The sequence below is a fragment of the Ostrea edulis genome, chromosome 6, assembly GCF_947568905.1.
Source record: "Ostrea edulis chromosome 6, xbOstEdul1.1, whole genome shotgun sequence".
NCBI classification, from domain to species: Eukaryota; Metazoa; Mollusca; class Bivalvia; order Ostreida; family Ostreidae; genus Ostrea; species Ostrea edulis.
The window spans coordinates 70251341-70395519 of NC_079169.1; the positions used below are offsets into that span (position 1 = coordinate 70251341).

The 144179-nt window shown below is 35.7% G+C and overlaps 7 protein-coding genes, 1 long non-coding RNA gene and 1 pseudogene across 8 annotated transcripts; 4 read left to right on the plus strand and 5 right to left on the minus strand.

Annotated features, from left to right (window-relative positions):
• The first annotated feature begins 6005 nt into the window (after positions 1–6005).
• Positions 6006–11173, plus strand: LOC125679096 (uncharacterized). The gene is made up of 3 exons (XM_048918042.2): positions 6006–6151; positions 7821–7995; positions 10994–11173. Exons 1-3 carry the CDS (start codon positions 6091–6093, stop codon positions 11145–11147), a joined length of 390 nt encoding a protein of 129 aa, XP_048773999.2. The 5' UTR covers positions 6006–6090; the 3' UTR covers positions 11148–11173.
• Positions 11174–12268: 1095 nt separating this feature from the next.
• LOC125646406 (tetratricopeptide repeat protein 38-like) lies at positions 12269–29533 on the minus strand (annotated as a pseudogene).
• LOC130046926 (uncharacterized) lies at positions 15400–17683 on the plus strand. Its single transcript, XM_056140656.1, has 3 exons — positions 15400–15521; positions 16565–16739; positions 17505–17683. Exons 1-3 carry the CDS (start codon positions 15461–15463, stop codon positions 17656–17658), a joined length of 390 nt encoding a protein of 129 aa, XP_055996631.1. The 5' UTR covers positions 15400–15460; the 3' UTR covers positions 17659–17683.
• Positions 29534–31332: 1799 nt separating the features above from the next.
• Positions 31333–33329, plus strand: LOC130046927 (uncharacterized). Its single transcript, XM_056140657.1, has 3 exons — positions 31333–31416; positions 32328–32502; positions 33158–33329. Exons 1-3 carry the CDS (start codon positions 31356–31358, stop codon positions 33309–33311), a joined length of 390 nt encoding a protein of 129 aa, XP_055996632.1. The 5' UTR covers positions 31333–31355; the 3' UTR covers positions 33312–33329.
• A 1765-nt stretch (positions 33330–35094) lies between these two features.
• On the minus strand, positions 35095–51114 carry LOC125679095 (tetratricopeptide repeat protein 38-like). Its single transcript, XM_056140658.1, has 14 exons — positions 50779–51114; positions 47614–47691; positions 47328–47409; positions 43143–43314; positions 42077–42250; positions 41316–41391; positions 39334–39453; positions 39047–39106; positions 38821–38859; positions 38262–38343; positions 37716–37881; positions 37146–37305; positions 35880–35953; positions 35095–35756 (listed from the first exon to the last, which is right to left on the minus strand). The coding sequence occupies exons 1-14, from the start codon at positions 50803–50805 to the stop codon at positions 35663–35665; spliced, it is 1404 nt and encodes a 467-aa protein (XP_055996633.1). The 5' UTR covers positions 50806–51114; the 3' UTR covers positions 35095–35662.
• Positions 51115–55861: 4747 nt separating this feature from the next.
• On the minus strand, positions 55862–73834 carry LOC125679019 (polyadenylate-binding protein 4-like). Its single transcript, XM_048917896.2, has 11 exons — positions 73020–73834; positions 71149–71342; positions 70338–70453; positions 67959–68118; positions 66506–66583; positions 65470–65703; positions 63647–63850; positions 63259–63433; positions 62761–63035; positions 62411–62635; positions 55862–56742 (listed from the first exon to the last, which is right to left on the minus strand). Exons 1-11 carry the CDS (start codon positions 73225–73227, stop codon positions 56668–56670), a joined length of 1944 nt encoding a protein of 647 aa, XP_048773853.1. The 5' UTR covers positions 73228–73834; the 3' UTR covers positions 55862–56667.
• LOC130046928 (uncharacterized) lies at positions 73534–77466 on the plus strand. The gene is made up of 2 exons (XR_008795999.1): positions 73534–74046; positions 76628–77466. It is a non-coding gene; the product is annotated as an uncharacterized LOC130046928 (long non-coding RNA).
• A 15899-nt stretch (positions 77467–93365) lies between these two features.
• Positions 93366–96374, minus strand: LOC125647335 (uncharacterized). The gene is made up of 2 exons (XM_056141977.1): positions 96354–96374; positions 93366–95393 (listed from the first exon to the last, which is right to left on the minus strand). Exons 1-2 carry the CDS (start codon positions 96372–96374, stop codon positions 93549–93551), a joined length of 1866 nt encoding a protein of 621 aa, XP_055997952.1. The 3' UTR covers positions 93366–93548.
• A 20001-nt stretch (positions 96375–116375) lies between these two features.
• LOC130047310 (uncharacterized) lies at positions 116376–120362 on the minus strand. The gene is made up of 2 exons (XM_056141978.1): positions 120321–120362; positions 116376–117797 (listed from the first exon to the last, which is right to left on the minus strand). The coding sequence occupies exons 1-2, from the start codon at positions 120360–120362 to the stop codon at positions 116376–116378; spliced, it is 1464 nt and encodes a 487-aa protein (XP_055997953.1).
• Positions 120363–144179: the final 23817 nt, after the last annotated feature.

A 144179-nucleotide genomic window follows, 5' to 3' on the forward strand; every position in this document is an offset into this window, starting at 1 on the left:
TATACGTCCCATGTTCACTTGTATATAGACGTCACTAGCTTAAGGCAGCGATGTGACTGAATTTCTCAGATATCAGAGAAAAACTGGTCAAAAAGGGAGGAAAACACCTCACCCTACCTGGAAAAATATCATTTTCTGCCACTTTAGATCAAATCCAGAGTGTTTCATTTTTTCGAAAATTGAGCAAATCAGAGGATTTCCTCTGAAAAGAGGAAAAATCACACCCCTGTTAAAGTGAGTTGCCACAAACTATGACTTATGCATGTTGTTTACGGCCGTAGTACAGTCATTCTCAAGTTTTAGACCAATGTTTTAATGAAGTTAAATAAAAGGTATTCGCACTGAATAAGAAACGTATCTTATGAACATGAAATGCCTTTAATTGTTTAAAACATCAACATTTTCCAGGAAGTCAACTCTAGAATCTGTAGAAATGGATGTCAAAAGCTCTGTCATATGTTCAATCCCAAATGCAGAGGAAATGTCATATGTTGTTTCATTCCTCGTATTCCAAACGTGCGTTGAGCCAAAATGATTCCAGAATGACTCTCAAATATGTTACTAAACTGCTCGAATTAAAGACCCACAGATAACATCGATTTGTTTCCCATCAAATGATTGGTCTTTGGCATTGATATATTTTACTTACTCTTTCTTTATACAATTCATTGCATATCAAATAAAGTGAATGGATGTTTCGTATTTCATTCTGTTGTTTTCATTCAACGTTCAGTAATAGGAGACCCTCATGTTGTGTTTGCTGAGGAAAAACTAAGACAAAAACTAAGACTGTCAGAAGTGGGGTAGTTTTCCTATTTTACTGGTTGAATGAAAATACAACAGGATCTCAACACCACCAACGAGCCTATTGGTTTTAACTTAACAAATTCACTATACATTAACGCTAAATTATATATATAATTGTCTGAAGTAAGACAGGATCCATGTGGATTTCAGAAAGAGATAGATTTAATCAAACATAAGGGACATGCCTCAGATAATGTATGTGGGCTACAAATGCCCAGACACGAGGGTCATCCAATTCTAATGATCACTCAACCATTTTAGGCACTGAGAAAATATCAAAATAAGACATTTTGACACTTCCTCAAGGATTTAAATATGAATGACACAGGGTGTCCTCCCCTTTCGTACATAAGTCAGTGATTAATGTAAAGACTTTTAATGGATCTGAAGATTTTGGGGAATACTTAGTACAATTCGAAATCCTAGTATATTTACATCAATGGGATTGTGGGGAAAATCGCAATATCTAGCAAGCAGTTTAATGAATTAAGTGACACTCAACGCAGATAGTTTGATACATGAGTAGACGCTTTGGTTCAGTGAGCGTTCCTATACATTTAAGGCTAAACTGAAGAATAGAACTAAAGGTGGAAATCAATCTCTTTTTGGGCTACAAACTCTGAAGCGTATTACTACATCAAATGAACCGTTCCGTTACCGTTTCGTTCTCGACTGAAATCGTTCCGTTCTCACACCTCACCTTTCAGTGGTCCATTCCTAGGCCAAAGTGTTCCGTTTTCAGACCAAAGTGTTCCATTTTCATCTAAAACCGTTCGTTTTCGATATAGCGTGCGTTCCTCAGACTTATCGTGTAACCGAGATATTACATGATGGGATGTTAAAATTACATGGGTTTAATCATAAAAACATCAAGGATGGAGTCACCTTAAACGTGGCAAAGCTTCAATCGAAGGACATACAACACCATTTAGAACAGGTAAACATCTTGACAGATACAATGTAGTAGACCGAATGCTGGACATGTATATGGACAAGGCTGTGAACTTGAGATGCAGGTCAAGGGTTAGGGTTAGGACAGACCAGGTTCAAAGGTCATTTATATGGGTATCCATATGTACATAAATACATTTCACTACATTCCTCTCCGTTTTATATGAATTTGTATGTCATATCGAGGAATGTAATTCATGTACAACAGTCTACCAATAAAAAGCAATAGCTACAAAAACTGAAAACACCCTCTTAGACACAAAAAGATACACCAACCAACTTAAATATAAGTGTAAACGATGTTGATATAACTCATAAAACACTCAAATGGAAATTCTACAACGTGAAATTGGTCGGTAACTTAACACCAGACCTGTACTGCTACAGGAAGATGCTATACAGCTGAGTAACTTCACTGACACGAAATATTCTACAACATGAACGGTAACTAAATTCCAGGCCATCAGTTCTGCAGGAACTATTACAGTTCAGTTAAAGACTTGACCTTGTTATGGTAGTGACAACTCCCGAGTTTCTTTTGGCAGGTTATAGCAACTTATGTTGTGATGTCTTCTATAATTATATTAATGTTTTCACCAACTGATTTCATATTATTATAATAACATAGTAACCATCCACACTCTCTATCCAGATATACTTACATGTATGATGAATACAGAAATTCTAGCTTATAACCAATTATAACTAAGTTTCAAAATCATACAATTTCATAAAAAACATTTACATATAATTACATCCCAATTTGATATTGTTTATCTAATTCTATTTTCTCAAAACGGATTTCAGAGCCTGTTACACTCTATAACTCACATCTGTCATACAGTATATCCTGGTCTGATATATTAGATTACAAGAAATCGCTTTCAAGAGCTTCAACAATTCACATCTACCAACGTTACTGATGCTCTGGAACGACATTACTAATTACAATAAAATCTTATTATTTTCATTGCTTTACAACCATCTGCATGATTTTCAACAGGTTGTAACGGTTTAAACATATACCATCACATTTTATCCTACCAATCCTCCATCACCACTCACACTCAAACATCTGTTTCTTCTTACTCAAAACTGACCTATCTGACTTAATCACATTGCATGTGCATTATTCATACATCCAATTAGCAGAATGACTATAAACAGTGAATTGCACTATAAATTTACACTGTACAGTATTTACATATCAACTTATTGCACAATGCTTAAATGTACATTTTCACATGTTATATTTTTCCATAATTATCATAAATTTTGCAGCCCTTCACCGGCAGTGGCGACGTCTCCATATGAGTGAAATATTCTCGAGAGGGACGTTAAACAATATTCAATCAAAATCTAATCCTTAGGTTCCTCAGCAAATTTTCATGTAACAAGCATTTATACAACTATTATAGGTTTAGTGTAACAAGCATTTATACAACTATTATAGGTTTAGTGTAACAAGCATTTATACAACTATTATAGGTTTAGTGTAACAAGCATTTATACAACTATTATAGGTTTAGCCTATGTATTACTTTAGAACAGTATACTAGTAACGGATTTCAAATGAAAGTCAGCACATTTGAATCATACAAAATATCAAATGTAAATCTCCAAATCAAAGGTGAAGATAACGAACAGTGATAAATCTCATAACTCCTAAAACAATACAAAATAGATAGTTAGATAAACACGGACCCCTGGACACACCAGAGGTGGGATCATGTGCCTTGGAGGAGTAAGTATCCCCTGTCGACCGGTCACACCCGCCGTGAGCCCTATATCCTGTTCAGGTAAACGAAGTTATCCGTAGTCAAAATCAGTGTGCCAAGAACGGCCTAACAATCGGTATGAAACACGTCAGACAGCATTTGACCCAATGATAGGTTGTATTGCCAAACTGGATCGTTATAACGACCATAGAATTTGTGAAATACTGACTTCAATCGAGACTGTTGAAACCCCTGTGCCATCAACTTTTTTGTCAGTAGCTTGCCTCGATTTAAAAAAACTGACCATACGCAGAACAAACTCCTGCGTATCGAATCAGTTGAGAGATATAAACACCATATGCAGGTGATAAAGGAATCTTCCTAAATAAATATGGGAGTTTGACAATAAGAAGCAGAAATCATCCCGTTTGTCATAAAGTTGGGTTGTTGGTTTGCCGTTAATGTTTACTTTCAATAAAATACCTAAGCATGAAGCAGAAGTGGACGACTTTGTGCTGTCTTTTATTTCGAGTTCACTGGGATATATCGAATCGATGAAATTATTCAAAACCAAGCTTCAGTTTTAGACATCTCTACTGGATTCCTCAACTACATCAAACCCCTTACAAACAAAGATACATTGCTGGATCCATTAAGTGCTCTACCAAGCCCCCATCTTTGCTCCTAACGAAAATATTAACAGCTGTGAAGGAGAAAATTCAAACTTCCTGTGCGACTACATATGCCAGAAGTGGTGTAAATCAAATGAGGATTCTAAAACATTCTAAAGAATCTCATAACTCCTATAAGGAATACAAAATAGAGAGTTGAGCAAACACGGACCCCTGGATATACCAGAGGTGGGATCAGGTGCCTAGGAGGAGTAAGCATTCCCTGTCGACCGGTCATACCCGCTGTGAGCCCTATATCTTGATCAGGTAAACGGAGTTATCCGTAGTCAAAATCAGTGTGCCAAGAACGGCCTAACAATCGGTATGAAACACGTCAGACAGCATCTGACCCAATGATAGGTTGTATTGAAGTGTGTAATACCAATTTTTAAGCCTTTTTAAAACACTGACAGGGGATGCTTACTCCTCCTAGGCACCTGATCTCACCACCGGTGTTTCCAGGGGTCCATATTGTCCTATTCTTAATTCTTTATTTTTCCACTTAATAAGTAGCGATTGCTTCTTCACCAAATGCTCAACATTTAGAAGTGAGAATCATGGATCTTTCGAATATGACAGTAAAACCGAAGGTCTCGTTTCGTGGCAGGCGTTGGTATGTCAATGAAACATCATTGCTACGGCCATAGGCGCTAAGAATATGTTTAAATCAATAACTGGTGTCGTCTCAATACGTCAATGAGTGAAAAATCTTGACGGGACATGAAACAACCAACCAACGAACCGATTCTCCTAATTCATAAAAAAATCTTATTTTTATAAGGATATCCCCATCTTAAATATTAGAATAACATGCATTCATAATTGCATAGAAAAGTGTTCCAATATTTTATTCTTTCCAATACATGCACTTGGCAGTTGCAGCAAATTATTGAAAATTCCGTTTTGATATGGTAGTAGTAGGATTATAACTTGTATATCCATACAGCACCATCACATACTAGCGCATCTCAGTACTTTCGGTACTTTGATTAAATCTTGGGAACTTTACGTAACTATCTTTATAATTGAATATAAAGTATATACATGCAGCTTTTAACCTAAAGAGTCACTTATTGTATGATTTCAAACAATTCGGTCAACGTCACTTATTCTCTCGGGGAACCTATCGGTATACATGTATTTTATGAGGTCAATGTCGTTCAGATGTCTCTAAAAACGTTATTGACTTAGAATTCTTCGGTTTCTTCGAAGCAAAATCGGCATATCTAGATTTAATGTTTAGGACTATATAGCAAAAACTGAACTTGATCAGGCGTCAAGTTGATTTAGCTAGGGTGCAGAGCTGTACTTTTTTATGAAACGGGTCATGACCTTTAATTTCACCGTAAGCTTGAATTAGAGCTAAGACCGACGTCCGTCACTAGATGAAACAAGCCCCTGATATGGAAATCAAAAATCTTTTGATATAATATATCACCTATCAGTAACGAAATGACATTGAATCACATATCGATAACTGTATATCATCAACAATTTTTGAAATTAAAATACTGTTAACAGTTGACGAATAACAATATGCAATCTCAATTTCGACGAGAAAAAAACAATAAGATAAATATATGATCGAGATGGATATGTGTATATATTTGAAATTCTCCGATGTTTGGTTGAAAGAATGTGAAACTGTTGAAACAGATGGCAGGGAGACAGACTATGTACAAATTCCATCAGATTTGTTCACCCGAGCTTTCAGATCAGTTGAGGTAAACATATTTTATTTATCCTTCCCTTCACCAAATGTTTTGATTCAATATTTATGTTTCAGTAAAAATGATATACAATAAACCTGTTACAGGAAACAGGACACATTTATTGTTTGTCTAAATCGGTACAGTTCTTGTGACAGGTGATAATCATTGATTAAAAAGCATCTATAAAAACCGTTATCATGTTGTTCATTTGAGATAACTCAAGACGGAACCATGGTACTCATAACCTTGAAGAGTTTTCTCCTTCTCGCCATTTTCGTCGCTTTCACAAAAGGTTTGGTGTACGATGTTGATATAAACTTTAAATTCACTGTAATTAACACTGATAGATGCACTTTATTATCTCTTCTAGAATATTCATGAAAATGATCACTTAAATATCTGCTTTAAATTTTACTGATAACCATTTCCTCATGAATGCGTTCAGGACGCGTGTATAAATACATATAAATATGGAATGTCTATTTTAACTGCTTGGAATTTCGACAGAAATGAAAGTAGAATATATATATAAGGAATAAACCTCAGTTTTAAAAATACATGCAAGTATGAACTGCATCGCTTCACACCGACATACTTACCGTGACGCGCCAACGCGCTTCATTAAGTATCCCGACTTGAAGGTCGCAGTTTATATCCTCACGTGTTTTCAGAAAGTATATCTATTTCTTAAGGGACCGATTAACGATTTCCCCCAAACTTTTGTTTTTCACTTTTAATGATCAAAATCTACTGTCTAATGTGTTTAAAAGATTTCACATAAAAATTGAGGCTATACATTATCACAGAAGGCCATTTTACAGAGTTTATTATTTGTTTTGTAAACAAAGATTGAGAAATGAATATTGATCCAAGTTTATTATATCTGTGATGATTAACGATCGGGCTCGGAAAAGTCGGGCTCGGGATGTATCTAGCTATTACGTAAACCGGGCTTAAGCGCCCGAGGTTAGTTCGAATGAGCATTAGTATATATATAAGGCGGTGATGACCGATATTTCGTCAGTTCACTATCGGAGCTCAAAGGAGAAAGGTCGTAGCAGAAGCGGTAACGCGAGATTAAATTTAACCCTGGTAATTTTTAGTATATGGTGACTAGTATACTGGTTTTAGGGTGTTATACAGTGAATTAAAACTGCTTGTTATATTTCGATATAATTGTACTTTTAAAAGTTCTGTCTGGGTATATGACAGATCTGGAGATACACTGTAGATCCGAGACCCGTACTTGTATAGGATACATACCTGTCCTGAGGATACATACCTGCCCGGACACAGACCATATGCCTAATTAGATTTGTTTGCTCTTATATTAGGGATAGATAATCCTAAGACTTATCTGTATATATTGACTCGTTCTTGTTCACATCATCATTTTTCGTAGTTATTGCTGATTGCCATTTTTCTATATATACAATCATTTATTTATCATTGCCTTGATCTATCCAAGTTTACGGACCCAAACATGTTACATATCTTTCACATTTCAAGCATTCTTTGGGTAAAATGTGTCATCTTAAAGTTAAAATTTGTGACTATGTAAAATCAAGATGCTATATGTTACAAAATTAATATTTCACTGTTTGTTTGTATTCATTAAAAGACCCGAGTCTTTGTTTACATAACACAGAGGCTAAAATATTGCTTTTATTCTTGCATTCAGAAGGTCAAAATTTTGGCTGTCAACATTGAATTAGTTATAATTTTAATGCTTAACATCAAAAATGAAAAATATCTTATTAAAAAATCGTGAACCATACCCTTAAGTGGCTGCACGAGATATAAGATTTAATATATTCCCCCTTCTCAAAACATTGTAAAGTATTGCCTGTTGAATGTTAGGATTTATTGTAATTGTATCTGTAATTCATGGAGACAATATTTTTTTTTTTTTTTATAAAAAATGATATTTGAATATGATATTTTTTATTATTAATTTTCAGTCATAAATGGTCATTATGCCGATCATATTGCACAGGCCTCCTGTGCTGCCTCGTTCTCGGGTGGATTTGTTTCCGCTATCCGAAGAGATTGTGGAAGCAAAAAGACATGCGCCACCATTTGTAGGGAGGGCATTTCAAGTATGCGGGCAATATATGGAAACCAAGGATCTTCTACGTAAGTAACTTTAGATTTCTGTTGTGTCAAAGATTTATCATCCAAATTGTTTTATACACTGATTATGAGATCTTGTAATTTTCCCGCCTTTGGAAGACGTTGTATGATAGTAACGTGTTCGAATGCCTGATACAAGATGTGGCCATAGGAAGGCCTATATAAAATATCGGTGTCATGAGTAATGTCATTCTAAGCCAGTCTCGCGAAGTGCACATGTACACGTACCACTGATTTCATTATTATCAAGTCCTACATTTACCCTTGGACATTACTTTAACACACTTGCGTTCGGACACAGGTTTCCATAGTTGGATTTTAAACAAAATATTTTATCTATTTTGTCATGGACGGTTTTTAACGTCAATGATGGGTTTTCTTTACATTTTGTTCATAATTAATTCAATACTTGCAGAAGATTTCCATGTCAGTTGCTACATGTGTGTAGTGCACTTGTATTTGGTATATATTAAACACCGGTGTCGTATAATTTACGCTCCGGCTAGTTCGGGTTCCGGCCGTAATCTTAAATTCATAATTTAGGTTTCGAGTTTCTCTGCAATTTTCGTTCCAGCCAAGGTTTCAATCTGTGAACCTCGAACGATATAGAAGGTGTCTGATTGTGTCCATGCCCAGTTGGATATTTATTCAGTAATAGCAAGAAAAATAAATAACTATTAACAAATAAATAATAACACGCACAGAACAAAAAAAATCAAGCATAATGAAATAAGGACTTCCAGATTTAATTGCCGTATACAAAGTTAAATAACACCCAATAATGAATTATTCAAAAATCGTCCTTAACAATAATGCATGCAAGGTGAAGATAACGAACAGTGATCAATCTCATAACTCCTATAAGCAATATAAAATAGATAGTTGGGCAAACACGGACCCCTGGACACACCAGAGGTGGGAGCAGGTGCCTAGGAGGAGTAAGCATCCCCTGTTGACCGGTCACACCCGCCGTGAGCCTTATATCCTGATCAGGTAAACGGAATTATCCACAGTCAAAATCAGTGTGAAGAACGGCTTAAAAATCGGTATGAAACACGTCAGACAGCATTTGACCCAATGATAGGTTGTATTGACGAACTAGATCGTTAAAACGACCATAGAATTTGCGAAATACTGACTTCAATCGAGACTGTTGAAACCCCTTCACCATCAACTTGTTTGTCAGTAGCTTACCTCGATTTAAAAACTGACTATACGCAGAACAAGCTCTTGCATATCGAATCAGTTGAGATATATAAACACCATATGCAGGTGATAATGGAATATTGCTACATAAATATGGGAAGTTAACGATGGAGAAGCTGAAATCATCCCGTTTGTCATACAGTTGAGTTGTCAGTTTGCTGTTAATGTCTACTTTCAATAATATATCTAAGTATGAAGCAGAAGTTGACGACTCTGTGGTGTCCTTTATTTCATATCATCAAATGGAAATGGTTAAAAGATTTATGCTGTTGAATGATAGGGTTATAGATATATAATAAAAGTAAACTTTATTCATAAATCCAGTATAATGTCTTTCGAAGTTTAGAAATTAGGAAAATGTATGTAGTAAAGTGGTGATGGTGGTGGGAAGGGGTATTTCAAGAAACAGAATTCTGCGAAATTCTACTTTACTTTCCTTATCACCGCCGTATAATTAATTAAATCAAATTTATATTGATTTAGTTATCATGAGAATGTATTTTGAACTATATCAAGCTTATAAGTCGGAAATTCATTTAAACATTGAGGGAATGGAAATGTTAATCAAATGTGGACAATTCAAGTTATGTACGATTTAGGGAAGCATACATATAATGTCTATCCCCTGCCTACAGCTTACCTAACATGAAAGGATAGCGATTTGCTGGACTGCATTCTTGATCGGTAACAACTATCTTCATGTATGTTAACAAGTTTCACAACTTCCGATTACAAAAGCAGGATAATTACACCTATCGTCCTATGAATTAGAGATCTAACCCCTGTAATAAAACCAGAATAAACACCAAGCCTGGAGATTATAAAATTTATTGAGCACGTACTCAAACTCCGTGCTATAAATCGTATCTGTACTCAAAAGTCAAGGTTATAATACTTTTGTAAAACAATTCATACTCAAATGGAGTTCATGCTCAAGATTTTTCGAGTATGCTTCGAAGCTTGCTGAGAGTTGTACTCAAAACAAACGGGGGTGGGTTTGATTATGAGTACAGTAAAAGTTTTATAACCTCCAGGCCTGTCTTTCTGACAATTTTTGGTGTTTGAAAACACAGAAATAGGCGTTAAAATCCCACTTTAAGGACAGGCACCTATTATTTTATGTAGACTTCCGTTATTGTATAACCCGATGAAAATAAAAATACTTTAGAAATGTTAGTAAACATTTCATATTTTAAAAGTTTTAAAACATTTATATGTGTGTGCCTGGAACCAAAATTATGGCCGGAACCAAACTTACGCGGACTGGAACGTAAGTTATAAGCATTTAGCGTTCCAGCCGGAACGCTAAACTACCCGGAACGTAAATTATGCGACACCGGTAGCCTAGGTCACACAAGCCGTTTAACTCCCCACTCTTTGTCTCGTAGAACAACGTGTAGGTGACCTAGCCTAGCGACACCGGCTGCCCACCAAGCTTGGGTTACACCTGTGTTGTCTTGTACGCAAAACGTAGCATTCACAAAAGTGTGTATCATACTGTTAATGTTTAACACAGTGAATGAAAAACCAGAGTAAAGATAACTGGAGTTGTCAAGTACGTTTAAAATACAAGAACTTTATTGATATCATATAAATTAAAATCTTCAAGAAAATTATTTTCGAAATATTTTTCGATTATACGAGCATAGAGTAATCAAGACAATAATAGTATTATGTCGTGTCTGTTAATTTCAGGGCCTCCTGTTTCAATTTATTCATTATATATCGTTTCTGTTAATTTCAGGGCCTCCTGTTTCAATTTATAGACATTCTATATTGTTTTTGTTAATTTCAGGGCCACCTGCTTCAATGCGTTTCACTTCTACTACGGTCATCCAAACCTGCATCCCAAAACAAGAGGACGCGCTTTCATGGCCATGTATCGCTATGGGTCACGTGGTTGCCTTGCAACCTATTGCGGTCCAAATTTTTGCTGCTGTAGAGCATAAATAAAAGAAACTATTACAATTTCTTTGTACGAATTTTCTTTAGTTTAAGGAGCTTTATTTTACATGTAGATTATATGAAACATTCTACATTGTACATTCATGCGAGTATTGCTCGATAAGCTATCTGCACTCTAGGAATTTCCAAGTTTACATGATCTATGATGATCTTTAATGTTCTAAATTGTTGAAAGATGGGGATTCAAAATCATTTTCTTTACGTTTTGTCGACGCCTTCTTGTAACAATCATAATTGCATACCAACTAAGTTATGGTGTACCTTTGTTCGTTTGAAGAAAACTTTGGATCATAACAAATTACAGGTGAATCCCGATAGGGGTGAAATACACCGACTAAGTTGGGTAAATTATCTTAATCCGTGTACACCTGTTGTTGGTGAATTGTCACATCTTTTGACTTATGCATGGAGCTCATGGCCGTACTTCTGAGGGTTCTGTATAGTGCCTCTGCCGCCGGGAATCGAACCCCGAACTTTCTGGTTGCGATAAAAGCGCCCCAACAATTAGGCTATAATAAACAGCTTCTAATATTCTTGATATAGACATTACTAATAAGAACAATGTATGCCACAAATTATAGTACATGTGATTTCTTGTTTTTAAAAGGGGGTGGGTGGAGGTATAACGTAAAAACATATTCAAAGATTAAGCTGTGGGATATTGGTGATCGCATTGTCAAACAGACACCTAGGCGATGAACGGATTGTCAAACAGACAGCTACACAACTTTATCTTGATCATGAAAGGTGAAGATAACGAACAGTGATCAATCTCATAACTCCTATAAGCAATACAAAATAGATAGTTGGGCAAACACGGACCCCTGGACACACCAGAGGTGGGATCAGGTGCCTAGGAGGAGTAACCTGTCGACTGGTCACACCCGCCGTGAGCCCTATATCTTGATCAGGTAAATGGAGTTATCCGTAGTCAAAATTAGTGTGCCAAGAACAATATGTATGAAACACATCAGACAGCATTTGACCCAATGATAGGTTGTGTTGGCAAAGTAGAACGTTATAACGACCATAGCATTTGCGAAATGCTGACTTCAATCGAGACTGTTGAAACCCCTGTAGAACACAATTGTCCACCGATACTGAATAAAGTTGTGAAATATTTATTTTCTCAATGTTTAATCACATTATTGCCTTGTCGCGTATAACCAATGTTTTAAACAACCACTGTATGTTTATACATTTATATTATATAAAAGTTATCTGCACATTTCAGATTATATCATATATCTCCTAACTACATGTAAATGTATGTATCTTAATGTACACGATATTGTACTGAAGTAAAACGTATCATTCTTTGAATAAAGAACATTCAATACCAATACCAACTACATACCACTGAGATAGAAAAACACATGTCCATGTTTGTAATGAGGACATGACCACCACAAGCACCTGCCAGTCCTCATCTCACGTGATGTGTGACCTCTTTGTTATTGATCGTATATATCTTCATGGCGGATTTTCTTAGAGGGTGACAAAAAATCAATGTTGATTATTACATTTGTGTTGGTGGTGGTCCTGTCCTCCAGTACTTATGTACAGAATTTGACATTGCATGGTTTAATCAGCTGTATGTACAGCCATGGCTCTCGTGATCAGTCTGTCGGTCAGTGGTGCGTTCGATTTCAATGTTTTCCTCTCTGTCAGAAGAACCCTAAAAAGTACAAATCAGCACTTAATATTCATTATTAATTTTTCATATGGAATTTTCAAAAATATCAAACATAAAACTTTCCATTAATAATCTTCATAAGACACCTTCCCTATTTATACAGACCTTGCCAACTTATTGTGTGCTTTTTCTGGTGACTGAAGGGCTGCGTGGATAAGGAACTGATTGAAGACATCTCTCTGTAACGAAATGATATTTAACGAAAATAGAGATTCATATATCTGTATGTTTGACAGGTTGATCATCAGATTACATGTTATCAGTTCATCCTTATCATTCTATTAATAGAAAAGGTGATTCAGAAGATAACGAACATTGATCAATCTCATAACTATATATAAGGAATACGGAATTAGGAATACAAATGAAGAGAGTCGGGCAAATACTGACTCCTTGACACACCACAATCTCATGACTATATATAAGGAATACGGAATAAGGAATACAAATGAAGAGAGTCGGGCAAATACTGACTCTTTGACACACCACAATCTCATGACTATATATAAGGAATACAAATGAAGAGAGTCGGGCAAATACTGACTCCTTTACACACCAGAAGTGGGATTAGGTGGTTAGGAGGAGTAAGCATACCCTGTTCATTCTAAAGATCACAGTTCACACGGAGTCAATCACTCATAGCAACATCATCAGAGGATTCTTTGTCAATCACTCCCAGCAACATTAACATATGAATCCTAGTCAATCACTCACAGCAACATTAACAGAAGATTCCTTGTCAATCACTCCCAGCAACATTAACATAGGTTTCCTTGTCAATCACTCCCAGCAACATTAACAGAGGATTCCTTGTTAATCACTCCCAGCAACATTAACAGAGGATTCCTTGTCAATCACTCCTAGCAACATTAAGAGAGGACTCCTTGTCAATTATTCTCAGCAACATTAACAGAGGATTCCGTGTCAATCTCTCACAGCAGGTGTTGCACAATAAAGAATTTGGTGTACGTAAATGTTTTTCCCATTGTTTTAACTTCCCTTCTAGCTAAAATGTTTCACTCATATTGAGAAGACACCAACTCCAGATGAAGTGTCACAAACCTGTGTTATATTGCAATCTTTGAATTTACTGGGTGCCTGTTGTCATAATGTAATTTCTTTTTTGTATTTACACCTGCACAGTATATCAAACATTTACAATATGACATCCGTATCAATGAGAGTTCTTTATTGTGCCAATGTCTGCCTGTCACGACACGATACCTTGTTACTTTGTACTCTTTATTGGAATTACAAGATTGATCTTCACCCATGGTATACTAAAATATTTCATCTCGCAACATACATGTGTTAAGAAGCGTTTCACAACCCCATTCATGATCAGAGGGATGCACTATAATGAAAACGATTTCAACATATGATAACAACAAAAAACTTCCACCTTATATTAAATAAATTGAGTCTATCTATGACGTTATTCAAAGCTTCTTCAAATGACAAGCTTCACATATGCTAAACGAGTAGGTAAATAAAAAGAAGAGTGGGTGGTATTTTAAGCAACATTTGGTATTCCGTTTTTCAATCCAATAATCAAGCCTGAGTCATCTGATACCTATGTGTTGCAAGTTTTAAAGCAAGCTTTAACCATTGAGGCCGAGAAATTTCGAGCTATCTATACATCATACCCGCCATTGCCCGATGATGTTAAAAATTGTGACAGACACCACATTTGTAGGATAAGGTGAATTCAATATGAGAATCGACTGCCTGCCACATCATGAAATTCACTATTAAACTTACAGATGTATGTCTAAAGGGAATAAATCATGTGACATCAAATAATCATTATCAACCTGATTGATATTCCTGGCATGTGACTTCCAGATCTCAATGTATCATTACAACAAGGTCAAAAATGGAAGAGGGGGTGTAGCATACCTGAATGCCATAACTGGGTATATATATATATATATATATATATATATATATATATACTCGGATCGCTATTTGTTGGCGGTAGATCCGCATCCTGGCTGTTAATTGTGTTCCAGTTTGTCCAATATATTCCACGCCACATCCGTTGTAAATCATGTAGACTATAGTAAGTTTTTCGACTTGCATGACATGCTATCATTTACAGTGAAATATTTTCCGCATTTAAAAGTAATAGAAGCTCTTGTTTTTAGGAATGGGCATGCACCACACCTCGTGTCACCACATGTAGAAACTGCGTATTTTTCAGGCGTTGAATTGCATTTGGCTTTTGTTAATAATTTCTTCAAGTTAGATGGTTGTCTTTGGCTGTGGAGTAGATCAGATTTGGGAATGTGAAAATTTGAAAAAAAAATGACAGGGAGACAGACTACATACATGTACAAATTTTAATCAGATGTTGTCACCCGAGTTTTTAGATCAATAGCGCGAAGCATTATTTCATTTATCCGTCAAATGGTTTGATTTAATATTTTTATCAGTTAATAAGAAGGATATACAATAATGAAGCCTCTCACAGCAAACGTGTTACATTTATTGCTTGTCTAAGTTGATACAGTGCTTGTGACAGGTGATAATCATTGATTAAAAAGGAATCTATAAAAACCGTTATCATGTTGTTCATTTGAGATAACTCAAGACGGAACCATGGTACTCATAACCTTGAGGAGTTTTCTCCTTCTCGGCATTTTCGTCGCTTTCACAAAAGGTTTGGTGTACGATGTTGATATAAACTTTAAATTCACTGTAATTAACACTGATGGGTGCGCTATATTATCTCTTCTAGAATATTAATGAAAATCACTACCTAAATATCTGCTCAAAAGAACTGTATTGGTGTCATTATAGTACTGGACGAGAAAGATTTTAATGTATAAAGATCTACATTTCCAATATTGTTGCCTTTGATATTTCTTCAAATTGTAGTGATAGCCATTTCCTCATGAATGCGTTGCGGTTGTAAACAACAAGCGTAAGAATACAGATAAACGTAGTACGTCTATTTCAATGTCTTGGAATATCGAGAGAAATGAAAGTAGAGTATATGTATAAGAAGCAAACTTCAGTTCTGAAATGTATGTAAGTATAAACTGCATCGCTTCACACCGGCATACTTATTGTGACACGTTCTATGGAGTATACCAACACGAAGCGTCGCAGTTTATACTGTACCCTCATTTGTTTTAAAAAATCAAGTTTATTTCTTACGTAGCCGCACAAGATATAAGAGGGAATTTATACTGCCTCGCTAGAGAGCTAGCTTTTCAAGTGATGTGGTAGAGTCTCTCTCTTGATCACGCAAGTTAAGCAAATGCGAGTGTGATCAGTACTTAGCTGGGTGACCACTACACATTACAAATTGGTGGCAGCGTAGTGACTCTGGTGTTTGGTGGGATTTTTTCAGGTAGAGTCTCTTCGGAGCTCTGGGACTTCGTGTCCATGTACGGACGTGGTTTCGTCCGGGGACGACGGGTGGTTGTCGTCGGTAACGGCGGATGCCGTTGATGACAAAGTGCAAAACATTCAGAGAGAGAGAGCTCATGCTAAGCTTCGGGACGAAGCTTCCCCGAGTGGGGGGGGAAGTGTAGCGAACAGTATAAGAGGGAATTTATACTGCCTCGTTAGAGAGATATCTTTTCTGGTGATGTGGTAGAGTATCTCTCTCTCTCGATCACGCAAGTTAAGCAACGGCGAGCGTGATCAGCAGTTGGCTGGGTGACTGTTACACGTTACACTATCATTATTTTTCAGTCATAAATGGTCATTATGCCGATCATATTGCACAGGCCTCCTGTGCTGCCTCGTTCTCGGGTGGATTTGTTTCCGCTATCCGAAGAGATTGTGGAAGCAAAAAGACATGCGCCACCATTTGTAGGGAAGGCATTTCAAGTATGCGGGCAATATATGGAAACCAAGGATCTTCTACGTAAGTAACTTTAGATTTCTGTTGTGTCAAAGATTTATTATCCGAATTGTATTGTAACACCGACAGATACGATATTGCAATTTTCCCGTTTCGAAGACGTATAATAGTAACGTGTTCCAATGCCAATGCGAAGTAATATAAGGTGTGGCCATAGAATGGCCTAAATGTTTTGGTGTCATGAGAAAGATTCCAATAACCCCCCTCTCCCCAATACTTTATCTATGTCTTCTTCCGGGGTGGTTTTTGACGTCAATGATAAGGGTTTGTTTACATTTCGTTCATAATTAATTCAATAAGCTTGTCCAATCAGTTGTCATGTGGTACACTTGTATTTGTTATAAAAGCATCAAAAGCTAACTGTCCGCCAAGCTTACACCTATATGTAAGTTGTGTTCTTGTCTTGTACGCAAGTTGCATTCACAGAAATGTATATTATACTGTTATGGTTTGACACTGGAAGGGGAAAATTAGAGCAGGGATAATTTGAATTGTCAAATACTTTTAAAATACAAGGTCTTTAATGATAACACATATAAATCGGAAGTCTTCAAGAAAATTATTTTCGAAATATGTTATCCGATTACGAGTATAGAGTAATCAAAACAAAAGTTAACTTTCACGTAATTTGTTCGGCATTCTATATCGTTTCTGTTAATTTCAGGGCCTCCTGTTTCAACTTATTCATTCCATATCGTTGATGTTAATTTCAGGGCCTCCTGTTCCAACTTATACGACATTCTATTATCTTGTTTCTGTTAATTTCAGGGCATACTGTTTCAATGCGTTTCACTTCTACTATGGCCACCCAAACCTGCACCCCAAAACAAGAGGACGCGCTTTCATGGCCATGTATCGGTATGGGTCAGGCGCTTGCCATTCAGCCTTTTGTGGTCCAAATTTTTGCTGCTGTAGAGCATAATTAAAAGAAATATTACAATTTCTTTGTATGATTTTTTTTTAGCTTAAGGAGCTTTATTTTACATTATTATTATTATTTTATTCATCTATAAAGCGCAAAATTACATAAAGTTTCTATGTGGATTATATGAAAGTTATATGCCAGTATTGCTCGATAAGCTATTCGCACTTTAGGTATTTAATTTACATAATCATATACATGTATATGCCCCGACTAGTTTGGGTGAATTTTATTAATCGGTGTAATCTGTTGTTGGTGAATTGTAACATCTTTTGACTTATGCATGGAGCTCATGGCCGTTGTTGTATAGTAGACCTTCCCCCTCAGAAGACCCCCCTCCCCGAAAAATCGCTATATAAAAGCTTTTCTCCCTAGGGGGAAAGGCCACTATATAGTAGATCTTCCCCCATAGCAGGGTTACACCCCTCACGTTTTTGGTTTTGATTGTAGAAAACAGGTTATGGAAAGTCAGTCGGTCTTTATACAACAAATATTGATATTGCAATGATCTGAGTATCGAAAAGTGTATGTTGTAGATAGTTTGAATGTAGATATATGTACATGTTTTTGATAGAAACAAATTTTAGAAATATGCTTTACGGTATTACTGAGAAAGTATAAAACATACGAAATTATATTTTTAAAAAATTTTTAAATTCGTCCCATACTACACATGTTTAAGTATATGTTGATCATTAGGGCACCTGCAAAACCACGAAACGAAACGAGCTTAGGCCTAAGTAGGAACGAAACCAACCTAACCCAGGGGTGGATCCAGGCAATATTTCGAGGGAGGTGTCCAGTATTTTAGGCATAAACCCAATTTTCCCAAGTGTTAAACTTTTTTGTGCAAATATATCGTAAGAAATTGAAATTTAAAAATTCCATGGGTCCCGGAATGATGAATGGGTATTGCGCAAAATATATAACTACAAAATGGACGAAATATTACCCCAAGTCTTCGTTTTCATTTTTTAAAACAATCGAGGATCTTTTAGGATGGCAGATACATGCAATATACATATATGAACATGTACATGTAATAAATTGAGATGGCAAAATAAATATTAGTTAAGCTTTCAGCTCATGTGAACTAAAAAGTTTTAGGAGTGCATGTTAAAAATCAAAACTTTTCCAGAATATTCTTCGTATGGGCATAAAGTATGATGACGTTGTCCCCATCTGTCAGATTCAAAATAAATCATCTTTGGAGAAATTTTGTAAATGAAAATGTATAAATCAAAGTACTGGCAGTACAGCTGGAAGTTGCACCGCCTAGAATAGTTACAATTATATCGATAACATGTTCACATCTATTAATCCACCAATGACCCGAGAACAGTTGGGAGGGGGGGGGTCCTCTCAAAAACTTCAAATACAATTGAAAAATCGCACTTTCTCCTTTATGAAGTGTTAAGAATCATGTTTAGCGAGGGATCACGTTGATTCCTTAGTAGCGGCAATTTGGAATCAGGGGTAGACAATCAACAGAATTGTAGAATCTAAGTTTTACTCCACTATCTGTATGAAAAGTTTTTGTGTTAATCAAATGGAGAGAGACAATTTTGATTCTTCGTAAGATAAATACTTATTTGTTTAACTAACAAATTCTGAGTTGCGTAAATAGGTGGTGTTTTACAAGGAGGAAATATTCTGATTTTACATTCTAAATATGTGATTGTTTTACATAACATTCGATTGAATGAAACGTTTGTTGAATAATGAACATTTCCGAAAATCCAAATCAAGGGAATTCGGAAATTAACTCTTCATTTAGGATATAAAAGAAATGAATAGCCAGAAAAGGACTAATTTCAGAATGGAAAGAATATGTATGGGAATGGTTCGTAAACGTAAACGGAATGAAAACAGATCTGCTATATAGTAGGTTCTCCGTGGGGGTCATCTGGCTATTAAAGGTGGGATCCTACTATATAGCCACATTTCCGTGGTGAAGATCTACTATATAGCCATTTTTCCGTTAGGAAAACTACTATGTAGCCTTTTTTCCGGGAGGTAAGATGGCTAGGGGGAAAGGCTACTATTTAATACCGTATCAGTGAGGGTTCTGTATGGTACAATTGCCTCTGCCGCCGGGAATCGAACCCCGAACTTTCTGGTTCCGATAAAAGCGCCGCAACAATTAGGCTATACTGAACGGCTTCTAATATTCTTGATATAGACATTACTAAGGAGAACAATGTATGCATCAACACAAATTATAGTACATGTGATCTGTTGTTGTTAAAATGGGTGGGTGAAGGTATAACGTAAAAATAAATTCAAAGATTGAGCTCTGGGATACGATGAACGGACTATCAAACAGACAGCTAAGCGATGAACGGATTGTCAAACAGACAGCTAAGTGATGATCGGACTGTCAAACAGACAGCTAAGCGATGAACAAGACTGTCAAACAGACAGCTAGGCGATGAACGGACTGTCAAATAGACAGCTAATGTACGCATTTAGAAAAGTGAATATAACGAACGTGATCAATCTCATTACTATAAGCAATACAAAATAGATAGTTGAGCAAACACGGACCCTGGACACACCAGAGGTGAGATCAGGTGCCTAGGAGGAGTAAGCATCCCCTGTCGACTGGTCATACCTGCCTTGAGCCCTATATCTTGATCAGGTAAATGGAGTTATCCGTAGTCAAAATTAGTGTGCCAAGAACGGCCAAACAATCTGTATGAAACACGTCAGACAGCATTAGACCCAATGATAGGTTGTGTTGGCAAACTAGATCGTTATAACAGCCATAGAATTTGCGAAATGCTGACTTCAATCGAAATTGTTGAAACCCCTGTAAAACACAATTTTCCACTGATACTGAATAAAGTTGTGAAATATTTATTTTCTCAATGTTTAATCAAATGTTATTGTCTCGTCACGTATAACCAATGTTTTAAACAACCACTGTATGTTTATACATTTATATTATATAAAAGCTATCTACACATTTCAGATTATATCATATATGTCCTAACTACATGTAATGTGTGTATCTTAATGTACACGATATTGTACTGAAGTAAAACGTATTATTCTTTGAATATTAAATGCCAATACCAACTACATACAACTGGGATAGAAACATATAATGAGGAAATGACTACCACAAACACCTGCCAGTCCTCATCTCACGTGATGTGTGACCTCTTTGTTATTGATCGTATATATATCTTCACGGCGGATTTTCGTAGAGGATGAAAAAAAAATCAATTTTAATTATTACATTTGTGTTGGTGGTGGTCCTGTCCTCAAGTACTTATGTGCAGAATTTGACATTGCATGGTTTTATCTGCTGTATGTACAGTCATAGCTCTCGTGATCAGTCTGTCAGTCAGTGGTGCGTTCGATTTCAATGTTTTCCTCTCTGTCAGAAGAACCCTAAAAAGTAGAAATCAGCACTTAAAAATCATAATTAATTTTTCACATGGAATTTTCAAAATATCAAACATAAACGTTCCATTAATATTTTTCATAAGACACCTTCCCTATTCATACAGACCTTGCCAACTTATTGTGTGCTTTTTCTGGTGATTGAAGGACTGCGTGGATAAGAAATTGATTGAAGACATCTCTCTGTAACGAAATTATATTTAACGAAAATAGAGATTCATATATCTGTATGTTTGACAGGTTGATCATCAGATTACATGTTATCAGTTCATCCTTTTCATTCTATTAATAAAAAAAGGTTTTCAGAAGATAACGAACAGTGATCAATCTCATAACTATATATAAGGAATACAAATGAAGAGAGTGGGGGAAATACTGACTCCTTGACACACCAGAAGTGGGATTAGGTGCTTAGGAGGAGTAAGCATACCCTGTTCATTCTAAACAACACAGTTCACCCTGAGCCTTGCTTGGTCTTTTACGTTTTCAAATTTTGGTTATAATTATAACATCGTGTACCGCGATAAATCATATGATATTTCGTTCATAGAATGTGAAGTCTCATTAGATGCATTTTATATTTTTTTCAATGAATCAGCATTTTCATAAATTACTGCAGGTTGACAGTGTCATCAGAAAGCACATGAATACCAAAGAAAATAACACTCAAATATTTTATCACATATTAAAAAGGAATGGAAAATAAGCTTAAATATATATGCTTTCGAATTTCACTGTAATAAGTGATAGTGAAAAAAATATTTTTATATTGTTTGAAGACGGGCTTAGAAATGCTAAGTGAATATTTTTTTTTCAATTTAGGATATAATACTGTTAATTTCAGAAGCTCAAAAAAGTGTTTAAAAAGTTACAAATGTACGACTTTAACGTAGTTCCACACTCCTGTGACGTCATAAGATTTTGCAAAGTCAATAATTTAATGACTGGAACATAAATTTTGTTGGAGTCTTTTTCAATAGTTATTGTAAAAAAACAATTTGTTAGCCATAAAATATTTAAAAAGTCTTAATTATATTTGAATAGTCAATTATGTGTTTCAAAATATTGAATCCAAGGACAATAACTCTGTTTTCATTAAATTATTTATCAAGTCCATTATGCAATAGATTTCCTATATTTTTCACAAACATATTACCAAGGTGATAAGGAATTATTATCTGTGTCTTTTCATGAAATTACATAAAATTTTAATCCATGAGTGGTTTTGAATAGCTCAGCTGTATGGTGCCAGACTTAGGTTTTTTATGGGGGTATACATACTCTGGAAGCTATATATTTGAAATTATTAAGGAAAGGTATGGATTTTTCCCCATAAATAACTATAACAGATGTACATCTACTAATATAAACAGAAAAAATGATATGTAAACCATGCTATAAGGAAATTGTGTCTATATTTGTTTGTTTTTTAACATTTTGGAGAATAAGGTTAATTCAATAATTTTGCACTTATTATCCTAAAACTTGATGAACATATTGAAAATGACATGTGTTTTAGTTATTGACATGTTTCCTGATAAATAAATGCAATTTAAATTATTTTTTTGGTTTTTATTTTAAAATAACAACAGATAACTGTTTCCAATGAATTTCATAAAAATCTACATAGGGGTACACTACTTCAGTAGTGTCTGTAATGAAAATAAATATGGAAATCCTTAACCAATTTGCCTTTTCTCATTACTCTGAATGTTAATCTATTGATTCCAAACAAAAAAATGCTACCTAAACCCCCAAAAATCCAGGACTAAGGACCCACCTTAATTTTTTTTTTTACAATAAGACCCAAAAAAAAGTAATAATAATTCTTCTAAAAAAAAATTTCATGGCATTTCCTAAATTGGACTATTTCACTTTATATCAAACATGTATCACTGAAGAGACATTATTTGTCGAAATGCGCATCTGGTGCATCAAAATTGGTACCGTATAAGTTTTACATTATGACCCCTGGGTCGAGGCCTCTGCTGGTGGACTGTTAGTCTCCGAGGGTCTCTACGGCCCAGTAGCTAAGTACTTCGTTACTAGCTTGAAAATACGGATGTATATTTAATGGCAAATAAAACTTCAAATTACTCGCCCTTGATTACAGGTGGCGCACGATCCGTTAACGTCCAAGGCGTTTCTAACCTCAAGTTTAAGAGAGCGTCGGGAGGACATGTTTAGATTAGAAAGTTGTTGAATATTTAGTAACGATGGCGGATTACGTTCGTAGGACCTCACTGCGCTTAGAGACGAACTTAGAAAACGCATTGCAAGACTCTCTGGGCGGGAAGGAAAGCACGTTGAGAGTTTCAGCTGTAACCGAATTTTCTCTGTCACATCGATTAACTAAAGACATTCAATACACATTGAACGTTTTTCATTATAAACTACTTCGTGGTGAAGTTTACATACTTAAACAGTAGTTTAGGTTGAATATACAATACATCATAATTCTTTATAAGTTGTTGAATTGCATATGTTTAAAACAATAAGATGCACCCCCCCCCCCCTAGGCCCCTCTCTCTCTCGATCGTGGATTAAGAATATCAATTATAAATATATCTATATATGTCTGAAATTCTATTATTAAGCTGTTAAAATGTGTAGTAATAGTGGATGTATATGTATAACTTCTCTTTATGAAATAAAATTTACGATAGAGAAGGCACATGTATACAGAGTACATGATATATCATACCACATTAAACAGTTTATTTGCGTGTTTTAACTTATATCACTTACGTGATGACGTCACGATAGGTAAACAGTTTGTGATTAACCTTTTTATTAGTCCATAGGGCAAGCGAGAGCATAATAATTGGCAGGTCAAATAAATTTTACTACTCCATATGCTAGCTGTACAATAATGATTCAAAATTTCGAGTTTCTACATTTTAATTGAATATTACAATTTGGATTGGAAGTTTAAGACGGAAGTTCAAGCTTTCTTTCAACTTCTAAATTCACGTCTCCATCCATATATTATGATTGATATACTATGAGTTGGTTGTACTCTGCGTGAAAAGCACGACTAGTTATACACTGAATGGTTGTATCCAAATGACGTTTGTCCATGGTGTTGCAGGAAACTGATGTAGGCCTACATAATTTGGCCCGTGTTTACTTTCATGTATAAGATTTATCATGTTTAAATGTACCATGACAGTTCATGATATGAATGATTTAATACTAAAATACATCACTTAACAAATGTAGTACACTTTTCAATTTGAAGGTCAATTTGAATGTTCATACTTCAGATTGAAATCGAAGTTACAAGTGAATATTGAAAAACGTAATGCAATGATTTTTTAAAATAAAAATCACAATGAACAATAGGCCTATGTGTGGCTTTTATTATAAACACAACATTGTATATATGATACTGTTTGTAATTTACTTCACTTGGATAAATTTATAGCTTTATGAATTTGCATTTAATTTTGATAAAAGTAGATATGATTCAAATTTTATTTCTAAAATATTCAGAAATATCTTAATCTCTTGAGATGCATTTTTCTTCTGGTTTGCGTCAACAGTTAAAATAGGCTAGGACTGGTATTCGTTTCTTTGACGTATTGGACTGTACTTCCGTGGGTCAGTTGATAAACATGACATAACAACATAACTATGATAATGCAAACTTTGATAAGTTATGAAAGTTTGACAACTTCATCTCATATTTTGATTAATTTCATACGTATTGACTATTGAAGAATCCAGACTCGTTTTCCCTGAAATTCAAACAATATTTTACAACACTTTTTGAATTATAACAAAATTAACAATGAAAGTAAAGTCAAAAACGAAAACAAGACCTAAGAATATTCACTGCCTTACAGTTACAGTCTGATTATAGCCACCCCTCCATTACAGTCGTGTCGTCGTACCGAGTGACGGCGGAGGGGGTGCTATTAGCAGTCGCGTTCATTCATATTTTGACGACCTTGGTTAACTCTAAAATTAATTTTTAAATGACATCTGAAATGTATTTTTCTACCATACTTGGTTTATATATTGAGGACTCAAATTTCCCCTGTTCGATTATAGATCTAGTCTAGAAAGAGGGGGGGAGGGTCATAGAATTATAAGATCATTGATGACTGTATCACTAAGGATAGATAAAATTTCAGCATAAACATTCATGCAGAATATTACGATCTACAGAGCAAATGTTTAATCCCCCGTAAATACTATCTGCAACAAAGTCGCGGGGGTAGAATTCCCGAGATATGAAGCTTTTAAAAAAAATCAATTGGTTCATTGTCATCAAATGTGACAGCGACAACGATCGTTTTATGTTCCACTCAGCGTCGTTCGCTATAAACTTCAGTCTTCAGTTCAGTCCGACTTGACGACTAGCCCCGCTCCCTGTTTGCACAACAAAAACCTTACACTCTCTTATAAATCTTATGTACACCGGAAGTCAACAAGGACGTAAACGAGTCTTGCGCCACCTATGTTTGAAATAGGGGAAACAATTGACAAATATTCGCAATTGCTGTTATAAAATTTAGAAATTCATTTCAAAATTGAGATTATCTCCCTCATGCATAGCTCTTATCCCTGGACGAATTTGGCTCCACTTTTTTGGCACACTGTTTTTGGCTATATTTAGCTCTAAAATTTCATAGTTATTTCGGATTTCAAACATTTCGGTTGAGCATCACTGAAGAGACATTATTTGTCGAAATGCGCATCTGGTGCATCAAAATTGGTACCGTATAAGTTTTACATGTAGTACATTTGTTAAAAAGATTGAACCAATTGTTAACATACACATTTAATCACTATGATATTTTGGCCCCACCCTTGTACCAAAACCCCTATTCCTGGGATTTTCGTAATTTTAAATTTTTGTAAAGGGCTACCTGTTCCCTCTAATTATCTATTTAGTTTCAATTCAGTTTCATAGCATTAAACAAAATGTTATTTAAATGTTTTAAACATAAACACTGTATACTATGATTAGCCGTGCCCTGGAGTCAGAGCATCTACCCAAGAGATCATGAAATTTACAATTTGGTAAAAGCCTCCCTGCTCTACATTACTATGCATATAGGTTTTCTTAAAGATATGCGATTGTAGAGTATTTAGGATTTTTTTTAAATAGTCAAGTTTTGGCAGGTTTTGCCACGCCCCTAAGGTCCTAGGGTTGCAGGAGTCCTGAAAATTTACAATTTATGTCACCATTATCCCAAAGATGCTTCAAACTAAATTTGAAATGAATCGACATGATAGTTATCAAGTAAAAAGTTCACTTGTGAGCGGACGACGCACGACGGTCGAACACGGACGCTGCATTACAATAGGTCATCTGAGTTTACTCAGCCGTAAATCGATGCAGTTTCGATTGACACATGTATCTCAACTTTGTCATTTCTTAAATCCCCAACTGTCTAATGAACAAAATACAGGTTTGGATATATCATCAATGTCATCAACGCCTCAAGTTTTACCTGCGCATGACTTCCTCCAATTGATAAGATTTTGTATCTTATTGGATTCACTAGAGAAACAGCTTTGGCGAAATCCCCAGAGTCATATGCCACCAAAGCTTCACACAGAGGCACGACCACTTCTTTACTGATTCTCTGGTTGTCTCCCTTGCCTGATCCTCTGAAAACAAACTTTGACCATTAATATTACAAGCAGATATTTTCGTTTTATGTACTTTGTAGGTAAACTGCGTATGAACTTCCGTATTGATACACAGGCATATTTGTTAATACGTCATTTATTTCAATCTTATGACAAGTATTTTGCATTTGCGAGAGATGTTTTACACCTAAGAGATAGTATAGGCTGTCGTAAAGTTAAGACAAAATCAATCGTAAGATTTTCATAAGTTTCTTGATGAAAAGGGAAAAAGTTTTCTCTTATGGTCATTATTGATCCTAGGATTTTTTGTGAAAAGAACTACTGGTCTAGACATGGAAAAAAGTTTATTCTCGTATATCTCTACAGTGCAGTATGTATTTTAATTATAAGTTTTGCTAACACCAATCTATTTTACTTTGCAAATTTTTTCAGTGACATCATCATTTTATCTGTCGTCGCCTTGTCCTCAGCTCCGCGACTTGCCATTAAAAAATGAGCATCATTGAACGTCAGGATATGGTCATTGGCATGATGTTTGCAAACCTCGTTGAATTCCTTCCATTTGTCTTTCACATTTATTCCTAAGATATAACAAAATTTCTGATTTAATTCTAATTTCCATTGATTTCTTTCAATCTACAAATAAAAATATTCTCCATGAATGGCAATACACCATTACATGACTCTTATTGAGCTGATGTGTAATATCTGTTTTACCTGTATTTTTTCCTTCACACTTGTGTGATTTCGATTTTACTAGCTTGAGTATACATATGTAGATTTTAAACTAAAAAGTACCGGGTAATTGCTTTTTGGAAATATACATTTAATGACATTTTCATCTCAAAAGACATGATTTATTGTATAATTTGAAATAAATAGCTGAAATTAGATAGATAGATAGGTAGATAGATAGATAGATAAATAGATAGAGAGATAGAAAGATAGATAGATAATTGTATAAAAATTAGTATTTAAACTTTTATCTACCCTCGAGTTAAAAGAGTAATGAACAGGCGTCTACCATATCCAACATGGCACCACTTTTGACTGCTCTTGGTCCCACCTAAAATACCACTTACTGTATAAAAGGTTATATTAAAGGACTTATTGCATTAAATCATGTTAATTTCATTAATACCTAATTTTGTAGTATAACTGGGCCAGCGCCAATGTTTATGATAATTTCAAACTACATGTATTTAAACAACAGAGGTTTATCATATTATATTCATCTTTATACTGCAGTGCGGTACATGAATTAATATGATTATGTTTGAGAATTTTAATACAGTTACCTGAAAAAGGTTCACGTACATCTAGCCAAATGTATTAAGATTTGTGCTTATTTCTTTAAATTTTTCCAATATGCATGCTTAATATTCAGAGCAAACGCTGAATACATATGGAAGTTTGCAAGACATACAAAAAAGTTACTGAATGAAAAAGCAAAATAAATGAAATATTTCCTGAGTTGCTGCTACTAACTGGTTTATCTATTTAGTATACTGTTTGTATCCCCTACCTGTGTGTCAAATAAACCAACTGCCTCGTCATACAAGCCCTACAAAATATCAATATTTCACTATCACACTGTAAACCAAATATTTAAAGTTTCTTTCAATCAATATGGCTGTTATTTCTAAAACAAGAAGAGAGATTTAGTCATCTGTTTGTATATACTCAGTGTTGATATTCTCTTTTCTTCATTCCAGTAAACATTTACATAATCATATATAGTATAAACATACCCTCTCAATGCTGAAGACCCCATAATGCCAGTATTTGTCACAGGTCAGCATCGCACAGACCTGGAGAGACATAGATGTTTGAAGTGCAATCACAAATCATTGTAAAATCTTAGTTTGTGACGATTTCATACTTAACCACATTACGTTTTCCAATATAAAATGTGCGGTTATAAATATTGAAATCCAAACTATCCTTGTTCAGTTTAGAAAATTTATTGTTGTAATGACAAAGAAGTATAACATAAATGAATATAAATCTACATAGTGTAGGTTTTCCTAGTACGTACATTCCAGTCATTTTCTCTTGTGGACATAAACCTGATCCCTTCTGTGGACCTGCCTGTCACCTCCAGAACACGGACCATAGAATTTGTAAACCAACAGTCATTGCGATTCAGTTTCAAACCCTAAAATAGTAATATTAACCAAGATTTCAAGTCAATCATTTCATGCAACATCAGACCGACTGAAGAGTCCTTGTCAATCACTTTGAGCCATATTAAAAGAGAATTCCCAGTGAAGCACTCCCAGCAACATAAACAAAGAATTCCAAGTGAAGCACTCCCAGCAACATTAACAAAGAATTCCCAGTGAAGCACTCCCAGCAACATAAACGAAGATATTCAAGTCAATTACTCCCAGCAACATTAACAGAAGGATCCTTGTCAATCACTCTTGCAAATTCAACAGAGGGTTCCTTGTCAATCACTCCTAGCAACATTAACAGAGGGTTCCTTGTCAATCACTCCTAGCCACATTAACAGAGGCTTCCTTGTCAGTCCCTCCCAGCAACATTAACAGAGTATTCCTTGTCAGTCACTTCTAGCAACATTTACAAAGGATTCCTTGTCAATCGCTCATAGTAACATCATCAGAGGATTCTTTGTCAATCCCTCCCAGCAACATTAACAGAAGTCACCTTGTCAATTATTCCCAGCAACATTAACAGAGGATTCCATGTAATCTCTCACAGCAGGTGTTGCGCAATAAAGATTTTGGTGTACGTAAATATTTTCCCCATCGTTTTAACTTCCCTTCTAGCTAAAATGTTTCACTCATATTGAGACAATACCAACTCCAGATGAAGTGTCACAAACCGGTGTCATATTGCAATCTTTGAATTTACTGGGTGCCTGTTGTCATAATGAAAGGTGAAGATAACCAACAGTGATTATTCTCATAATTCCTATAACTAATACAAAATAGAATGTCATAATGTAATTTCTTTTTTGTATTTACACACACAGTATATTAAAAATTTACAATATGACATCCGTATCAATGAGAGTCCTTTTTGTGCCAATGACTGCCACGACTAGAGACCTTGTTACTTTGTACTCTTTATTGAAATTACAAGATTGATCTTCACCCATGGTATACTAAAATATTCATCTCGCAACATACATCTCGCCTCTGCTGGTGGACTGTTAGTCCCCGAGGGTCTCTACAGCCCAATAACTTAGTACTTCGTTACTAGCCTGAAAATACGGATGTATATTTAATTGCTGTGATAACATTTAGAAATTCATGCAAAGCTTTTATCCTTAGACGAATTTGACTCCACTGTTTGGCACTCTGGTTTTCCCTAAAATATCTCTAACAAGTTGATTGTTATTTCGGATTTCAAACATTTCGGTTGAGCATGACTGAAGAGACATTAATTGTCGAAATTGGTACCGTATAAGTTTTACATACATGTGTTAAGAAGCGTTTCACAACCCCATCCATGATCAGAGGGATGCACTATAATGAAAACGATTTCAACATATGAAAACAGAAATAAACTTCCACCTTATAATAAATATATTAAGTCAATCTATGACGTTATTTAAAGCTTTTTCAAATGACAAGCTTCACATATGCTAAACGAGTAGGTAAATAAAAAGAAGAGAGGGTGATATTTAAGCAAGATTTGGTATTCCGTTTTTCAATCTAATCATCAAGCCTGAGTCATCTGATACCTATGTGTTGCAAGTTTTACAGCGAGCTCTAACCATTGAGGCCGAGAAAATTCGAACTATTTATACATCATGCCCGCCATTGCCCGATGATGTTAAAAATGGTGACAAACACCACACTTATGGGATAAGGTGAATTCAATATGAGAATCGACTGTCTGCCACTTCATGAAATTCACTATTAAACTTACAGATCTCAATGTATCATTACAACAAGGATAAATATGGAGGAGGGGTGTAGCATACCTTAATGCCATAACTGGGTATATATATATATACATGTATATATATATATATATATATATATATATATATATATATATATATATACTCCGATCGCTAATTTGTTGGCGGTCGATACGCATCCTGGCTGTTAATTGTGTTCCAGTTTGTCCAGTATATTCCACCCCACATCCGTTGCAAATAATGTAGACTATAGTAAATTTTTCGACTTGCATGCCATGTTATCATTTACAGTAAAATATTTTCCGCATTTAAAAGTAGTAGAATGTCTTGTTTTTAGGAATGGGCATGCACCACACCTCGTGTCACCACATGTAGAAACTGCGTATCTTTCAGGCGTTGAATTGCATTTGGCTTTTGTTAATAATTTCTTCAAGTTAGATGGTTGTCTTTGGCTGTGGAGTAGATCAGATTTGGGAATGTGAAAATTTGAAAAAGGATGACAGGGAGACAGACTACGTACATGTACAAATATTAATCAGATGTGTTCACCCGAGCTTTTAGATCATTATTTCATTTATCCTTCAAATCATAAAATGGTTTGATTTAATATTTTTATCAGTTAACAAGAATGGTATACAATAATGAAGCCTCTCACAGCAAACGTGTTACATTTATTGCTTGTCTAAGTTGGTATAGTGTTTGTGACAGGTGATAGCCATTGATTAAAAAGCATCAATAAAAACCGTTATCATGTTGTTCATTTGAGATAACTCAAGACGGAACCATGGTACTCATAACCTTGAAGAGTCTTCTCCTTCTCGGCATTTTCGTCGCTTTCACAAAAGGTTTGGTGTACGATGTTGAGATAAACTTTAAATTCACTGTAATTAACACTGATGGGTGCGCTATATTATCTCTTCTAGAATATTAATGAAAATCACTACCTAGATATCTACTCAAAAGAATTGTATTGGTGTCATTATAGTACTGGACGAGAAAGATTTTAATGTATAAAGATCTACATTTCCAATATTGTTGCCTTTGATATTTCTTCAAATTGTAGTGATAGCCATTTCCTCATGAATGCGTTGCAGTTGTAAACAACAAGCGTAAGAATACAGATAAACGTCTATTTCAACGTCTTGGAATATCGACAGAAATGAAAGCAGAGTATATATATAAGAAACAAACTTCATGTAAGTATAAACGGCATCGCTTCACACCGGCATACTTATTGTGACACGTTCTATGGAGCATGCCAACGCGAAGCGTCGCAGTTTATACTGTACCCTCATTTGTTTTAAAAAATCATGTTTATTTCTTACGTAGCCGCACGAGATATAAGAGGGAATTTACACTGCCTCGCTAGAGGGCTAGCTTTTCAAGTGATGTGGTAGAGTCTCTCTCGATCACGCAAGTTAAGCAAATGCGAGTGTGATCAGTACTTAGCTGGGTGACCGCTACACATTACAAATTGGTGGCAGCGTAGTGACTCTGGTGTTTGGTGGGACTTTTTCAGGTAGAGTCTCTTCGGAGCTCTGGGATTTCGTGTCCATGTACGGACGTGGTTTCGTCCGGGGACGACGGGTGGTTGTCGTGGGTAACGGCGGATGCCGTTGATGACAAAGTGCCAAACATTCACAGAGAGAGAGAGCTCTTGTTAAGCTTCGGGACGATCACGCAAGTTAAGCAACGGCGAACGTGATCAGCAGTTGGCTGGGTGACTGTTACACGTTACACTATCATTATTTTTCAGTCATAAATGGTCATTATGCCGATCATATTGCACAGGCTTCCTGTGCTGCCTCGTTCTCAGGTGGATTTGTTTCCGCTATCCGAAGAGATTGTGAAAGCAAAAAGACATGCGCCACCATTTGTAGGGAAGGCATTTCAAGTATGCGGGCAATATATGGAAACCAAGGATCTTCTACGTAAGTAACTTTAGATTTCTGTTGTGTCAAAGATTTATTATCCGAATTGTATTGTAACACCGACAGATACGATATTGCAATTTTCCCGTTTCGAAGACGTATGATAGTAACGTGTTCCAATGCCAATGCGAAGTAATATAAGGTGTGGCCATAGAATGGCATAAATGTTTTGGTGTCATGATAAAGAATTCAATAGCCCCCGCCCTCCCCAAAATATTATCTATGTCTTCTTCCGGGTTTTAAAGTCAGTGATAAGGGTTTGTTTACATTTCGTTCATAAATAATTCAGTAGCTTGTCCAGTCAGTTGTCATGTGGTACACTTGTATTTGTTATAAAAGCATTAAAAGCTAACTGTCTGCCAAGCTTACACCTACATGTAAGTTGTGTTCTTGTCTTGTACACAAGTTGCATTCAGAGAAATGTATATCATACTGTTATGGTTTGACACTGTAAAGGGAAAATTAGAGCAAGGATAATTTGAATTGTCAAATACGTTTAAAATACAAGGTCTTTAATGATAACACGTATAAATCGGAAGTCTTCAAGAAAATTATTTACGAAATATTTTATCTAATTACGTGTAGAGAGTTATCAAAACAAAAGGTAACTTTCAATTAATTTGTTCGGCATTCTATATCATTTCTGTAATTTCAGGGCCACCTGTTTCAATGCGTTTCACTTCTACTATGGCCACCCAAACCTGCATCCCAAAACAAGAGGACGCTCTTTCATGGCCATGTATCCGTATGGGCCACGTGCTTGCCATTCAGCCTTTTGTGATCCAAATGTTTGCTGCTATAGAGCATAAATAAAAGAAATATTACAATTTCTTTCAGGCGCGTAGCCAGGCGTATGTTTGTACGCACAAACGTCCACATCATTTTTGCAAAAAATAAAAAAGGAAAGAGAGAGAGAGAGAGATTGGGGGATTAGGTAGTGAAGGGCAATAATTATGTCAATTATATTTATTCTTTCCGGAATTGTTATTAACAGATTCAGTTTAATTGTTTGTAGTGGGTTGGTCATACAACGATATTGGACAGATCCTTTCTCATTTTTGAGATTTTACAAGTGTGTGTATCCGCATTTCGTACAAAAACAGAACAGACCTCGAATATGGTTGCGTAACCAATTTTATAAAGTGTACGAAAAATGCGTTCAGGAGGGTCGAATATACACATCGAAATCGTCTAAATTCTGGACCCATTGGGGGCCTTAAGGCGGTCCCCAAACCCCCTGTCTACTCGGGCGTCCACATCAAAAGTACCTTTGCTACACCTCTGTCTTTGTATGATTTTTGTTTTAGCTTACGGAGCTTTATTTTACATGTGGATTACATGTATATGAAACATTCATAGTACAGTTATGCCAGTATTGCTCGATAAGCTACTCGCACTATAGGAATTTAATTTGCATAATCATATACATATAATGTATATACCCAGACTAGTTTGGGTAAATTTTCTTAATCGGTGTAATGTTATTGGTGAATTGTAACATCTTTTGACTTATGCATTGAGCTCATGGCCGTTGTTGTATAGTAGCCTTTCCCCTTTAGAAGATTTCCCCCGGAAAATGGCTATATAATAGCTTTTCTCCCTAGGGGGAAAGGCCACTATATAGTAGATCTTCCCCCATAGCAGGGTTACACCCCCCCCCCTCACGTTTTTGGTTTTGATTGTAGAAAACAGACTATGGAAAGTCAGTCGAACTTTGTACAACAAATATTGATATTGCATTTATCTGAGTATCAAAAAGTGTATGTTGCCGATAGTTTGAATGTAGATACATGTACATGTATTTTCATAGAAACAAGTTTTAGAGATATGCTTTACGGTATTACTGAGAAAGTATAAAACATCTAAATATATGATTGTTTTACATAACATTCGACTGAATGAAACATTTGTTGAATAATGAACATTTCCAAAAATCCCAATCAAAGGAATTCGGAAATTAACTCTCCATTTAGGATATAAAAGAAATGAATAGCCAGAAAAGGATTAATTTCAGAATGGAAAGAATATGTATGGGAATGGTCCGCCGTAAACAGAACCGGAATGAAAAGAGAGGGGATCTGCTATATAGTAGGTTCTCCGTAGGGGTCATCTGGCTATTAAAGGTGGTATCCTACTATATAGTCACATTCCCGTGGTGAAGATCTACTATACAGCCATTTTTTTCGGGAGGAAAACTACTATATTGCCTTTTTACCGGGGGGGGGGGGGATAGGGGGAAAGGCTACCGTATCAGTGAGGGTTCTGTATTGTACAATTGCCTCTGCCTCCGAGAATCAAACCCCGAAGTTTATGGTTGCGATAAAAACGCCGCAACAATTAGGCTATATTAAACAGCTTCTAATATTCTTGATATAAACATTACTAATAAGAACAATGTATGCATCAACACAAATTATAGTAAATGTGATCTGTTGTTGTTAAAATGGGTGGGTGGGAGTATATCGTAAAATTAAATTCAAAGATTGAGCTGTGGGATATGGTGATCAGATTGTTAAACAGACAGCTAAGCGATGAACGGATTGTCAAACACACAGCTACGTGCTCAGAATACAATTGTCCTCCAATACTCTATAAAGTTGTGAAATATTTATTTTCCCAATGTTTAATCACATGTCATTGCCTCGTCACGTATAACCAATGTTTTAAACAACCACTGTATGTTTATACATTTATATTATATAAAACGTATCTGCACATTTCAGATTATATCATAATATTAGTATATGTCCTAACTACATGTAATGTATGGTGAAAGGTGAAGATAACGAACAGTGATCAATCTCACAACTCCTATAAGTATTACAAAGTAGAAAGTAGGCCAAACATGTTTCTTATTGTACATGATATTGTACTAAAGTAAAACGTGTTATTCTTTGAATAAAGAACATTCAATACCAATACCAACTACATACCACTGAGATAGAAATACACATATTCGTGTATGTAATGAGGACATGACCACCACAAGCACCTGCCAGTCCTCATCTCTAGTGATGTGTGACCTCTTTGTTATTGAGCGTATATATCTTCACGGCGGATTTTTTTAGAGGGTGACAAAAAATCAATGTTGATTATTACATTTGTGTTGGTGGTGGTCCTGTCCTCCAGTACTTATGTACAGAATTTGACATTGCATGGTTTAATCAGCTGTATGTACAGCCATGGCTCTCGTGATCAGTCTGTCGGTCAGTGGTGCGTTCGATTTCAATGTTTTCCTCTCTGTCAGAAGAACCCTAAAAAGTACAAATCAGCACTTAATATTCATTATTAATTTTTCATATGGAATTTTCAAAAATATCAAACATAAAACTTTCCATTAATAATCTTCATAAGACACCTTCCCTATTTATACAGACCTTGCCAACTTATTGTGTGCTTTTTCTGGTGACTGAAGGGCTGCGTGGATAAGGAACTGATTGAAGACATCTCTCTGTAACGAAATGATATTTAACGAAAATAGAGATTCATATATCTGTATGTTTGACAGGTTGATCATCAGATTACATGTTATCAGTTCATCCTTATCATTCTATTAATAGAAAAGGTGATTCAGAAGATAACGAACATTGATCAATCTCATAACTATATATAAGGAATACGGAATTAGGAATACAAATGAAGAGAGTCGGGCAAATACTGACTCCTTGACACACCACAATCTCATGACTATATATAAGGAATACCGAATAAGGAATACAAATGAAGAGAGTCGGGCAAATACTGACTCCTTTGCACACCAGAAGTGGGATTAGGTGGTTAGGAGGAGTAAGCATACCCTGTTCATTCTCAAGATCACAGTTCACACGGAGTCTTGCTTGGTCTTTTACGTTTTCAAATTTTGGTCATAATTATAACATCGTACACCGCAATAAATCACATAATTTTTCGTTCATACAATGTGAAGTCTCATTAGATGCATTTTATATTTTTTCAATGAATCGGTATTTTCGTAAATTGCTGCAGGTTGACACAGTGTCATTAGAAAGCACATGAATACCAAAGAAAATAAAACTCAAATATTTGATCGCATTAAAAAATGAATGGAAACTAAGCTTGAAGATATACGCTCCCGAACGTCACTGTAATAACTGTATTGTTTAAGACGTACTTAGAAATGCTAATTGAATATTTTTGAATTTAGGATTGATAATATATTAATTTCAAGAGTTTAAAAAAAAGTTTTTAAAAAGTTACAAATGTACATGTAGGACTTGAAACAATTTTACAATAAGACAAAAAAAATTAATAATAATTCCTTGTAAAATTTAGGAGCAAAAACGTTACAACTGATTTGAAACGAGATCTTTTGAAACTTTTTGTTTTGATATTTGCTAAATTCGACTATTTTACTTTATATCAAGCTCGTGGTACATTTGTTTTGAAGATTGAACCAATTGTTAACATACACATTTAATCACTATGATATTTTGACTCGGTCCTTGTACCAAAACCCTACTCCTGGGATTTTCGTAATTTTGATATATGTATGTTTGACTAAGATTGATATATGTACCTCAACTTTCCGCCAAAACATTTGTCATATCTTAAATCCCCAACTGTCTATAAACAAAATACAGGTTTGGGTATATCATCAATGTCACAGAAAACGCCTCAAGTTTTACCTGTGCATGACTTCCTCCAATTGTTAAGATTTTGTATCTAATTGGATTCACTAGAGAAACAGCTTTCGCAAAATCCCCAGAGTCATATGCAACCAAAGCTTCACACAGAGGCACGCCCACTTCTTTACTGATTCTTTGGTTGTCTCCCTTGCCTGTTCCTCTGAAATCAAACATCGAACATAAATGATACAAACAGATAGTTTCGTTTTATGTAGGTAAATTGTATAGACACTTCCTTCTTGATACGTAGCCATATTTGTTAATACATCATTTATTTCCATCTTACGACGAGTACTTTGCACTTACGAGAGATATTCTACACTTTTAACTCTTTTAAGAGACGGCATAGGCTGTCGTAAAGTTACGACAATTTTCGTAAGTTTCTTTGTGAAAAGGGACAACAAAATCCTAAGTTTTCTCTTATGGTGATTATTGACCGTAAAATTTTTCTGAAAATGGTTACTGATCTAGACATGGAAAAAAGTTTATTCTCGTTTTTTTACAGACTGTATTTCTACAGCACAGTATACATTTTTAATTATAGGTTTTGCTGACACCAATCTATTTTACTTTGCAAATTCCTTCAGTGACATCATCATTTTATCTGTCGTCGCCTTGTCCTCAGCTCCGAGGCTTGCCATTAAAAAATGAGCATCATTGAACGTCAGGATATGGTCATCGGCATGATGTTTGCAAACCTCGTTGAATTCCTTCCATTTGTCTTTCACATTTATTCCTAAGATATAACAAAATTTCTGATTTAATTCTAATTTCCATTGATTTCTTTCAATCTACAAATAAAAATATTCTCCATGAATGGCAATACACCATTACATGACTCTTATTGAGTTGATGTGTAATATCTGTTTTACCTGTATTTTCCCTTCACACTTGTGTGATTTCAATTTTACCAGCTTGACTATACACATGTAGATTTTAAATTAGAAACTAATTGCTTAATGGAAATATACATTTAATGACATTTTCATCTCAAAAGACATTTTGGATTTATTGTATCATTTGAAATATATAGCTTAGATTAGATAGATACATCGATCGATCGATCGATCGATAGATAGGTACTGTATAAGAATTATTATTCAAACTTTTATCTACCCTCGAGTTTTAGTCTGTAGAGTAATGAACAGGCATCTACCATATCCAACATGGCACCACTTTTGACTGCTCTTGGTCCCACCTAAAATACCACTTACTGTATAAAAGGTCATATTAAAGGACTTATTGTATTAAATCATGTTAATTTCATTAATACCTAATTTTGTAGTATAACTGGGCCAGCGCCAGCGTTGATGATAATTTCAAACTACATGTTTTTATACAACAAAGGTTTATCATTTTATATTCATCTTTAAATGATTTAATTGTCACCCACCGCAACGCGGTACTTGAATTAATATAATTATGTTTGAGAATTATTATACAGTTACCTGAAAAAAGATATACGTACATGTAGCCAAATTTATTAAGATTTGTGCTTATTTCTTTAAATTCTTCCAATATGCATGCTTCGTATTCAGAGCAAACACTCAATGATATAGAAGTTTGCAAGACATACAATAAAGTTACGGAATGGAAATGCAAAATAAATGAGATATTTCCCGAGTTGCTGCTCCTTACTGGTTTATCTATTTAGTATACTGTTTGTATCCCCTACCTGTGTGTCAAATAAACCAACTGCCTCGTCATACAAGCCCTACAAAATATCCATGTTTCACTATCACACTGTAAACCAAATATTTAAAGTTTCTTTCAATCAATATGGCTGTTATGTCTAAAACAAGAAGAGAGATTTAGTCATCTGTTTGTATATACTCAGTGTTGATATTCTCTTTTCTTCATTCCAGTAAACATTTACATAATCATATATAGTATAAACATACCCTCTCAATGCTGAAGACCCCATAATGCCAGTAATTGTGACAGGCAAGCATTGCACAGACCTGAGGAGAAATAAATATGTTTGAAGTGCAATCACAAATCAATGTAAAATCCGAGTGTGTAACGATTTCATACTTTACCACGTTACATTTTCCAATATAAAATGTGCGGTTATAAATATCGAAATCCAAACTACCCTTGTTCAGTTTAGAAAAGTTATTGTTGTAATGACAAAGAAGTATAACATAAATGAATATAAATCTACAGTGTAGATTTTCCTATTACGTACATTCCAGTCATTTTCTGTTGTAGACATAAACTTGATCCCTTCTGTGGACCTGCCTGTCATCTCCAGAACATGGGCCATAGAATGTGTAGACCAGCAGTCATTACGATTCAGTTCCAAACCCTAAAATAGTAACATTAACAAAGATTTCAAGTCAATCACTTCCTGTAACATTAGACGGACTGAGAAGTCCTTGGCAATCACTTTCAGCCTTATGCGCATCTGGTGCATCAAAATTGGTACCGTATAAATTTTCCATTAACAGAGAATTCCTAGTGAAGCACTCCCAGCAACATAAACAAACAATTCCCAGTGAAGCACTCCCAGCAACATTAACAAAGAATTCCCAGTGAAGTACTTCCAGCAACATTAAGAGATGACTCCTTGTCTATCCCTCCTAGCAAATTTAACAGAGGACTCCTTGTCAATCACTCACATCAACATTAACAGAGGATTCCTTCTCAATCACTCACATCAACATTAACAGAGGATTCCTTGTCAATCACTCATATCAACATTAACAGAGGATTCCTTGTCAATCACTCTTAGCAACATTAACAGAGGAGTCCTTGTCAATCACTCATTGCAACATTAACAGAGGATTCCTTGTCAATCACTCCCAGCAACATTAACAGAAGATTCCTTGTCAATCACTCACATCAACATTAACAGAGGATTCCTTGTCAATCACTCCCAGCAACATCAACAGAGGAGTCCTTGTCAATCACTCACATCAACATTAACAGAGGATTCCTTGTCAATCACTCCCAGCAACATTAACAGAGGATTCTTTGTCAATCACTACCAGCAACATTAACAGAGGACTCCTTGTCAATCATTCATTGCAACATTAACAGAGGATTCCTTGTCAATCACTCACATCAACATTAACAGAGGAGTCCATGTCAATCACTCACAGCAATATTAACAGAGGATTCCTTGTCAATCACTACCAGCAACATTAACAGAGGATTCCTTGTCAATCACTCACATCAACATTAACAGAGGAGTCCATGTCAATCACTCACATCAACATTAACAGAGGATTCCTTGTCAATCACTCACATCAACATTAACAGAGGAGTCCATGTCAATCACTCACAGCAACATCAACAGAGGATTCCTTGTCAATCACTCCCAGTAACATCAACAGAGGATTCCTTGTCAATCACTCACATCAACATTAACAGAGGAGTCCATGTCAATCACTCACAGCAACATTAACAGAGGATTCTTTGTCAATCACTACCAGCAACATTAACAGAGGACTCCTTGTCAATCACTCACAACAATATTAACAGAGGATTCCTTGCCAATCACTCACATCAACATTAGCAGGATTCCTTGTCAATCACTCACATTAACAGAGGATTCCTTGTCAATCACTTCCAGCAAATTAACAGAGGATTCTGTGTCAATCACTCCTTGCAAAATTAACAGAGGATTCCTTGTCAATCACTCCCAGCAACATTAACAGAGGAGTCCATGTCAATCACTCCCAGCAACATTAACAGAGGATTCCTTGTCAATCACTCCCAGCAACATTAACAGAGGATTCCTTGTCAATCACTCATTGCAACATTAACAGAGGAGGCCATGTCACTCAAAGCAGAATTAACAGAAGATTCCGTGTCAATAACTCACAGCAGGTGTGGCACAAATAAAGATCCCTTCCTTCTCAAAGGCCGTAAACACCTAGCATAGGCCGAACTTTTGCAGCCCTTCACCGGCAATGGTGACGTCTCCATATGAGTGAACAATTCTCGAGAGGGACGTTAAACAATATACAACCAACCAACTCCTAGCAGCATTAACAGTATTCCTTGTCAATCAATTAATTATCAATCCCATCCCTAGTACTGTACATGTAACACTTCTATCAATTAATGGCTATCTATGAATAAGGTTCTTTGATGTTGTAAAAATCCTAGTGAAGCTCTTGTATATTTATATATGCAATAAACTAAGTTCAAATCAACACTAACCTTTGCAGCAAGCCGTTCTGCTTCATCATAATGATTGCATTCCTCCAAGCCAAACGCATGCATACCAAACAAGTAGCTACAATATTGCAAATTTTGATACAATTATTCAACTTACCAATTGATTAAATAATCATATCATATATCTTCTAATATAACATAGGCTAATTCTGTATATTCTTTTATTTCCGGAATGGATTGTAAATTATATCGTACATTTTACAATGTTACATTCGTAGGGAGTAGGGGGAAGGGACTCAACTCTAGGCTAGATACTAATCTATTGAAATGCCATAAACAAATTGTTTAAATCAAAAAGTGAGACTAGACTGGTTTACAGATAACGTATACCAGTTCAGACAAATTGTGAATGTCATCAAGATGAAAAAGGTATCTCATTAATCCTACCACATTCAATTTAGTATGTTAAGGTATAAAATTTGTTGTCACAAATAAAAACACGGGATTCATCAGAGTGGAAGGTATTCGTGTTAGCAATACATTTTAAGAATGTGAATTTTCAAAATCATTGATACTGTATACCTATAACTTGTACTTGAAAGCATTATCAATTCTTTATCTTTTAATTTAGAAATGTACAAATTTTTTTCAAACAGTTATCCAAATATTTCGACATACCATATCGTAAAATGTAGGCTAGAGTTGTAATCCATTCCGTATACGGTTACTTTGATTTCTTGTTACAAAAACAGGTTTATAGTCTCCATGTTGATACGTTCAATTAATCTATCTCCTGGTGTTACCTATATAGTGGCATGGAGCTTTTCCAGTGGGGCATAGCCCTAGCAATACTGTCTCTCATCTGAGGGTGGTGACCCTGGTAGAAATAAGAGTCATGGGAAAACTTCAGAGCCAGCATGTCGAGGGGATTCTCTACCAAAATGGACTCCCAAATCTGACAAGCATCTGTCATTTCTCTGCAATGATTTTATTTTTCAATTTTCATAGATATGCTTATAAAATACTTGATTACTGTCTTGAAATATAAAATGACATTTGGGCGAGCGTAAGAAAATGTATATAGGGCGAGGCTTATTAAGTCCTCATCATTTTTGTCTACTGCAGCAACGCGGAAGGGGGCATAGAAATACTGGTGTCCGTGGGTCCGTCCGTCCCACTTGACTTTGTGGACTCAACTCCTACGAAACCGCTCAACGGATTTTGTTCAAATTTTGTAGGATTGTTAGTCACCATATGTACTAGATCATATTCTGTCGCCATTTTTAATGGACACATTTTGGGGGGAGGGGAGTTTACCTTTCTTGTTTTTGCATTCTGCACTATAGGACAATTTGTCGACACAACTCCTCAGAGACCGTTGTACGGATGTTGTTCAAATTTTGCAGGATCAATAGTCACAATATGTAGTTTATCATATTCCAAAGCAATTTTGATTCTACAAATTCTACAGGAGTTATGGGACTTTTCTGTGTCACCTTTTTGCGGCTGCAGGGGACATATGGCTACGCTTAGCAATGTTGTTTCAACGTAAACTTCTCAAGTAACTTCAACATTACTTGTTCTTTCATCTAAAAAAAACTTCCTCGCCAGAAAAAGATGGGATTTAAAGCAAATATAAATTGAGTCCTTGATTGCATAACATTAATGTCAATTACTATGAAGAATACTGTATAACAGCATGCGTGTGTGTCTGTGTGTGGTAAAAATTATTTAAACCATACCGTAAATGTCAAGTCCGTACGTTTACCCTACGCTGGCGTATGCATACCCTTGCGACCACAATTTGACAGTGTTGATATGTTGCTAATGTCGAGTTCTTACGTTTACCGTACATTGGAGTATGCATACCCTTGAGACCACAATTTGACAGCGTTGATATGTTGCTTTTCACGTGGGAGAGTACTAGGGCTGTTTCCTAAGTCTATCATGGTCTGGATCTCTGTCTGGAATTCTTTATCCAGATAATAAGATCGCCCAGTTCCAAGCGCATCCAGGCCATTCTTGATTACGTGACCCATCACTAGAAAACAAATAAACATAATCCTTGCTAGTTTTATAAAGACAATGTTAGCAATATCTACGATGATGGTTGGTTTTGCCTTTCTAATCACAGTCGAGCAGAAAAATCAAACTATCCATGGATATCCAACAGTGATGACGAGAGACACAAAACCAACCCATGGTGTTTGATGATGGATAGAAAGACAAAACCAATCATCCAAATCTGCTACCAGGTGGTGTTACCATTCACAATACATGAACGAATTTTAGTCTGGATCTAAGAGCCTTTACACACCGCATGCTAAAACGCGCCCATAGGTGGAGCTTCATTTATTAGGCCTATATTGTGAAGCTAATCAAGAGAAACGTTTGCCTCGCTGAATGATTTACTGATTGCTAGAATTGGGAATGTTTATTCTTGTAAAATTGAAAAATACAGGGGGAACTGTAAAGCAAAACATCTGACAACTGAACCATGTACCCCCCCCCCCCCCCCTTTTGTATCCCTTCAAAATTAAAGTTGGCGATGTAATATTTGGAATATGTCATTTTTCTGTATTTCAAATTCTGTAATCAGTTTACACTCTTATTGGTATTTTGTATTTAAAACGTCGACTATTAATATACAACAAAATTTATCTAGTAGGATGACAGTCAATCTTTCAACATTTCATGTGACGTCAGCAACTTCAGAGGAAGTGCCACAAACCTATGCACGTTCAGGCCCGTGTCATATTACAATCTTTGAATTTACTGGGCGGCTGTTGTCACAATGCAATTTCTGTATTTACGACTGCCCAATATTTTTTTTAAAAAATACACAATGACAATAAGAGTTCTTTATCGTGCCAATGCCTGTCTGTCATGACACGTGACCTTAATGCCTGCCTGTCACGACACGAGACCTTGCTTTATCGTGCCAATGTCTGCCTGTCATGACACGAGACCTTACTTTATCGTGTTAATGTTTGCCTGTCATGACACGAGACTGTGCTTTATCGTGTCAATGTCTGCCTGTCATGACACGAGACCTTACTTTATCGTGTCAATGCCTGCCTGTCACGACACGAGACCTTGATGCTTAAGGTCTCATCCGGACAATCCGTAACTCTCACTTCTAAATGCCTAGCATTCACTATCATGTTTACATCTTAGATTTGATGCGGTCAATGAACGAGTGGGATTTAAACTCACGACCTACCTGTCAATAAACAAACGCTCTAACCACTGAGTCATCGCAAATGTTGTTGTAACACACATGATGAAATTGTGTGTTTCAGACTGAAAAATTCTCTGAAAGGTCTGGAAAGGTGACTGAATGGTAGAAGTCTGCTACCTTTCAGTAACAATTTAGTCACATTTAGGTTTACTGAATGGCATAGTTTTATCCTATTAAAATAAGGTGTTGCACGTCTCATGTTAATTTCCCTAAAGGTGTTGCATGAAAAATCGAAAAAAAAAATAATAAGTTATTCAAATATGTAATAAAACCAATTGGAACGTATCTCTTGATTCAATAATTTTTAAAAATAAGTTTAAAAGACGTGTATTGGCAAAATTAGCCACAATATTTCAAGTTTAAATCAAGCAATGAGTGATTTATATGATTTTTAGCTTTAAAATGGAGGGGTATCCCCGAATTTCAGAAAAACTGCCTCCCTGAAACAAAATAAATTTAGCATGAACATGTTTTTCGAGTTTTCCTCTAAAAAAAAAACTGTCGCTTTGAAATTTTGTTTCACGAGGGCATTTTTTTTTTTTTTTTTTTTTTTTTTGTAAATTTAAAAAAATCGAAACGACTTCACTGGTATTATTTTCAACTTCACCTGTACGTTAATTTTCCTTAATAATGTATGGTCTACTGCGTGGTCCAGTGGGTAAGGTCGTTGACTCTTATGTAGAGATGTTTCTATTTTTAAAACGACCGTGTTCGACTCCCTCACGAACACATTTTTTTGTTCATATTACGTTTTCCATCTAGATTTTTTTTCTTAATTGAAACACGCTTCTAGTTTTGATATATGTTTCATGTCAAATCTCTGTTTATTACCATGTGCCGAGTTTGAAATAAGCTTCGAACCTGGACACTGTTTAGTTTGTGAATAGGACTCTCAACAAACACGCCGAATACAGCATGTAATACCTGTGTTTTAATAGTCAAGGTTGCTAACGAGAACTTGTATGTTTTTCTGAATGAAAGTTGTTGACAAAGGCATGGTGCCTTTTACGAAAAACCATTGTGAACTATGCAAAGCTTTGGAAGAAAAGCTATAAGGTCAAACAAGGTAAATAACCATTAAACAGTTTGAGTTTATATGTATTCCAGTAGCAAATTGCTATATTGAATCAATTTTTACAGGTGCATGTACTTCGAATAATGTTTTTATTAATGCGTATTAAATTCCCATATTTTGTTTTGTGGTCAGAGTCACGTACAGTTGCCAATTGTTGGTTGTAGAAAATAATACATACGAGTATAAGAGTTTCTGGACTGTAGTAGTATAGAATATTAAATATTTGATACACTCGTAACATGTAACCGTATACATTGAATCTGGTACTCAGAAAAAAGAAGACAATTTAATTTTCACAATTTCAAAAATTATCTTTAGACTACATATATAATGTATTGACACATAAAATGTTTTAGGATTGTCCCTAGAACTGGGGAATCCTTCAGATATTTAAATGGCAAATACGTAATGAGTATAAATATGAATGAAGGTCAGTTCTACGTCACGAGTGCTGGCACAGAGCTCCGATTTGGGAAAATTCCCGCTTCGATGCAACACCCTCTTTTCTTTACGCCAGGGCGCTATTTTATTTTCGGCAACCAACGAAAAATACAATTTCTTTCGTTTGAAGAAATCAAATTCGACTTTGTTGGTATTTTGAAGAATTCCTTAATCGGAATCACAAGTGTTTTCAATTGAATGCCTGCAGGTTTATACGTCAAATTGACCGATGCGGTAGAGAAAAGGTTAAAGAAAAACTTTTTATACTGCTTTCAAACAATAATTTATAGAATGAGACTTATCGAAAACAAGAAAATTGAGCAAGCTTTCTTATCAATGCGCCTCTTTATACTTTATGTATAGGATTTGTTTCTAGTCATCCAAAGATTATTTCTTGCACGTGTTTATAGAGTCCGTCTGTAATAGAACCTGTATTTCAAATGGTGATTGAGGGTGCTTTTTGCACACGGGATACCTACGTTCAATTCTCGACCACGACACCGCCTCAAACCTAAGGCGTTTATCACCGTGTCAAACTCAAAGCGTATAGCACCGCGTCAAATCTAAAGCGTATAGCACCGCGTCAAACTTAAAGCGTATAGTACCGCGTCAAACCCAAGATGTATAGCACTGCGTCAAACCTAAGGCGTATAACATCGCTTCAAATCTAAGACGTATAGCACCGCGTCAAACCCAAGGCGTATAGCACCGCGTCAAACCCAAGGCGTAGAGCACCACGTCAAACCCAAGGCGTATAGCACCGCGTCAAACTTAAGGCGTATAACACTGCATCAAATCTAAGACGTATAGCACCGAGTTAAACCCAATGCGTGGAGCACCGCGTCAAACTTAAGGCGTATAACACCGCGTCAAATCTAAGACGTATAGCACCGCATCAAACCCAAGGCGTATAGCGCCGCGTAACACCCGGTCAAACTCAAGGCGTATAACACCGCGTCAAACCTAAGACGTATAGCACCGCGTCAAACCTAAAGCGTATAGCACCGCGTCAAACCTAACGGGTATAGCACTGCGTCAAACCTAAATAGTATAGCACCGCGTCAAACCTAAGGCATATAGCACCGCGTCAAACCTAAGGCATATATCATCGCGTCAAACCTAAGACGTATAGCACCGCGTCAAACCTAACGGGTATAGCACCGCGTCAAAGTAACGGGAATTTGGTATATCATCTTAAAAAGGGGGGGCCCGTGTTACATTGGCACGATAAAGAACCTTCCCTGTTACGGCCTCGAATGGGACGTAAAACAACATAGATTTTACAAAACATATTTACCGAATTTTGGGTCCGTAGCTATCATTTTCTCCACCGAGTTTTCCAGTCCTCCCAGGCTGTTGTCATCGTACCACCCGACATACTATCAAATATGCAGAAACTGAATCCTTGAATATTTAGGTAAATTACTCGTAAGAAATACAATTTAGCAAATGCAGCAAACATAACTGAACACATGACACATCAGCCTCATTACAGAGGGGTAGGGTGCCAATATATTTTGTCTACTTCATGAAAAATGTTCTTTAACGTTGGATCAATGATACTAGTAAATTAGATAAATTACCTGAGTCAAAACAGCGTCGAATAATTTAGCAGCTTCATTGTTGGTTGTGGACAGATCAACACCAAATTCCTTCCATGCCTTTAAGAAAACGGAATTCAAAAGAGCTTAAATCAGATACTTCATGCATTAGTTCTCATTGTTCAAGCCCATTTGCAAAAGGATGAGGGTTGGTAGTGGGATTAGCCCATCCACCCCCAACCCGTAGTGAAGCCACAGATACATAAACCAGCATTACAAGACGACATCAGATTACCAAGAGACACAATCAGAGCAGAGTGCCGGTATGACGTGGAACAGCCAAACTCATTGTGGAGTTGGTATGCGGACATGACTGCGTCACATGGACTGGATTGAGGATTGTGAGAATACTAAACGAAACTGGGAAGCTTGCGCAAGTGGTTATGTAAATGGGAAATACGGGGACTCAGCGAAATTCGGTGGACAAAAAAACAGACAAGTGACACTGTTATGACATCTGCTACTGTGTGTTTAATGACCAAATGAGGAGGGTGACCATGGTAACGGTAATGGACTTGTATGATGACAATGAGAGCAAGTAGAAGTCCGATCAAGTGGAAACCAGGGAGCGGATCTTAACAGATTGTTTTCTCTCCAACTTCCAAAAAGTGCCAATCATCCATTGCTGTGCAACTGTGAATACAATTTGGCTTGGAATCCAACTAAAATTAATTGTTTCATCTTGTTTTCTCCACTAGTAATATTGATCTAGAGTGTCTAATTGTATAACGAAACAAGAAAAGTGTCTAGCAATAGCTTGAATTTTTCGCTTATTTATGAAAGGTGAAGATAACGAACAGTGATCAATCTCATAACTCCTATAAGCAATACAAAATAGAGAGTTGGGCAAACACGGACCCCTGGATATGCCAGAGATGGGATCAGTTGTCTAGGAGGAATAAGCAATCCCTGTGACGTGTCGAACGGTCACACCCGCCGCGAGCCCTATATCTTGATCAGGTAAACGGAATTATCCGTAGTCAAAATCTTCGTATTTAAAATGGGATATCTTGTTGTAGACTGAGTTAACAGTATTTTGATTGATTTGGAGAACACATTGTTTTAAATTGTCGCTGTAGAAACACACGCTTCAGCATAAAACTATCAAGAATACTACATAATGAATACACATATGTTATTTTCTTACCGATCAATGGTGCATTTAATCACCTACAAGTGTCTGTCTTGTAATCATCGTTTAGCAAGGGTTTTTTGTGGGGGTTTTATTGTGTGGTCCTATTCCAATACTAAAGTGCACTGTCACGGCACATGATACGCCCGTCAATTCGTTATCAATCATAATCATACACGGATGAGTGTGCATTGATACAAAATCCCGTCAACCTTAGTACAACAACTGACTTCTCATCATACCACTTGAACTGTTCAAATAACGACAGAAATGATATTTCAAACATATTTTCATATTATTACATGTCTTTTGATAATTTCTTTTATATGGTATGAATTACGTAACAATTTTGGGTACAAATAAGTGCCCTTAACTAAAGAAGTGACAAAATATCATACTCAGTAATTAATCTTTAAGAAATAGTATTGCCACCCTCCTGTGACGTCATAACATTTTGCAAAGTCAATGATTTGATAAAATTTATACATGACAGGAACATAAATTTTGTTGGAGTCTTTTTCAATAGTTATTGTAAAAATCTTGTTAACCATAAACTATTTCAAAAGTCGAAGTTCTATATGAATCATCAATTATATGTTTCAAAATATTGAATCCAAGGGCAATAACTATGTTTTCATTAAATCATTTATCAAGTCCATTATGCGATAGATTTCCTTTATTTTTCACAAACATTTTGTATATTTTTTAAAGAAACCGTTTCATGAAATTTTTATGAATACTATTACATCGTTACAACCAGTTTATTGTGGAATATTGATAATGCTGTTTAAGGAAAATTGCAATTTTCTGACGTTGATAACAGGTATATTGTGCTAATTGATAAAAATTTTATTAATACCGCAACATACTTATTTCATCATTTTTATTGGTTACTAAGATGTATTATTTGAAGATTCAACAACCTATAATTCTAGAGGGATGGAATTACCTTAAAATTATTCTTTATCTTGATAAATGCAACTTGGCTTTAATCAAAATGATCTGAAAACACCATGACTTAGATAACCCTATGGTGACGACACCTGCCAAATTCACTTTTTCTCTCCTTTACTACAGGTCAGCGTGGCATCTTTTCCCGCCAATTGATAATTACGGAGAGACATATTTGTAACGGAGACTTGCTCTATGATAATGATTTAGGTGTATAATTTTAATTAGTTTTCCATGAAATTCTTTGTAATATTCTCTGGATAAGCTTACATGTACTTGAATTAGCATTGGTGGACATACAAGTACCACGGCACCTTTAATTTATCACAGGCACGAAAGAATACTACACTAGTAACTACCTCCATCCACACGATTATTTTTATTTTGCGGCGATAATTTTTCAGAAATATGTGGATTCCCTGTCAATTTCATACAAATCTCGATTTATCTAATCGTTTCACTTGTACTTCAGGTTCCTGTACAGACTTTAATTAATTATTCCGGCTCTAAAAATGCTAAATCTCATAAACTATACAATGACCTTCATGTTAATGATCTTTAAAGTCATAACGCGCTACAAATCCTCTAAATATGCATACCAACTTTCGTGGGGGGGAAATTTAGCATGTGAATGTTTTGATACACATTGATCGACAGAGGAAATTCGAACAACTTCCTAGTCGTCTTGAGAAATAGAGAAAAATAATACAGCTCCAGAGATCAATGGAGGAAATTCCATATAGTTTAAGTGCAGGTTTTTGGGGGTGGGGTGGGGGCGGGGAGGTTCTACACAGTCGGACAAGTAAAATGTGGTGGCCTAGCTACTTGAACTGAAAGTAGAACATCGAAATGAAAGCCAGTTTGGCCTTGGCGTAGATTTGTCCAAAGACAATATTTCTCATGCATTTCAAGACATATCTAACGTAAGACATATCTAACTCAAGAACTGCTAAACAACACCGGTGTGATCACCTGGCGTCTGATCAACAAGGGCAAGTTACTTAGAAATTGGGATGATTTATAGAAAGGTTTTCAGAATAGGCCTGCTACCAGGTACTACTAACCTGACAATCTCTCCAGTTATCCCTCATTTTCCTTCAAGTAAACTAGTCTTCTGTACAATCTCCGATTTCTATTTAACCGGGTCAGAGTACAGCGTCTTACACGAATAACTACGTCTATAATGTCCTATATTTGCGTGACCTTACGTACACGTATATATATGTATAGGAATTTTAAAAAATGTCGTTTCTTTCATTTCGTCCTGTAATAAAACACAATCCTATTTTTTCTCATGTTATTCAAACATGTCGGTTTCTAAATGTAAGCACAAAAATATCTGAAAAATTGATTGGTTACCAAAGTGCAAACGTGCACTACTACATGTATTTGACATCTCCCGTATGGGAGACCATAACTGTCGTAAAGTCAACCTTTCATTCAATATGCGTTAAATGGTGTCCGAGCCATAGGCAACTCCACTATTTGGCAAAACCCTGACCAGTTTTCAGCTTTTAAAATACACTGTAAAACACATATATATACGTTACACTACAAATTATGCTGACTGTTTTGCACATCGAAATTACGAGTCCTCTGCAAGTTTCAATTGCAATCCGATGACAGATTATTGGAATGGGGAAAGCAGGTATGTCATTAAGACAAATTGGCCATCGCCATTCACATCTGTAAAATTGTCAGAAAGTACCAGCTAACATCGTTCAAGAGCTGGAAGACCCCATAAAACATCTATTTCAGAGGACAATACACTCTGAAGGATATCAGAGGAAGCATTTCTAATTACCAGAAGTCTTACGATATAAGCTGGATCTTATCATAGTAAGGAGTAACCGCAGTGAACAAAATTCCCAAAGGGATATATTTGTTGCAAGAGTTGTACCTCATTTTACAATCGTCCTCTTCGACCATGACCAACGCTCATGGATTACAAAACAAAACTTTTACCGTACTCATACTTGAACTCAGCCATGTTTGTTTTGAGTCCAACTCTGAGCAAGCTTCAAAATATACTCGAAAAATCTGGAGCATGTACTCCAATTTAGTGAGAGAATGATTTTATAAGTTTTATAGCCTTCACTTTTGAGCATGAGTACGATTTAGAGCACGGGGTTTGAGTATGAAAACGTGCTCAAAAATCACATATCATCGAGCTCGCGCTGTGCAGGACTTTTCCCCCGTAATACTTCTCATTACCAGCTCATTAGAGTTATCGCTCTTTGATGACTCTTGTGCGTCATTGGTAAGAAAATGCACAAGTCTCGCGAGCAAGTGCGAGATTACTGGGACATAAACGAAACGTTCATAGCATCCCCTCTTTTTTAAGTTAAAGTACATTGTGTATTTTTAAATAAAATAGCCATTGGTCAAACTGCATTTTAAAAATATTCTACCACTAGTTTATCAAGGATGTTACATGCTTTTTTTAAAACTCTCCTACACCTATTCTAAAAATTCCAAACAACGATGTTCTCTGTCCTAAGTCAATCAATATTTTGTAATTTTCAAAATATAGCTTAGATGCAGTTTTGAAACGATTTTGTTGTGTTAATTAGTGTTATAAACGTCTAAAAAAAAAAAAAAAAAAAGGCAGTTTGGCAAATATATAACATAGTCTAAAATATTGGAAAATGAGAGAGAGAGAGAGAGAGAGAGAGAGAGAGAGAGAGAGAGATACATGATTGATTACAAAGTCCATGCCATATGAACCTGTCCAAATTGTAGGATAAAATAGAATGTCTTCATAGTCTGACAGAATAATTTTAATAACATATGAATCCCATTAATTACAAGAAAAGTTATTGTGTCGGATGTGCATATTGGTTTTTCCCTTCACAGTTCTTCTTGCGATTGATGCTTTATATCGGTCAGATTTAGTACCTGCACTCAATCACATAGTTTAATAAGTTCGTCCGGGTTTTTTTGTAAGAATAATCAATTCCTAAATTTGCCTTTAGAATTTTAACCAGTGTCGTGGTTTGCAGTCGGTTATACATGTAATATGCATTCGATACCATACTTTATATTACGTATGCCTAAGTAATGTTTACGTATGTTGTCCCGGTATCACGACTTTAATTTGAAGAGTTCCACTAATGGAAATTATAAGTATTAGTCAATTGCGACACTGCATGTACCATGGCCTGCTCGAAGTCCAGATTATAACCCAAAATGACCACATTTGGGATATACCATTGGTCGCGAGTTCGTCAAGGACACCACCAATTCAAACCTTAGATTAACTGACACAGGCCCTTCATCAGTGGCAAGGCCTACCACCACGTCAAATTCATTGTATGGTCAGGGGATTATTAAATATTCTTCGAACCTCAGAAATAACAGATGCTATAGATGACGCTGTTGTGAATCGTTGCTGAAGATTACTCAATCAGATGAAGTGATTCTCTTCACGCGTGGTCTAACTGCGCCATGACGATCATTTGTTGAACAATTTTGTTGATATTTGCTGCAGCAGTGAGATATGGTGCTTTGCGCAGCATTGAAATTTCTTGCAACTGCAAATTATGACACACCTGCTTCCAGTCGTACATATTGTACAACAGCAAATGTGTTGAAAATCATTCAGACGTGGAATTTCTCAAAGAGCGGTTACATTTATTAAATACATGTACAACGTAATCAAATATCGAGCATTTGATCTAGACTACTGGTACCTGAATCCAAAGGACGATTTGTCTGTAATAATGATACAATAGCGGTCTATACAATACCACCCCTATAAATAACACAAGGAATGAAACGAATTTTTACTCAAAACTTTGCCCCAAAATAGCGCGAAAATTTTGCTTTTATTGTCACCTATACCCCAAAGTTCTCTCTGATCCAGTAATTTCAAATGTATGGCATTGATCCACCATAAAAATAATTCTTAACGCTTTTAACTCACAGTATTCGAGTTTTCGTGACCACTTGGCTCATTCCTTTGTTTGTCCTGGTTGCCATGAACAACGTCACTTCCGGTAATTATATACTTCATCTACATGGATCACAGCATCGTCGGATACCCACAGGTTATCTCGTTTTTACTCATAATGAGTGGGTATCCGACGATGGGATCACAGGGGCGTCTTATCCATGTTCTCAATTTAGTTCGGCCTAGATTATCAGTTACACAGGTTAGCTAGTGACCTGATAAGGAAAAATGCATGGTGTGAAAAGAAAACCCATATCGGGCAAGGCGAATTAAGATACGGGTTTTCTTTATCACGTCGAAGACCTTAACTGTATATGTTGGGGGTCTATATCATACAACTTATCGCTTCACAAATTTTGTCACGGCTGCAAGTCGAATCCGACAATAAATTACTCGCTCAATACCGAAGGGCCGTGAGAGCGGAGCTCTCCCTTTTGGTAACACGTATGTACATGTTTAAAAGGAAAATATAGGGAAATAATGAAAAATTAAACCATACCTATGGAACTTGAAATTTTTTAGTACCAATGGCGTCGATTCGAATATTAGCGCGTGGACATGTATTTCTCCATTTTGAATCTCGTCTACCCTAGTTCACGTCGTTCTGAGATGTTACATAAAATTCGTAAAAGCATGTAAATCTTATTTTCTTAATCATATATAATCACTCCACGATTAACGCCATGTTTGTTGTGGCTCAAACGCTATGTTTGTAAACTAAATAACGACGCTGAATATGACGTCACAATGTACTGTTTACATCAATTGCGTTATATTTCCCGCGTTCAATAATTATATAGGAGGATTAAATGTCCAAAATTAGGATGCTTTGATACAGCTCCTCGTGCTAACTTCGTGTTGTTTTTTGTCCTGTTTTGGATATAGATACTAATCATAGTCTAATGCCAAAACTTTTTTGCTTCGCCCTCAAACACGGTCACGCCGTAAAACATATTAAATCTATGTATAGAGAACAAAATGGATAAGAAGCCCCTGTGCATGGATCGAATAAAATTGTCTGAACCTTTTTGTGTGTGTGTCTGTTAACACATTTTTGCAACACAATAGTTGGTTGTTTTTCAATATTCAAATATCAATCGGAACTCCTCGAATGTCTCGCGCACCCGACATAGATCTCGGATGTAATACGATGGCATCCATCAGTGAATTTGATGCATTGCCAGTTACCCTGGAACCAAACCCTTACCCCCAAGTCTGGTAAAGGACCATTTGCGTCTTTCAAATATTCGTATCAATAGCATTAAAATGGTATTATCTAAATGTTTTACACTTTACCCCCTCCCTGGAGTCGAACCTATAACCCGGGGATCATCAAGTTTCAGATTTGGTCAATGTTTGCTTCGCCCCAAAGAATTTTAGTTTCCCTTTGTCCAAAAGATGCTTCATGCAAAATTTGAAAAGAATGAGTATGTTAGTTATCAAAGTTAAAAATGTTTCATTGTTCACAAATCTAATAAACGACCATTTTGTCCCCACCCCCATACCAAAACCACTACCCCTGGGATCAGAAAATTCACAATGTTGGTAAAGGACTACCTGCTCTTCCTAAAGATCCATTTACATGTAATTGGAATTCAGTATCAATAGCAGTGAAGAAAATGTTATTAAAATATTGTACACAAACCCATGTACCAAGATTGGATCCCACCCTGGGGTCAGAACCTCTAGCCCCGGTGATCAGGAAATTTACAATTTTGATAGAGGCCCTCCTGCTCTACATCACTATGCATTTAGTTTTTCTTACACATGTAGGATTGTAAAGAATGTTTTTGAAAATTAATCAATTTTTACTCCACCCTTCAGGAGTCCTGAAAATTACAATTTATGTCCCCCTTGTCCCAATGATGCTGCATACCAAATTTAAAAAGCATTGGTATGGTAGTTATCCATAAGTAAAAACTGTTCAATTGTTAACATGCGACAACCAATTGTAATCCACAATGATGGGCTCCGACTAATTGCAATAGGTTACCCGAGTGACCCACAATTAGGTCAAGAAAACTCAAACTTGATCTGTAACCCATTGATACAAGTTCCATGCATAAATTATAATTCAATAGCTACTGTACAGGAACAGTCAACAAGTTCAGAAAAACTGTCGATGCACGGACTGATCACTACAGGTCTCCGACCAATAAGCAGAATCCTAATATTCTACAACACACAATACCAACTTTTGAAACGGAAGTTTATTACCAAAAGAAGATAGATGATTATTAACTGAATCCTAAGACCCTCTCCTCTGTTTGTAGTAGTTTTACATGCTTGTTTTCAGAACATAAGTTAGTCAAGCACTGCACACAGTATGGATTCCACGTTCTCGGCAGACGTCATCATAGAGTATCAGACTTTTCCTTGTTTAGTGGAATCGTTTCAGCGCTATGCTCAACAATGTACAAACTAAAACATGAATTCTAATCTCTTTCGTGGAAAGATTAACCCCTTCTCGCTTTTTACCAAAATCTCAACAAATCTGCATACAAGATTCACAAAGTTAACACTATGGATATAGAAAATAAACACATAAAACGAGAAAGGGCTACAGAAACCAATAACATTTGTACACTTTTTATAAGTTGCTGTTTTACACTTTTTTGCAATTTTTTTGGTATATATTTTTTATTGAAAGGAAGCAGTCAATAACCAAACCATCACACTTTAGATTTTGGAAAGTAAATCAACATTGTTTGAAAATTATCAGCAAATAACTTTTGGAACCAGTTTAGAAATAAATGGAATTTTGTTAGCTATGACCAAAAAACAGCAACAAATAATTTTGAACCAACCACCATTTAAAAAAACAGTTGCGTGATGTTTGTTATTTACAAAAAGAAAAAGAAAAAACACTCCAAATGTAAATAGATCACGACTGGTGTAATATGATGATGTCTTATATTGTCCAGATGTCATTCACATGTATATGTATACACAGTTCTTATATGTATACACAGTTCTTCTTGTTTTAAATGTTGCCAAGAATTTATTCAGCTGGCTTGGTAGTTGTTGCGGACTCCTTAGCCTGGTGAGCTTGCAACACAGCAACAGCTTCTTTAACCTATAAATAAAAATAAATATTGGTAAAATGACATTTAGTAAAATATTTCTTAAAAAATGTACAGGTTCATTTAGTTTCACTTTTTTTTTTCTTTTTTTTTTATTAACATGATAATCATGAACAATGATAATCATATTTTCTTGGTTTTGACTGGTTAAGACATATACGAGGGTTGTCTAAAAACTTTGTGGACAATTACGCTTTTGTCATTTTTATTGGGTGAAGGTACATGTACATATATATTCCATATACAAAAATTCAAAATAAAGTGGTGTTTAATCATTTAAATAACCTTGAATGAAAAAAATCGTTGTTTCCCAGGTGTGTACGACCCTGGGTAAAAATGGTACACACAGTTAGGCCTCGGAGAGTTTTTTTTGTCACAGATTTTATAACGCATATTGAACCGAAAAAAAAATTGTGACTTATGTTTTTTGGAAGGAATTCATGATTTAAAGGACACTGAGAGGTCCAGAAGACCTCTGCTAGTAAAGATTGCATGAAATCCCAAGTTCGTGACATCATCACAACAGACAGACGTCATGTTAAAGAAAGTTGTGTCCAAGTGTTTAATATCCTCACCGAAGACTTCGATAAAACTAACAGTGAATGGTATTCCCATGTATTTGATTCATGGCTAAAGAGATGCGAGAATGAAAAGTGACTACAAAATCAGGAATCGTGACAACAAAAACATCGATTTCTTCAGCGTCAAGACTGGGCCATGCGTCTTGCATACATATAGTAAATATGCTGTTGACTTTGGTATACGATATTAATGCATTGTGCTAATTTTTACACATATAAAGTATCATGGTCTATATCAAAATTTTCTCATACATTTCTTCTACGGTCATCATTATATAGAATGTCCACCAACTTTTTGGACAACCCTCGTATATACAGTGAAACTTCTCTAAACCGGCCGGCTCTCGGAACGATAAAAACAGCCAGTTTATAGGGATGGCTGGTTTACTGAGAATTTAGCATTTAGAGACATTTTATCTCAATATTGTCAAAGTAGGTACTGTTCACCTTGTTCAGGTGATCTATGATAAATTATCGGTAGAGATCAAATTAGTCCGTTTCTACCTGCAGGTAATTATAAATTCTCGCTGAAATCATCTAATTTTAAACTGAATATCTGTAACAGGATACTTAAAGAAAACAGAGAAGCCTATTATTGGAATTCCTCTTACCTTTAAAAACTCTGTTTACATTCATCGCTTATGTCATTAACAAATTTGTTTTGACTTTTTAAAAAGTGCAGTAGTAAATATGAAATCGTAATTTAAATATTTCTTAGGAAATTTTAAGTCTATGGAAACCAAGAAAATTAATTTATGATTTAATAGTTATCATTAACAATCATGGCTTTGTTCAATATCAACTACCGCTTACATGTATATCCATGCGATAGTGTGGTGCAACAATATGGCATTTGATACTTATTCATTCAATATGTTCGTAAGGGCTGTTCCAGAAATGATCAAATGGGGGGGAACGATATTTTTTTGTGTGGGTGGTCATATTTTTTCATATTTTAATTGGTCCATGGTTGGACTGTTAAAAAAATATTTATTATGGGTAGTGGGTAGTTTCTATTGTTTTATTTTGTGCCACGTGGGTGTTGAGTTTTCAGAATATTTTAATTGTCGCTCTTGTCGTGTTGGTTACAAAACGTCGGAGGGAAAATTGAAAACGTGCTTTCGAAATCGGAAGTAACATAGAACTATTCGAGTTGTCGCTCTTTGCAGCGCATAACTTTCCATTACGGCACTCTTCAAATTAGAGGCGCGTTTAGTAGGGTCCCTTTGGACGTGATGGCGGCGAACTCTGTTCTGTAGATTATTACAGTTTACAGTGCATCGATTTTGGGAATATTTTGAAACCAATAGGTATTCCGTTTTCTAATAAAAATAGGCAAACCTTAGTTGATTTATACGAGGGTACCGATGCGTTATATTTATCAGTCGGTGTGATGGTGATATAGAGGCCTCCGGGCGCGGGCTCCATTAGAAGACGAACGGTTCGTGGAAAAACATATCCATACCCATTTCATGATAATAGCATCGTTTGGACTCCCAATCTTTCCAACATTCCCGCCATAGATGCCTTTGATTGTTGATGTGACATCGTTTCTTCAGAACTAGTGATACAACGTCGCACAGGCATTACCGCGTCATTGACTAGAATGTTTGTCCCGAAAACTTCGCGAGATTTGTACCGTTTTCATTTTTAAAAATATTTTTGTGGTGGGTCTGGTTAGTTTTTTTTTTTTTATTAGATGGGTCATTGTAAAATGAGTTTATTAATTTGATGGGTCATGGGGTAATTTTTTATTTTTTTTTATGGGTGCTTGGTATATACAAAAGGTGCCTCCCGACCCCCCCCCCCCCCCCCCCCCCCATGTATTTATTTCTGGAATAGCCCTAACTGTTTTTTACACTTTGTACAGAATTTGGAAGGGTCCCTTGGATTAGCCAAGTGTCACTTAATACCCATGATAGCACAGGTAAACAACAGAAATAATGGAGCCCACTTGTGTTTTTCACACCTCCAGTATATAATTTCCCACCTGGCCAGTCAATTTGCACACCTGGCCGATTTTGATCACTTTGGCCAAAATGTTCTTGTCTTTAAAAAGTGGCCGGTATTATAAGGGTAAATTACACATGTTTGTTAACAAATGTAAATTAAAAAATGGCCAATGTCCGGTTTTCAGGGGTGGCCGGTTTTGTAAGACTTTCTTTGTAAGGAATTGTTAAGATTTCTGCCAGGACTTTGAAAATCAGCCGATATTCAGGGAGAACCAGTTTTCTGAGGGGCCGGTTTGGAGAAGTTTCACTGTACATCTTTTGCAATTCCATAAAAAATAAGACACAAAATATCCGTTTACAGGTCTGCAATCGCCATGACAGAAAACAATATTGTTAATCTGACATACAAGAATAATAAATGTGCCTTAACTGTCTTCCTTCAAATATCAGTGAAGATAACAATATGTATAGGAATAAAATCAAACAAACACTTCTTTGTATATATATGCTACCGTTTATACTCGTCTATAAGTCGGATTTTTGGGAGTTAAATTTTGGTCCAAAACTCTATGTCTAACTTATAGGAGTGTCCTAAGAAGATTAGTATTTTTCTGGATGGCGTAATGTAAAGCCTAGTATTTTTTTAACAACAAAAACATGGACGAAATAAACAAAATACTAACTGTTTAATTTATTGAGAATAAAAAGTGAAATATCAATGTTATATCCCAAAACATTATTGGAACATGGATAAATACATAAGGGCTGTTCCATTAAAACATATGAGGTACCCGGGGAAGGCACTTTAAAATTTGGGTAACCACCCATAGAAGCTTAAAAATGTAATGAGGGACCACTCACAGAAGCAATTTTAGATAGTGCGGCACCACCCATAGAAGTGAAATACACTTTTTCTTTAAATTCAATATGTATGAATGACTATTTATAACCCCTGAATAGAGGTCTATTTTCAGATGTTCCCAAGCATGATAGTAAAGAGAAGAGTATCTTGGGTCTCATCACCATTCAAATAACTGGCCATCAATGAAGCTTGATCATAGAACCATCAATTTATTTTATCAAGACTGTCTTTCTTAAACACCATGAACTAAATCAATTTTTTAAGTCTACCTGTTCATAAAAAGCCTAGTATTGTAAATGTTCAAAAACAACTATTAGGCCACAGTTTTTTAATTTATTGGTTTACAGATTTTAAAAATAAAATTTAGGGTCGGTCGGGAGAAAAAAAATAAAATAAAAAATAAACATTGCTTCATTTTCAATAAATCATTAACATTATTTCGTGAGTACAAATAAACAAAACATGTATTTTAAAAATATTAGATAAAAAATTCTTTAGAGTGACTAGTACATTAATATGAATTTTGGGGGAAAAAATGCAATTTCAAATTCAGTGTATAACTATATACATGTATCTATGTTACACTTTGGTAGAACATAAGCCGAGAATGTGTAAGGTCATATCTCTTTGATGTATCCAGTATTTATATAATGTTGTTCAGTAATTTTGCTGTATTATGCTCAATAAAGATTTTACATTAACAAATTGTAAACATAAAGAAAAAAAATTAATATAAGCACTAAATTACAATTGTATGTAGTAATTCCACTTTTAGTTTCAGAATGTTTATACCCCCATGAAATAATTTTTAACCCCATTTTCCCCACATAGACATGCCCATGGAATTATCTACCAACTTTTTGAAAGAAAAGTTTCTTGTTTTTCATTTTTATTTGATACTCAAATTCTTTCCACCACTACACAAGGTATACTAATTTACGAGAAATATCCATACCTTTCTGAGTTTTATCATCTGGTCATATTTTTTACAGGCGTTCATCATAATATCAAAAGCATCTAACAATTTCTCACACTGTTAGAACTATTCCCTGTTAGGATTTTTGATGGCAGAGATGCACGTACATGTATTAAAATACATTTATTATGACAGTCACTAGTTACAATAATCTAAATGTGTCTCGGTACAGGTCCTCACCACACTCAAACCGGGTCCGTAGGACATTATCACGTTAACGATAGAACATCCAATCTAGTAAAGTCGCTAAAAACTGTACCTTCCTCTCATCTTTAAACACCCAAATAGCACTGCATTTTGTGTTATGTTAGCAGCAAGAATACCGCCAATTGTATGAGATATATTTATTTCTATCAATTCCTTTTTTTCGTGATGAAATGTCATCTCAGCATCTGTTTCGTCGCCAAGAATGATATAAGTATCGTTACTGTCATCGTGCGTGGCCATATCTGTTTACATGGTTTTTAAAAATACGGAATAAAGATATTTCACAAAACGAATAGTGATTACCAAATACAAATCAATACGTGTGCGTTTCACGATTTTCTATTCGTAAAATTGAAAATGCATTTTATTTTTATTTTCGATTTGACATGTTGGGTAGAATCGGCAGAATATAAAAAAAAACATGTTTCAATGGACCACGAGCACGTTTCGTTTTCCATTTTGGACAAGGGAGATAATCTTAATTTCCGGTCGCTATAATTTTAAGAGTCAAACCGGAAACGATAACCGGATCGCGGAACCTCATCGACCGAGATAAAATGAAGACAGAAAACGGCGTTTGTTTCACATTCTACTTTCAACCCTTCCCTTCTCTTGTTGCATTCCTCTCAGTTTCGGTAAAAAAATAAAGATTTTATCAAATCAACCACCCACAGATGCAGTTTTCTGGCAGTAGGTACCCACCATAGATGCAATTTTCTACCAATGACAAGCACCCATAGATTTTTTTTAAATTGCCGTCCCCGGGTACCTCATATGTTTTAATGGAACAGCCCTAAGAGTATTGATATAAAATTGATTTGTAGGGAAAAAATGTCAAATATCAGCATATTTCTCAAAATATAATTTGAAACATGGGTAAAAACATTAGAGCATTGACTTGAAATTGTCAACCGATTCTTGCAAAAAGTTAAGACAGACTTATAAATGGGTCAATGGAAATTCCCTCCAAAATAACCTAAAAACTATACAACCGACTTATAGGCGAGTATACATGTACATGGTAATCTTCTTTGTATAAGTATGTTAATCAAAACTCATGATGAGTGATGTAAAAGAGCATACCTTAGCCTCCAGAGACTCTTGGGATTCCAACATGTGCAACAATTCAGAGTTGTCGATTTCCAACAACATGCCAGTGATCTTGCCAGCAAGGTCTGGGAACATCTGGGAGATGAGAGGGAAGAGTCGTTCTCCCAACATCTGTTTCTGTTCCTGGGGTGGGGCTGTGGCCAACATAGTGGCAGTCAATGGGTCCTGTCCCTGGACAATCACAGCTTGTGGTGGAGCCTATCATAATGATATATCATTCTCATTCAGAATCCTTGTCACTGGTCAAAATCTAAACCTACTTGTTATGTAATATGTCTGTACAGTAGTGACTGAAATGAAAATACTTTTACGCTCACACTGACCTGCTGCATTCCTGGATTCTGTCCCTGTGGTTGCTTCATCATCTGGTTGGCACCGTAACTTTTGTAGCCTGGCTGGCGGTTGGGAGCAGACGGCACACTGGGCTGGCCTCCTTGTGGACGTCCAGGTACCTGCTGGCTGACGGGCATACGCGGCTGGGTGGTAGGTGTTCCCGACTGACCAGTGATGGGACGTGCGTTTACCCCCGTGCGTACATTGGTCTGTCCCGTCGGCCTTTGCTGTCTCATCTGTGGAGCTCCAGGCATGGTCTGGAATCCTACAATAGTTGTGCTGACATTACTAATACTACCTTCTTGTTTTGACATACGACAACTCGATATTAAATCTGAATTTCAATGGATTTGAACTCATTGCTCAAAATAACAAGACAAATTGTTTTGACAAGATAAACATGCACAGTATATTCAATGCAATGCTGCTTTGTAATTATGTGTAAATCGGAGCTATGGTGATGGGAAGAGCTTAGTAGGGTTCCTTACCACTTGCAGGCTGGCCCGTCGGTCTCACTGTTGTTGTCTGCCACCTGGGATTCGTCCTCATTGCTGGCATGTTGTTGGGAGCAAAGAAGGTTCTCTGGGCCTGTGGCATTGTGGGTACAAAGTATCCAGCGCCACCTGGCTGGAACATCTGACTCACTTGTCCCATTTGTTGTCCCTAAAACATAAATAGTCTGGATTTATTTCTACGTAAACATTTTGAGTTATCTCCCATCTGGAAACATCTGCTAGTTTAACTTTTGCACTTTGACCTTCAGTATGTTTAATTCATTACATTTATTAGCAGATAGTAGCAAATTCAACTCTAGTGTATCTTCATTTGACCCTATATATTTCTAAGGTATAAATTCATCTAAATTTCATAATTTACCTGCATGCGCATGCTTGTAATGCGTTGCATGTATTGGGAGGCCAGGTGAGCTTTGCGGTCCTCCTTCCTTTGAGCCAGAGCCACATACAAAGGCTTAGCTACCACAATTCTTCCATTCATTTCAGTCACAGCCTTGGTGGCTTCTTCAGGGGAACTGAAGCAAACAAATCCAAAACCCTTTGATCTACCACCCTCTGTCATCACCTGCAATCAAACCAACGAGTTCAATTATACTCATACAAACAACATTTCAAGGTAAACACACATATACAAGGGAGATCTAGAAACTGTAAGCACCCATATAATGCTAAGTCACACCTTCAGACAAAGCACAAAATTGGTAAGGCGCCTTTTAATTTCACCCAGGCTAGGGAGGGGTCAGTCCACAAAATTACTGACCCCAGGGTATTGGGTTTTTTCAAGTTGGTTGCATATTTTACAATGGACAACTCAAAGTAGAGAACATATACACTTGCTCAGTAAATCTACAGTCAATTCATAATAACCATCAGAACAGCAAGGCTGCAGGGGTGTACAACTATAAAAAATTAGCTAGTAGCCCAAAGTTTAATGGCAATAACAAAGTTAGTCCAAAACTGTGAGGTTGGATTTCATGATGCAGTGACTTGAGTGTTTGTTTACCCAGATCATTTTTGCATAGCAATACTGTTATTTAGGACAAATATCTCATGTTTCACTGAGCTACTCAGCAAGGCAATTATATTTGAAATGAATAGACAAATATTGCTGATATTTATATTTTCATCCATGTATTAAAAGAGAAAGTCAGCCATTATGACAATGTAGAGTACCTCCTTAAACTAGAAAACAAACTGGTCAGAAATGGCCCCACAGTGAATATTTTAAAATAAAACAATCAAAGTTCAAGAAATTCGGAATGACAAAACCGAAAATTGAAAGGGGTCTCCCTTTACCTACATGTTATTGAAGTAGTATGTATAAAATTCATGAAAATCTTAGCAAGGAAACTTAACTTATTGCATGAAATAGAAAGTGCTGACGCCCAGACAGACAATTACTATATGGCACCTACCATATGCCTTTGAATCTCCAATTAAAAGTGCTAAAAGAGAGATCTTTTTAATTCTCCGGCATCAATACATCAGACTAATAGTTACTGCATTGCTCAATATTATTGATGCATTGAGAAGGAAGTTACTTGAATTTTACTTTTAAACACTTATATGTAGTAGGTCTTAGGATATTCACAGCATAGTTATATGCGTATTCTTAAATAAATGGAAGTACATCCAAGCTTTTCGTATGGAATATAAATGAAATCAACCTTGCCATACTAAATTTCAAGAAAATTAAATTGTTTCTCATTGTAACCTGGGCTACCAGCAGGTTCAAAACTTTGAAAATTCAAAAGATAATCTACATAAAATATTCCTGGACAACTTAAGTCCTTGATAATATTGCAGATTAAAGCTGCAGTTGGCACACTCCAATGCTGTGCATACACCAATTCAGACAAAGTGTACTACAATGCATTTAAAATTGATGTAATGACATCCCTGCAAACTATTATTACCCCCCCCCCCCCCCTTTAATTGCACATAAAGTTTATCAACAAACTCCGTTTAGTATGGCACTAATGTCAGCATCCTCAAAATACTCAGTCCAGCTAAACTAAGCAGTTATTGAAAGTTGCCATTTCTTTCACCCACCTAGGGAGGGGCTAGTCTATAATGTAAACTAACCCCGGTATTATGGGTTCTGAAACACTACATGTATATATTTCCTGACATATTCCATTAAATGTTACTGCACACAACATGTATACAATTCCTTGGCCATACCTTGGCACTGGTGATGGTACCAAACTGGGCAAATTCTTTTCGTAACCTTTCATCATCGATGTTGTCGTCCAGATTCTTCACATACAGATTGACTCCCTGGTATCTGTTGATTCTCTCCATTCTAATACGCTCAAACTTTTCTTTGAGCTCAGCCTGGCGTTCAATTTTTTTCTGAGCACGTCCAGCATACAAAACCTTTCCACTAAATTCATTTCCATTCAATGCCTCCACTGCCTGTTACAATAATTTCATACTCATGTAATATACTGTATGTAATATGATCTAAATTCTTTACTATAGTATTTATATTACAATTTCAGTGTTCACCAAGGTCCCCAGAACTTTACAGGACCTTCAGTCTGACCGTTATATGATTTACTGGACTAGTCATTATTCTACCAGACCGAAAAGGTCTATAAAAAATTTATTTTTAGAATACTTGTTTGTTTTAAAAAAAAAAATATTTTGAAGCTGTGATTTCAAAATATGTATTTCCTTTCAAAATAAGAATTCTTTCATTTCAAATTGGAAAACTTAACTGTTGAGGTTTGAAACGCTCGCAACAGACGATATGTCACCACACTATCCTCGTACTTCAACCAATCTTGGCCTTCATGTCATCTTTCATTGAATTGCATTAAGTTTATGTTGTCTTCATTTTTTTGGAATAATTTTAAAAAAAAAAAAAAAGAAGAAAGCAGCTATTATATCTTTCCTCTTTGTACCAGAGTCGACACCTTCGTGATATTTTAGACTGAACATGGCTGATGTAGTCCAGATCTTTCAGACACTTCTTTAGATAAGAGATTGATTTTAAATCAAGATTTTATGTGCTCAAGACTGAAAAGGTACTGCAGAAACTAAAACTATATGTACGACCATACAATTTTTTACTCGACTTGTCTGATGAGCTTTGGTGAACACTGCGATTCATACACATCTTACAAGAGAGTATAAATCTTAAAATAGAATACATAGGAACAGCCAGTAGTTGATATATTCTAAATATTTTTTCTTAGAAATTGCTTGTGTTTACCTTCTCAGCAGCCTCTGGATCTTCAAAGCTTACAAAGCCAAACCCCTTGCCTTTGCCAGACATATCATCTGTCATGACCTAAAAATATTTGTCATACATGTATTAATACAATAAATTGTGAAAGATATTTAAATTCATCTAATAAGCATTCAAACACAACTGAACATTGATCAGAATTAGCAATGGAATCATGTGTTCATAGCCCAATGCTCAGATTTCATCATGTCATCAATGAGTCCAAAATGTTTAACTTCAACGATTAAACTGGCAAACCGAAATCAGTACTACTTTCGACCTGTTTTAACTTTTGAACAACCCAAAATAAGGGTGGTAAAATCTTTCAGTTTGTTTTCCCAGATAACATTTAATATCTGGAAATCAATCAGGAATTTGTCAAAATCCTAGCAAGTCACTTACATGTTTAAACTTATGGTCAAATTCCTGCATGGCTAAGCATTTTGCTTGACAAGGACATGACATGCTGACCTTCCAAACATGTGGAGGTTCATAAGAGGGAGGTGTCAGAAACTGAATTGTTTGCAACTGTGAATTGTTTGGTTTGATTAAATACCATTGCACTGAATGAATTTATGTTCTCATTTTATATGACATAGTATAATAGAGGACAGACTAGTGAAATGCTTTGTGGACTAGAAAAAGTTAATTTTGAGCTCTGTTGTTGGGGAAATTCTGATCACCAAGTCACTCTACGAAGAGTTTGTCAACTCACCCAGTATTCAGGGGCCTCATGCGAGCGGGCGGTGACCATCAATTTTAATCCCTTTATTGTGTAAATTTTATAGGATTATACATAGTGGGACTTCATTTTTACGTCAAGAGAGGAGACTTGAGAGCACAAGAGTAAATTGGCTTATTGATATAAGCAAAAAATTTGGACTGGAAGATAACTACAACAGATCAAAGTTTAAGTCATTGAGAGCCACCTTACTTTTAGAGTGTACATTAAGAAAATAGGATGAGAAATTCACTGAGGAAAGAACTAGGTTTATGAAATGACATGATTTGTCCAAGTTGATTTTACCATTATATGAAATATAAGGTTGTATTTCATTTCATTCACAGCAAAAATTATAACATAAATTGAAAGTACAAAGCATACTACAAAATGTTTTTAATTACAAAATTTATGCTTGTTGAAAAACCTTCAAATGCCAGAAAAGTTTACATATTTTATGCTGTTTCAAGAATTTGTAAATAATGTAGATCATGATGTGATGAAAAAAAGCCATAACAGTGTGGAACCATGAGTCATTATAAGATATATAGATTTACATGTAATTAGTCTACAAGTCATTATAAGATATATAGATTTACATGTAATTAGTAGTCCTTTTGAAATTTTGGAACATATACAAAACTGATTGATGGTAATCCTATTTCTCTTCTGCTTAGGTTTACAGAACTCATAACATTCCGGCATTAGTTCACTTACTTTGGCACTGATGATCTTGCCATATGGTTCAAACATATCCCTTAGTTTGTCATCATCAATCTCTTCACTGAAATTTTTCACATAGACATTGTTGAACTTCCTCATCTTGTCACCGAGAACTTCAAGCCTTTCTCGTCTGCTCATGAAACGACCTACAAATCTGAAAATAAATAAAAGCTCTGAAATGTGTGAAGTTCTGGCCTTGACAATTTTAAAATCTTTCAATTAAAAAAGATCTTGACTAAATGACACTGGCTTAAGACCATGACACATTGCTGTTCATAAGCAACCACACAGCCATATAGGATCTTGCTTTGAAGTCAAAGTAGGAATGGAACAGGTAGACACAGAAAAATTCCACATACAATGCATTTTAAAAATATGAGCCATAGAGAGCCTTATCCTCACCTAAGAACCTCCTGACCAGACATGCTATTTCATATGCCAAATTTGGTGGGGGGAAAAAAGTCAAAACATATATAAATAGAAAAGAAAAAAAAGACCTACAGTTGTAGTATGGGTTAGGCTAATTCAACTTAATTAGTAGATATCATCTGGGGTCACAAAAAATATCGGGCGGGTGGGAGGATTTTTGTTTAAATTTTTATTTCCCCGAGAAAAAAATAATTAATGACAAAAGGCATCACACAAAGTGTTAATCAAATAACATTCAAATTGAAGAATTCTTGAAAAAAGATATAAAACCAACATTCTGTGACTTTAATCATCACTCATGTCACTGGGAAGCAAGTTTGTTTGAAATTGTAATCTGCGAGAATAAAAAAAATTGGGGTAGGCCCTTATTCAAGGGGCGGGCGAGGATGCTAATCTATCAATCAATTCTTATTGGCCTTAAAAATATTTAAATAACAAAAATATCCCCTCCATTAAAAAACACCATACTACATTAATTCCACATTTCATGGATGATCAGATTAAGCACTGGAATCATAAATTATTCATAGCCCAATGCTCAGTTTTCATCACTTCACCATGGAAGAAAAATGCAACACATACATGATGGTCCCCTAATAAATAAATCCAACACATTGGTAAATTGCTGTTTATAAGCAAACCTCTATGTCAGGTATGATATTCTAATGTCTCTTATATTACAAAGCTGTGACTTTAAAGTCAAAGTTGGAATGCAAGAAGAGAAGATGGACAGGCTGACACACAGAAATGGTGATTCATTTAAACATATCACATACATGTACTCTTTGTCTGCAGAAGCATTACTAAACACTGAATTTGCTTGCTAGTTTAAAAGAAATAATGCATTTGTTATGAACCCCAGAGACCCATCCATGCACAACAAGCCACTGACCAAGTGCTCCTGGATCTTACTATCTTGGTAGATATCTATACTTCAATATAATTATACACCCAGTCTCTGTACTAGATGCTTGGAAGTATAAATAAGTTTTTAAAGATTTGATGCATGTTCACTCTATAAACCATAGGACTTGTCTTATGAAACAAATACGTGTCACGAGCTTCTCCCCTCAATATTATTAATTTCACTACATATTCGAATGCTGCATGACGTCCTGGCATCAAAACAACTTTAAAGAAATAATGCATTTTCACTACAAGGACCCAAGCACCTGACCCAGTAGCCACGAATTTTCTTAACAATCTCCCTCTCTTCATGATTACCTAACATTCAGTTTCATGTCAAGAACACTATCTGATGTCTTTTGACTGTATGAGCATGATGAGCTTATGAGATCCATTCTAGTACAAGATCCTCTGCTTATCATGACTAGGCACAGAGTTCGTCTGCATAGTAAATATCCCAGACCAAAGAATGATTTTCAATGCATTTTACAGGCTTTAACCCACCAATAACCTGACGGGAGCAAGGGCCATGAATTTCACATTTCCTTTACGGTAGATGGTAAAATGAGACAAACATTGACCCAGCAGTATTTGAGTTGAAGTTGAAAATTTTCATATAATAATGCAAGACACACAAAGGCGAACAAAAAAAAAAACAGATTGCAATAGGTCTAACCTACAAAAATTAACAACCAAAAAAAAACCAGTTTGCAAAATTTTATAAATGATCAGATTAAGCACTGGAATCATAAAATATTCATAGCCCAATGCTCAGTTTTCATCACTTCACTAATGAAAGAATGCAAACAAGTGTATGATTTTGTGGCACTTCATTTTGTTATCAACCAATCATTGTGAAGACTGTCAGATCTGGGTGACAAAATTGCCGGAAACCTATATGTACATGTATAGCATATGTATCACCTAGGTATTCATACGCTTATGTATGAAAGGTTATCATTCACACGAGATGTTCATGACAATGAGATATGAAACAAGCAATATGTAGTGCCAGACACAAATTCATACAATACTTACACTTTTTTCCCATTCAGCAACATGCCATTCACCTTGTCAATGGCGCTTCTAGCTGCCTCTTCCGTCTCGAAGTGAACAAAGCCATAGCCGCGAGAACCATGCTCATCACACACAATCTACAACAAAGATTCTAATTCCATCTGTATGCACTTATACCTAGACTGACAACCAAATAATATTTAACCAAAAATGCAAGTTTTTTTAAAGTACTGGTCCAAATGACTAAAATTACCAGTATTGCAATAAAACAGTCTGCCACTGTGTTATTGACAATCAATATTGAAGAGTTGCAATGCATTATGTTAGTCATGTTTCAGTTTATGTAAATGATCATATATACTATATAGTGTACCTCCTTAATCATAAGATAGAGGAAATAATCGCATTCTGAGAATATTGAATAAAAGCAATACATGTCCCCTACCCTAAATAATACTGTCTTCCACTTGCATGTGTAGAATTTGAATGCAATTGCAATTCATTCTGATTCAACTATTAGACTTTATAAAGACATGTTGGAGAAAGAGAGAGAGAAGGGGGATCTTTGATAAAGATTTCGCTATGAATATAACTCATGTTATGTTGAGTGGTCATTAAAATGCATCCAAGCTGTTTTTCCATTCACATTTAATGATCACAAAATAATCCTTTTCATATCTTCCCAATTTAAAAATTTTACACATCAGTTTTCCCAATTCTAAGTACCATGACCTCAGTGTGAAAATGGTAGGACCCCCCCCCCCCCCCCTCCACACATTATGGAAAACTTTAATCTTTTATTTAAACCATTACCAGAATTATTATCCTTTACCTTACAAGACAGAATGTTGCCGAACGCTGAGAATGTGTCATACAGAGCCTTGTTGTCGATACTCTTATCTAGATTCTTGATGAAAACATTGCCAACACCAGACTTTCTCAGGGATGGATCACGCTGGGACCACATAATCCTGATGGGTCGTCCTTTTATGGTGTCAAAGTTCATGGTATCTAAAGCTCTCTCAGCTACAATATAGAATATATATATATACATTGCAACAAGATGTATAATTCATCAACATTTAACAAATTATTAGCATTAAATTGTTAATTAAGACCAAGTAGTTTTGTTTAATTCAGTATGATTACACATGTTATATGCAAGAAATCTTTGGAAACAAATATGTCTGTGTACAATCGAACATTTACAGGAAATTGAGACTTTGTGTGTACAATCAAATAACTAGGGCAAATTGAGACGTTGCTTCGTATTTTTATTTGTTTATAGCAACGTCACCATGATTTTTACTACAGTATATTAAATCAGTGTAAATTTGTTCTGATGACGACTGCCTCCTGGTCAAAAACGGTCAACCAATAAACTTCATCTTGCATTCTCATTACGTGTTGGTGATCTGTTTTAAATCTTAAGTTTATACTTTTGCTACAGACCCCTATTGAATACCACAGGGATCTACTGGTGAGAGTCTGTTGCAATTTTGACCTCAATGTGATTCTTTAATATTGAAAAGAGTAATTTTAAATTGACAAATGCACTTGCACAGTTTAAAATGCTATATATATTTATATCAGGGTTCTCATTAAGAGCCGACACCCAGCGATTTCTCGCCCCCTACTTTGAGTAAATTCAACGCTTAATTTCTATAGTGCAGACAAAAAAAAAAAAAGAAGATTGTGCTATATTATGATTAAATTCACTGAAGTTATGGCTGGGTTGTGGTTTTCACAAAGATTACTTTTGGTTTTGTTTTCAGGAATTCCAATCCCGATTTTCGTTTAAGCAAAACAAAAGTAGTGTGACACATGGAAAAAATCATGTGTCATTTTGCAAAGAAACCAAGGTTAGGTAACATTCATGGGGAGTTGAATCTTGTTCAAATTTAAGATTTAACCTTTCTACATATTGTGTTGATCTGTTGAAGAACCTACCTAAATCAAATATAATCAATAAAACAGATTTTGTCGTGACAATATGTCTTCGCAAACCATGGGTTGTTGTTTCATTCTATGTTTGTGAAATAGAATGAAACAATAACCTGTGGTTTGCGACGATGGTGACAATATTGGTTCATTACAAAAATGCAAATGATGTTAAGGATTTGGAAATGATTGCACTACTACAAAACACACCAACAGTAAGACGCATTCATAGGTCTAAGAACATGGCTTCCTATAAAATCTCCTTATCTATACAGAAAAAATAAATTGTTACCAGTCACTTACCCAGCACCTCCCTCAGATATTTCTCCGCCTACTTCTCCTAATTTCACCTGCTACTTCTGAATTTATTGAGAACCCTGATATAACATAGTACAGCTACAAGATATTCATCTAAGTTCCTAAATAATAATACATATGCAGAAACTAACTCCTTATTCATAATTATTCTGATATATTACAACCTGAAACACCAAATACTGCTCATCCCACACTTCATCTATCACTTTACTGCTCTTTGGCTAATATATTGATAAATCTTAATTTTTTTTTCTTCAGGCAACTAATATTTGAATTCAGTCAAGTAAATACATGGTGTCACTTGTGCATTTAAAACTGACCATACACATTTGGAAACAAAAATCTTGCATCGAAATGCAAGTTGCATGAACACTCCGCTGACTATTGAATACTAGAAAAGTAATTGCCTTTGTAAATTATTATATATCAAAGAAACAGTCATACCGTCAGCTGGTTGTTGGAAGTTGACGTAGGCATACCCCAGGGAGCGTCTTGTGATCATGTCCCTACACACTCGGATACTGAGAACGGGACCCGCAGTTGAGAATTTTTCAAACAACATAGCTTCTGTAACGTCCGGGTGAAGGTCTCCCACGTAAAGGGAAGCCATGGGATAGCTGGGACCAGCAGGATTCATCGTAGTTGTAGACATGCTTCTTCCTTTTCTGTCAAACAATATGGCGTTCTTGATTCCGTTATTTCGTTGGCGACTTGTAGAGGAAGATTACACCAAATACCTACCGTTTCAAACCTTTTTTTGGTAATTTAGAGGTTTTTTCGGATTTTTTTGTTATTTTGAAGGTTTTTTTTTACTTTTTTTGTCCACTTTTTTCGTGGTGTGTGATTAAAAAATTATACACACAACACTTTCTTATGACCTCGCGTTGAGAAGAGGGACTCAAAGGAAATGACGAGGGTGGCGTGCTATATACGACAAGTAAAACGGAAATGACTACTCATAAAAATAGTCCTAAAAATTCTTGTTCGTTTTCAAAACATCGTGCGACCAAAAGCTATAGTAGTACCTTGCTTTGATTATATAAAGCAATTTCTATTAAATATGGGAAACAATTTTGAAATATATACATTCCTGATTGTTTTCACTTCAAATCACTCCACGGTGACGTCACATTTTGATTCATACACCGGGAAATTCAACTACCACGTGGCCGAACTTGAGAAATCTTGTCCAATCATTCTCATATAGGCGGTGATTTAATTATTGGTTATTGTTATTATTGTTATGCTCGTCAAGAAATGGAAGACACACCTGGCCACCCGATATATATGACCTCTCCTGAGCATGAAAATCTACTGAAATGTTTTCTAAATGTTTCATTATGAGCCATTTATTGATAGTTGACATTGAATTTGACTTCTTTTTTTTTTTTTTGCATTTAAATTACGCAATATAACGGACTTTGAAATATGCAACACGACACATTTTCGTTGATAGTTAATAACAAATCTGGTAAGTAATAATCTCATTATTAGAGAGTGAAATTTCAAAGACGGTAAAATAATCTCAAAAATTTTATTTTCCTAAATTGCAAGAATCTCTCTCTCTCTCTCTCTCTCTCTCTCTCTCTCTCTCTCTCTCTCTCTCTCTCTCTCTCTCTGTATGTGTGTATGAATCCTTATATATGTTAGCAAATAATCATCATGCTATTAATTATCGTAATTGTGGTGTATAGATCTATTTATGATTTTGTTTCAGCATGTCATCTCATTAAGTTGTGAACAATACAAAGCAAACTAGCTAGTTAAGTGGAATGTTCCAAATGTACTTCCATAAACTCAAAGTGTCAAATTCAGTTATAAGAACGGTTCTGAGGCAATATATGTGATATTTTTGTCTTCACATACGTGCAATAAACCAAATTGTGAATCCAGGTGGACTAAAGAACTCGTGTTAAAGAAAAAAAATCTTGATTGGAAACAAATTTATGATACATGTAAATATTACTCAATAACAAAAAATTAAGTTTGATATGGTGCAGATTTAGAAATTATTCATAGAATCCTTTATAACTGTTTCAGAATGTAGTTAAATACTTGAAAACATGTGAATTTGAAGAAACCAATGTACAAAAGCAAAGAACTAAACAGGTATACACAGAGGAAGATGGTTTATTTGAAAACACATGTTAGTAACAATCTATCAATATTTTGTTGCCATATCTTTCAACCATGGTGTGCATGATCGTAAGTATGTCTGTAATCAATCTGACTAAAGTACAGACCTATATTAGTATACATGTAGGTCTGTACTTTAGTCAGATTGGTCTAATTGACATTTTAAAAAAGCAACAAAACCCTGAAGTGTAATCCAGTTCTACTGAATCGAGATTATTCTGTTTCACATTGTACAACGATGTCATACTGGATGAATTTAGCAAGTAGTAGCAAATACAAAATTCTCAATTATCAGTACATGTAATATTAATGATAATTAATATTTTATTGTTATTGGGGAGTTGTAAATGACACTGCGTGTTAGTGCACTACAATATTGAAGTAGAACAAAAGTCAGAATTAAAGTTTTCGATATGTATATATTTGCCATTCCGAGTAAAACGGTCGAAAACCAACGCAAGCACGAAGCTCAAACGAACTTCCATCTATTTAAATGTGATAAAGGGCTTTGGCCGTAAGACCTATTGAATGTTACGTAATAATTGCTCAAAAAAGGCTCGTGGCTTAAAAGATTTAATCGTATTAACACCTTTTACAAACAGTTACGGGGATACAAGTAAAAATCAAAGAAAAACATTGTCTAAACAGAGTATATCATTAGTGTCACCTATTGTTTCCTCAGGAAGTGACCAGTTTCTTATTTATTAAATAGATTGCACGGCAAGACTGAAGTACTGAGAACGGATGCCAAAGGGAAAAATAATCAAGGATTTTCCTGTCAGAATTATGAATTATATTTTGCAAACGTGTAATAAAAACGGGAAATGCTTCACATGTATAAAACATATATACAAGATATTAAATCAAAGATATGTATTATCCTAAGGGTATATATCTCAAAATAAAAGTTAATCTACAATGTTGATGCGCGCTGGGGAGAAAACTTAACTCCATTTTCGTTCTCGTTTTATATACATGTATAAATGATTTAGAAGACTATTTGATAAACAGAAATGTTAACAACTGGTCGTTTTACAGTTATTGAGGACATAGAAGAATGCTTATTTTTGTACCTGAAGACTTTTATCTTGTTCTATTCAAATGACACAATTAGTTTAGTAGAGTCTGCAAATGATTTACTAGCTATTGTGAACCATGGAAACTTACTGTGCTTATTAGTTTAATTCTAATATTTTCAAAAGGTTGACAGCCAAAATGTGTTTTGCTTACAATGGTTTGTTTGGAAGTTCAATTACGTAGGAGTCTCTTTTTTTCATCACGTGAAACAAAGAAAACACCCGTGCTAGCAAGCACTGAAAGCTATGTTTTGGTACATGTACCTTTGACCAACACACGCACAAAAAAATTGAAGAAGGAAAACCTCTCTAAATATTTCAACCGTGTTACCGGTCTTCTTCATTCGTGTTTTGTTTTTTTTTAAAGATATTGTACCTTTATAACTTGTACATTAATATTTTTCATAATCTTTTTGTTTTCAAACTGTACTTTCTAACAAATTACATTTGTTAGACTTATTCGATAAAGCAGTGATAATTGTTTTATTGTATTCACGTGAAATTTGGGGTTATGAAAATATTGATATTGCTAAATGTGTTCATTTACGCTCCATAATACACATACTTATTTTAAACAGCAGACTAGTAGTACGCCGAGTAACATGGTTTACGTTACATGTATTTACAAGGCATGTACACTGTACGTAACATGTACACTGTACGTAACAAAGGTAACAAACCGTAGACCCTCTTTTGTGAAAAAGTATTTTAGACATGTGGCCTTTCAAATGTTTGGTTCCAGTATGAGCATACTGCCTCAGAAATACCCCGCATATCGGAAGCCAGGCAGGACTATTCGTGCCAAACCATATTCAAACACATATTTTACAAACATTGTAGAACATTCAGTCTGCCATAACAGCAGGGGATTCAGTGCAAGACCCAGCAGGACTGATCAGTACAAACATTCCTTCTTTATAAGGACCGCCATCGACTTGAACCACCTCTGTGATCCAGCTGTGTTATGTGACTCGATTGGGGGCTTCAAGTCGTCCCTCGAATCGCGCGCTCTCCCACCCACTGTGACATCACCAACATTGGGATCTGCAATGTAACAATACAGAGTCATACAATTATATCGCCGTGTGGATTAAGATGATTGTTAATTAAAGGCCGCCAGATCAATTTGTACAAAAATGGCACGATGATATTATATAGGTCTAGAGGAAGCGATTTACATAATTATTTAAATAAAAAATTTAAATGTGGGGAGTATTTGATATCGTTACCGAAAAAGTTACGGAAAACCTTCATTAATGTAGAATTACAATGTCATCACCTTCCTGTCAAAATAGGTAGATGGAGTAATATTCAAAGAATGAACGCTCAACTTTCGCTATTGTAGATTACGCAACTGTAAGCAAATTGCAGATAAAATTTCATTATATTCTGGAATGTGAAGCACTATGCAAATTACGCAGATAATTTTAAACAGTAGAATATTGTTCTGTCCCAAACACAAAAAAAAAGTGAACTTATGTCTTCGAGAGATTATGTATTACTAAGAAAGCTATGTACTAATATGTTCATTTTAAAATTCAATAATATTGTCTGGTCTCCGGATTTTCTCTCTGTTTGATCCACACGTTTTTGTATATGTGTAATTTATACGTTTCATGCACATTATGTACCATACCATGGTTTGAGTGAAATAAACTTCAAATACGTATAAGAATAAATTATTGTTTACAAGTCATCTCTCAACTCTCACTATCTTATACATTCAAATAGTAATTAATTTCATTAAAATACAGATGTATGAATTTATTTACATAGATGGATAGCTTAAGAGTTTTGAATTTACCGGGTGACAGTCAATACAAAATTTACGATATGACACCGTTATATATGTTGCATATAAAGTTTTCCATTGAGAATCAATTGAAATATTTCTTTGGGGTAGGCCTATAGAATACATAAATGTAAAGATTGACGCGACATAACTTAAAGGTTTACAGTCGATAATTTTAGACAAAAATGTAATGTAACCCTTACCCCGGGTTATTAATACTTATAATGCATGTACTAGTGTGTAGCGGTCAGCCGGGTTCGATCATTGATGTACAGATAGCTCAGTTGGTAGAGCACCAGACTAGAGATTCAGGGAGTTCGGCAGGGGCGGATTCAGGAATTGCGGTTATGGGGGGTGGGGGCACCACTTTATGAGGCAGGGGATATGGGGGCCGCCTTGAGGCCCCCAGTGGGTCCAGGGCAAAGCCTTCGTGGGAGCCCATGGGGCGAAGCCTCCGGAAACTCCTGGATTTTACAAGGTTTGAAATATCTCTCCTATATAGTCATTTGTACTATTTTCTATCATTTTTAATAAGGTGAAATTAATAAAATGACGCAAATTTTAAGGGTTTTTTGGGGGAAAAACATTAAGTTCTCCCATTAAAGTAATTCAAGAAATCAAAAGATTTAGTTGTTTATTTCTCCGAGAGTGGAAAAAATAATTGCTTCTTTTATCGTTTAGTACATTTTTCTAAACAAGATACCATGATCGATTTACCTTAAATTTGACGATGGGTGACTTTATCGAGCCGAGAACCCACAGAAGGACAAATATCAATTAAAATTGAAACTCTTCAGAAAAAGAAAAAATTGCATTCTAGTTAAAACAATCAATCCATAGTTTCCAAAAATGCTTTTTCGATGTGCCCATTTCAAAGGAACATTGAAAAAAAAAACTATTTGAAATCACGAAAAACGCACAAAATAACAGTAAATTTGACTTTTCCAAGCAGATTTTCATATGGAGTGGAACAAGTCTCCATTGTGAACTGAGTAAAATATGTTAGTACATGTTCAGTTGTAAAATGTTTTGTAAATAAAAGTATGGAGACTTGACCCACTCTATGAAAAAAACTTACTTGTGTATAACTTTTGTCGTATTATCAAGAAAATTTCTTATGTCCACGACGGGTGACTTTAGATAGCTTGAAATTCGGAGGTGGTATAACGACAGTCTCATTGAAGTTTTGGACAAGCCCAGATTGCATATCTATGGTTCGAATACCTCATGATAACATTTTTCCTACCATATTTTTTCCCCTATGAATTATCAGACTTGCCATAATTATTTGTCTCTGGCATTTTATGCTAAGTTTATGCAGTCTTAATGACGATCACAAGTAATTGATTCCAACATGCAGCTAGTGAATAAATGTAAACAAATATCTGGAAGAGGTCATGACAAAAGCCAAATATGTAACCAACTGCTGCACAGACACAGTGAACTACAGTTCAGTACAAAAGCAAATCAAGTGTCTGTTTCTGTCCCATTTGTATTTGTTGAGAAATCTAACAGCAAGTGTGCATTCTGTAACTAAAACCGGCCTTAGAGTTGTAACAAATGATGCGAGAACTGGTGCCTTTATCATATTTGGTATATTAGTACCAGTAGGTTGTAATAGCTGTTCAAAAACATTTGTTGGGGAAACACTGAATCCAAATCAAAGCATTAATTAATACTGCACCATACAGAAAACGCTATTCCACATTTGATTTACACCACAAAGCATGTGATGTTTCTCATTCACATCAGTTAATATGTCAATGGAAATGCCGGAGCACGTACTGTTGGATGTTGCGAGCATAAATGCAGTGTCCAGGCATCAGTGTAATTATGTGTGTTAAAAACCGCTTAATGTCTGATATACATGATGCTGCCTGTGAAACAAATTCTGATGATGATTTTGATTAAATATCATTCTTTGAAGTATGATCTATATACTTGTTTTTAAGTCTTTAATATTTTGGACAGCGTTGTAGTACTGTATTGTAACTACAGTGCCATCAATGCGGATTTTAAACTCCCGATTTGCGACAGGTGCCCAATCATGAATAGGCTTATTGTTCGCCAAATTCACCCATCTTCTTTGAAAATTTTAGTGGGCTGCGCCTCCCCCCCCCCCCCCCTCCCCTTAAATCCACCAATGTTCGGGTTCGTTGCATTTTCTCCCTTCCTGTTACATTTGTGCCGTTGACCATCTCTGGACTTATAGGTGAAGGTCCTGTCAAGGGGAAAAGAATCTGGGTTGTGTCTTCTAGGACGAAGACAATTCAAGGAGTGTAGCGGTCAGATGGGTTCGATCGCCTCTGGCCAGTTAGCTGAGTTGGTTGAACACCTGACTGGAGATCCAGGGGGCCTGGGTTCGAATCCTATTAAATATATGAGACGTACGGCAATACAAGAATACAACGATATGAGGCCTCAACCGTGCGCATTTTAAGGTTTTTATAAGGGGTGGATCTGTAGCTCCCTTTGTCCCACTATTTCTCGGAGAGCTACAGTTCTGCAGCTACCTCTCAGGAAAACATCTAATGCCACAGTCTGTTTGCATTCTTCTGGAGTATCTCGATACCCGTCTGTTGTCATTTCTCGTACCTTATCTGCAGATTCTTCAGGGCCTTGCTTGATGTCTTGGAGTTGTCTTCTGATTATGTGTGGGAGGTCTTTTTTCAAAATCTTCTTCCAGTCTGGTGCTCAGTTTCTTAAAATTTCTCTGATCCCGGATGGGTCTGGAGCTGATTGATTGTATTTTGTTTAACGTCCCTCTCGAGAATAGTTCACTCATATGGAGACGTCACCACTGCCGGTGAAGGGCTGCAAAATTTAGGCCTATGCTCGGCGCTTATGGCCATTGAGCAGGGAGATATATTTATCGTGCCACACCCGCTGTGACACGGGACCTCGGTTTATGCGGTTTTATCCGAAGGACCGCCCCATTTAGTCGCCTCTTACGACAAGCAAGGGGTACTGAGCACCTACTCTAACCCGGATCCCCAGGGGATGGTCTGGAGCTGAAATATTTCGGTACTTTGTCTGTATCTAAGGCACTCTATCAATTTGTCGAGCTTCTGTTCTTCAGTCCATCTATATCTTGCAGAAAAATGTGTGAAGAATTGTTTCCATTCACTCTTTTCATCAAATGTTGACTTTTTCGGGGGACTGGGATCACTGAACTCTGTATTTTCTGCGATACCACCTGTTGGACTTTCGATAAATTCCATGTGGGGCTAATTTGATTACTTCGCTATTGATTTTTTTTCTTTTTCTAGTTATTTTTTTCTTCTAGTTCTTGCATTTTATTTACACATCTATTGGCTTGATCAGCCAGTTTTTCGTTTTAATGTGATGAGTTCTTCATTTTTGACAGTCATTGTTTTGGCAATTGTGTTTCCGTAATACGTTTTTGTGTTTTCTAATTCTGTTTCAAACTTTTGTTGCAATTTGGTCACCTTGGAACACCATAAACGTACAAATACTTTTGCAGAGTACCGAAAAAATCCTTTAAATTCACGTTCCTATCTTCATTATTTTCAGAATGTCTATCTTTTACATCCAAAAAACCTAAGAATTCGATCCCTCCATGTTCTCTGCGGTCTCACCACACAAGGTTCTTCCACAGGAGAAAGCCCCGTGGTGCAAAGGAAACTATAATGTAAAGGCCTTGGTTTCGCGGGCTTTGTCTCCTCTTCTTTGCTCTTGGTGGCATCCTTGGTATCTGGTGCAAGTTTGAAAGTTTCTATACTCGACAGAAACAGCTTTCGGGGAATAAACTTGTGCATTTTCCCTGTTTCTAATGCAGTAAGCTCCCCAGGTTTGCCCAGTCCACATTTGACTGGCTTGTTTTTCTGTTTTAACTCTTGTAATTTAACAGGTTTCTGTAGACATTTGTTTTCCTGGCTCGCATCTGAAGTGTTCACAATTTTTGTTTCTTCCATAACACTTTCGTCATCCTGATCTAGTTTCTGGACTCTTATATCTTGGCGAACTATTGCACATGCCTTTTCGCTAATACCCAGGATGTATACTGCAACATCCTCTGTTTTTATTTCAAGTTCTTCGCCACTGATTTTAGGAACTGAGTGTGTGATTTGTCCGCTCTCAATGGTTATCTTGTCCTCTGACTTTTCCTCCAGAATTGCCTTTTTAGTTTCCATACTTGTCTCAAAGGCATTTCTCTTCTTTTCCTTCGGTTTATGTAGCTGCATGAAATAGTCATCATCAACCCATGACGGCAGGAATGAAGACACATTTGCATTAACAGCTTTTAAAACTTCAATTTTCGAGATGGTGTCCTTAACCTGTTCATAAGGTACAAAGTCATTTTTCAAATCATTGTCGTCTACCATAGAGCAGAAAACATTTCTAGAGATCATCTTCTTTTGAATTTCCATTTGCATTGTATCGCATCCAAGCAAGCGCACAGTGTGTTTATGTTTGGTCGCAAAGGTGAGTGTGTTACGTCGTACATATTATGACGCACTGTACATTGTGACGTAATAAAGTGGTGACGTTTAAGAAATCTGATATTCTCTGAAAGAAGAGCATACACTTTCCTCCTTTTCTTGTCCTGTTTTTCACTCACAAAGCACATTCTTAGTGTTATATGTATTTACAGTAAATGATTAATGTCAACCATTCTAATTTTTCTTTTCATGAAAATGAATTCTTGAAATAAATTAATGATTATTGGGATAAAAACAAAAAGCACTAAATACTACAACAGCACCTCTTATGACATGAGAGTTTTTAAAAAAAAAAAAAAACCAAGGGTTAAGGGTTTGTTCACAAACGTCCCATAGTTATTGATAAATTTTCTTAAGATATAAAGTCTTCATATAAATATTTAATTTTTTTTATAGGACTTGAAATTTTGTTGTGAAGGGGGACATTGGGTATCTGTGTAGGATTCCATCTAAAAACGCAACTCAGTGAAAATAACCGAAACAAATGTTCAATAAAAAAAAAATTTCTTTGTATGAGAAAACGAAAACAAAATTTGCAAATGGTCTCAGTAAAGCACTTACGAGATTTTTTGTTTGTTATGTATGTTAGTATCTATGAAAACACTGAAGAGTCTCTTCATCCAAAAAATTCAACATAGCGATTAGAAATTATTATTCAAACCGCCAAAAATCAAGTCAATAAAATTTCTGGCTTCTAGACGATTGTTTTACGATAACTATGAAGACTGTTAGTTGTTGTAAAGAAGACGAAAGAAACAGAGTTTCTGTTCTTAAAAATTAACGTAATTTTTATTTATCGTTTTATAATACATGTACATGTATGTAGCTAGTCTAATTGTAAAACAATGGTTTTTCCAAATTTCATCGCTAAGTCGGAATAAAATTTGAGCGGAAAAACCGGCCAGACTAGATACAAATTTTATTGAGAATAAAGATGTACAAAGGGCGAGTTCAGGAATTGAAGTTGAGGGGGGGGGGGTGGCAACTTCATGATGCAGGGGGTCTGGGGCCGCCTTAATTAAGGCCTCCAGAGGGTCCATCTCTGGCAAAGCCCCCAAAAGTTTAGGGCTGCGTTCAAGATCGTAACGGCTAGTATGGTGGCTGATTTGTGCCATCTTACATTGTGTTGTCTTTTCGTTATTTTGAGGCGAAAAGTAGCATATATTATCATTTTCTCGTCTTTTCATATTTCGGGACGAAAAGTCGCTAAATATCGTTTTGTTGTCTTTTCGCTTCGAAATAACACAAAGACGATAAAGTGTAAAATGACACAAATCAGCCGCCATACCTAGGCCCTAGGCTATATATATATATATATATATATATATATATATATATATATATATTCACATTTAAAACTTTGATCCCCTATTGTGGCCCCACCCTACCCCCGGGGACCGTGATTTTTACAAACTTTCTCTTCTATCAACCTAACAATGGCCAAAGCCCTTTTGTCGCCAATGTAATCGGGAATTGTTTTCAATTCTGTAACACCGCTGCTGTTTATATACAGGGTATGTATAGGACGCCATTTTAAATGAAAAAAAAAGTTCTATCAAAAGTTTCTAAGAACCAAAAAATAAAAAAAATAAAAAAAAATAGATGGAAGGAATGCTCGTGTTTGTTGATCACTCTATCAGAAACTCCGACAGAGAATGAAAAGTGAATTTTAATTGTTATCAGAAAACCCGACAACACGGTGTGTATCTGTAAGGAAACGGGTTAGACATGAAGTAAAAAATCTAAAGGACAATGGCAATATCTCTCTCAAAATGTAATGATATACGATTACTAACACACACACCACCACCACCACCCTCAATGGCGAGAAATATATAAACATGCAAAATCGCAAAACGATCCTGCCGATAACTCCAATGCTGTGAAGTGTTGTCAGAAAGGTAAATAACAAGTTAGTAATGGTGAGGGGTAACTTAAAGTTACAAACCACCTGAGTTGTGGACTCTAGGAGAGACAGGAGGATCCGTGTTTGTCCAGGGTAGGAGTACACCTTTCATTAACACCTAATTGTTTCTAAATAAACGGAAGTGTATCACGCCGTCATCTAATACACAGCTACAATCAAGTTATCTTTCTTTCTTTAACCATGCACATATAAATGTATTCATTTTTCAAAACAAATTCCACCCCAGTGTTTTATTTCAAATGTACAAAAATTCTTACGATCGACCAAAGCGATTTTTTTTTCTGTCTTGGAAATAAATATATATGATTTCTATAACTTATAATTGAGCCTACATGTACATGAGTGATAAAGAATTGATAAAGGAGGAACTTAATATATTGAAAGTGAATCCCATGGTTAGGTCCATATCTTTGGAATTTTATTCCGTACAACCCTTTCATGATCTTCATACCTTTTATCTTCTAAAAATCTGTGAGGAAATAAAAGATCCTGGTACGTTTTTTTTCTATAATCCAGAATTTTATATAGGCAGGTGAGAGCAAAATTGCATGAGCATGTGTACAGTGTATACACATGTAATAAGAGTTGTGGCCCTTTGCCCTTTTGTTGATGCAGCTTTATACAGAAATTGAAATCGCATTCATTCCTTGGTACATGTATGTTTCCATGGCTGTCAATTTGAATTATTTGAAAAGTTGTGCAAATACCTTCTCAACAAATACTGATGGAGAAGTAATCGTATTTCGACGTGTACAAAATCGGGGATAATATAACTGTAAATATTGAATTAACCTTTTCTCTATTGGTCAATATGACCGCAAGCGCTATAGAAATATGACATAACATAATTTTCTGGCATCGCTAAGCAGTTTGATTTAATAAAATGACCCAAATTTTAAGGGTTTTTGTGGAAAAAAATTAAGTTCTCCCAATAAAGTAATTCAAGAAATCAAAGGATTTTGTCATTTATTTCTCTGGGAGTGGAAGAAATTATTGCTTCTTTTATCGTTTAGTACATTTTCCGAAACAAGATACCGCGATTTACCTTAAATTTGAAATTTTTAGGGGAGCGCGCGCCGGCTGCGCCCCCTCTAAATCCGCCACTGATAATAGTGACGTCACTATAACACACTTATAGTAAGAATCTTGCTGATATCGACTGGAATGATTGTGTCTTTAATAGTTCCGATACCAATGATATATACTCAAACTTTATGAACATAATACCGGTAAACAGTCATATTCATTTATAAGAAAATCTGTTGATGAATACAAACAACAAAATACTGCAAAAAAATTTCTCCGGGTAAATGGTGACGAATTTAAATCGTAACGTTTTTGTTTAAATGATAAAAAAAAAAAAAAAACAACAACCCGGGAGCCCTCTCCATCATTTAGATTAAAAAGTAATATATTCTTTCATCAATTAAAGAAAGCGGAAGCTATCGATGATTATTTCGTCCCTGTATCGAAAATAGATAATGAAACTAATCTTAATTAACACATGGCCCAGGTCCTTCTTAGCACTCTATTGTTAGAGTGTATCTTGTAATATCAGATCAGGAGGTAATTGACCAACTCCTAATTCTAAATGATAAAAAACTGTCTGATCCAGATGACATTCTATCTACTATCCTCAAATATTTCCATTAAGTTCACTTGACAATATCCCGAATTATTACGTCAGAGTAAGTTTTGAGAACTGACGAATCGGTGGTGATGACAATCCCTCACGAAAGGCTATCTTCCCGATATATCTGACAATAGTGACAAATGGGATGATCTCCATCGTGAAGATTCCATTATCACCTGCATTTTTATCTATGAACTGATTCGATACGCAAGAGCTTGTTCTGCGTATGATCAGTATTCAAATCTAGTCAGGCTACTGTCAAACAAGTTGACGTTACAGGGATTTCAACAGCCTCGTTTTCAAAGTCAGCATTTCGCAAATTCTATGGTCGTTATCTTCACATTCCATGGTCGTTATAGCAATTTAGTTTGCCAATACTATTTGCCATTGGATCAAATGCTATCTGACGTGTTTCATACCAATTCTTGGGCTGTTCTTGGCACACTGATTCTGACTACGGATTACTCCGTTTATTGAACGTAGACATTAATGGCAAACTAACAACTCAACTGTATGACAAACGGGATGGTTTCAGCTTCTCCATCGTCAACTTCCCATATTTATGTAGCAATACAAACTGTATTCCATTATCACCGGCATATGGTGTTTATATCTCTCAACTGATTCGATACGCAAGAGCTTGTTCTGTGTATAGTCAGTTTTTCAATCGAGGCAAGCTACTGACAAACAAGTTGATGGTACAGGGGTTTCAACAGTCTCGATTGAAGTCAGCATTTCGCAAATTCTATGGTCATTATAACGATCTAGTTCCTCAATACAACCTATCATTGGGTCAAATGCTGTCTGACATGTTTCATACCGATTGTTAGGCCGTTCTTGGCACACTGATTTTGACTGCGGATAACTCCGTTTACCTGATCAGGATATAGGGCTCACGGCGGGTGTGACCGGTCGACAGGGGATGCTTACTCCTCCTAGGCACCTGATCCCACCTCTAGTGTGTCCAGGGGTCCGTGTTTACCCAACTATCTACTTTGTATTGCTTATAGGAGTTATGAGATTGATCACTGTTCGTTATCTTCACCTTTCATGATCAAGATAAAGTCTCATGGCGGGTGTGACTGGTCGACAGGGGACGCTTACTACTCCTAGGCACCTGATCACACCTCGGGTACATCCAGGAATCTGTGTTTGTCCAACTCTCTATTTTGTATTGCTCGTGGGAATTGTGAGATTGATCGCTGTTCGTTATCTTCACATTTCATAATTCTTTAAAAAGTGAACTGTATGCTGAATTGGGATGGGGACCTTTAGAAATCAGAAGAAATCATATACTTATTCTCTTCTATGTGATGCACTCCAAACTGTCTTGCAGAGATGTAAGAAGTATGTACGAGGGCGAGTCAATAAGTAACCAGCCTAATTTATTTCCGGTTGAGATCCACCTCTTCTTTTTCGATGTAATTGCCCTCTAGTGTGATGCACTTAGATCAACAGTGTTCAAGTGCCATCAGAACTGAAAAAGTCAGGGTCCTTTCCATTGATCCACTCCTCAACTGCCGTCACGACTTCTTCGTCAGACCGGAAATGACGTCCATGGATATCCTCTTTCAAGTTTGGGAATAGGAATAAGTCGCTAAGAGCTAGGTCGGGCGAATAGGCAGGATGTGGTATTAATTCATATTCGTTTCGCTCTACAGCATCCATTACAACTTTGCAAGTGTGGACTCTCTTTGTCATGTTGCAGTAAAACACCTGGCGGTTCTCAGCTGGTCTAGCAAGTTTGCATAGTACACTCCAGTTATTGTACTTCTCTTGAGTAAAATGTCCAATATAATAACGCCTTTTGCACCCCAAAATACTATGGTCATCACCTTGCCAGCAGATGGTTTCGTCTTGAACTTCTTTGGCCTCTGGGACCCAGGATCTACCCACTGACGACTTTGTGCTTTATTCTCTGGCTCATAATAATGAACCCAAGTCTCATCTACAGTCACCAGATGCAAAAGAAAATCATCTTTGGACTTAAAATGCTTCAACAAGGCGCTGCATACTGATGATCTGGTTGCCATTTGCTCATCGCTATGGGATTTGGGGATCCAACGGGCTGTTAGCTTGTGCATACCTAAACGATCATGTAAGATTGTTGAAACGCTACCATGTGAAATGCCTAATTCCCGTGCTATTTCTTCCACCTGAACTCGACTATCAGAGTATACCAGCTCCCGAACTTTCTTACACATTTCTTTGTTGGTGTCATCCAGTGGGCGTCCAGACCTGGCTTCACCTTCTAAAGACGTTCTACCGCGTTTGAATTCCCCTACCCAGAATTTAACTTACGCATAAGATGGTGCAGAGACCCATAAATATCGGTTAACTCGCCGTGCATTTCTTTACCTGATTTACCTTTTAAATACAAGTACCGAATTTTAGCATGGTACTCAACTATAGATGAAAAGCATGCCTTTACATCACTAGCCATGTTTGACATTCAATATCTTATTAAAGAATGACTAGATACGCGTACAATTTTGTACCCAGATATAAAACACGGTCAATCGGAAATGGGATAGGCTGGTTACTTATTGAATCGCCCTCGTAGAGCATCATATCATCAGTACACCCTTAGGACCACTAGATCTTAAACTGTTCCTAGGATAAGAACAACATCATATATGAATAGTTTTGTACCTGTAACAATCAAACACTGGAACAATCTTTCTGAAGACACAACAAATTCACCTTCAATTACATCTTTTAACAATCAGACTTTGAAAACGAACCCGCAAGTAGATAAACTTTATGGAAAACGCAGAGTTGATTATCATACATTGTCAGCTTCGTAATCAGACCAGCAATTTTAATGTACATCTTCTTAATCATTATAACCCATCTTGTAATCTTTGATGGTTACCATTTCTTCTTAGAATGTCCATATTACAATGTACAAAGATTTATATATACTCTTAAATAATTTAAATTTCCTCATAAATGTCCTCTTAACAGTCGTTAATATTGTTGTATGGTGTCAGTGGTAAACCTTTTAGCATTAATTCAAAAACATGATGCACTACATTCCTTATTGAAATAAAATGTGTTTGTGAAACACTGATGCCCCCGTGTGGCAGCAAAGTCATTATGATACCAACCGAAATGTCTTGTCACAAAAAATAATAATACACATGTGAAATATGAAATCTCAATCACCAACCATTTAAAAGTTATGGCCAAAGTTAAAGTTTTTCAAAAGTAGGTCAAACTCCATGGCGAAGGTCACATGGTCCAACAGTTTGGTACCAAAAGAAAGATCTTGTCAAAAAAAATACACATGTGAAATATGAAAGCCCTAGCATTTAGCGGTCAAACGTTATGGCCAAGGTTAAAGATGCTGCGGATAGATAGACTGACGAACAGACTGAAAACTATACGCCCCAGAATCACCGATTACGGGGGCATAAAAAGTAAAAGATTCAGAACTTAATACCGGTTTTCAAAATGTATGTACATGTTTTCTTACTCAGTACTTTATTGCATTGCTAAACATATTTCTGGGTGTAAACTATGGTTTGTATTTGGGATATTCTTATCAGAACCGGTACCTAATTGCATTGCATTGCCTCATCCTTATCTAGAACCATTTAATTGTTTTATTTTATCAATTTGTTTTAAAAATATTTTCTTTTTTCCAATCATTTTGTTACTTATTGTTATAATTGACCTGTGACCAATGGAGAGGATTTTAATATAATTTTAAATACTTATGTTATGGTTGTGAAAATGTTTTAATGCAGGAGCACAATGAAAACTAGGGGTATGCTAATCTGTGTAATCCTGGATGAAGAAAAGCTCTATCCTTATTATCATTATTGCACTTGCTGCCCAATCATATATACATGTATACATAAATCAAATACTGTTGAGAGAGAGAGAGAGAGAGAGAGAGAGAGAGAGAGAGAGAGAGAGAGAGATTTGAATGTGTATACATGATAAGTGAAGATAATGAACAGTGACACATGACATTTCTTCTTTCGTAATTCATCACGTATGTGGCCATATACGACTACATGTTCGTTGCCAATAAAGGAAACTATTGTAGATTCTTTTGAAGACGGATCGATGTTCTACAGCGTGTGATGCTATATTATCCTATGTATCCCATGTCAAAAGACAGGTGATGAATGGGTTGGTTAAAAGTAGAATTGTTAAAGGAAAATACTTATTATTTTGTTACCACTATAAATGCAGATGTTCCCATTACATATATAAAAAAAAATCATTAATGAATTGTACTTTAGCTGTGTTTAAGTGCAGTGTCAATCATGTGCTATTCATTTTCCCTCACTTCATTGCAGTTAGGATGGTCTCCTGGTCAAATATGTGTATTTTTCTCAATAATGATTTTTATTCCTTTAAAAATTTCTTTTGAGTAATAATAACTGCAGTAAATGGTCATTAACTGTCATCGTAAAAAATGCAATTCTTCAACTTTCCCATAATTGTTTATGTCAAAGCCTAATTAATAAAGTTCACAGATTTCAGTAATTTTCTATGTACTTTAAGATGATATTCACATTCCAATGCATTGTATTTTGTGATAACTATACAAATATACATGCGTTAATCATTTCAGCAATTGTGAAAATGAAGCAACAGTTCAATTAAGTCTGTGACTGGAAATGATCATAAATTCACAGTACAATTTCCTTAGTACCTGATGTATAATGTACTGCATGTTTTACTAGGGCAGATAGAACTGAGTTGCCTTTCCCTGCTTCCCGTTAGGTGGCGATACTATTCCCAATCCAGAGCATCTTGTGAGGTTTTAAGCCTGAAATGTTTTCATTGTTAAGCCCTCGCTGTTAAGTTTTAATAAATATTCTCCAAAACACAAACCGAATAATAAAATCTGATAGATACATTAATTCCATATCTCTTCTTACACTGGGTGAACCTATCATACTAAATAGAATCCAAAAGGTTACAAAATACCACCCACACAGTCCGGTGTACAGTCCGACAACGCCCCAGACATCGATCGGTACACGCTTTACCCGTGAAACAGCAAAAGTAACTTCACGAAAACTGATTATCCCTGTTAGTATCAATCACAGATTGGTGGTTTCATAACTTATTTTTCAGGAATATAAGTCTATACATGTATTTGTACAAATATATATTTTAAAAAACCATGTATCACGCAAATATTAAAGTAGGAAAAGGAAAGCCTAGTATCATCAAACTCTATATAAAATTGGAGAGGGGGGATAAAACGTGTAAAGTGAGGACAATTTTTAACCATTGGACAAAAATCTGCCCAAGTTACGTCTCCATAAACGTGACCCGCAGCATACGAAAGATGTAGATACAAAATGTTAGATTAGAGGGGACAAGTGGTGTGAGGATATGTTCTAATTAATATTCTCTCCAAACCATTTTTCCCCAATTCGAAAGAGAGTATTATATAGGTGTCCCTATAGCTATACCTAACACAGTACATTTTCTCTTCTAGACATTGTGAAGACGTCCTTACTTAACAGGTTTCATTGTGTAGAGAACGTATCGGGTATGTGTATATCTGTTACATAACACTTCCTGTCTGCTTCAACGCCCCAGACCTCCATCAGCGCACGCTCTACCCGTGAAACTGCTAAGACAGCATTAGACTAGCCACACAAACACCACTTGGTAATCAATACAAATAAAGCATCAATCTAATTAAAATAAAATATTAATTGGATCCAAATTCTCAAATTTTAATTACATTTTTGGGGCTTTGAACATCTGAGAGAGAGGAGAAAAAACCGCAATGCATATATTAAAGGAGGTAATATAATACCAAAAAGTAGATAACAAGTAAAACAGTTTTGGGGTATACGCCACCCCTGTTGTATACGTGTGGCCTTCCTCTACAGCGTATATTAAATTTTGATTTAACATGCAATTGGATAGTAATTTTGATGATACTGACATTCATATGTACCGTAATAAAAGGAATTAGTAAGTTGTAAGCGAGGAAACCAGCACTTGACGAAGGAATTAAAAACAAACACCCTAGTTTAATTACTGGTAAAATTTGTTGGGTATATGTAATTGTAAGCTGATAAGCAGATCGCATGCCCTGGAGTAGAGACATTACCATTTTGACATCCTGTATTCGACGCGTTGAACATATACACAAAGGGTCTTCTCCCCCGTGTGTTGTTTTAAGAACACGTGCAGCAGGGACCCAACAGGTGTACATATAAACGATGTTCGATTGAAATGAGAAAACAAAAATCTTTCTTTTAGCATAATATAAAATTTACATTTTTTTAATTCTTAAAACATACAAAATAATATTTTGTTGCTAATAATTTTTTTAACCAATTCTCGAAATCTACACAAACACCATTAAAACAGACATAACATATTAATCTTGCACTCGTATACGGTCATTTGTAGATCTATTTGTATTATTTTTTCACTGTAAAACATATTAGGACACAGCTCCTAATCCTTATCACTAAATGTAGCATACAAATACTATTAAAAAAAAACAAAATTAAATGCTGGGTTTTTTTTTGGGGGGGGCGGGGTTAGAATATGCTAAATCCTAAGTATATCTGGTTATAGTAGGTCCCTGATTTTATTTTTCATTTATTCTAAAATGATTTATTTAATATACCGGTATGTAATGCGAGATAGCTGACCATAAGCAAGCCGTACTCATTTTTTGCCGACGAATGAAATAGCTATCGTACAGTTAGTTTGTCCTAAAAGGTAAATAACGGTACTTCACACCGCGGCGGTGTAAATCTGCCCCGCGATGAAATCCCGCGGAGGGATAGCGCGGAAAGGATTAACATACCGCGGGGGGAGCGGGGTCTAATACGGGATCCGCGATGGCCGTACTGTAGTTGTGTACGTATGAAAGGTGAAGATAACGAACAGTGATCATTCTCATAACTTCTATAAGCAATACAAAATAGATAGTTGGGCATACACGGACCCCTATACACACCAAAGGTGGGATCAGGTGCTTAGGAAGAGTGAGCATCCCCTGTCGTATATCAATATTCCGATCACTTAATTCACTATAGCTCTCGTTCCTTTCACTCAAAGGTATGCATACATTGTTTTTATAAATCAATTTATTGGCACCTCTCAACCTTTACCTCACACTGACTAGATGTATTGCATTTAGGGTAAAAATGTAGAGAGACGCGGTATAGTGGTTGTTTAACTAAGTATAGAAACAAAGAATTGTCAGGCAAACAACGAAATCAATGTCAAATGTCCAGTTTGTGTGTATAATACGTTGATTGATTGATTGATGTTTTCCGCCACAAGAGACATTATTTGTCGAAATGCGCATCTGGTGCATCACAATTGGTACCGTATAAGTTTTACACTCAACAATCTTTCAGTTATATGATGGCGCCCAGTTTTTTATTGGTGGAAAAGAGAACCCAGATACAATGTGCCTGGGAAGAGACCACCGACCTTCCGAAAGTAAACTGGGAAACTTTCTCACTTTCCTGCGCGAGCGGGATTCGAACCCGCGCCGACAGAGGTGAGAGGCCGTGTGATTTTGAGCGTGATGCTCTAACCACTCGTACATGTATAATAGGAAATATGAAATATCATGGAAGGATTTTGCAGAAATTATCCTCTTCAAATGCTTCCTTCGTTTTATATCTCATTTGTACCTTATTTTCGTAATTTTATATATCTAATATAGTTTTTACTTGTGTTGAAAGTCATTTGTAGGTAATTAGTTTGCTGATAAATGAGATACGATGGAAAAAATATATGTTTATTAACAAAACATTGGTAAATGCATAAATATCATATTATGAAATAAGACAATATAGAAATTCTAAGAACACTTCAACAGTTCAAAATCTTACAAGGTACATATTAATAGATTCACGACAAAAAAGACATTTCACCATTATACTCACTGTTCATAACAAATTTTAAGTAGTCTGATTTCAGCATAGAAATCAATCACTTGTTTCTGAGGATTCGCTGGAATGATTTTCTGACGTGCTCTGTTTGGAGTACTCTTGCGAACTTTCATTTTGATAGAACTGTTCTTGGGAATTTGACTCTACACTTTTCGAGTACTCAGGAGAACTTTTGGAGTCCTCTTGAGAACTTATCGAGTTCTTTTGTGAACTTGACCCTCCACTTTTGGAGTACTCTTGAGAACTTATCGAGTTCTTTTGTGAACTTGACCCTCCACTTTTGGAGTATTCCTGAGAACTCTTAGAATTCTTTTGAGAACTTGACCCTCCATTTTTGGAGTATCCTTGAGAACTTGACTCTGCACTTTTGGAGTATTCCTGAGAACTCTTAGAATTCTTTTGAGAACTTGATCCTCCATTTTTGGAGTATCCTTGAGAACTTGACTCTGCACTTTTGGAGTATTCCTGAGAACTCTTAGAATTCTTTTGAGAACTTGACCCTCCATTTTTGGAGTATCCTTGAGAACTTGACTCTGCACTTTTGAAGTATTCATGAGAACCTTTCGAGTTCTGTTGAGAAATTGACTCTCCACGTTTGGAGTACTCTGGAGAACTTTTGGAATTCATTTGAGAACCTACTCCTCCATTTTTTAAGTACTTCTGAGAACTTGTCTTTCCAGGTTTGGGGTACGCTTGAAAGCTGGGCGCTTTTAGAGATTTGCTTTTGCTTCTTCTATATTCTCTTTTCAATACTTCATAAAATTTGTATCGTTTGCTTAAAACCTTTTGTACGTATTCCTTCTTCCCTTTTAAATTCCTAAATGATTGAGCTTTTCCTGATTTACTGAAGCTGTCTCTCGACTCAATTTTATCAAACGTTTGAAGTGTTTTTACGAGTTTGTTCGTTTCCGACATCCTTAGGTGTCTACATATCTTCAGATCTCTCCATAACATGACGAAAAGCTCTCCTTGTTCTTCAGAAGAAATGTAACCATGTAGGACTTTTTTAATCAAATTTTTCATAATTATTTTATATACCGGATATAGCTTGAGAGAGCAAGGCCATTTTGATCCTAGTTTTTGGAACATGGTATCTAATATCGTATTTATATCATCCGATCCGACATAAATGCTTCCACTGAATGAAAGATCAATACCTGGTACATATTTGTTACTTTCGGGACCAAAGTCCCCAAACTTTGGATACAAAGTAGTGGTTTCCTCAGCCGGATTTACCGGAGAATATGCCGATTCTGTGCGTTTCTCGGGGTCACCTGGTCTATGATGATCAGTTTTGAAAGGATCACTTATATCTTCTGATTTCGGCTCCAACTCTGAGATGAAAGGCTTGAAATTGGCGTTTTCTACTGGAGACCCAGTTGTGCGATGTCTTTGTAAACCATGGAATCTAGTCAAAAATGGATTATTGAATCTATCTGAAACGGAATCCGCTATCCATGGCGGGAGATCCCTCTCTCTAGATAAGGCAGTAGGTGCAATTACTCTGTTATGATGATTAGTCCTAGCTTGCCAGTCGGAGTGCTCGTTGTTCACCGTTATTCCAAAACTGTTTGGGTGGTTTGCTATGATCAGGTTTTGTTCAACACTGGAAGGAGGAAAGAGGTCCTGACGTGGGATATTTGGCAAAAAGTTTTCAGAGTTGTCAAAATTCGGAGTAAATTTGATTGGACTAATTTGCCGTATCGCTACCGACAATGGAACACCAGGTTGTTTTAGAGGATTTTGAAACACATTTATTGGCAAGAAGTTCCTGAAGTTTGCGAGATTGTCTGGGAGGGTGTGCAGTGAGCCATGACTTGATGATAACGCACTGGGATCATGAGAAGATGTCTGCGATAGGATACCACGAAAAAATCCACTCTAATATAGAAAAAATATCAAAAGAGATCTAAAATAAAAACAGAAAACTTATATACTGACACTACTTTCAATTTGAAATTAAGTAACATATGCCTGTGTTATCAATTAACGGTATTTTTCTGGTATTGTGAGTGGCGAATTTAGAATTAAAAAAAAAAATTAAAAAATTGTGACATAGGCATATTCTACAAAACATTGATACAAGCGTAAAGTTGATTCATGTCTAGAATGATTAAACTGGTTATGAATTTTGGAATCAGTTTCCAAATACACAAGTATTATTACCAATAGTCTTTTTATAAAAAATATATTTCATTAAAACCAAGAAAAGATCATTAGAATATCTGACGTGCAAGATTAGGACTACGATCTATTTTCTACGGTGGCGTTGATGGTTGTTGAGGTACACAGAGTTGCAGGGCATGTAGCATATTTTAATTCAGGTCAGTACACATCGTGCAGAAACTTCCCTTTATCTTTTGTGTAGGTTTTCTCGGTAATATGACGATTCTTGGTAATTATCGCCGGAAGCCGTTTTCATGACAAACGTTCAAAAGACAGTCAAGGATTTATAACTGCTACTCAGAAGGAAAATGTGGTTCATCCAAGATGAAATCCGAATATTACATTCTTAAACTGGAGGAGTTAATATTAATCCACGCAGCGTATGTCGGCACATTTTACTTGTTACTCTATTATGAGCAAATCTAATATGAACATAATAATATGTCAATATAAAATCAAATTCATGTGCTAATATATTCTGATTTATCAGCTAATAAAATACTCTTTGAAATTCCTAAATTATCAAGATATGTTAAATAAAATATATTAATATCATTTTACACACGGTATAATTTTCTATTATGAATCGTAACCTGTAAATTCAGTATTTGTATAGCATAATGCACTGAGTATCAGACATTTTATACAATTCATTAAAATGCATACAAAACTTACCAATAATAATACCGCTAACATCCTGCCGATTTTGAGACTGACAATGCCTGTTGATCCTCAACATATATATTGCATTGCAGGTAATTAATTAAAGTTCCTTCTTTTTACCTTCTAACCTGTAATTCATCACATTGTTTAAGGTAATACCTTGATAAAAAAAAAGTAGCATATAAAAACAGTAACGTGGTTTCAAAGTTATAAATTTTTGTTGATATTTTCAAGTTATCAAATGTTTGTTGATATTTTCATATAAATTTGCTACGTTCACAGTACATAAAATACATATTTTTCTAAACAAAAATATATTTCCCCAAAATGCATATTTTTCTAAACAAAAAAATTATTTTTCCAAAGAGAATGATAATGCTGATGATAAATAGGATGATGATATATATTTCCACCTACAAGGAATATGTATATATAACGAAAATGGGGCAAAATCAGCTGCTGACATTAGATATCATTACATCATTAAATGCGCCCTATATGTACCACACCCACCTCTCATTTCACGAAAAAAGACAACACTACTGGATGTATCGAATGAACGTTTGAGATGTTTAAACAAAATTGATCCACAGATCTCGGCCAAACAATACTGCCATATGTAGGTACTATTATATCATAAACATGTATCCGAATTATTTCACACCACAATTACAATGTGCAGTACAATTATCAACAACTATTCGAAACAAGATAGCGACGTATTCAAGATTATTCAGGAAAATTTCTGGCAATACATTTGACTGTAGAAAACACTCACCTAGGGTTAATTACTATCTACGTTACAACTGAAGATGACCTTGATTATTATTAGAGAATTTTGTAGTCATTCACGATTTAGAGAAAGAAAATATTGCTCTTGTTGCAGATTTTAATTTGATGGTGAATGTATCGACATAGAAATGTTATCTGAAGAGAAATTATGAGCAATTCGTGGTTAGATTGGGAATCGAACACTGAAACACTACATTACTAGTCAGTTACTATATCTACTGAGTCAGGTCGATGTCCACTGCAATCCTCCTCCTCACCTACTACATTACTCCTCTGTTTTTCTTATTCCAATGGATCTTACTTAGGAGAATCTTGTCACTTCACATGAGTTAATTTTCTGGGTGCCATTGTAATCGGAAAAGGAATTAAGGGAAATTTGTGACTGGATCGGGACTCGAACACGGGCGTATGTATCACAAGACAACTTCTCTACCCACCAAGCCTTCCGCCATCCCACTTATCACATAAACAAACCTCTATCAACCCCTCTACCCACAAACCCTTCCGCCATCCCATTTATCACATAAACAACCCTCTATCAACCCCTCTACCCACCACCCTTCCGCCATCCCACTTATGACACAAACAACCCTCTATCAACCCCTCTACCCACCAAGCCTTCCGCCATCCCACTTATCACATAAACAACCCTCTATCAAGTGGCACAGGAATTGAAACGATATCAATTTACAATCCTTCTCAGACATTTTTGAGTGCAAAACTCAGATAAACTAAAATTTTCATAAAGAAAAAGAACTGCATTTATTTATAATTTAACCGTTTCTGTTCTCGATTCTCTATTACCAATGATCAATAGAATCATCTAATAAAGAATAGAGATAGTCAAGAAGAAATATCAAATTAGAAAGAGATTAATATAATTATTTTCATTCATATGTCGATTCGATAAATCCCAATGAGCTCGAAATGAAAGACGCCATAGAGTTTTTCACATCTGCTTTGTACTTAAATATTTTATTGAACATAAATGCTCAAGTTAACAAATAAACTTTATTACAAACGGGATGACTTCACCTTCTCGTTCGTCAACTTTCCATATTTATGTAGCAATATTCCATTATAACATGCATATGGTGTTTATGTCTTTCATCTGATTCGTTACGCTAAAGCGTGTTCTGCGTACGATCAATTTTTTAATCGAGGCAGGCTCCTGACAAATAAGTTGGTGTTACATGTGTTTCAACAGTCTCGTTTTAAGTCATTATTTCACAGAATCTATGGTCATTATGATGATCTGTCTGATGTGTTTCACATTAATTGTTAGGCCGTTCTTTACATACTGATTTTTACTATGGATTGCTCCATTTTCCAACCACAATGGCTGGTGTGAACGGTCAACAGGGGATCTTTACTCGTCGTGTCCCCTTGTGTATCCAGGGTCCGTGTTTTCCGTGTTTGTGATTTCGAATTCATTGTAGGATTTATGAGATTCATCACTGATCGTTATCGACACCATGCTCATGTACAAAAATGTGCTATATTTTCTTTCTTAATGTCACACCTTTACCCACTTTAAACGGTCTAAACTTTTCAAACAAATATATTAAATTTTACTTTTGAAATGTATGTGCATTCATGATCTATAAAATATACTACTACCACATATCCTTAGTTTTAAAAAGAATGTGGCCAAATGTCATTCTTATAATGTCACGATTCTAAATCTATTTCATTAGCCTGCCTCGGTCTAAAACTGATCATATACGGAACATGCTATCAGTTCAGTTGAGAGACATACACACCATATACTGGTAATAATGGAATATTGCTACATAAATATGGGAGGTTTACCATGGAGAATTCATCTCGTTTGTCATAAAGTTGTGCTGCTGGCTGATTTGTGTAAAGTTATTTCCATAGTACGTCAAACTATCAAAGATTTTACTCTAGGTGACAACAGCATTGAAGGTTTTCTATAGTAAATGAAATTATGTTTTAGCAAGTATTAAATAATGCACCAAATAACACTTATCGGTCTAACTGATATAATCCCCAAAATCTGAAGAAAAATTCAGCAAAATAAACAACGGAATATTGGTTGAGAGCATACCTACAATGAACATTTCGTATAAACCGCCATTGCGTCGTACGCTGATTACCGAATATAATCGGGTTGTTGAGACCGAGTTAATATACATGTAGCAATATTCCATTATCACCTGCATATGGTGTTTATATATCTCAACTGATTCGATATGCAAGAGCTTGTTCTGGGTATAGTCAGTTTTTAAATCGAGGTAAGCTACTGACAAACAAGTTGATGGTACAGGGATTTCAACAGTCTCGATTGAAGTCAGCATTTCGCAAATTCTATGGTCGTTATAACGATCTAGTTCATCAATACAACCTCGCATTGGGTCAAATGCTGTCTGACGTGTTTCATACCGATTGTTAAGCCGTTCTTGGCACACTGATTTTGACTGCGGATAACTCCCGTTTACCTGATCAGGATATAGGGCTCACGGCGGGTGTGACCGGTCAACAGGGGATGCTTACTCCTCCTAGGCACCTGATCCCACCTCTGGTGTGTCCAGGGGTCCGTGTTTGCCTAACTATCTATTTTGTATTGCTTGTAGGATTTATGAGATTGATCACTGTTCGTTATCTTCACCTTGCATGTACAAAGACGGAAACTGAGGAGAGTAACTGCACGTGTCGTTTCAATCTCTCACCAGAGGTCGTTAGCGCGCCCTCTGGTGAGAGAATGGTGTCGTTTGTTTAAAATATGACAACGTTTCATGAATGACTAGAAGTACTATATAAGTGTTTTTAAAAAGTAATAATTACGTAAATGTGCCACTGAAATGAAATTTTGATAGTGAATTTTCTATAAAATTGGCCTGTTAAAATTCTTTACAAATCTGACACGTGCCCAGTGCCTCTCTTTTGCTTTTTTTATCCGAACTGGTGACCTTTGAGATCAATGCACAACGGAGATTACAGGCAGGGATTACTGATTGGATGACAATGATTCATGAATTGATATTTTCTGATGAATTCACGAGTTTATTGCTTCAGATTTACTCTGATTCTATGAAGTTATGTACATTCAATCTCAAATATGTTAAATATTTGTTCTTATTTGCCGTCAGTTACAGCTTGTACTGCTTTCGTTGAATACGTCTTTCTGTAGACATAGTAAAGGGATTTCTAGAAAGCTAGATTTTATTCACATTGGTTTATTCTTCAGAATTATTTCATCAACATTGTATCGACCGTATATCCTGATGACTACGTTGTCTCAGACAGAAGCGAAACCTATGTTTTGTTCATTACTTTGGAAATTCCCGAAGTTCATCGAATATAGAAAGTACAGGTAAACCCAAGACACGAAATTTTCCTTCGGTACTTTTTAGACATATTGATTTGTCTTTAGGAATGTGTTTTTAAAACACAAATGAATATGTGGAAGGATCTCGCCCAACCAACACACTTGCCCTGTTTGATATTCGTGAATAAACAGGACTCGAAACAGTTATTTATTACATAAATAACATAATATTAATCCAATGAAACTTTCTTTATGTACAGCGATAAATTCCAATTCTATGTTAAGACAGAGTGACAAATGCACTGGTAATCAAAATTTCCCAAGAAACACTTCTTTGTTGAACAATTATATTATATTGTTTTGGTAAAAATCTTCTGAAATGTCAAGTCTAATTAGTAAGAAAAGTTTATAAAGTTTAAAGCCACAAGATTGCAGAATGGAGACGTATGTATGTAAATTGATAGACCATAATATCAATAACGTGGAATCGTGCACTGCGGTCAATTCAGGAAGCAAGTAATGCACGGTAATGTTGTCAGAAATCCCATTTCCTCACTTTCTAGCTCACCCGGGCCCGGTTTTTCGAAAGCTGGTTAACTTTAACACAGTGGTTAAGTTTAACGCAATGTTAACTCCTAACCAAGTGATTAGCTAACACAATGGTTAAATTCTGTTTTTCGAAAGCAATCTAACACATTGGTTAGTTAACACTGTGTTAACCGAGTTAACCATTTGCTAATCATTTGATTACCCATAATGCACATGTACTTCCTATGTAAAACAATAAGAATGCAGGAGTAAATAAAAGTCTTGTTTGCGGTAGATAGCTGATGGAATGTTCATGTATTGGTTAGTTTCGAAATACATGACAGTGACTGTGAGCCATGCACTTATACTTGTATACATGCATTCATTAGTCTATTCAATTTGAATAATCATAGAGGTATTAGAGCATTATATGATATACACTAGTCCTTTAGAAGCCTAGTTGAGAACAACGGTGCTTACATGTATGTTGTAGAAAGCAGGCTCATTGAATAGTTTATCAAAGTGGGGTTTTATAGGGAGTCGGACAAGTTGACTTCACAATTGTTTGAAAATACTTGACAAGCCAAAACAAAATAATTTATACCCCCCCTCCCCCACCTAAAATGAGTTGTTCTGTATGGGCCGAACCTAAAATCCTAAGTTGCGCGATTGGGGAGGGGGGGGGGGTCATCCTTTATCAGTAAAATTTCAATTACCAATCACTGGTGCTATGATATGAAAAAACGGGGAAGGGTGGTGTCAGACTTTGTATGTAAAAATAACAGTAAACGTATGTTGTCAGAATAAGGGGGTGGGGTGCTACATGTTTTGAACTAGGAAATAAAACATATGGTTTTCTATATTGTTTGATTCATAATTGGACAAAATTTATGGGAAGGGTTTAACGACGATGCTAGCCTATAAAAATTTCTAAGAATATCTAACTTCTTTATATATGTAAGACTCTAAAGTGCGATGGTCGCTCCAAAGTGCGATAGTTTGTTAACATTACGGACGCCAAAGTGCAATGGCCACGCCAAAGTCCGATGGTGCAGAGTTCAGTAACGTTTGTGACGTCACGTCATTGTGACGTCATTCTTAACGTCTTTCAAAATAAAACCGAAGAAATGCAACACGGACGACAGCAACGGCAAGGTATACAAGGTTGAGGATAGTGAGAACGGCGAAGTACATTTGTTGTCGAACTATCTACTTCGCCCAAACATTCTTTAATTCATGATCATTTATTACTTGTGACGTACACGTAATAAAATCCTGGGGATATGCTATAATGCAAAACATTCTACACAATTTCGTGTTGGAAAATTTTGTGTTTAATAACACGACAACTAGATGGTAATGAAATAAGTTGAACTTCTTATTTTTTATGCATGGATTTTGCACTGATATTTTGGTGAAACAACACACGGTTGGTACAGTCTGTACCAAAACACGATGTCGTTTAGAAACCAATGGATTTCGACGTGTCACACCATCGCACTTTGGCGTGTCAGACCATCGCACTTTGGCGCATGAGTGTGGACCATCGCACTTTGGCGTGTCACACCATCGGGGTTTGGCGCAGACCATCGGGGTTTGGCATGACCATCGCACTTTGGAGTCCCATCACACTTTGGAGTCTTACAACAGTTAAAAATATTCATGAAGAAAATGATAAATTAACTTACCTTATGATAGTCTGTTCACATACATGTCTATAGCATTTGATATCTATGTTCTTTTTATGCATTTATTTATTTTAATATTCTTTTTATTTTAAACATAACACTTGATCCACCACTCCATTTCTACTAAGGGAGACTAATCTGGAATATCAACAATGAAAAACTCTTCTTCCTAAGTTTGTGTTAACAACTATTCTGTATTAGCCTGAATTGAATACTGTTCATATTAGATAGCCTCCAAAAAAGAAAATACATGTATGTACGTTTCATGCATGCAAATCTTCATTTGAATCAGTTTTAAATGATACAAGGCATTTTCAAAAGGTCAAGGCCAGTGCAGACAAGGGCCTGCATGCACTTTGACATTTGGAAGCCAAAATATAGGTAAAATTACATCTTAAACATGGGTCCTGTTGCAGGATTTCATATAAGTGAATATAATACGAGTTTTATTGACAACCCCCACCCCCACCCCTGAAAGGCCGAACGTATCTGTAGATGCATGCAAGATATTGCCACTGACAGAAAAGTGTAACACTATCATCCAACTGTAGTAGTTTTTCCATTAGCTGTTCCCCTTAGGTAAATTTCATGAGATTTGACGAATATATATCTATTTATGACAACATAAACAACACACCGTCCTAGTTCAGCATCAATATACACACCTCAGAATGTCTGAGCCTTTGAAATTTTCATGATTTTTGGTCTGAGGCGGACAGAAAATGAAGTCGGCAGCCATTTTTAACCACTGTGTTAAGACTTAACACAGATACTGGAGGTGGATTAAAGTTAACACAACGTTAACACAGTGTTAACGCAAACTCGCATTTTGAAAAACAGTTAATCACATGGTTAACTTTAACACAGAAGTTAAAACCTAGTTAACACTGTGTTAAAGTTAACCAGCTTTCGAAAAACCGGGCCCTGACCTATAAGCTCAAGTGAGTTTTTATGTCACCTTTTGTCCGGCGTCCGTCTGTCTGTCAACTGAATTCTTTCAGTTCTTCTTCAGAACTACAGGGCCAATTTCATATTAACGTGCAAATATCCTCAGGTATATATAGTTTACATGATGCACACTCACGTTTGTTCAAATCATGGCCCCGGTTATAGGTTGAAACCACAAAAAAGGAACAGATTTTTATATGGGATATAAGGAAAATCTTTAAAAAGTCCTTTTCTTAAGAGTAAAAGTGCCAAGATCAGTCATATCGATATGCAAACATGGATAAAAAGTCAACAATTTATATTTGTTTAAATCATGACCCATAGGGGTAAGGTGGGGCTAGATAGGGAATTGAGTTTTATTTAGGAATACATGTATATAGGAAAACTCTTCTCAAGAAACACGTGACCATGATAAGATATATCAACATGCAAGCATCCCAATGTACTGCAAATTAAAGTTTTTCCAAATCATGTTCCGGGTGGGGGGAGATGGTAGGATGATGCAACAATAGGAAATCAAATTCTGATATTGGAATATAAATTATTATAATCTTTGAAAATCTCCTATCCAAAAACCACTGACAATAATTAATGAAGACCATGCTAAATCACTTCAAAATGTAAACGTTCCAAACTTGTGTGAATTCATTTTTTTATGTAAAAATATAAATTTTAACGTTAATGGCAAATTAACAACTCAACTGTATGACAAACGCGATTACTTCAGCTTCTCCATCGTCAACTTCCCATAGCTATGCAGCAATATTCCATTATCACTTGTATATGGTGTTTATATCTCTCAACTTATTCGATACACAAAAGCTTTTTCTGTTTATGGTCAGTTTTTCAATCAAAGCAGCCTACTGACATATACGTTGATGTTAAAGGGGTCTCAACAGTCTCGTTTAAAGTCAAATTCTATGATCATTATAACGATAGAATTTACCAATACAGCCTGTCATTGGATAAAATAATAATAATAATACCATATTTACATAGCACCCTTTTCATACACTATGTACGCTCAAAGGTGCTGAAATGCATAAAAATCTGTCTGACATAATAAAAAAAAAATTTGAAAAAAACGCTGTCTGACATGTTTCATACCAACTGAAGCAGTTCTTTACACTCTGATTTGGACTACAGATTATTCCGTTTATCCGATCGAGAATTAAGGCTCACGGCAGATTTGGCCAGTTGACAGGGGATGCTTACTCCTCCTAAGCACCTGATCCCACCTCTGGCATGTCCAGGGATCCATGTTTGTTACGGGCCGCCAATGGGTGGGTCGTTATTGCTACGCATTTTAAAAGTTACGATGTGTTTCTGCGGGATGAAAATGTTTTCTGCGGGATTTGTTGATAAGTTATTTCTAATGCAAAAGGAATTTCTGTTTCATCTGACTAACCTTCTAATTAAATATCAGTAGCAGTAATGTTAAACAGATATTTATCGTGTATTAAAATGTTACGATAATTTTGTATTCAGAATCCACAACACTGCGCCCTATTTCTGAATAATATTACATGGATAACTACTATTCAGCGTACATGAGCCAGAAAACAGCATATCATTTATCAACAAAATCACCTACAGACAGACGGGCAGACAGACAGACAAATGGACTGATGATTCCATTGTACCCTCTCCTAAACTAATGCAATAGTGTTTGTGAAAGAACAGATCATTACAAAATCTAAAAGAAAGTGACTGAAGTGAATAGAATTGAAAAACACCCGTAAAATGAAAATATCCATGATTTCCTTGAATGTTAATGAATCTCAAAAATGACAGGAGCACAACTTCATTATATACATAATATATACCAAAAAAATTAATAAAATTAGTTCATTGGTTGTTAAAATATACTACGGAAACTGATAACACCACCACCACCCTCAAAATAAAATAAAAATACCTATACCTTCCTTGAATATTAAAATATCTCAATCAAAATAGCAGGTGCATAACTTCATTATTCATATAAGATATACATAATGTTGTGTATATTGTATATCTATTTTTCCTTGATTTTCCATTTACATAATGCTATATTTTGCTTTACAGTCCCATTATTTGGAAACCATTGTTATGGAGGTTGGAAGTTACGGTGGTCAGTCTTTCAATTATTTTTCTCTGTCTGCGGTTCTATTTGATTGTTTGTTCCATATTAAGAACGCGTCTTCATCAACTATGCAACCCTGGTAATAATACCGCTTGATATTTGCCGTGACAATGGTCTATTATTATTATTTAAAACGTGTTACGGAAATCATGTATCAAAACGCGACATCGCATCAGCCGCAAAAGTAATAAAAGACGAACCGTTTAATGTTTATAAATGATATATCCACGGTATATTTGCAGCTATAAAGAAACAGTATATTTTTTAGAATGTTTTATTTCTGGGTAGCTAGTTCTCTGTAATGGAAGATAAACAACATGTTAAGCTAAAAAAAATAATAAAGCAAGAATCTTCCATTTGGCAAAACGATGGATATTTTTGACATGTAAAGTTCAAAATCTCACCTCCATTATAATTATAAATAGGTCTCAAAATCATCAATTTGTGTTACGACGCACACCAGAAAATGAAGGTATATCGCTAAATGACATGGCGTTTATGTAACGAATACCACATGTTTGTATTATCTTCCTTAGATTAAGATTATAGAAATCTTATGAACATATAGAAAATGGAATTACAAATGCATGCGGCCTATTTTTGCTATGGTAACCATTTTTGCAATGGGAGAAAGATTCAAACCTTGGTGATATTTCGGGCATTTACAAGATTTATGCTGTAAAACGTCCATTACCTTCATGTAGTAAATAAACATGGCAACAAAAATATATATATATATTTTCATTTGTTCTCTGACTTCCATGTTTCAAATCTTTTGAGTTATTTCGTACCAGTAATGCATATAAACGCAAGAGTTTCTTGTTAATTGTTTTTTCGAAACTTTGATGAAGGGATGCGAAATCTGAAGATTTAGATTTGAGTGTTTCATATGGAATCCGGATAGGGCCACGTAGTTCACTATCGCACCATCGCATCATCGAGGTTTGGGTCGACGGTGTGATGCCGCGATAATACGATGACGATGGCGCGATGACGATGACGTGATGGTGCGATAGCGCGATGACGATGGTAAGATGACGCGACAATGCGATAACGATGGTGCGATAGTGCGATGGAGCGATACTGCGATGACACGATGGTACGATGGCGATGATGCGATAACGCGATACCGTTATTGTGCCATCGCGCCATCGGTATCGCGTTATCGCATCATCGTCATCGTACCATCGCGTCATCGTAGTATCGCTCCATCGCACTATCGCACCATCGTTATCGCATTATTGCGCCATCTTATCATCGTCATCGCGCTATCGCACCATCGCGTCATCGTCATCGCACTATCGCGCCATCGTCATCGCATTATCGCACCATCGCACCATCGACCCAAACCTCGATGGTGCGATAGTGAACTACGTGGCCCTATCCGGATTCCATACGTTTCTGAGTTCAGAGTCCCTGTCTCGCTTGCCACGATTTCCTTTCAGACGGAAGGTGATGTGGTGCAGACTTTATGTCATGTACTCCATTCTTCTTCAGGAGTCCAGTAGGGATCCGGGTTACAGTAGGTCCTCAATCCCCCTTGATTGTCGTAAGAAGCGACTAAATGGGGCGGTGCTTCGGATGATGCCACAAAACCCGAGGTCCCGTGTCACAACAGGTGTGGCACGATAAAGAACCCTCCCTGCTCAAAGGCAATAAGCGCCGAGCATATGCCTAAATTTTGCAGCCCTTCACCGATAATGGTGATGTCTCCATATGAGTGAAAAATTCTCGAGAGGAACGTTAAACAATATACAATCAATAAATGAATCAAAGGTGAAGAAAAATGTGCATATCGGTATAAAATACTGCAAATATTACACTTGAGGCGAAACAAATGGTTTTTCAAATTTAAATGTGTTGGAAACTTTAGCGTTTAGGTGCGAAATCTTTGTAAACTAACCTGAAACTATGGAATCCGGATAGGGCCACGTAGTTCACTATCGCACCATCGCATCATCGAGGTTTGGGTCGACGGTGTGATGCCGCGATAATACGATGGCGATGGTGCGATAGCGCGATGGTAAGATGACGCGACAATGCGATAACGATGGTGCGATAGTGCGATGGAGCGATACTGCGATGACACGATGGTACGATGATGCGATAACGCGATACCGTCATTGTGCCATCGCGCCATCGGTATCGCGTTATCGCATCATCGTCATCGTACCATCGCGTCATCGTAGTATCGCTCCATCGCAATCGCATTATTGCGCCATCTTACCATCGTCATCGCGCTATCGCACCATCGCGTCATCGTCATCGCACTATCGCGCCATCGTCATCGCATTATCGCGCCATCGCACCATCGACCCAATCCTCGATGGTGCGATGGTGCGATAGTGAACTACGTGGCCCTATCTGGATTCCATAGTCAACAGAGGATGCTTACTTCCCCTTTTCACAAAATCACACATCTGGTGTTTCCAGGGGTCCGTGTTTGCCCTGCTCTCAAATTTATAGCCTTTATAGGATTTCTGAGACTGGTCACTATTCATGCATTCTCTTCACTTTTTCGTGTTGATTGTTTAATTCAGTTTTGAAGACTAATTGGTCTATCAAAAGTAAATTATTCTGTTGTCAATTGATTGGATCTGAATCTCGGTTTTGTTGAGACGAGAGTTTAATATTTATTAATTCGAAGTGCGGGATTTTGTCGCTTTAGAATGCAATTATGTCCCCGTTTTGTGTACTGGCAAGAAGCCATGTTGTACATTCATCTTGAATGTTGAATAAACACGTTTTGTTTAAAACTGAATGCTTTTCTTATCCTGTTTGATTTGATATCTCGATATAAAAGAAAATCAAAATATTTGGTTTTGTTTATCTATAGTCTGAAGAAGAAAAATTCTAAGTCACATACATTCTGACGACGACCAATGATTTATCATCAACGTGCATTTCATTGAAAACCTGCAAGGTAATCATATGTCTTTAATCAATACAGTGAATATACCGAACAGAGTATATACAGGTACATTGTACATACCGTTATATGTCATGTACCGTCTCATTCCCATTCGTAGGAACGATGATGTCAAATGATGCAAGTGTTTCGGGTTTCTGGGGTATGTTGCTTTTTTTTTTGGTACATGTATGTGCGTCTCTTTGTCCCTATTGATTATCAATTCTGAACTAAATGTATATAGGGAAAGTTGAACTGAAAAGCCAATTTGAAAGATGTACGACTGATAACAGTCAAGATTATTCATGACTGTCAAAGTACTTTTGCCCACAATTGGTCATAGTCGGGAAAATTCTATTCGTTTCACAGACGCGTCGTTCTTTCTTTATCATTGTTACATATACAGAAATATGTCACCATAATTTTTTTTTTTGGGGGGGGGGGCTGCATTTACACGGATCTTACTTTTATTGATAGAAACAACGATGATTTATAAAAGAAGTAAAAGTATATGAATTTCTAAATGTAATCCATTTAATCAAACAGAGCAACATTATGACAAGTGGTACATCATCTGTTTCTCCATCGTCAGCTTCCGAAATTTATGTAGCGATATAATTTCATTATCATCTGCATTTGATGTTTACAATGTATGTCTCCAAACTAAGTCGATACACTAGAGCATGTTCTGCGTATGATAAATTTCTAAATCGAAGCAGACAACTGACAAATAAGTTGATGTTAAGAGGTTTCTACAAACTCGTTTAAAGTCAGCATTCCCCCCCCCCCCCAACTCTATGGTCGTTACAATAATCTAATTTGCATGTACAGCCTATCACTATCACGAAAATGATATCTGACGCCATTCATAAGAATTGTTAGACCGCTCTTTACATATTGATTGTGACTACGGATTACTCAGTTTACCTGATGACAATATATGGCTCACGACGAATGCTAACAATTAACAGGAGATACTTATTCCTCCTAGGCACCTAATCACACCTCTAGTGTTTCCAGGGTCCATGATTGCCCTACTCTCAATTTTGTATTATTTATGGGATTTATGAGATCATTATCTTCATATTTTCATCTCTCACTACAAGAGTCAGCGCGACACCATGGGTCACGAAACAGTATACGATTATCAATCGATTTGATACGAAATGTTGTACTGATTAGTTCATAATTCTTCTTCCTCTGTGTATTTGAATTTTTAAATTTAAACAATGAATCTCGTTGTTTTATATTCTACCATTACTATCCACTACAATTGTCTGTCATTACTTCCGACAATGTGGTGGTTGACAGAAATGTCAAGTATGATCAAGGTGGAATTAAAGTGAGAAAGATTTCCATTGATATATGAGCGTTCAAGTGTTTACTTTTTCACAATACTCATCATTCATAAGTATTTGACATTCTGGTACCGCAGCGGTTCCTGTGGTTTTTGGTTTACGTTTGTTTATGTTTGGAAGTGAATGTCCACAAAATATATGCATTAAACGTTTATTCGCGACCTTCAAATCAAACCAAGTTGGTACATGTATTATATGGTATAACGAACTGCATCACAATCACTCCAAAACTTTGATTTATATTTTGCACAGCTAACATTATATAGATGAAATATAATTCATGCATCATACTTGTGTATATTACGTATTTACTGTGTGCGTATTACGTATTATACTCTGTGCGTATTACGTATTTACTGTGTGCGTATTACGTATTATACGTCTGTGAATATTGCGTATTATAACACGTATTATACTGTACTGTGTGAATTAGGTATTATATTGTGTATGTAGTTGTGTGTATTACATGTACGTATATTTTAGATACTGTCGATTTGATGAATATATTCGATCCGGATTAAAATACATGTAGGTCCTCAGTACCATTTGCTTGTCTCCTTGCTCAAAGGCAGTACGTGACGAACATATGCTTACATTTTGCAGTCCTTCACTGGCAATGGTGACGTCTCCATATCCGATTGATGGATTGATTGATTAATCGATTGATCGGAGTTATACGCCGTTTTGGCAATATTTCAGCCATTTTACGGCGGCCCCCGATAATGGCCAATTCCAAAAATGGCCAACGTCACAAGGACACATATCTTGGTACCAATAGAAAGATCTTGTCACAAGAAATGTTCATGCGCAATATGAAAGCTCTAATATTTACCATTTAGAAGTTTTGACCTATGTCAAAATTTTAAAGGTAGGTCAAACTCCAAAGTCAAGGTCACAGGGTTAAAAAGGGAATATTCATCTGAAATATCAAAGTTCTAGCACTTACTGTTCAAAAGATATTGGCAAGGTTAAAGTTTTCGAAAAGTAGGTCAAACTCCAAGGCCAAGGTCACAGGGTAAAAAATGTTGGTACTCACGGAAATGTCTTGACACAAGGAATACTCATGTGAAATATCAAAGCTCTAGCACTTCCTGTTCAAAAGTAATTAGCAAGGTTAAAGTTTTCACAAAGTATGTCAAACTCCAAGGTCAGGGTCACAAATATTGGTACCCACGGAAAGGTCTTGTCACAAGGAATACTCATGTGAAATATCAAAACTCTAGTCTCGTAGGGATCCGGGTAAGAATAGGTCCTCAGTACCCCCTTACTTGTCGTAAGAGGCGACTAAATGGGGCGGTCCTTCGGATTAGACCGCAAAAACCGAGGTCCCGTGTCACAGCAGGTGTTGCACGATAAAGATCCCTCCCTGCTCAATGGTCATAAGCGCCGAGCATAGGCCTAAATTTTGAAGTCCTTCACCGGCAGTGGTGACGTCTCCATATGAGTGAAATACTCTCAAGAGAGACGTTAAACAATATTCAATCAATCAATCTAGCACTTACTGTTCAAAAGTTATTAGTAAGGTTAAAGTTTCAGACAGAATGACAGACATGACAAAAACAATATACCCCCGATCTTGATCGGGGGCATAATAAAAACAGCAAGCAAGCAACTATACCACCAGAATCCTTCTTGGGAAATTAAAATCTATGAAATATCCAAAAAATCTAACCAATGAGTTTTTTAAAAAAATTAGTTCGGGTCAATTTTCGGTTTGCAGTGGCTAAACATAAGACGAATCGAGCAAATGAATGTCGTGTAGGCCAAGTAAAAGGTAGGTCAAGTAAAAGGTGGGCCAATGCTGGGGTTTTTTGTGTGTGTTACTAGTATGTCCCATTTGGGAATTTTTTTTTCCACCCAAAAGGTCAACATAGTATACGCCAAATCCGGGAAGTTCCCGTACAGATGGATCCTGTATCGAATTTTTCAGCCGTCATCTTAAACCAAGAATTTAATTAATTAAGGGAAGAACATAGTTTGCTTAAAATATCATTTAGCAATTGTCTGGAATTTCACACATCTTTTACATCTACCTTAATATTCAGTTGATTCTTGTACTGTTGTCATGACCGAACACTTAAAGCTACATGTATCAGAGTCTAACTATTGATTAGAAACATACAGAGATAGACTTGTCTGGACATAAAGACAGTTTGATATTTTATAGGCATGTATTACATTACATTTTTGCTGAAGACAAAGCGGTATCGCTTTAATAGCTGCCCGTTCTTAAAGTGCAAAACTTTATTCACATTCATTGATGGAGAGGAAATGTTTATAACTTATTTTAAACGAGTTACAGATTACTAACCTTGAAAAATCAACCTTGGTGTTACATATCATTCATTATCCTTTATATATTTTGGTTAAAGAGATGGAATATAAAACAGTTGTTTAGTATTTATCCATCCTTCATATCTTTTCGTAAAGGAGATAGATTACTTCTTATCTCCATTTACTAATTTGCCCCTCTTTTGTATCTTTTTCGTGAAGGAGATGGATCATTATTAACATTTCTTATCTCCATTTACTAATTTGCCCCTCTTTTGTATCTTTTTCGTGAAGGAGATGGATCATTATTAACATGTATTTACTATTTATCCATTCATTATATCTCTGTAAAGGAAATGGCTAATTTCTAGCATTTAATTAATATTTTCCATGTCTTTATATATCTTCGTAAACTTAACTGTTTTCCCATTCTTTCGTGTACTTTTATTGCATGTATCTTTATCTGTAATTGCATTCTACATATGAGTTAAGAAATCATTTAGTTGAATTTTCTAATCTTTTTATTGCAAGAGGTATAAATTGTAATTAGCTGCTGACATACAAGTAAGACAGTGATACTCCCACAGACCCACACAAAATGAAATGCTCAGCTAACCATGACCCATGGGCGTCTTATGTCAGTGTGTCATGTAATAAATTCATTACCAGTTTGAAATCAAAGAATTTAATGAAGCATAAAATTTGTTTAATAAGGAATTTTTTAAATACTGGTAAGATTTTTATACTCAAAATGTTTTCAATCATATGACGACGTCACCATTGCCGGTGAAGGGCTTCAAATTTTATGCCTATGCTTGGCGCTTACGACCATTGAACAGGGAGGGATCTTTATCGTGCCAAACCTACTGTGACACGGGGCATCGGTTTCTGAGGACCGCACATTTACAGGAGACTCTTAAAGATGATGTTAGTACTGCGTAAAACGTATGCAGAAGTTTCATTTTTATCCTGAAGGTAAATTTGGAGTTGAAGACGTCCCCCCCCCCTTCCAAACAACTGTTCCCGGAACTCGTCTTACATTGTAAGCAGTAAACAATATTGTAAGCAGTAAACAAAGCATCTTTTGTATTATGATTGGTGATGTCCTGTAGATTTTGTCCACTGAAATAAACTTCAAAAACAACCGATGCAGACTTTCTAAGAGAAATGATTCCGGAAACCATGGACGAACATCGTGTGGGTGACAAAATCAACCAATCAATGAGCGTTGCCGATGTTTGTCCGAGAGAAAATAAAGATATGGACTTAATTAATCCTGAAATTAGCTTAACTGTGGATTTCTGATTTATTCTCATAAAGTAAACATTGTCCTATGCACATGGTCTCACCTCTTATGTATCCAGGGGTCCATATTTACCCTACTCTCAATTAAGATTAATGAAAATGATCACTGTTTTAGCTCACCTGAGCTGAAAATTCAAGTGAGCTTTTCTGATCGCCTGTTGTCTGTCGTCTGTCCGTCTGTAAACTTTTTACATTTTCAACTTCTTCTTCAGAACCACTGGGTCAGTTATAACCACACTTTGTACAAAGCATCCTTGGGTGAAGGGCTATCAAGTTTGTTCAAATGAAGGGCCATGCCCCCTTCAAAGGAGAGATAATCACAAAAATGCAAAAATAGGGTGGGGTCATTTAAAAATCTTCTCAAGAACCACTGGGCCAAAAGAGCTGAAATTTAGCTTCCTGGCATAGTGCAGATTCACGTTTGGTAAAATTATGGCCCCGGGGTGTTGGATGGGGCCACTATAGGGGATCAAAGTTTTACATACAAATACATAGGGGGAATCTTTAAAAATCTTCTCAAGAACCACTGGGCCAGAAGAGCTGATATTTACATGAAAGATTCCTGACACAATGCAGATTTTAAGTTTGTTAAACTCGTGACCCCTGGGGTTAGGATGGGGCCACAATAGGGGATCAAAGTTTTACATAACTAATAAATAGAAATAAATCTTTAAAAAATTTTCTCCTTAAGAACCATTGGGCTAAAGAAGTTTACAATTGCACAAAAGCTTCCTGACATAGTGAAGATTGAAGTTTGTAAAAATCATGGTTCTCGGGGGGTAGGGGATCAAAATTTTACATACAAATATAATGGGGAAATCATTAAAAATCTTTTGATGAAAAATCACTGGCCAGAAAAGTTTACATTTACATGAAAGCTTCATGACATAGTACAGATTCAGTTTTGTAGCATTCATGGCTCTGGGGAGTAGGTTGGAACCACAATAGGGATCAAAGTTTTACATGGGAATATATAGGAAACATCTTTAAATATGAGGCAAGGTGATTCAGGTGAGCGATGTGGCCATGGGCCTCTTGTTGTTATAACTTTTCCATGAACCCATCTATAAAAGGTTCCAGTGTCACTGGGTATAACATTTATTATCATTTTTGCAACATATCTTTCTACAACTGCACACGGGTCATTTGTGCCATTGTGCGACTATTCAATGGCGTACTTTTACTTGTACAACACCTTCCTCTTGCAAGGTAAATCAATCATTTACACATTGTAGTTTAGTAATGAAACACAGCAGTGTTACTTGTAATAAAAGGTTTTTTTTTTTTAGTATAAAGTCATAATGCAATTTCCCGTGAAGTCAAATTTCATTTTTCTATGGAACTTTTGTTATCAAATTACTTTCCATAATTTAATGTCCATATTCCAAAGTAGCAAAACAAATATATGATTTCTAATGACGCACTTTAACAGACACGGTTTGAGAAATTGATGTTTAGGTATTCAAAGCATCATAATCGCAGAGAGGACTTATGTAAGGCAGTGCCTGCTGTCCTATCCTTTTATGAATTATCATACATGGAATAAAATACTGTTTAATTTCAATTTAAATCATGATTGCGTAAGAATTTAACACATTTGTCTTAAAAACAAACATGTGGTTTGTTTAAAGAGTAAGCATTTTCATGCATTCATTGAAGACAGCAATATAGACCTATACACAACACAACCCCAGAAAGACACTTCACGATGACAGTATTCAGATTTTAATTTAATTGTTATGTAATTCAAATATAAACATATGTATCATAAAATATTGTCCATGCATTACATTTCAAATTCTCAAACGACATACATGTATTTGATAATTTTACATTAATAAACTTGTACAGTAACTACATAAAAATCTAAGCCTATTTGATCATGTTGATTGCCACTCATATAAAGTCATTTCTGTTTTACTTCAATGTGAAAATACTTTGTTGCAGCCACGCACATGGCTTATGTATTGCACTGTATAATATGTTAAAATGAAATCAATATAGATGTGTTACATCTTCATTCTTACCATACATCTATAAAGGACAATATATTATTAAAGCTCTGTTTGTCCACCAAAATCAGAATTCGTATTTGTAGTGCACAAATTAAGTATGGTTTGTACAAGAATCCCGATGCAACTCTGCTGTTATTTTCAATTCAAGCAAAATGACACAGGACTGGAATTGTGGTGAGCATAACATTTTTATTTTTGGACATAAAAACTTAATTTTTGCACGCAGTTTGTCATTTCGTAAACAATGAGCGCAGATCTGGGCAAACTTTATATTCATACCATAGATTTGCCTTTGCAGTACACACACACACACACACACACACATACATACACACGAAAACAAAAAAACACACACACACACGAAAACACACACACACACACACATGTAATGGTAAAATTATGTTCGTCTAAAGCTGTGCTTTATGTTTCCTGAAAGAAAAAGAAGTCACTAAAATAGCACTTTAACTGAATTTTAGTCATACAAGTGTATGTAATATTGAGATATTGTGACATATTTTTATGCTACGCATTTCAAATTTTCAAATGACTGTAATTATCAGAAACAGATTATCTAAAATTGCATGAAACATAATCTTTTTTAAGATGAAAAACAAATTCTAATCTTCGTTTGAAGATTTGAAAAGGTGAGGTTTACCAGGGGACAGAAAGGATGTTTATTGTTCATCGTCCTTTATAGAATTTAATGAAGCACATACTGTATCTGCAGTAAACATAAATTTGATTATCAATATTACTTTATATTCTTAGAAATACCACCACTTCTATATTCTATAACTGTTTACTTCAAAGTGCTAGAAGTTGTGATGTGTCCGTCTGGGAGAGATTATCTGAAAATCGATTTGAGGTAGCATCATCTGACCTCCTTAGAGGGGACGGTCTAGGCATATTGCGCATGTTTTGTGTAGGATTCATCGATGGATCCATCAGAGAATCCATCATTGCATTCCCTGGACGAGTTTCGCTAAGAATATTTTCAACTGAATTTCTTGGACGATTTCCGCTAAGAATACTTTCAACTGAATTTCTTGGACGATTTCCGCTAAGAAGATTTTCAACTGAATTTCTTGGTCGATTTCCGCTAAGAATATTTTCAACTGAATTTCGTGGACGATTTCCGCTAAGAATATTTTCAATTGAATTTCTTGGACGATTTCCGCTAAGAATATTTTCAACTGAATTTCTTGGTCGATTTCCGCTAAGAATATTTTCAACTGAATTCCTTGGGCGATTCTCGCTAATAATGTTTTCAATGGAATTTCTTGGGCGATTCTCTCTAAGAATGCTTTCAATGGAATTTCTTGGACGATTCTCATTAAGGTTGTTCTCAATTGGATTTCTTGGACGATTCCTTCTAAGAATACTTTCAATTGACGGCATATTAGATGTTCTGGAGCGATCTTGTGCCTGTGTGAAACGATCAAAACTGGCCGACAAGATATTGACATCAGAATTATTTCTAATATTATGCAGCTCATTTTGAGTGTGCAGTACATCAGGAGATCTAGAGTTATCGTTCATAGCTTGACGATTAAACCCGATTCGTTGACGAATATTGGACATCAAAGATGGATCATTTTGACTTCCAAACGCGACCCTTGAAGTTGATGTAGACCTACTTAAATTGTTCTCCATATTTTGAGGGCGTTGAAATCCGGTGCGTTGACGACCAAGAGAAGTTCTAACTCCCGGTAATTCGTTGGTGAATAGATTGTCGAAATTGTTAGAAATAACGGAACTGGTTCGAATACTCGAACTTGGAAACATGCTCATTTGACCGAGTCTCGCGAAATCAAAAGAATCTGAATTTCTGCCCAAGCGAGAGGAATCAAAGGTCTGGGTGGTTCCGCTATCCTGTATCCACCGAGGCGTGTTGAGCGTTCTAGACAAGCTACCAAATGGTATGGCTGACTGCTGCCAAATTACATCCGACATTCCTCCTCCAAATTGTCGTCTCCTGTTTGGATTTTGTAAAATTTGAGAGCCTTGCAGAAATTGGTCAGGAGATGAAAACTGAATCATATCAAATTCGTTTGGACTCATTCCCCGTAATTGCATATCCGAAACAGAAGAAAAGCCACCAGTACTGAACTGTTGTGGTCGCGTGTCTATAGTCCATGTTGTAGCTCCTGGTGAGCCGTCCAGAGTAAATTCTGGACCTAGACTTCCGAACCTTGTTTGGGATAATACACACGTGCAAATTCCACTCTGAAAAAGAAAAAAAGAATACTCTCTTACTTCAATATAAAACCTGTCGTGGTAGTTTGGTGATTACAGCGTTCGCTTCGTAACCAAGAGGTCATGAGTTTGAGGTCCGCTTGTGTCAAACCTAAGACGAATCTGTACTTCGTCAAACGCTCGTCATTTAGAATTGAGAGCTAAGGGTCCTTCGGATGTGACCTTAAGAACGGAGGTCCCGTGTCGCGACAAGTGTTAGTAGGCTAAAAGATCCTCACTGCTACAACCTTGAGCGCTAGGTATAGGTCTGAATTTGTATTACATGTAATTGACTTGCAGCTGGTGAAAATTCTCGAAGAGGCGTAAAACAAACTTTAATTTAGAGTAAATGAAATCCTACTCGCTCCATCAATCGTTTCAGTAGAGCATTTCTATTTATTACTATGAGCAGATCAATTGTTGTTCCTGAAAGTTTCATTATTTTTCAACGTAGTAATATTTTGTTCTGTTACCCATGATATAAACCATGGAGGTTCCGGGTTCGTTTTGTGTCGACCTCGTCAGACACCCATGCACCTGTGTACGTTTAAAGTTGGCCGTGTCTATTGCCTTCAGAATTGGAATACATGTACAGGAATATTAAAACCTTAAGTTCCATGTTACGGTAGGCGTTACACAATCATTATAACTGTTTCCATAACCCTTTATGATATATTTGAATTGTTTTTATGAATTGCATAGTTTGGTACGGCAAATACAAAAATGCTAAAACAATTTCAATATTTAAAATTTTTACAATAATTTCAAGAAATCCGTTATAACGAAGTAGATCCGTTTTAACGAAGTTTATGATTTGTCGTTACAAATTAAATTCGTTATACAGAATTTTCGAATTCGTGAAAACAAACTGAAAAATAGAATTGAATGGGTCCTAAATGATATATTATGCAATTCACATGCAAAATGAAATTTTAAGATGTGGCATCAAATTGAAATGAAATAAAACGCTAATAAACTCTTTAAAACATCTAGTGATTGTTTGCATCATTTTCTAATGAATATACGCAAGTCGGATTATTTTCACTGTTTCCATACACAGTAAAAGCAAAAAACAAAAGTTAAAATGCTGTAAAATATTCAAGATATTTGCTACAAACAATTTTTTCTACCTCGTTTTGAAAAGTTCGATATTTTACATTCGTAGTTTTTGACAAAATTAGGGCATGTTTAAAAGTTTCCTTGATATAGAGTATTTATTGATACTTATTTAGCAACGTGATGCACCTAAAGCAATTTTGATCAATGTGTGAAAAGAGAACAAGTGATTACAGAGTGTCATCTCTGTAAACTAATAACCAGTGCACACAAATAATTTAATCAACTTGACTTAATTCAGTTTGGAATGTTGCTATTTTTACATGTTTTGCATATTTATTCAGATTTTGTACAGAACTATTTGAAAACAGAGACGTTCGATCTGTGTGTAGTAAGTGTCCTTCATCTGTTTATAGTATGTGCCATCTGGCATGAAAAAGTTGCACAGGAGTTGAGCAAACCTAACTGTAATTAATGTCACATGCAACTGTTTTTGCTCTGTAGTTGTGAAATATTCATAATCATTATTACCTACATGATGAAATACACATGTACATATATTTCTGCATTGTAAACAATAATACGTAAATCATTAATATGATAGATGCAATATGTTACACTTACAAGACAATGTCCGCGACATGACAGGTGCTTTCTCTTCCATGCATTCATTCCATTATATTTAAAGGGACGAAAAGTTATTACTCATGAGATCTTTATCGCTCAAAGGCAAAAAACTCGACCACTTCAGTTTTGTTTTAAGATATAGATAAGAAAAGTGCATGAAGAGTAAATGTAAACACCTTGAATGGAATCTATAGTACTCAATACATTCTTCAATCTAATGAAGTTTTTAAGGTAGTACTCTACATCGTCATAATGGCTGACTTCCTTTAAAACCTTGGATGAAAAAATCGATATCAGCAATATTTGTCTTCTCCTTTTCCATTTAAATACCTAGCCGAGTAGCTCAGTAGGTTTGAATACCGACTGCTGAACTGTAGGTCGCAAGTTCGAGTCCAGCAGGAGTTTTTAAATTTTTTTAAGGTTACCTTCTACTAAAACTGTATTTTTTGACAAAATAAAGTAAATTTGAAAATTTTCAACTTCAAAATATTGTTGTACATATCCTCCACTTTTCATCTACATCAAATTTCTCTGGTGTAGCATACTTCCTTAAGGGTGAATTTAAAAAACCCACAACATTCTATTTATGATAAATTTGGTAAAATTAATTTTTCACTTCACACGCGTCTGGGATGCGTTTTGAAATTCTAGAACACATAATAAATTTATGACTTTTTGGGACTCAATTTACGTCTAATTGCATTTAAGTTTGCTACTTCACGATGTCATGAAAATGATGACGGAGTATTGAAAATCAGCAATAAAAGTTAGATTTTGATTCTTTTTCTTCTATGAAATCGACTACGTAAACATTCTTTGATGTAAACTTACCAACAGCAGTGCTCCAAACATCTTGCTTGTCTTGGAGTACATTCTGTTATATTTTCTTTATATACCTCATAACACCGGTTCCGGCACTATGTAGGGTTTCCCCTAAATTTCCGCCTGACCCTGTTCAGAAGTTAAGATGTCGTTTGTCTATTTTTGACTCCAAAAGTCAGCTTAGGTCATTTTTCCTTACGTTTCATAACGGCAAAATACTTGGAAATTATGGTACATTTAACATATTAATCTTTTTATTCACTTTTTTTCAATTTCGATATAAACTAAGTGAATTATAAGCATATTTCATTATAAAATACGTATGGTATTCGACATATTGAATCACGAAAGTAGCATTAATCGCCTCGATTGCTGAAGGCATTGAATACTTAAAACGAAAGTGACGTCATTGAAAATATTTTATAGTTCTCTTTATTATATGTTTCACAAAATCTTCCTCTATATAAAAAATGAATCATTTATTAGTACTTGCGTGTAAGATAAGCGATGCTAAATTTCCTGTACAGCTCGAAGAATTCATTGGTCTTTGAGGTGCATGCAATTGAAATCTTCACCTTTTGAAAATATTTCTCTAGATAAAATACAATCACATACATATTTGCTTTTTAAGTCATTTTAACTATCGATTTACAGCGGATGTTGTAAAGAAATAAAAGGATATATACTCCACGTGGTACAGGTGAATATGAATAACGGTAAACATATATCAAGTTTAACAAAAATTAATATACACACTGTATCTTCTACATTTATGTATGTTGGAATTCACAATCATTATATTGCTGAACATGGAAAAACAGATAATATAAATTAATTTCTACACTAATGTTAAAGATGAAATATCGAAATGATTTATGATAATTAAAAAATGTAGGCGGAACTATCCCTTTCCCACAAACGGGGTGTGTTCAAGCCTAAAGTCTACCAAAACTGTGAGATTCATGGCGTTGATTGATTGATTGTATCTTGCTTAAATGGAAAGGCAACTCTAACCACATAGTTGCTTTTATGAATAAAGTATCATTTACTGATATCGTAATTGACAGTCTTTAACTACAAAAATCCTTGCTTAACAATTAAATCAATATTAATCGATCATGTATTCTAAATTACCCGCCGCTAAGAGAGTGGCCATTGGAGTTTAATTTATGACGTCGAACCGTCTATTCCGGTTTATTTCATCAGCAGCACTTAGCCTAGGTCACGCAAGCCGTTTGACTTCCCACTCAAACGCCTTGGAGCGTTCTATTTAAAAATGATAAACGGACATGGCCCTTCATTTGAACAAACTTGAAAGCCCTTCACCCAAGGATGCTTTTGGCCATGTTTGGTTGAAATTGGCCCAGTGGTTCTGGAGAAGAAGTCGAAAATGTGAAAAGTTTAACAGATAGACAGACAGACAAACGACGGACAAAAAGCGATCAGAAAAGCTCACTTGAACCTTCGGTTCAGGTGAGCTAATAAAAGTTCTTATCTGGCATACCAAACACTTTCCTATTACACAACTCAAAGTAATTTGGCGAAGGTCAAGGTCACTGGTTAAAAACATTGAAAAATATTTCTGCGGACCACAATTTCTCAAAGGGGGAATATTAAAAACCGAAGTTTGTGCTGGCACAAATTAAAGGTTCATTGCAAGTGAAATAATTACACCACCAAGCAGCCCGTCTTGTTATGTAATGCTCAGGTGACCGCTAAGTCCCTTGGACCGCCTTGTGGGTGTCTTGTTTTCTTCTAAAATGTTTATCTATCTATCTATCAACTGATCCGGCAATATGTTTAAGTTGCATAATTAGTAAATGACATTTTAAAATTAAAATGATGGCATATATGAAGAATTAGAATTACATGTATGTGAAATTGAGTTTCAACAAATTTTGCTTTGATGCTTAATTACACTTGATTATATTTAATTGTCGTTACATCTTTAAGAAACATGAAACATTTGAAAGTTGGAGAGGATTCAGAAGTAAATCATTGTACTGTCTTTTGGTATTTATTAAATAGTCGTTATTGTAGAATTAAAAGTAAAAAAGACCCTCATTAATATTGAGTCTACAACGCACTTTGCATTTTCATTATGATATTTTCTCGATAAGTTAAAAGATTTTTAAGCGGGTACCTTTAAATTTAGACAATTGAATAAACATTGTTTCTTTGCATCGTGTCATTCACAATTAATCAAGTTATTCTATCACGTAAGGCATCCATTTTTTTTCTTCTCTTCTATCGTTTATTACAGGTTCTAGTGTGAAGAGAGACGGAAACAGTGATTTCCTAATGCGACTTGCCTCTAAATAAACCCGAGCCTTCCCCAGATAAATTCTGGATTTCATATAGCTACAGGTACATACATCTTTATACTCCATAGATTAATTGCTTGTCCTCTATATGACACTGTAGTGTGCTTTATGAAATAAACATTTATTTATCATTCCAGGCTGTGTCTCTTACAATTCCTAGAAATATCATCGATGTAGAAAATTCTTATGCAAATAAATCAAAATTCTGTCATGTGTAGTAAACCGAATACATGTAGACGGAGAATTCGCGGTGTTCTTCACTCTTATAAGTATTTCATCGTCATTATCATCATATCAATCGATCGAATTTAGATTAATCTGAAATGTACGACAGTAAATTGAATTTTTTTTTTACACTTTGTATCGTATCAAAACCCGGTATCCTATCTATAAGAAATACGCTATAATGATAGAGTAAAATTAGCTACATGCACCAATACATGTATGTTTAATCACGAAATTGGCTGATGATCTTCAGTTGTAACAAGTGCGCGCATTGATATAGAACTACTTTAATAGACATAGAACGAATGTTTTAACGGATAGGAATTCTAACAGAAGTGAAACTATAAGGTAAATTTCTGACAGAAATGAAAGTAGAAGGTAAATAGAAGGTAAATATAAGATAAATAGAAGGTAAATATAAGGTAAATAGAAGGTAAATATAAGATAAATAGAAGGTAAATAGAAGATAAATAGAAGGTAAATAGAAGGTAAATATAAGATAGTGCGCTTCATGAAGTATTCCGACTTGAAGCATCGAGGTTCACACCCTCATGCATTTTCAAAAATGAAGTTTATTTCTTTGGTAACACACTTAGGAATATTTACTTCAATGATTTAATTCTCATTTTTATGCAGCTGTGAATTTGGATGATTAATGTTTATAATTTCTCTTTACCAATTATCATTTTATTGATTGATTGCATATTGATTAACGTCCTACCCGAGAATTTTGTGTGTGGCGGAAAACATCAATCAATCAATCGAGAATTTTAAGGAAACAATTCCAGTCGGTCAAGTGAAGTATTTATACACTATATTTAATGAGCCAGTGTGTATGTATTGCATCGATGACTTTTATTTAGATCATGAGAGTCACTCAGGTGACCCATTGCCGTTGGTCTTCGTCCGTCGTCGTGCGTCGTCCGTTAACAATAATACACTTTTAACTTCTTGAAAACTACAAGGCCAATTGTTACAGTGTACCATTTTTGATGTGAAGTTTTTTGGGAGATAAGAGGAATGTATATTGTGAAATTTATGATCTTAGCTCCTCCAGAGCCTCATTGCTGGGGCACAAACTGCAAAACATGCCAAATATTCCCTAACCACATATGTGGGAGAAAAATCAAACGCATGGTTATGATGTCCATGAAGCCCTTTACCAAAATTGTGAAATTCATGGACCCTGGACTAGGGGTTCAGTCTCCAGGGTGGGGCCTATAAGGCCATATAGTAAAGATATATTAAATCTTTATAAATAGTCTTCTCTACTCTCAGACGTATGTGAAAAAATATTTGTTATGATATCCATGAAGATCTCTACCTAAATTATGAAAATTGTGGTCCCTAGGTAGGGTCATTATGGCTCTCTAGTGATAATGTATTAAACCTTAGAAACTCTTCTTTACTCTCAGATATGTGTGAGAAAAACTAAATGCATGGTTATGATGTCCATGAAACTCTCAAAACTAACTAAATTGTGAAATTCATGACCTCTGGGTCAGGGATTCACGCCCTAAGGTGGGGACAATATGGCCATATACATATAGTGAGATGTCTTAAATCTTATGATATCTTCTCTCCTCCCACATTTGTATGAGAAAAACTAAATACATAGTTATGATGTCCACGAGGCTGTCTACCTAAGTTGTGTAATTCATGGAATCTGGGTTAATGGTGGGGCCAATATTGATTAAACATTTTTCCTTATCAAAATTTCAAAAACTGGTTAAAACGATATAATAGTATTCATAAAAATTTCATGAAACTGTTTCTTTAAAAAAATATACAAAATGTTTATGAAAAATAAAGGAAATATATCGCATAATGGACTTGATAAATAATTTAATGAAAACAGAGTTATTGCCCCTGGATCCAATATTTTGAAACATATAATTGATTATTCATATATAACTTAGACTTTTCAAATATTTTATGGTCAACAAGATTTTTTACAATAACTATCTAAAAAGACTCCAACAAAATTTATGTTCCTGTCATGCATAAATCTTATTTTAAAAATCATCGACCTTGTGAAATCTTATGACGTCACAGGAGGGTGGAACTAAGTTAGATCTTAATTAAAACATATTTTTCTCTACTTCCACAACAGAAATATCCTTAATCTTATGTATTGTGACAATTGCTTGTGCATAACCAGGGACGGATATAGGAATTGCAGTTACGGGGGCGCCACTTTATGAGGCAGTGGGGCTGGGGCCGCCTTGAGGCGAAGTCCTGGTGGGGGCCAACGGGGAGAAGCCCCCGGAAGCTCCTGGATTTTACAGATTTTATAGGGCTTGAAATATGTCTCCTATTTAGTCATTTGATACTATTTTTTATCATTTTTTATAAGGTGAAATTAATAAAATGAAGCAAATTTTAAGGGTTTAAAAAAAAAAAATTTAAAAAGTTCTCCAAATAAAGTAATTCAAGAAATCAAAATATTTTGTCATTTATTTCTCCGGGAGTGGAAGAAATTATTGCTTCTTTTATCGTTTAGTACATTTTTCTAAACAAGATACCATGATTTACCTTAAATTTGAAAATTTTAGGGGGGGGGGGCACTGATAACGGTTATCATAATATCCATCCCCTTAATGGTCAGGTCAGTTGAGACTTGGGGAGGGGAGGGGGGGGGCTAACTTGGCCATATTATAGTAAATATGTGTTCTATTTTAGTAAATCTACGTTGATTTACTGTACATTGTAGGTTTGTAGCAATAAACTGTAAGCATGTTGTAGCTGTCTACTTAGATTGGAAATATCATGACCCCCTGGGGCAGGGGTACTGATTCCAGGGAGAGGGGGAAGACAAAACGGTTATAGGGTATAGAATGTTTAAATGCTCCAGAAATCTTCTGTTGTTCTTTTGATGTTCAATGAAAGATGAATACACATTAGAAGAGATGATACAATTGTCTACCAAAATTACAAATTCACTGGGGGGGGGGGGGTCACGAATGAATAAGGGCTGATTTAAATATCTTTAATTCTATTGTAATTGAATGGGGGCTATACATGTATGTATATTTAGAAAGATCATAAAGCTGTGCATCAAAGACTCCAGAATGAGGCTTACATCCAAATATAAGACAGGTCTATCAGGTGACTGGTAAGGTCTCTTGTATATTTTAATCTATTGTAGATTCTTATTAATCATTATCACAGTGTTCTGGAAGAAGAGCAGACAATTTCTATGGCGTTTTCTTACAGACACACCACGGTGTGTCTTGGGTCTTTCTAAGACCCTGGTGTAGAACTATAGCCCCATGTATCCAAATGTCGCTCAAACTGTCACAACTTTGCATGGTTTTACCAGCTTCAACAGCAGCTATAAATTTGTTACATTTAGTTGTAAATTGTGCTAAAATCCAATGATTACTCTAAACCATTTTAATGCAATATACATGTATATCAATTAATGTTTTGCAGGTTGTGAAATAGAATAACGAACCATTTCGGGAACAGACTCAGCAATGAATTGTTGAACAGGCTCATGGTTGCCTCTTCACAGCTGTCACAGTTTTGGAAGGATGTGAAATCTAGACTAGCCAAAGCTTAAGTTGTTTCTATACAATTAAATAGTGTGTGTGATGTTTAAGTTGTGTCTACACAATTAAATAGTGTGTGTGATGTTTAAGTTGTGTCTACACAATTAAATAGTGTGTGTGATGTTTAAGTTGTGTCTACACAATTAAATAGTGTGTGTGATGTTTAACTTGTGTTTACACAATTAAATAGCGTATGTTATGTTTAAGTTGTGTCTACACAATTAAATAGTGTGTGTGATGTTTAACTTGTGTTTACACAATTAAATAGCGTATGTGATGTTTAAGTTGTGTCTACACAATTAAATAGTGTGTGTGTGATGTTTAAGTTGTGTCTACACAATTAAATAGTGTGTGTTATGTTTAAGTTGTTTCTACACAATTAAATAGTGTGTGTTATGTTCAAGTTGTGTTTACACAATTAAATAGTGTGTGTTATGTTTAAGTTGTGTCTACACAATTAAATAGTGTGTGTGATGTTTAAGTTGTGTCTACACAATTAAATAGTGTGTGTGATGTTTAAGTTGTGTCTACACAATTAAATAGTGTGTGTGATGTTTAAGTTGTGTCTACACAATTAAATAGTGTGTGTTATGTTTAAGTTGTGTCTACACAATTAAATAGCGTATGTTATGTTCAAGTTGTGTCTACACAATTAAATAGTGTGTGTGATGTTTAAGTTGTGTCTACACAATTAAATAGTGTGTGTTATGTTTAAGTTGTTTCTACACAATTAAATAGTGTGTGTTATGTACAAGTTGTGTTTACACAATTAAATAGTGTGTGTTATGTTTAAGTTGTGTCTACACAATTAAATAGTGTGTGTGATGTTTAAGTTGTGTCTACACAATTAAATAGTGTGTGTGATGTTTAAGTTGTGTCTACACAATTAAATAGTGTGTGTGATGTTTAAGTTGTTTCTACACAATTAAATAGCGTATGTTATGTTTAAGTTGTGTCTACACAATTAAATAGTGTGTGTGATGTTTAAGTTGTGTCTACACAATTAAATAGTGTGTGTGATGTTTAAGTTGTGTCTACACAATTAAATAGTGTGTGTGATGTTTAAGTTGTGTCTACACAATTAAATAGTGTGTGTTATGTTTAAGTTGTGTCTACACAATTAAATAGCGTATGTTATGTTTAAGTTGTGTCTACACAATTAAATAGTGTGTGTTATGTTTAAGTTGTTTCTACACAATTAAATAGTGTGTGTTATGTTCAAGTTGTGTTTACACAATTAAATAGTGTGTGTTATGTTTAACTTGTGTTTACACAATTAAATAGTGTGTGTGATGTTTAAGTTGTGTCTACACAATTAAATAGTGTGTGTGATGTTTAAGTTGTGTCTACACAATTAAATAGTGTGTGTTATGTTTAAGTTGTATCTACACAATTAAATAGTCTGTGTTATGTTTAACTTGTGTTTACACAATTAAATAGTGTGTGTGATGTTTAAGTTGTGTCTACACAATTAAATAGTGTGTGTTATGTTTAAGTTGTATCTACACAATTAAATAGTCTGTGTTATGTTTAACTTGTGTTTACACAATTAAATAGTGTGTGTGATGTTTAAGTTGTGTCTACACAATTAAATAGTGTGTGTTATGTTTAAGTTGTATCTACACAATTAAATAGTCTGTGTGATGTTTGATGCACTCGTTATGTTCATTACTGATCTGACCACGACAAATGTCCTGAATATGAACACTCTGACCTGATTTCAAATGATGGAGAACCATTTACATATATATCATTGGAGCAAAACATAAGAACAATCAAATTAGCCACTTATATCTGCTCCCAATTTCTGAATTACGCTGATGACCATTTGGCAATGAAAAATACTTGAAAATAAATCTAATTTGAAAATAAGCCATGTATTTAATTGCAATTTAGGAAGAGGTATTCAAATAGGAATTTTGTTTTTGTTTTTATTTGCAAGATATTCAACACAAAACTATTTTCAATGTTTTATGAACACTCATTTAATGCAAACATTTAATGACATTCAAGATTTAAAACGAAATCAAATTATATTGATATATTTTTGAAACATAAAACATTTAATACCAGTATATTAATTTCTAAAAATCTGAAATATATAATTATGAATTTAAAACATAAAACATTTAATACCATTATATCAATTTCTAAAAATCTGAAATATTATAAATGTAAAACATAAAACATTTAATCACAGTCAGTAATTTAATTCCAAAAATTATGAATAACTTGACAGACATAATCATGCAGCTATTTCAAACATACTGAGAATTATGACATTATTTTTTTTTTTGCTTTGATGATAAGCCGTGATTTAAAGATAAGACGATTTTGAAAATATGCCCCAGCTTTCTTGCCAAAACTTAAAATGATCCGCGGCTTCTTTTAAAGATATATGTACATAAGGAGTAATTCCTTCACAAAATGCAACTTCAAGTGATTTCTGCTATTACATTATTACGAATTCCACTGGAATTAAGAAATTATTTACACTGAATTTTTTTTCTAAATATACAGATGAGCCTTTGTCTGTCATCCATCTTTCTTACAATTTATTCCACGTGCAGTCGGTGAATTTCTTTATCACGATGTTTACTTTTGCCATACAACTAGCAATAAGTTTCGCATTTGATTTCTGACTCCATGCACTTACAGCTAACTACACTGTATGGGGACTTGCATATTGCAAATCCTCTTTAACATAAAGGAAAGCCGTATCAATTCAGGTAATAATTCTATAGTTTTCAGACTGACGGTGACCATTTAAAACTTAGTTTTCTACCCTTATCTTCCAATATCCAAGGGGAAAAGGACTATGCACTTACTGGAGACGCATCAGTGTTTAATATTCATCAACAAGTATAATAAATAATTCCTATTTTCCTTGAAAAGAGGGATGGTAAAAAGGGACCACAAGCTACAGCTAAAGTGGGGAGGTCCTTTAATGAAATATAATTTTAAAAAGTCACAGTTGTATCCTCCACTGCATATTTTAATTTTAGGTGAGAACTTCGTACATTGTTAGAACTCGTGTATATTATATATGCAATAAAAATATGTTTAACAATCCACTGATTGTGTTTACAATCTTCATAATAGATGTAGGTTTGATAGGATAAGAAAGGTTAAATGTGATTTTTCAAAGTCTCAAATGCACCAGGTTACATTCGTGTGATCATATCTGGACAACACTATAGATGTGATGACACGGTCTTTTTTACAATATATATATATATAAGTGGTGGATCTAATTGAAAAATTGTTTTGTGCATCTGTATTTTCGCATCTGAAAATAGTAACCGCTCGTTTTAACTCCTTGGCATGCTCAGTGATGCAAAATTCAGCGACTTCCCCTTAGGTTTATAGCATGCACAAACATTATGAAAAGCAACATTGTCATTTACTACCACAGAAGAAAATCATTATTGTACTAATGAAAAATATGTAACTATAAGCTAGCTTGTAATCAAGCCAATTAATTCTTGGCTAGTGAATTAATTTCATGTTTTCTTACAACAAAATGGGGAGGGGGGCAACCATTTACTACATGCGAATATTGAAACTTTAAATCATTATATGTTAGAAATAAGGATTCTGTACAATATCGTATTGTTCTAATGTCCTCTTTAAAGAAATATATTATTTCTACACGGGGATTATTAGTTTTTGGCACACTGATTTTGACTACGGATAACTCCGTTTCCCTGGCTCACGGCGGGTGTGACTGGTCGACAGGAGATGCTTACTCCTCCTAAGCACTTGATTTCATTTCTGGTATATCCAGGGGTCCGTGTTTGTCCAACTCTCTTTTTTGTATTGCTTATAGGAGTTGAGATTGATCACTGCTCATTACGTTCACCTTTCATGTATATACATTTTCAGGATAATCACCGCCTTGCTATGAAACAGAATTTTTGAAGATTTTATTATCTTATTGTTCGAATGTTATTAGCTACATATTTTCCCCGTATGTCTAAATGTTCGTGCGTGTATAGAGCGCGAGGGTCCACACCCAACACCCCTTGAGGTTGAGAGAAAATAAATATATATATGCCTCTTTATATTGTTTCATTTGTACTTGTAAAATACCAAATGTTAGTCCCTACGTTTGATTGGATCCCTTAAAAATCGAATAGGGGTATAACTCACTTCTCTTGGAAAGCAATTTGGATCCCTCATATATATGTAGTTGCAGTCGCTCTAGAGCGGTAGCACCGTTAACATATATTATTCATTATGTATACACTTAGAGGGATAATACGCAAATTTATGGGGTCCTTAAAAGTCATATTGGGCGAGGCGTAAGCACAAAGCAAATTTGGATCAAATTAAACGTACATTTTTTTTTATTGTACATGTAGTTTGGGTTTGCTTATGTATATAATCCTTATTTGAATGCCAGATTTAGGGACTCCTACTGAAATAATCCCTTTTCTGGGTCAGATGGCTAGAAAGTGTACTCTCGTCTTTTCAAAAGATGTTATGTAATACTTAGTAGATATTCATATCATGCATCAAATCAACGAAATCTGGAAGCTAAAATCTCTTTTTGGCAAACAAAAAACTTTGTTACAAAAGCTTCTACATGAAAAGAAAAAAAACCCTCTTGCTGTGGCTTTCGACTTGTTAATTAGTTATATCAAACACGTTTTATATGTGTTAACAATGCTCATTTACATTCGTATGTCGATTCGATATATCCCAGTGAACTTGAAATAAATGACACCACAGAGTCTTCCATATCCGCGTCACATGAACATAGATGTCAACTCAACTCAGCTTTATCACAAATGATATTACTTCAGCTTCTCTATCGTCAATTCTCATCTCTTTGTTTCCCGTGGGGATCCGGGTTAGAATAGGTCCTCAGTACCCCCTTGCTTGTCGTAAGAGGCGACTAAATAGGGCGGTCTTTCGGATGAGACCGCAAAAACCGGGGTCCCATGTCACAGCAGGTTTGGCACGATAAAGACCCCTCCCTGCTTAAAGGCCATAAGCGCCGAGTTTAGGTCGAAATTTTGCAGCCCTTCACCGGCAGTGGCGACGTCTCCATATGAGTGAAATATTCTCGAGAGGGACGTTAAACAATATTCAATCAATCAATCATATCTTTGTAGCAATATCCCCTTATCATCCGCGTACAGTGTTTATGTTTCTCAACTGAATGTTCTGCATATGATCAATGCTTGAATTGGGATAGGCTACTGACAGGTAAGTTGATGTACTGGGATTTCAACGGTTTTGTTTAAAAAGTCAATATTTCGCAAATTCAATGACCTTATTTGCAAATACAATCTACCATTGGGTCAATTGATGTCTAACGTGCTTCATACCAATTGTTAGGCCGTTCTTTATATACTGGTTTTGACTACGGACCACTCCGTCTACCTGGTCGGGATGTAGTGCTCATGGTGGGTGTGACCGGTCACCAGGGGATGTTTACCCCTTTTAGGCACCTGATCCCACCTCTGGTGTTTCTAGGGGTCCTTGTTTGTACTTTTCTTTATTTTGATATTTTATAGGATTTATGAGACTGATCACTGTTCCTTATTTTCACTGGTTCATTCTAACGCCATGCTGATAAAGACATCACTATCAAAAATGATGAAAATATATTATAATCCAGAGCATTTTATATCAGATCTGATCTGTGATGCCATTTTGACAAATTAGGAAATGAGAGTAAAGTAATATAGTTTTATTTGAATTTCAATATGATAAATGCATTTCATAAGTATATAACAGTAAACATAAATATTGAGAAAAAGTTCCTGTTTCCGGAATGATTAAAATATAGTTATATCGTAGTTTTGACAACCACATGTTTTTCCTGAACTACATGTACCGTCAACAACATCGACGCTTTCTTCTTGGTTCCAAAGAATTGTCTAATCATCTGAAGAATCCTCGCGAGATGATCCATCTCTGTATCCTCTCCTCTCTTCACTGGAATCAGAGTCAGAACTTGACCCTTTATATCTGAAGTTTCGTTTTCTTTGGCCGAATTTTCGAGGCAATCGATGGGAAGGTTTATAGGCATACCCCCTTCTGCGTGAGTACCTCTTCCTTCCTTTTGAATATTCCACATTTCCTCTGGAGTATCCAGGACGGCCATATCCCGAATAAATATCTCTATATTGATTGTACATCTGAGTAGTTTGTTTTCTCGGAGATCCATATTTCTTGGAACTTTTATTCACCCCATCTCGAGGATAAATGTACAAGTTGTAGTCCGGGTAACTTTTGGTTGTGGTTGATGGATTTCGTGTGGTTGTAGTTGGTGGTTTTCCTGTGGTTGTAGTTGGTTTTTCTGTGGTTGTAGTTGATGGTTCTACTGTTGTTTGCGTGGTGGTTGTGGTTGCTATTGTTGTTGTAGGAGTTGTCTTGTAATATTTTAACAATTTTTGTTTCTTGTTTGGTGTGCGGTGATAGGGAATTTGATGTCCCCCGCGAGGTCGCTCAATAATGAGGCGGACAGGAGTTTCGTGTACACCTTCTTCGTCAGTGAAATGCGTTGGTGGTATGTGGAAATTAGGTTCATCTATAGGCCAATCGAAACGCTGGGTCTCTTGGTGTGGAACAATAGGAACATGAGGAAATTCGGGGATTTGGTCTCGATGAGATCTAGTTCTCAAATCCGGTGTGATGTCATTTTGATGTCTTGCCTGGATTTGATTTAAATTCCATGGTTGCAAATTAAAATGTTCTGGTTCTGGGGCATTTAGTAGCGTTGGTTGAAAGTTCTGGACATTGCCAAATGTTTGTTGGACGCTTTCAAACCTGTCAAACCTTTGTGGAAAATTATCCCCTTGTGGACGAATAAGCATCGGAGGGTTTGAACCCATAGGTAAGAGATTTGTCGATAATAGATTGTTGTCTGCCATGTCAAGTTGGATATTCTCTGGATTTGTTGGTAAGTTCATGCTCTGATCATTTGAAAAACGATTCTGTATATTTTCTGTTGCTTGTCCGAGGGTAACCATTGGTTTGGGATCTGGAATCGGATTAATGACCTCTGATGGTAACATCCCTGCTGGTAAAAGTTCCTGAAAATTCTGCAGTGTTTGTGGAGGGTTACGTCCTGTCTGGGAATTTCGCACTGCATTAGTTAACGGGGATCCATCATTTGAAATGATTGTTTGCGAAAGAACAATACTGGACAGTAAACTCTGAAAAGTAAAATTTTGGTGTAATGATATAAAGCTTGTCATTTTCTTAATGTTTTCAAGCTGGCCCTTTGAATTAAGGTAACATTAGCTTATCCATGAATGAAAATTAAAACCGTCAATTTAATCGGAGAAAAGACATTACATTTGCCACATTTGAAAACCATAAAATTTACCAGAAGTGAACTCAAAGTTGTATATAGTAAATAAGTTTCAGTGTTTCAATTTCATACGGTTTTGTTTTTTTAGAAAATATCACTGGTTTTTTTCTTTTAGATGTTCGCTCCTGACGTATACAGGTTTTATAAATTTTATTTTGCTTATCAGAATTTCGTTTTAACGTCATATATGCACGAGTTAAAACCCAACGTCTTTAAATTAATTGCACTACATATACAGTCCACTCCACTTTTATTGAAGTCGGTTATGTTGAACTTTCTGTTATATTGAAGTTAAAATAAACCCCCAGTAATAATATTTATGTAGTTCAGCATTGGCTATATTGAACTTTGGATATGATGAACAATTCAAGTCCGTCCCCTGAATTTCAATATATCCGGAGTAGACTGTAATACTAGTATTTTGCAGGGACTATAATTTGTGGCGAATGGTGTTTTAGAAGAAAAGATTATGGCAGTTCTAGTACAATTTTGTTTTCAATGTGCAATCTAGTTGTGACTGATTTCATTTTAACCACAAATCAGAGGTTAGTATTATTACACTGTGGGTAAATATGATTGAAATGAGATTTACGTAAATTGCACTAGCGGCTCTCTCTTTTTAAAGTGTGGGTATTAGGATGTAAAGATCTCAATTTCATGACTTTCAAACAGATTTTGGAAATGTTCATAGGAAGACAGAAATCTAAGTTTGAGAGTTTAAAATTTTTGGTGCAGAAAGTTCACAACTGATACTACACGCTTTACTATGAGTTTTTGTCACGTGCATTGTTTGTTAGATTATACTATATGACTATATCATAGTGTATTTTTATGGAGATTTAATCATGTTAGTAAGCATATCAAGCTTGCTTTTGAATCAGCTAAACAGTGAATTGCAAGTTCACAAATGTCGAATCCCATCCTATCTGGATTATAGGCTCCCATCTTTGTCTCCGATTTTGTAAATCGTCATGTGTAGCTGACAAGACTATATTTCGCTAAATTCCCGTACATGTAAGATTCTCATACTAAGGGGCAAATTAGTTAATGTACATCAATTTTATATTGTACATGTATTTAAAATCACGATTTAGATTTTGCACTGTACGATTACTCGTTAGTAATTGGTTTGTCATTCAACTTACATGTATATTGACAACTTCAATTTACATGTATAATGACAACTTCAACATGAAATTGTAAATCGACGTTTTGTCTGAATGCGATTTGAGTACAGTCTCCTTGTCATACGCGTATCACATTTATCAACATTAGTGTTGAATATTACATACAGTAACCACACATTGATAATGATGACACTTCGTTCTGTTTGAATTTCAATTAAACATAAGTTAAAAAACAATTACGTATTCAAATTAAATGTAGAATCTAAGCTCTACAATTATATATTTTCTAATAACCGAGATCATATGTATTCAAATTAATAACGATAGAAAATGATAAAATTTATATAGCGCCTTAATTAAAACAAACTACTCCAAGGCGCTTTATAGGGGTAAGAAGAGGAATGCAACAATAAAAAACACAATGAAATATAAAGACAAGAACATACCAGTAAAAGGGGGGTAAACATCTTTTCGGCCATTATGTTTTGAAGTCGTTCTTTTTGTGTTCCCTTTTTATATAATCTGAACTACAGGATTCTGGAAGGGGATTTCTATAGTTTCCCCACTAGACCACGAAATTACACAGTGCAATTTATAAGCCAAGAAACAAAATTTCCCCAAATTTCTTGGAAATTAATTAGTTTTGATACCTGGAAATAACGCGTGGCTACTCACACGAAATTCGGAATTCAAGTTGATTGTCCACATGGACGTTTCGAGGGTCAATCTATTACCTTGATGTCCTTTATGTCATCACAATACATATATAAATATATGAAGTGGCAGTTGTGTAGTAAATTTATGATATGAAAGAGATGATTATGAGAACTGTTAAACAAAATCTGAGTATCATGTAACATTCATTATTTTATTTTTTAATTTTGATATTCATGTACACACTTGTATAAACTGTTAAGATTGTGTATTACAGTACATGTATATAGAATTATTAACCAAAATCTGAGTATCATTTAACATGTCATAGTTGTTGTTTTTTATTGTTGATATTTTTGTACATACTTATATAAACTGTTAAGATTGTTTAATACAGTACATGAATATATTTTTATATACAATGTCAATCATAATCCAATTGAAATCTAAAATGTACGGCTCAAGCATGTGGTGTTTAACATTTTCAGTACTTCGTCAAGACATTTTAAGTAAATTTTAGATTGTGTCTGTATTTCAAAGGAGGGGACATACGAATTTTTAATTAAAAGATGTAGGTAAAACAAACTTAAAAATTATTATCATGCTGATAGTGATAGATGTAGATTTGTAAGGAACTAGCATTTAAGCATTCTAAACATGAATTGCTGGACATCACAATGCTTAAAATTCTCTAACTGAAACGGAGCGCAGCAGATGTGTTTTTGTTTGATAAATAACTTTTGAATTATGACGCAGACAGCAGTTGGCAGAACTGTTATATTTCATTCGTAGTTTGGTTAATTAATTTGATATGGAACTAGTAATTTTATATTAAAGTCATCATAACAGAATGGGGAACAATAAGTCTCTTAAAATGCCTTTCAGCTGCTTTAAAAGAAGAGAGAGAAGATATACGGACAAACAAGTTGATAGTACAGGGGTTTCAACAGTCTCGACTGAAGTCAGCATTTCGCAAATTTTATGGTGGTTATAAAGATATAGTTCGTCAATACAACTTATCATTGGGTCAAATGCTGTCTGACGTGTTTCACACCGATTGTCAGGTCGTTCTTGGCACACTGATTTTTACTACGGATTACTCCGTTTACCTGATCAAGATAAAGGGCTCACAGCGGGTGTGACCAGTTGACAGGGGATGATTACTCCTCCTAGGCACCTGATCCCACCTCTGGTATGTCCAGGGATCCATGTTTCCCCAACTATCTATTTTGTTTTGATTTTAGGAGTTATGAGATTTCATTTCATGTCATTTCAAAATTAAGGATTATCTCCCTAATGAATAGCTCTTATCCTTAGAAGAATTTGACTCCAGTCTTTGGCACTCTGTTTTTCCTTTTAGTTCTTCTAAAATTTCGGTTTGAGCATCACTGAAGAGACATTATTTGTCGAAATGCGCATCTGATGCATCAAAATTGGTTTTCCGTTTTAAGGTGTGACCGGTCGACAGGGGATGGCTACTCCTCCTAGACACCTGATCCCACCTCTAATATGTCCAGAGGTCCGTGTTTGCCCAACTCTTTAATTTGTTTTGCTTATAGGAGTTGTGAGGTTAATCACTTCGTTATCTTTACCTTTCATCCGAAAGACCTCCGACTTTTAAATGCCGAGCGTTTGGCGAAGGAGCATCACTGGTTTTTACGACCTATGTTTGACGCTCTCATGGCACGAGTGGGTTCGAACTCACTGTCATACACGAATCAAACGATCTAACCACTGATCTACCGCGTTCGATATCGGTTAAGCTTTGTATCATGAAAACAGATATATGTTCATGTATAGTAGCACTTGTGGTGTTCAAATGCTTTCCGCCGTCGGTATTACTCGCTAGGTGGCGCTATCATGGCGGACAAATATAAACAGTGGACGGTACAACTAATTAAACGTAAGCTTACGTAAAGAGGAGCAGTAATCAAGGGTTGGAAGATTGATCAGATCGAAAGGTATAAATCGATACAAAATATCTTATAATTAGTTCATTCACAAAGATGATAGAATCATATATAATTAAAACGTAGATGGTTTATATAAACAAAGAAATCAACCGAGATAGACCGTTTTTCTGCATGGACCGAGATGGGTTACAGTATTACCATGTCTTTACTCTCTCATATTTATGCAATATGTAGGTAATGCATTTAGAAAAGATGTTTTTTTTTTTAATATCGACATCACTTAGACATGCCCATTGTAACAGATAACACGCAGATGCACCTGAAGTATGGATAGCATGTATAGGTATTTTGTACATACCCCTTTTTAGGGTGATTAGTGGGGAAATCACATAATTTTGGATAGAAAACTGGTTCTATATTTTTATGCTTAGAAAAAAGGGAGAGGGGTATTCACATAAGATCTACACACGTTATCCATATTTCAGGTGCCTGTGGTACATGTAACACGGTATATTGCATGGATATTGCAGGCTTGAATCCGATGACAGGAACAAGAATTTTACAGAGGATGTCATCATTCTGAAGCCCTTAAAGTTTTCTGGCCTACGACGGACTTTGAACAATTTAGACATTTTAACTCATATGGTGACGTCACCATTGCCGTTGAAGGGCTGCAAAATTTAGGCCCATGATCGACATTTACGGCCTTTAAGCAGGGTTGATTCTTTTTAAAACGTGCCACACCTGCTGTGACACAGGGCCTCGGATTTTGCGGTCTCATCCAAAAAGACCGCTGTATTTAGTCACCTTTTATGACAAGCAAGGAGTATTGAGGACCTATTCTAACCCGGATCCCCACGGCATTTGTTGCAGAGAAGGCGTGTGTAACCTTGGTGAGCGTAATGTATTAATTTAGCAATAAATCGGATTTTGTTAAGCGATAAGCTTAAGGACATACAAGTAGGATTAGAAAAAACATTTTTTTTTATAGAATTCCGTAATATCATTTATTGCTAAAACCCCAAATCATTTTCTTATAGAATTCTCCAAAACCTATTTGTAACATTGCCTTTATTTTTTTTTTTTTTTTTTTTTTTTTTTTTTTTTACATCATTCTCAAATCTTTACTTGACATTTCAATGGGGAAAAAATACAAGAAATTGATATCTTTCAAACAATCTTTTTATTGGTGTGTTTCATGCATTGATGACCGATATAAGTACATTGGTTTTTATCAAATAATAGAAAATCCCACGTTAAATCATATTTTAAACTGTGGGACGAACACATCTACCCCTGGGTACTAATCTGTATACACTGTAAAGTCTTTCCCCTTTTGTAGCAAAACAAAATGTTTAAGGGCTTTAGTTTACCTGTCAGTAACACATAACGAGGAACAAATTAAAAAGTAGATATGTTGCCCGTTTCTGTGTTGATAAGTGGGTTTACCATCAGAATTTTTTAGGACAGTGTTCATAGAAGTGATACCATTTATTGTGTTTCTTCATATAATAGTTTCATCAATAATTCAAAGGTCATATATGCCTGAAATGACAAAATTCCCCTTTTGATTTTAAAGACATTTTCTATTCATGTCACATAATTTTCTTTTTTCGTCAAATTTTGACATTTTATTCTCTATGACACAGTTCTCCCCATCTCCACCCTGGGACGATCGTTTTGTATACTTCCAGTCTTCTCAATTACACTACATACTATATAGCCATTAGCCAAATGTTAGTAATGTGGGACCTTACCCCCATCCATTCAGTAGCTGAGGTTGCCTAAAAACTTGAAGACAGAAATTCATGGGAGTTTTCAGAAACCTTTGCGAAAATAATATATAGGTATAACACATCTATAGATGATTTCAACTTGGAATTTTAAGAAAAATGTAGTTGAACTATTATAGTGTTAAGAACAATGTATTCAAATCTATTTTTTCAAATGATTATATTTCGTATTTGGTCATTTGTAATTTCCCTACAGAATAAATATTCATCAAGCGAATCCAATTCATTTAATCAAACTTTGATTTCATAAAACGTGCATTCAAAATGTAAAGCTATTAAAACTATCCATCAGGAAAATATTACTCTGTTGAAAAAATAGTTTTATAAATGTGCGACTGCGATAGAGCTTGTACAATTATATTGTTTATATACTTAGTGCACACAGTTTGGGTCAAATATGGGGCCTCTTGCATAGACTTTCCCTGACATCCATGGCCATCCTTTTCTTCGAAAATACCTTGGACGACCAACTTTCTTCCAATCACCCAAGTACGTGGAGTAAGTTGTAACCTGTCCACCGTCCCACCATGGCCTGTTGCGTGTTTTTGTTGCGATATGTGTTTTCCTTGGAAGGTAAATTTTAGGTCTATTACTTGTCCTCATTAAATACAACCCTTTCCCTCTCCCATGTTTAGACTTTCCATTTTGGGTAGATCTCCAAATATCATGTAATACGCTAGGCGAAACAGCTAGCCACCCTCGATCCCTGGGCATAGCAGCATGTAATTCTTGTCTTTGATTTGTAAATTGATTTCCCGGTGATTCGTTTCTTGTTTGTAGCAAATGATGCCACAAATTTCTTGAGGAAGCGTCTTGAGTTGTATGCGAACCTTCATTGTCGCCCAGTCTATCAAACGTAGAATCCACAAGCCTTCCTGCAGCCGGAGATAACCCTGCCGAACTATGGCGAGGTAGTGCCCCAGCCATCCACTCATCATCACCGCCCTGAGGTTGCTCCTCCTTAGAGGTGTTGGAAGGTTTGGGAGATCTCTGTAAATCAAATCCAGTGTTCGGGCGGTCATTACTCCTGCGATTGTTTGCTACGGCATTGTCCTCATAACTGTTTGTTGAAAAATGGCCACGGTTTTCGTGCGAGGTAGAAAATGGAGAAAGTGGTGGAAGATTTGCTAGATTTTCTGAATTCTGTAGACGGCCTGCCATTTGATGATCGAATTTCAAGCCATCTCGAAAACCCGCGGAAATGTCGTTTGAATGTCTCGTTGGAGTGTTCTTCGAAGCTCCAGAAAGACTAGGTATTACCGTGTCATGTGATGTATTACGTTGTGGGTTATAGCGTGGGACTTGGTTTATTACAGACTGCATTCTATTATTCCACATCGGTGAGACGCCATCAGCCTCAATCTGAGGTAGAATGACGATGACGAGTACAATCTGAAAAATAAGAAAGGATAATCACCTAGTGTATGAATTTAACTATGTACATTCTATGTAGTCGTATGTATCAAAGCAAATTGAACTACTTCAAATGAGCATGAAAATACGCTAGCAAGAGTTGGCCAATGTTAAACACAAACAATATTCAAATACTATGAATTGATAGTATCCTACCAATTTGGGGAAGGTAAAAAAGTACGCTAAAAATAAACCATTTTGAAGCGAAGAAACTAAGGCTAAATGTTCCATCTCGAACGGGTTAACAGTATACAAAATTCCATACCAAACAATGAATGCCCCTGATTACCGGATAAAATAACAAGACTACTTACCGGTACCAACGCAGCCAACATCTTTCCTGTATTAAAATGAAATGCCACCCCTTTCCTTTATATAAATACATTCATATATCTTAGAAACAGATGGGAGTTTCCTTTGTCTTTCGATGTTTGTATAATTCATCAAGTCAAGTTTCATTCCCCTCGGAAGGTCAGTAAATCAAAGTTCAACGATATTTCAAGGTATCTAAAATTGTTTACATGTTATTAGAGACCTATAACCTAATGTTTAATTCCGAAACTTTAATTAAATATGCAGTTATCTGAATATAAAACATACCGCACTTTACACACATTTTAGCCTGTTGAAAAAAGAAAATTGAGATGTGTACGTATCACGTCCAATGATATTCCATACAACAAACTCTTCTCAACAAAATGCCTCAAAAGTGTATACTAAATTATAATGAGTGCTTCTATGTAAATTAAATGTTAACATCTTTCAATAAAAAATAGTCTTGATGTTGTTATTTTCCTGTCGAGATTTCAACATAAACCCCCACTATTGTTTGTGCCATGGTAATTCGTTTACAATCACAAGGACACCAGCTTCTTTTCTTTAGTGTCAAATGCCAACCAGTGAAGTGTCGGAGCGTAAACACCAGCATGGTTTGAATATAAGAGCACAATATATTTTTATGGTCAACGTATTCAAAAATATAAAGTTAATGAGTTCTAGACATATTAGATTTAGAAATAGTTGCAATTGAAATAGTGACGTTAATGAATTACATATTTATGTAATCTACAAGTTGATGGTACAGGGGTTTCAACAGTCTCGGTTGAAGTCAGCATTTCGCAAATTCTACGGTCATTATAACGATGGAAGGCGAAGATAACGAACAGTGATCAATCTCATAACTCCTATAAGCAATATAAAATAGATAATTGGGCAAACACGGATCCCTGGACACACCAGAGATCTAGTTCGTCAATACAACCTATCATTGGGTCAAATGCTGTCTGACGCGTTTCATACCGATTGGTAGGCCGTTCTTGGCACACTGATTTGACTACGGATAGCTCCGTTTACCTGATTAGGATATAGGGCTCACAGCGGGTGTGACCGGTCGATAGGGGATGCTTACTCCTCCTAGACACCTGATCCCACCTCTGGTGTGTCCAGGGGTCCGTGTTTGCCCAACTATCTATTTGGTATTGCTTATAGAAGTTATGAGATTGATCACTGTTCATTATTTTCACCTTTCATCTAAGTAGTACATTTTGTTCGTAAAGAGGTGGGGCTTCATTGATACGGATATCAGCTAATGATATTAGACGAACAGTTACTTTTGTAAAATATATGAGACTGAAATGCTCTTCTTTAACTGTTCTAATAACATAATTGACGCCATATTAATTGTGCAGATGTGACCCGAGAAGTCAACTAGTCGATGAAAGGTGAAGATAACGATTAGTAATCAATCTCATAACTCCTATCTAATCCGAGTTTTTATATAAACATGTATTAAAAGCTCGAATGTCCTACTAGAATATGATTGCGATTAGTTTGTACTTGTATGCCCTTCCAGAACATGTAAGGGACTGTAGAACACTGTGTGCGTTCAAGAAGGCACTGAAAACACATTTTTTCCATCAAGTTTTCCAGGACTAGTTTCTATCATTTCAGTCATTTGTGTTTGCTGTTTCAGTGCATTAAGATTATCTGATCTGTTTTGACTGTGTGTTTCAGTTTTCGAGTATCATTTTGTGATGTTTTTATATTACAAAAAAATTCTATGTTTTAATGTATTATAACTGAGACATTATATGCTGTGTGTGCCTGTGTGTATTTCATTATCATTATTATTTTAATACGCCCTGAAACTGATGTTTCTTCTTATCTAGCATATTTATGGTATCTTTTGTGTTCATGTTTTATATGTACAAAATCAGGATAGGTACAGCTACGGACTGTTTGCATGTGATAACGCCTTTTTTATCTTTGCTTTTTATGTTTTATCTATTTTCTATGTATTATGTGTATAACATTCTGTTGTAAGGTATATATGCATTGTAAAACACCTTTGAGCGTACATAGTGTATGAAAAGGGTGCTATATAAATATGGTATTATTATTATGTATCGATGTTTGTATCTTGTTTTACGTCACATTGGAGAATGTTTCACTCATATGGAGACGTCACCAGTTTTGGATGAAGTGCCACAAATTTCGATCATGCATGACGCTTATACGATAGCAGTGCTGGTTCTTTACCGCGTTAAAGTATCGCCTACTGTGACACGGAACCGTCATATCCGAAACACTTTTAATGCTAGGCAATTCGCAAACGACCAATCGATACAAATGTTCGACGTCTTGGGTTGGTTGAGGCGCCGAAACAATGTACCTAAAGTTTGCAAAGCGAGTTCTTAAACCACTTGGTTATCGCGACCGGTAAGAGTCATGTATTCCAAGTAATTCAACATCCACGATTGTTCTTCCTGTGGTTCGAGAAGTGTTGATACATCTACACATTGTCGGGGATTGTAATTCTAATAATCGTGTTTTTGAAAATAATGAAATACACATTTATCGGTGTTCAAAAGTTGAAGTTTACCAAATATATTACAAAGTACTATCTGTATGCTTTTGTATCAATTTACTTCTGTCAAGTATCAAATATATTTTTATAGATTCAAGCTATTGACATCACAAAGAATTTTACATCTTTGGGATGAATATTGAACCTCACAGTATCTTTGGAATGAATATTGAACTTTACAGCATCTTTGGACTGAATATTGAATTATACAGATCTTTGGCATGAATATTGAGCTCTGAGTATCTTTGGCATGAATATTGAACTTTGCAGTATCTTTGGAATGAATATTGGACTCTGTAGTATCTTTGGAATGAATATTGAACTTTACAGTATCTTTAGCATGAATATTGAACTTTACAGTATCTTTGGAATGAATATTGAATTCTGCAGTGTCTCTGGAATGAATATGGAATTCTACAGATCTTTGGAATGAATATTGAACTTTACGGTATCTCTGGAATGAATATTGAACTTTACAGTATCTTTGGAATGAATATTGAACTTTACAGCATCTTTAGAATGAATATTGAACTTTACAGTATCTCTGGAATGAATATTGAATTCTACAGATCTTTGGAATGTATATTGAACTCTGCAGTATCTTTGGAATGAATATTGAACTTTGAAGTATCTTTGGAATGAATATTGATTTCTACAGATCTTTGGAAT

Excerpts from the sequence above, each read along its gene's own strand:
- LOC130046926 (XM_056140656.1), top strand. The coding sequence starts at position 15,461 with ATGGTACTCATAACCTTGAGGAGTTTTCTCCTTCTCGGCATTTTCGTC. Across the intron at positions 15,522-16,564 it reads TTTCGTCGCTTTCACAAAAG|TCATAAATGGTCATTATGCC; the intron begins GTTTGGTGTACG and ends ATTATTTTTCAG. Across the intron at positions 16,740-17,504 it reads GGAAACCAAGGATCTTCTAC|GGCATACTGTTTCAATGCGT; the intron begins GTAAGTAACTTT and ends TGTTAATTTCAG.
- LOC130046927 (XM_056140657.1), top strand. The coding sequence starts at position 31,356 with ATGGTACTCATAACCTTGAAGAGTCTTCTCCTTCTCGGCATTTTCGTC. Across the intron at positions 31,417-32,327 it reads TTTCGTCGCTTTCACAAAAG|TCATAAATGGTCATTATGCC; the intron begins GTTTGGTGTACG and ends ATTATTTTTCAG. Across the intron at positions 32,503-33,157 it reads GGAAACCAAGGATCTTCTAC|GGCCACCTGTTTCAATGCGT; the intron begins GTAAGTAACTTT and ends CTGTAATTTCAG.
- LOC130047310 (XM_056141978.1), bottom strand. The coding sequence starts at position 120,362 with ATGTACTCCAAGACAAGCAAGATGTTTGGAGCACTGCTGTTG. Across the intron at positions 117,798-120,320 it reads TGTTTGGAGCACTGCTGTTG|AGTGGAATTTGCACGTGTGT; the intron begins GTAAGTTTACAT and ends TTTCTTTTTCAG.
- LOC125679096 (XM_048918042.2), top strand. The coding sequence starts at position 6,091 with ATGGTACTCATAACCTTGAAGAGTTTTCTCCTTCTCGCCATTTTCGTC. Across the intron at positions 6,152-7,820 it reads TTTCGTCGCTTTCACAAAAG|TCATAAATGGTCATTATGCC; the intron begins GTTTGGTGTACG and ends ATTAATTTTCAG. Across the intron at positions 7,996-10,993 it reads GGAAACCAAGGATCTTCTAC|GGCCACCTGCTTCAATGCGT; the intron begins GTAAGTAACTTT and ends TGTTAATTTCAG.
- LOC125647335 (XM_056141977.1), bottom strand. The coding sequence starts at position 96,374 with ATGTTAGCGGTATTATTATTG. Across the intron at positions 95,394-96,353 it reads TGTTAGCGGTATTATTATTG|AGTGGATTTTTTCGTGGTAT; the intron begins GTAAGTTTTGTA and ends TTTCTATATTAG.
- LOC125679019 (XM_048917896.2), bottom strand. The coding sequence starts at position 73,227 with ATGTCTACAACTACGATGAATCCTGCTGGTCCCAGCTATCCCATGGCT. Across the intron at positions 63,434-63,646 it reads TTACAAGCATGCGCATGCAG|GGACAACAAATGGGACAAGT; the intron begins GTAAATTATGAA and ends TTTATGTTTTAG. Across the intron at positions 56,743-62,410 it reads AAGAGTCTCTGGAGGCTAAG|GTTAAAGAAGCTGTTGCTGT; the intron begins GTATGCTCTTTT and ends TTTTATTTATAG.
- LOC125679095 (XM_056140658.1), bottom strand. The coding sequence starts at position 50,805 with ATGAGGGATAACTGGAGAGATTGTCAG. Across the intron at positions 47,692-50,778 it reads ATAACTGGAGAGATTGTCAG|GCATGGAAGGAATTTGGTGT; the intron begins GTTAGTAGTACC and ends GTTTTCTTAAAG. Across the intron at positions 42,251-43,142 it reads GTCAAATTGTGGTCTCAAGG|AGAAATGACAGATGCTTGTC; the intron begins GTATGCATACTC and ends AAATCATTGCAG.